The sequence below is a fragment of the Numida meleagris genome, chromosome 4, assembly GCF_002078875.1.
Source record: "Numida meleagris isolate 19003 breed g44 Domestic line chromosome 4, NumMel1.0, whole genome shotgun sequence".
Classification (NCBI taxonomy): Eukaryota; Metazoa; Chordata; class Aves; order Galliformes; family Numididae; genus Numida; species Numida meleagris.
In genome coordinates this window covers 44,602,732-44,713,256 of record NC_034412.1, presented here as the reverse complement: position 1 = coordinate 44,713,256, position 110,525 = coordinate 44,602,732, and the positions used below count along the sequence as shown (strand labels likewise).

The 110,525-nt window shown below is 41.5% G+C and overlaps 4 protein-coding genes across 19 annotated transcripts; 1 reads left to right on the top strand and 3 right to left on the bottom strand.

The window, feature by feature from the left end:
* CASP3 (caspase 3) lies at nucleotides 6,408–22,912 on the bottom strand. 4 transcript variants are annotated; one of them, XM_021393366.1, is made up of 8 exons: nucleotides 21,825–22,912; nucleotides 15,446–15,585; nucleotides 14,416–14,508; nucleotides 12,854–12,978; nucleotides 11,827–11,955; nucleotides 9,781–9,956; nucleotides 9,218–9,335; nucleotides 6,408–8,410 (listed from the first exon to the last, which is right to left on the bottom strand). In XM_021393366.1, exons 3-8 carry the CDS (start codon nucleotides 14,487–14,489, stop codon nucleotides 8,184–8,186), a joined length of 849 nt encoding a protein of 282 aa, XP_021249041.1. In that variant the 5' UTR covers nucleotides 14,490–14,508; nucleotides 15,446–15,585; nucleotides 21,825–22,912; the 3' UTR covers nucleotides 6,408–8,183. The 4 variants fall into 4 exon arrangements, with proteins under 4 accessions (XP_021249041.1, XP_021249040.1, XP_021249039.1 ...); XM_021393365.1 differs by lacking the exon at nucleotides 21,825–22,912 and adding an exon at nucleotides 18,334–18,459; XM_021393364.1 differs by lacking the exon at nucleotides 21,825–22,912 and adding an exon at nucleotides 18,299–18,436.
* PRIMPOL (primase and DNA directed polymerase) lies at nucleotides 18,406–34,120 on the top strand. Of its 9 annotated transcripts, none has more exons than XM_021393354.1 (14): nucleotides 18,406–18,540; nucleotides 18,856–19,067; nucleotides 22,934–23,118; nucleotides 24,122–24,213; nucleotides 25,139–25,280; nucleotides 26,499–26,646; nucleotides 28,626–28,916; nucleotides 30,550–30,712; nucleotides 31,767–31,864; nucleotides 32,406–32,492; nucleotides 32,566–32,674; nucleotides 32,983–33,065; nucleotides 33,149–33,195; nucleotides 33,446–34,118. In XM_021393354.1, the coding sequence occupies exons 3-14, from the start codon at nucleotides 22,939–22,941 to the stop codon at nucleotides 33,731–33,733; spliced, it is 1,728 nt and encodes a 575-aa protein (XP_021249029.1). In that variant the 5' UTR covers nucleotides 18,406–18,540; nucleotides 18,856–19,067; nucleotides 22,934–22,938; the 3' UTR covers nucleotides 33,734–34,118. The 9 variants fall into 9 exon arrangements, with proteins under 9 accessions (XP_021249029.1, XP_021249028.1, XP_021249030.1 ...); XM_021393355.1 differs by lacking the exon at nucleotides 18,856–19,067 and adding an exon at nucleotides 21,618–21,685 and having other exon boundaries at nucleotides 18,418–18,540; XM_021393353.1 differs by lacking the exon at nucleotides 18,856–19,067 and having other exon boundaries at nucleotides 18,410–18,540.
* On the bottom strand, nucleotides 34,401–44,577 carry CENPU (centromere protein U). 2 transcript variants are annotated; one of them, XM_021393361.1, is made up of 11 exons: nucleotides 44,353–44,577; nucleotides 43,322–43,439; nucleotides 42,365–42,470; nucleotides 41,468–41,555; nucleotides 40,299–40,371; nucleotides 39,136–39,259; nucleotides 38,651–38,729; nucleotides 37,667–37,714; nucleotides 36,348–36,409; nucleotides 35,245–35,401; nucleotides 34,401–34,538 (listed from the first exon to the last, which is right to left on the bottom strand). In XM_021393361.1, the coding sequence occupies exons 1-11, from the start codon at nucleotides 44,401–44,403 to the stop codon at nucleotides 34,401–34,403; spliced, it is 1,044 nt and encodes a 347-aa protein (XP_021249036.1). In that variant the 5' UTR covers nucleotides 44,404–44,577. The 2 variants fall into 2 exon arrangements, with proteins under 2 accessions (XP_021249036.1, XP_021249037.1); XM_021393362.1 differs by having other exon boundaries at nucleotides 39,136–39,253; nucleotides 44,353–44,576.
* On the bottom strand, nucleotides 45,724–82,502 carry ACSL1 (acyl-CoA synthetase long-chain family member 1). Of its 4 annotated transcripts, XM_021393349.1 has the most exons (23): nucleotides 82,331–82,502; nucleotides 81,346–81,493; nucleotides 75,050–75,110; nucleotides 73,276–73,503; nucleotides 68,268–68,382; nucleotides 67,817–67,881; nucleotides 66,441–66,542; nucleotides 62,553–62,652; nucleotides 62,222–62,400; nucleotides 60,038–60,070; nucleotides 59,813–59,864; nucleotides 58,999–59,072; nucleotides 57,637–57,714; nucleotides 55,511–55,645; nucleotides 53,827–53,961; nucleotides 52,891–52,986; nucleotides 51,746–51,818; nucleotides 51,004–51,092; nucleotides 49,180–49,296; nucleotides 48,477–48,620; nucleotides 47,669–47,770; nucleotides 47,522–47,593; nucleotides 45,724–47,340 (listed from the first exon to the last, which is right to left on the bottom strand). In XM_021393349.1, the coding sequence occupies exons 4-23, from the start codon at nucleotides 73,471–73,473 to the stop codon at nucleotides 47,200–47,202; spliced, it is 2,100 nt and encodes a 699-aa protein (XP_021249024.1). In that variant the 5' UTR covers nucleotides 73,474–73,503; nucleotides 75,050–75,110; nucleotides 81,346–81,493; nucleotides 82,331–82,502; the 3' UTR covers nucleotides 45,724–47,199. The 4 variants fall into 4 exon arrangements, with proteins under 4 accessions (XP_021249024.1, XP_021249023.1, XP_021249025.1 ...); XM_021393348.1 differs by lacking the exon at nucleotides 75,050–75,110; XM_021393350.1 differs by lacking the exon at nucleotides 81,346–81,493.

The following is a 110,525-nucleotide window of genomic DNA, read 5'->3' as shown; positions in this document are numbered from 1 at the left end:
TCTCGCTGCACTTCTCCCCCAGCGAGTCATTTCTGTCACTCTGACCGTTGCCCCACTCTCAGGTTTGCTCAGCCGACACAGCCCAGGAGCGGCTCTCGAGGCGGGATGCCAGGGCCAGGCACATAACCAGTGGCAGCAGCACCGCCTTGCAGTCCTCTGCTCCCAGAATTGGCCACTCGTTGGGGTATCGCTGGGGTGGGCTCATGGGGAAGTGTCGCAGCAAGCAGCTGGAGGGGTGTTGAATCCCCGTGTGTCAGCCCCCAGCAGGGTTGCTCTGTCAGTGTAAAAGAAAAGAGGTCAAGGGAGGGGAGGGAGGGAGGAGGAAAACTATCGGCTATTAATAGCAAATACGAGTAGCAGCTTTATTTTGAATGCCTTATTTAATTAGTGACGTGCAGAAGTAAGGCTCACAATGGACCTTACCTGCTGACTTGCTATGTACAGATCAGAGAGAGGCCGGCAGATTAAACAAACTTTGCAGTGCAGGGGAGTTTTAAGTCGGCAGAGCTAAAACACCCAAACTCAAAAATAACCTGGGGATCCATTGGCCCTATCAGCGCCAGCCCGGGCGCAGGGAATTCAGCCCCCTCCCCAGCCCCAACTGCCAGCATTGGGTTTCCTCACTGCTCTTGTTTCACTCAGACTTTGTCTTTGTGTCTGTGTGGATGGTAAGTCCCCTGAGACAGCAACTGTCACGTTCAGCATCACGGTGCCCGGTACGAATGTGTCCTGCTGTTGGAGGGACCCCCGCTCTAGCGCAGCGCTGTGAGCGGTAATCCCGCTCTATGCAGCGGTTCTCTGGCAGCACATGATGTTTGCCTTTGTGTTTTCAGTACTTCCAAGAAGTAAACAGCAACAACCAGAAGGTCATCCAGAGCTAGGAGGCAGCAGGGCAGGCTTGCTTCCTTGGCTCTGTAAGGCATAGCTGGGCTCATGACTCCAGCTAGACACCACTAGTGCATTAATTCAGGGGGAGGACTCTGGAATAAATAAAAAAATAAAGGAAGCTTAGATGCTCGTTGTTATTATTTGCATATTTTCACCTTGCTTTCAAGCATTCCATGCAGGGTGGCAAATCCTCCTTTTAATGAAAGGAGCACTCCGCAGGTATGCATGCTATTGCACTGCTAAGCAGCAGCAGCCGCCCCAAGGGAAGGTTCAGCAGACAGATAGCTGCAGCAAGGGCAGGCAGCTGCCAGGTGGAGGCAGAGCTCCTCCTTTCCCATGGAGGCAGTTTTATGGGAATGCTGAGTCACCTGCTCCCTGTATAAAGGAGCTGGAGAAACGGTAATCACCTATAATTTCTTTGCGTTTCTTTTGCTCCCGCACCATCATTTTGCTTTTGGAGTGAATTTGGCTGCCGAGTCAGGAGTTTTCTTTCTTGGAAAGCTTTATAGTCTCCTACCTTGGGCTAATATGTAACAGCCTGATAAGGTGGTAATGGTAATAGTTCTCAATCAGCTTCAAAGTAGGGGTAATCCATCATTCCTTGGCAGGCAAACGTTTAGTGCACATAAAATAACTGTAAATACTTTGTGGAATTCTGGCAAATAACGTTTACACAAAGCTATCAGCTCTGTGGGTGAGGTTCCTGCAGGCTTCCCCTCTCTCCAGTCAGGTATTTGAGGTGTTTGTGACGCTCTGCCTGACCTCTCCCTGCCCGCAGTGCTCTGTGGGTGCAGACCGGTGTCCCAGCAGCTCTGCCAGCACCCATCACCCTCAGGAACCCAGGATTGCCCAAAGCCACGCCATGTGTAGCTCCATCCCTCTCAGCATCACGTCACCACCTCTCCAAGCTGCTCCAAAAGCATGTCCTTAATGCCCCCAAAGTGGCCTGGAAATGAGCGGCTCCTGCAGCTGTGTTGGCATGGGCCTGCAGTCAGTGCTTTGCAAAGCGGCCAGATAAATGGTGCTCCATCTTAGAAAGGAGGGAAATGGTGAGCACCACCACAGCCACGTTCTTTCTCCAGTGACAGTGATGAAGATGCCGTCCAAGTCCAGAGGAAAGCCAAGGAGGGAACTAAATGTGTGGCTCTCCACACTTTGTACACATAACCTCAGTGCTGGATACCCAAAGCGGACGGCTCACTGGGACAATTACCAGCCCGCGTTCCTAAAGCAAGGAGGCACAGGGAATGCCCCATCTCTGCCCTCAGCAGCTCTGTGCCCATCTCCAGCCCTGTGGGCAGGAGCGTGCAAAGCCCCCGGCAGGCTGCGCTCAGGGCTCACCCCTCACCGTGCGTGGCACGAAAGGAACATAAACAGGAAGCACGAAGCCACAGGAAGTTCGACTACAGAAGTTTCGCTGTTCATAGAAGCATTATTTTTGATATTTCTATCACTGTGCCTTGTGTCAGGAAAGAGCGTTTGATTTCTGCCTCTGCTCAGAGCTCAAGGAGGTAAAATATTCCCTCCAGGTTACAGATTATTCCCCAGCCTGATTCTCGCCATGTTACAGCATGGTGGCACCAAGCTGTGACTGCTCACACCCTTAAACCGGAGGTGCTGGGATTAGACAATCAGTTTCCCCCAAATTCTCCAGCTATCTGCTTTCTAATTTCTCCTCCTGTCTTGGCACACCTCACCTCCAGGATTTCCTCATCTGCAGACACAAACTCAGCTCCATCCCTTGCCCCGCTGACAGATGGACCACTGCCTGCTCCAGACACAGCTCTCCCATCACACTAAAACCCAGGCCGTCTCCCCAGTGATTCCCCTTATCAGCAAAATCTTCATGTTGATAAAATATTATTTCTCATTTTTCCCCTCCCCAGAGCCTGCTGCCCAGCACTATCCCCTCAAGGTGTGAGGCCCTGGGGCAGCCCAGGAGGCTTTGGCTTTCCTCTGCTCACCAGGGAAGCCATGCCTAGACCTCCATTACCCACCTCCTGCACTTCCTTCCCTGCTTCTTTTCCCTCCCTTTCTCCCCAGCTCCATCACACACCACCAGCTGAACACACATCATCACCGGTGGTTTACATGGAGGTTTTTAACACTGTTATCTAGGGCACTCCCCTGGTTTTAGGGTTTTGCTCCCTGAATACTTGCAGTGACCGTCCGCCCTCCTCATTAATTTTCTGTTCCCTGACCCCTTCCCCCATGTCCCACTCCCCCTCTTTTGTAAGCCACACTACTTCCTCCTTCCCCCTCCCTGGGAACAATTTCTGAGCATTTTTCAGCCACTTCCCTTTTTCAGGCTCAACATGCAGCCATAGACAAATGAGCACACAGCATCCTGGGCACACACGGGAGTAACCCCTGCCTCCAACTGCCTGCCTGCCGCAGCACATTTTAATCTCATCAACAACTGCACCAACTATTTATAATCAGCTCTCTGATTACGATCCTAAGGTCAACGTCCAGCTTGAAAGACTTGCAGTGGCTCAAGCACTGCTGCAGGGTCTCTCCTCCCTGGGGGCTTGCAGAGCATGCTCATCCCTACATGCCACTTCCTTCCTGGTGGCCCACGTCCCTCCTGGTGGCCCACTTGCTGCTGCCCCAGCTCACACCAACGTGGCCCCAAGAGGTACCGTCAGAGACGATTCAAACCCCTGTGCTGGTATGTCTACCAGATGAAACCCACGTTGTGGTCCGCGCACCGTTAACCCCAGCAGGACCCCAGGTCAACTGCTGACAAAGCAAGGTGGTATCTCCCTTTAGCCAGCCTTGTTGCACGGTGCCATGCAGAAGAGGCGCAGACTGCAGGAAGCTGCTTTCAGCTGAATGGGATAAAAGGGAAGGCAAAACATTCTCACTTTAATGCCAGAAACTGAAAGGGAGAGAAAGAGGAAGCTCTTGTATCTGTTACAAGGGATCCTACAGAAAGAAATTTCTCTGTAAGGTAGCTGTCAATGTTTAGTTTTAATTATGTTCTTGTACAGAAGAGTATAAACTACATGGTGCTGGTTGTTTCCCCTGTTCTCCTTAAAGGTGTTATGGTTAAATAAGTAGAACCTGTACATTCTTAAAGACTGTGAAGTGCTACGGTAGTACCCTTCGTACACAGGTCCACCACTGCATCAGATACTCTCAGACCACTCAGCTAACATCACCATTTTATGCACATGAGACAAAACTAGCAACTTCATCCTCCTTTAGAGGGAAGGAGACAACTCAGAATGGGATGGCCCATTTCCATATACAATTTGAGTCAAAGAGGACCGATTATATCATCTAGGTTGGTCTTTTCACAACCCATGCTACTGAACTTCACTAGCTGAGTCCATATGAAGCTCACAGTGTTCAGCAGACTGCAATGTCATGGCCTCACAGCAAACAGAGCGCTGTCACTGGTCCCAGTGAGTCCTCCCAGCTGTGGGGCAGCAGTGGTGACCTACTGAGCTCGATTCCAAGCCTTGCCTGCAAATGTTAAACAAAACACTTTGGAAAATCAATGCTATGCATCTTTCTTTCTTTTGAGGCACTTTAATCATGTGACCAACTTCATGACAGAATGTAGTGGTCTCTAGCAAGAAAGCAAACATGATTTGATCGGAAAAGTTAGGCCTCACTACAGAATTAGATTTTTAAGACTCACGGCTTACAAAGACACTGAGAGCTGTGAAAGAACTGCTTCATTCAGGAGTGTTTCAGTTTTGTTTTTGAACTGTTTGTTAATGGGAGTTTGGGAGATTATTGTGCTATCTACGGTGACACCCCGTGGTGATGAAGAGTAGTTGATTCCTGAACCCTTTATCTCACAAAAACAGAAGCTCCTGCTGCTTACCCTCACTAACAGAAGATATACCACTGAAAGGTAGTTTCCATCATAACAAGCACAGTTCCTTTCAGGATATAAGGAGAAAAGTTTTCTGCTGCTATGTAGTTTATCCCTTACTACCTGTTAATATTTCTAAAAGTGATTTCATAAGCACGCTGCCTGCCCTTAGCAGAAAACTAACAAATGAACACTGCATTTAAAAATATAAATTATGTATAAAAATATATCTGTAATAGAAGAGATTACAGTGTACACATCCAGATGAAGTCAACCAAAGTATTTGGGGCTTTGAATGATTTATTTGTGGCTTTATCAAGACCACTTATTTTAAAGTAGTCAAAAAGTAATTGAGGAAAATACAAAGAAGGCTCACAGAAGGGGGGCTTGGCTGCATCCTTTAGCTACTGGAAGGGCAGTAAAAAAGCATCCAACTCTTTTACACCAGTGCCACAACAAGGCCACAGGCTGCAGCTTGGGAGAGTCAGGATGGATGCTGGGAATGCTCTGCGGACTGTTTTGGATTTGTTCTTGGGTGGGTAGAACCGCACAGTACAGAACAGGCTGCTCAGGAATGTCATTGTGTTTTCATTCTTGGAGGCTTTCAGGGAAGGAAACTGCCACTGAGCTGATATGGTGCTGGTGATGGGGCTGCTTTGAGCGGGAAGCTGGAGATGCCCTCTAGAGGCTCCCTCCAACCACCACTTCTACAAATGAGCCAGCAGCTACTGAGGAGACTCAGCCTTATCAGAGCTAAGACTCCTGGGACTGTTCCAGAACCACTGGTGCCAGACACCTACAAGACAGAGACATGTATGCAGCCAGAGCTGAAACTGACGTTTTGAATATCAAGGGTGTGTGTTCTGTTCCCCAGATAGCTCAAGGGCAGACTCTTTACATGGACTTACTGGCATCAGTCTTTGACTCAGCTATCTTTTTTTTTTTCTTTTAACAAAGGTAGATTTGAAAATATGCAAGCCCAAACGTGCTTGTGGAAGAGGCCAAACTAACTGTATTGAATATAAAGGATTCACTTAGCCAGAATGGAGTTCTTAACCTACTGTAGTAAACCAAGCAGCACAAATTGCCTACCCAGTTTCAATCTGGATCTTGATCCTCTTTGTTCTTCCATTGCATAGCATCAAATGTGTTTAAAAAAAAAAAAACAAAACACATTGAACATTTCAGTTTTGCTGGTTGTCTTTTTTTTTTTTTTCTCTCCCAGTTTTCCTAGAGTAAGCAAACACCACTCCATCTCTCCTGTGTCATCTTTGTTAATTTCATCACGGATTTATGGCAGGTTTATGGTTCTGGTTGGCTTTTCAGATCAGCTAAAGACTAAAGGTCAGGCTTCCAAAAAGCCTTTTCAGATATTATTTATACCAATGATCTAGGTAGCAGTGAGAATATCTGTATGTTTAGTTGAAAACACAAGCACTTGTTTTCCCAAGTTTAGCTTAAGAACTGCAACATTTGGTATGAATGCCTGCCCCAGAAGAGGGAAGAACTTCTTGAAGAAACAGAAACCACAACAAGACAATTGCCTCCATCATATTTCATAAGTTTGTTGGACAGTATGTCTTCCAAATTACTTTTTCCCTAAGCCCTACCTCTGTATCTTCCTCAATAGCCTACACTTGTAGCTGAGCTTCAACTTTGTTTTTCTCCATTTTAGCAAATACCAGAAAAGTTGTAGAATCATTTTTTATTTAAAGAACCAAAAACCAAAATGAGATTACTGTCCGTAACGACTACTTCATTAAGTCACGCTAAGTCTTGTAAGACAGGACTAAATAATAGTTCTGATATGCAACAGAACCCAAATTAACACAGTGTTTCTGTTTGTCATGAAGGATTCTGAAGAACTTGCTGGTGAGTCTCGGTGCTGGAAAAGACCGGGTAGAGATTTACCCAGGATTTTACTACACTGTACCGGAGCCAAGTCCAGAGTCTGTATATTCCAGCTTCAGCTTGCAAAAGTTGAGTACAATTCTGTAATACTCTCAGGACCTGGAGATACAGGAACTCCTGAAGTCAAAACAGCTATTTTGGAAGAGTGGTATTTGTGTGGCTGAAATACCCCTGCAGGAAAACTCTGCCCAGATGTAAACAGAATGTCTGACAGATCAAAACCATTTGCCAAGACTGTGCTTTCTTTAGTGCTCTTTCACCTGTGTTCAAAACAATACAGCAAACCAGTTTACAATGTAGGTCACAATATTTAATTTAAAAAAAAATCCAAATGCCTCTGGAAGAAGACGTCAATTCACTAATATCTCTTATGCTACACAATATAAAGAATTTTAAGTCTTGTTTTGCAAGCACCTTATGGTCATTCACCATTGTCTTCCTCTGTTCATCAGAAGACTGTCACAAACTGAAACATCACCAAAAGCATATATGCTTTACAATTTTCTAAAAGCCTATTCCACAAAATTCAGGGTCAAAACTAAGAGACTTATATTTACTATTCATTAACATACTAAATTATTTTAAAAGACATGTGTAATTAACCCAATTGATAGCAGACAAAGGAAATTTCTCTGGTGCCACCATATTTAGGTTTCCACAAAGATCAAATGTGGTATGTACACAACAGAAAGCAGAACCACTCTGATTTGATGGCCAGAAAGAGGAAAGCTGGCTTTTCAGAATGCAGACTTCCTTTTGCATTGAATCCTGTGGCCTCACACATGCCCAAAAAGTATTAAAGCTCTCCCTAAGAGCTGCAAAAAAAAAAAAAAAAAAAGTGTTTGGGAAGACTGGTCCCTTAGTGACTCAGCTTCAAGGCCAAAAATACAAAGTTTACTTAGAAACAGATACTGTGTTGATAAAATTACCTCGCTTAATGCTCCATATAAAAAGTTATAAAATAATCAAGACAAAATGAACTTAATTCTAAAGATGCCTCCTAAGTGTATGTAAAAAATGAAATGGCCATATTTCACAGTTTATGTCCTACGTAATACAAGAAGTTTAGGCTAGCTTATAACCTAAACTTGCAAAACTCAATTTTTTTTTTTAAGACGTGTGTAATGACACTACCATCATATAACCATAATTAGCAAACAGATCACATTCTGAATCTTCTTCCTATTGGTAAAGATACAAAACCAAACCATTTACAAGACCTGTTTCTTTTCTCTGCTCCTTCTGCAAAGTGAAATGTAGCACCAAGTAGGTCTCGTAAGTGACGTGACTTCTCTTCAGTCCCCTTCTCGTGATTTTTCCAAATTCTTACTACTTTCAAATTTCCCTGTGCTTCTGCAACTCAGGTTTGCATTTCTAACTTAGCCATACCATGGGTTACTTTCTAATAACGGACATACCCAACTTTCAGATAGTTCATTATGCCATATATGGCAGTGAACAGTAATTCAGATTTAAAAGTGATATTCCACACAAACAGTGTATAAATTACAGATAAAAACCTGAAGTGAAAAATTGCAAAGTGCAATTTTTTTTTTTAGCAAGGAAAGTAAAATTCTTTGGTGAGCATAGACACAATGCATGGAATCTGTTTCTTTGCATTAAAATCCTGTCGAGTGGAGCAGGATTCATATTCTGCCACTCTGCGATTTACACGAGTTAAAATCTGCATGAGTTCAAGTTTCCTTGCATGTTCCTTCAGCATTCGACACAGAGACTGAATAAACCAGGAGCCTTCAGCTGAGTTCCTCCAGGAGTAATAGCCTGTGGAAGTCAAAGAGATTAAGCTGATCAGATGTAGCAGCCTCTGACACAGAGCAGGATAGAAGTTACAGAATGACAACATATCCAGCAGCAGTGAAGGTTTTAAAGGAAAGAAATAAAACCACTAATCAGCAAAGTTTAGACTTGATAGCCTCTTCAAACTTCAACCCTCTATTTTTTTCTAATGTGAAAAAATTTTAAGCAGGTGGAAAAATCAAAAGAAAGAAGAATTATCTTCAGCACTTATACGTTAATTATGTATTACCTCATTGCAGAATACACATATGCAGGAGCACTGACAGCACAGAGAGCCAAGATGCAAAACAGATTTCAGTGTCACTATCTTCAGGTCTACAAGCATGAACTGAAGAGCAGACCTTACTTCTGATAAATGATAATGTAATGGGCATCCTAAGGGCCCTGTCACTACTAATTCACTTAGGATGCAATGAAATAGAGCTAATAGTCAAATAATATACTGGTGTTTATCACAATTTCTGTGTGTATACATACATACACACAAATATATATAGATGTCCAATTGCTCTGTTCTTTCAGAATTTATAATACTTTTCCTGCTGTAAATTATTTGCACTACTCAGATTAAATCAATCTTCAGCAGATTAACATTTGAGAAAGACCTATAATCAGCTTTTTTGTAGGCACTGAGAGTAGCAAGTACTTCAAAGAAAATCAGAAACTTCAAAGTAAGCAGCCACCAAATGGAGAAAACTGCTGCCAGTATCAATACAAGCAGGTATACAGATACAATTTCAGAAATAAAGATTTTCTTCACAAGTTTCTCACCTGGAGCAGTAGAATATGCATACAGGAAGTCTGCTTCTACCGGTATTTTTTGACACATTGTTTCATCTGATCCACTGTCTGCTTCAATACCAGAATCTAATTCTGTCCCTCTACAGGCCTATTTGTTGGAAAGAAGAATGGACAATAGAAGACAAAAAAGGCAATGATCGTAATGATAAGAGTATTATTAATATTTTCAGCTTTGAAGATGATTAGACTAGTAAGATGCATAAGAAAAGTAACTAGCATTTATTTATATTAACTACACAGTTTGTTAGATCGGATATTCACATAAAAGTACGTTCAGAAGCTCACTGAAATATTGGCTAGCATTCAGAAAGATTCTGCATCACCTTAACTCATTCAAATTAAGGTAATTTCAGCTATTATAAATACTGTCTATGAGGGCAGAATACTCGAGTACAAGACCTGAAGGGAAACTTATTCTGGAAGTACAATCCTTTAAAGCAATCTGAGGAATAACTATCTTGTACTCATAACTAGTAGGAAACTATTTCTTGAAGTATTCTTATGATTTGATGATCATTTCAGTTGTACCTCACCTGAATGAAAAACAGTTTGGGTTTCCCTGCCAAACTTCTGCACTTGTCGCCTCTGAAAAGGCTTGTTAGTACTTTCAGTTCAAGAGGGCCATCGGTACCGTAGAAGAGTCCTTCTTCACCATGACTCAGCAACACACAAACAAAACTGCTTCGTTTGCTGTGATCTTCTTCAGAAACTTGGAAGAAAAGAGAATTAACTTATTGTGCTCCCCATGAAGCTTTGGACATTTGGTATTTCCTATGTGACAGAACTCATTAAGAACAATTGTTCCCACATCTAGAAACCTCAAACATTTTTCTAATAGAGGGAGCCAGTGTATTTTACCTCATAAGGTCAGAAATAGAAAACTCTAAACTGAAGGCCAACCCCACCCATTGTAGAACGTGGCCGTGTGGAAAAATGGCTATGAACGCTTTGAAGAGACACAGTGAGTTGGGTGTAATGATTCAGCACAATATCTCAGATTCCAAATGATACACCTTACTCACATGGTAATGGTCAATGGGATCAGGCTGATGGCAAGTTCTGAGTTTTGGGAAAGAATGGGGAAGTCTTGCTTCTCCTTCCATTTCAACTGCCTGGATTACATGGGAACTGAACGTAGCATGAAAGCTGTTGATGCTAGATGGACCAGGGTACTAATTATACCTTTCCCTTTGCCCTTGCCTTCTAGAAGCAAGGGCTAGCAAGATTTTTCAGGCCTCTGAGTTTTGTACTTAAAAACCTTTAAGCATGACATAAAGCATTTCATCTTCTGGTATGTAAAGACAATGAAAATATATTCTATTATGTTTTTTGTTGCCTGAAATTGTGGGGATTGTTCTTGATGACCAAGATGATTCTTTTAAGTATGTGAAAAGATACAAACAAGGTTTAAAAGAAGAGATCCAAAAGGAATTTTGAGTGGGAATCTCAAGAAAATGCGAGAGTTAATAGATAGAAAACATCAGAGTACCAAAAGCTGAAATCTACAGTTCTAGAGCTTGCTGAAATACTGAATTTCTATTCTGGAAAAACTGAACTATTTTTATTTTTCTCAAGCAATGCATGCTCAAGCATTTCTACAATCTATGGACAAGCACTACATCCATAAGAGTTAGAAAGGTTGGTTTTGGGGAATCTCTAGTTAGGCCATAGTTTACACCGTCCATTTGGAGGCCTTACATATACCACAGGTAGGAGAGATTCCTGGAATGAGAGAATGTGACCTTCCACTTGCAGCTACTATCAACAGATAAGCTGTAAGTTAACTGTGCCTAAGAGTCTTCTCTGGCATAAACATTAACTTGCGCTAAAGAGCCAAATCTATGTTAGCAAACATAAATTTAAAAAAAAAAACAGGATTGCTACAGACTAGTTTACTGTTGGGAATACTCTCTGGAACATTTTTGCCGCTGAACTGTGACCAGACACAGTCTGGGAGAGTGCCACAGTTGTGCCAGAGAACCTTCCAACAGTTTACTAGAGTGGACTACTTCAGGGCAAGAGAACACTTCCAGGCACCATTTAATTTACTAGTCTAGATGTAGTCAAGTCCAAACAAAACAAGATTAATGCAAACAACAGTATAAAGGTCTCAGTTGAAAAAGAGCTGTTTTGCACCGCAAGTCAAACAAAACATGAGTTACTTCTCTAAAAGAGTAATTCAGTCCACATACTTGTAGCTCTTGTCCCTTGATAAGAACACCTCTTGGACCACACTGCCCAGAACCCTTCTACCCAATTAAGCAGGTTTCTTTCCAGCTCACAGTTTCGGTGATCCAAAGGTCAGAAAATAAATCATTCTGCATTTAAATTTCAGCCTGTTTTTCCAGCCCTCTTTAGAAGATGAGAAAGGATTCTGAGACAACAGTCATGGCACAAAAGACGGAGAGACAGCAAAGATGAATTAACATAGGAACTATGATGTGTATGTTTTCTTTAGCAATAAACCATGGGAGGTGTGAAATACTCTGTAAAAGAACCACAGAAGAAGAGATTTAAGTGCTAGAAGTGATTTTGGAAACAGTGGATTTAACACCCATTCTGATCATATTGTAACTTACCATTTTTCAATAGCTTAAAAATGTCTCTGCTTGACAGATCATTGTTAAGCTTGACTTTATATCCCAGCTTCATAAAAACTTCTCTGACATTTGCAGCATCTGCATCCGTGCCTGAACGAAATGATAGTCCTACACATAAAAGACAGGTATTATTTTTATAACTGGGCTTGTTTAGTTTGGAGAAGAGAAGGCTCCAGGGAGACCTCATTGTGGCCTTCCAATACTTGAAGGGAGCGTATAAACAGGAGGGGGATCGATTGTTTGTGAGGGTGGATAGCGATAGGACAAGGGGGAATGGTTTTAAGCTGAGACAGGGGAGATTTAGGTTAGATATTAGAAGGAAGTTTTTCACACAGAGGGTGGTGACGCACTGGAACAGGTTGCCCAGGGAGATTGTGGATGCCCCGTCCCTGGAGGCATTCAAGGCCAGACTGGACGTGGCTCTGGGCAGCCTGGTCTAGTGGTTGGCGACCCTGCACTTGGCAGGAGGGTTGAGACTCGATGATCTTTGAGGTCCTTTTCAACCCAAGCCATTCTATGATTCTATGATTCTATGATTTTGATACAAATGGCATGGTCTGATTGAGCCAAATTATTTTCTTTCTTATACCTGCATCAGTCTAGAATATTATTCCATTATTCCAGATCCACTCTAAGAAAAAAACATTGCACTATTATACATGCACTCTCCATCCCCCCCATACCTATTTCATATATTTATCTATTACTTATATCTTCCTACCTATCTTAAGATTGAGAAAATTATTTAATTTACGTAGCAGAAGTCACGACTAAAAGGCATGGCAGACTTGCACACTGACAATCAGTTTTTCCTCCCCACCACTGCTAAACCCTGGTATACTCCCTCCGTGCATATTTAGAAGAATATGCTGAAATGAATCCTATCCATTCAAACCACTTAATTTTAGAATGCAATCAAAACTGGACTGCATATTTAATTATGAAGAATAATACAGGTCTGAAATTTATCTGAAACAGAGAAAATAGTAACAATTCAAAGTAGTACCAGTATCTCGATGGAAGTTCTTGTTGTTTATTATAACACATACTCCCATCTCTGGATAATCCATTCTGTAACTGTCATCTGGCAGAATTCCAGAGTCCACAGACTTGCTAGCAGGTAGGTTCATTCTGTATACAAATCAGACAAACTTCAAGTATTAATTTCTGTTCTTTCTTCTCTGATTTCTTAAATATCTAAATAAGTAAGTGGCTATTTAAGCAAAACCAGTGAAACTGTAAGATTTGCTATTTGATCCACAGAAGTGATGCCTATAAAATCAGCGGATAGATCTGATGCGAGACTTATGAAAAACACACTTGCCCAGAGGTTGAGTAACCAGTGAACATGCTTCGTATGGTTATGCTTCCAAATAAAAAGTTTGTTTCAAGTTTTCTTACATCTGTTACACATATAGCAATAATCAAATAAATAAAAGTAATTTGTATTTGTAGCAATCTTCTGTACAGTTTGTAGCAAGCTTAAAATTCAAAGAATTAAGGACAAATTCTCTAAAGTGATAATGTCTTTGCACAGAATAACTTTACACTTAAAACATTAACTTAAAGAAACCTATGATCATACCAATAACAAATCAGTTGTGGATATTTTTGGTTTTGTTTGTTTACTGTTGTCTTTTGATAGCTATGTACCTGGAGGCAAGATCAGCTCTAAGACTGTAAACCAAACCTGGATCTGAATTCCATCCCAAAGCCATATTACCACTACATTTTCACAGGTAAATATTCAAAAGCTAGAAAATGACAGAGACTCTACATAGCTGTAATTCTGCCTCAATGTGCACACCAACTACACCACCCCTTATGACGCTGAAGCTGCTTCCCATGTTACACAGTCAACACATGCTCAGGTCTGTCTGCCTTTCCTCATTTAAGCACTTGGGCAAGTGGTTACAAGACTGAGACCTGCTATCACATTGTGTTTTACAAATAAAAAGTTCGTAATGCTCTTAAATTGACTCTTCCTTGAAGCACTAGAATGAATGACTTCAGAAGGAAATTATCTTCCCAGAGAGGGGGAATCTGATCACAGCGCTACACCAATGTAACAACCACTGTCACCAGGAAAAAACAAGACAGCTCATCTTCCTTTCCACTGCTGTAAAGTCCCCTTGCACTAGTCCTTCTGCATACGTAGGTATAACAGAAGGTCAGTTTAAGAGACTGAACTGGCTGCTGCAGGTTCCAGCAAGCTCTAGAAGCAGATCAAGGAAAGGCATGAACATTTAGCCCAGGGTAAGACAGAGAAATTTCTTTTCAAGAATAGCTAAGGACTTGGTAATACTGCTAACCCATACCTAACTGCACCTTAAGTACTCTGGCTTTTAGCTCCTTGCTCATATCTATGGCCTGTTTTGTCAGAGATTGTATACTTTCAAAGCCAGCATAACAACTTTAATATGGTATTTTTTTTAATGATCATTATAATTTACCATATTTGAAAGCTTAATTTTTAATAGTGTCTCTTCTACAGCTCTCATCTTCAGTTACAGCACAAGGTTCCTCAAAACTTACATTGAGAACTTAAGCCAAAAGCATCTCACTTACCCTGTGGAACCAGGGAAAGATCTTGCATCTGATAGATCTTCCCCTGAGTGTGGTCCATCTTTTATGTCTGTCATTATGGCTCTTGATTACCAGCTTGAAAACACAAGCAAACAGAAATACATGACAATTTTCATGCAATGTAATACCTTCAAGATTGCTTATATTTTCCACAGAATCATCAAGTTTGGAAAAGACCACTAAGATCATCTAGTCCAGCCATCAACTCATCATTTTGTTAGGTTTCCTTAAAGCTCTGCACAATCAGAAAACAGGGGTTTTTTTTGGTTGGTTGGTTTTTTTTTTTGTTTTTTTTTTTTTGGTTTTGTTTTGTTTTTTTTTTTAATTATGGAGAAAACAAGAAAGTTCAAAGGGAATATTCACACTAATGACTTTAGCCTAGGGATATTAGTAATAGTAGGCAACAATAAGCATCTGTGAGTAATCTCTACATATCTTGTACTGTAAAGAAGAACAGTAAATATTCTTCTTAGTTACTACATTCTAAAACAACTTCGGAAGAAAAAGTCTGTAGATGTCATGAAAAGTAGGATAGAGACAAAGAAATTTAAAGTAATCTTCAAAATACTAAAAACACCCTTAAATGCTTTAGTGTCATTTTAGCACTATGAATATGGTGTCATATTTGGATCACTCTATCTCACAAAGATGGAGAAATTCAAATTCAAAACCAAGCTATACAAGTTACCTGATATGTACAAAGATACAGACAGCATAACATTTTAGGTCACAGTATTTTGAGAAAAAGTATTTCTCTGCATTCTGCTTGCACATAAAATATAACTGCATTCAGTTCTCATCAGTGTAAGTGAAGCCAATTGCAATTTAAATAATGTAAAAATCCAACAATACAACTTAAAGCAATTGATGGAATGAGTTCTGCGCTGTGGACTGCTACTTACTTCTGATCAGTGCACAGGGCAAAAAATGATCAATGATACCAAGGCAGAAATCAATTCAAAAACAGTAATCCTTTCTCCCAGTTGGTGGTTTGATTTGGACATTTACTTACATTTTTAGTAGGTCCAAAAGATCTTCAAGGTTATCCTGAATACTATTTCTCTGTATCTTGAAGCATTGACGTAATTAAGAAATACGGTTCACAAGATGATTCCAAACTTGAGAACTATATCATAATACACAGGAGATCTCCTGAAAACCAAATTACAGAAACAACAAAAAAGCTCTTATTTTAGAAATAAAGTTTATAAAGTACATTATCAGTTTATATTTCAGAAATGTACTTCAAATACAATATCATGAGGTAGGAACTTGGCTGATTATGCTGAACTTACCTGCCTAGCACCATGATCTGGATTCATTCTGCCTAACTATGAAGTTTAATTCCTTAGAACTTCCATATGTGAAAAAAGACACGTGCTTCCAAAGGGTAACTCAAGTACCCAGGACCCATGGCACTACAGTGATCCACCTCTACGCCTTTTCATTGTCAGAAAATTAGTCCTGAGCAACACTTGTCTTGCTACAGTTTGCTGTAACTGAAAAGCAATTTGTGACCACTGGGAAATGGCAAGAACAGCTGTCACTGAGAAGAACGCCCAATGTCCCCCTGCTCCAGCCCAGGTATTTCTGCAAGTTCTCCAGCACTGTGAAGCTCTGCAGTACCAGCGTTTAAGGACTGGGCCCACGTAGTGTAAACTAGCAAATATACAACCACCTGAGATGTGGTCACACCTTGTCTACCACATGAGCCAACCTGGGCTACCAAGGACTACTTTGAGAAAGACTCAGTCAACGTACAGGGACAGCTAACGACTCTCCGGCCTACAGAGCGACTTTGGGATAGTTACGGAGGGTAAGCAGATTACCAGGCTGCTCCAGGCTCACTTCAGACTGCTTCAAACAAACCGCTGCATCCCATTAGGGACTGGTTTGAGTAAGACAGCAGGAATAACCCTGGCGAACAACTGCAAACTTCAACAAGCAACTCTAAGACTTAGCACAGTCTGCAACAACTGAATGCTTCACTACCACAGACAGCAACACTTGCCACAAACGGTAAGAATAAAAAAGGATCTTCAACAATTAAGTGACCTTAAATGAAGGCACCTCCTTGACTCTTTTGTAGCCTTGATTAAGAATTGCTGTCACCGATCCAATGCCAAAGGAACAGTGAAATCTGCAGAAGTGGTTAGCAGAAACGACAATTATAGTGAATTACAGTAATTTGTTCTCAAAACACATTTTGCAGTACCATACCACAAAAGTATGTCTTACTATAGCACTTGCAAGCTTAACTTTTAACTGACAGTTTCAATTGTTTAATCAAGCACTAAAGTCTACCACATTCTGTTGCAGCTTGAGTGGAGCTCGTCAAAACATCTTTAAAGAACCTGGAGACAATGTAGAAAAGCTGGGTATTCTACACTAGCCATTTAAAATACATACACTTCATCTTCAGAATCTGTAACTCACCTTTAACGTTTGTGAATTTCTGAACGCCTTAACGCAGCAAGTAACTTGCACTTCTTTAAAAAGCAAGAGACATCCACAAAGAGAGACTGAGACTGTTTCTTTGCTAGGCACACAAATGCATGCTTTCTGCTCTAAAACACCAGTCAGGGTGACAGCAATGCTCTGTGCAGGACGATGCTGATTCGAAAGGACTAAGAATTGCCTCATCCTAGTTGAGATAATGCAATGATGTCATATTCTGTCAAGCAGAATTCATATTTCCCTGTGGAGAATGACCTCATGCTAAAAGGGACAGGGAAAGAAATCAGGATGATGCTTCAAAAAATTAATCAAGAGCTTATTCTGCTCCCTGATACTCTTTTTTTCAGCAAGCTTAGGCAAGAAGAGCTTTCAATTGCAAGGAAATATAAAAAATCAAGTAGCAAAAACAAGCAATGGCCTTTTTTAAAATCTAGCAGAGTATGTTCTGCAGATTTCAGGAAGCCTATTTTTATGACCTGTTTTACAACATTTTTGTTTAAAGCCATACAAACTAAGCAAACAAAAACCATGAGATGGAGATAAAGGGGCATAAAGATAATCCTACAATGACTTTTAGCAGTACTATGTGCTAAAAACACAGTGCTTGGAAAAGGCACAATGCTCAGCAAGCCATGAGAAACAACCAACGTCTCCTGGGCAGCAATGAAACTAGAAGTATATTTTGCTTTATCTAAATGCAGTTGTTTCGATGCTTTTATTTTGACAGGGAGATGATAAAATGCATGTATTTAGTTCATTCCAGCCTGCATTTACTTATAGTCAGGTCTTCATAAATATCACTGCCGCCATATAAGAACCACAGAGAGGTGGTGGATGCTCGGTCCCTGGAGACAGCCAAGGTCAGGCTGGGGGCTCTGAGCCCCTGATGGAGCTGTAGGTTGTCCCTGTGCACTGCAGGGAGTTGGACCACACGGCCTCTAGGGGTCCCTCAAACGATTCTATGATTCTCTTCAAGGCACTATTTGCTTGAATTTTGAAACTACAGCAATGAAGATGATAGCCAAGCTTCCGAGAGAGGAAGGGAAGCGACTAGTTGATCCGCCTCCGGTCGCAGCTGTCCCCAAAGCCCAAGGGACAGCACACGCTCCCCGCACGCCAGCTGCCACAAAGCAGCCCCCGTCACAGCCACGAAGCGCGGGTCCGAAACAGAAACCGCAATCATACAACGCGTCCTACCGGAGACAAAGGGGCACAGTCCTCCACCGCGCCTGACTGCAAACGCACAGTATGGTATCCGATGTCCGCATACACACGCAGCAATGCTAAGGCAGCCGCACTCCGCGGGGCCGCTATGGCGGAGCTCTCAGGGAACAAAGCGCAGCACGCCCCGCCCTGCCCCGCCGCGCCCCTCCCCGCCCGGCCGCCGCGCAGCGCTGCTCGCCCTCACCCGCCGGCTAGCTCTATTCCGCCGCAGCTCCCCACCTCCTCCAGCGACGCCCGCTCCGCCGTGCCGCCGCCAACGGGGCCGAAGGGCAGAGGGCCGGCAGCAGGCAGCACCGCCCCGCGGCTCCGGCCCCGCCTCCCAACGGCCGCCGTCCGATCTCTTGGCGGCGGCGGCGCGCGGGCCGCAGAGAGCCGGTCTTAGCGGCACGGCCCCGGCAGCCAGGCCGCGTCTTGCGCTTCGGAACGGTAATGCTGCGGTAATGCTCGGTGCGAGCGAGTAGCAGGCAGCCGTGCGGCGTGCCCCGCCGACGCCTGAAGGGGTGGGGGAGGGGGGAGGGCGAGCGGCTAGCTCGGGCGCGCTGCCTGCGGGCGAAGTTTGGGCTCTGCGCTGCAAGTACGTGCCGGCTGCGTCCGAGCCTGCGCCACGCGGCGTCGCGCTCCGCTCCACTTCTGTCTGCTGGAAGGGATTGCATTTCTGACAGACAGAATGGTCGCTCATAAGATTAGAGCCTTAAGACGTTTGCGAGGAGCATTACCAAAGCGAGGCTGTCCTGGTTTCAGGGCGCTAAATACAGAAGTACTGAGATGTGTCAGAGCAGGACTGTCGCTCATCATGGATTCATCTTCCTCTGCTACGTGATGAAAACTGGGAAACTGAACAGCTGATCCCCAGGTGGAGGCTGAGCTCATCCCTAGGAGCATCTCAGTGCCCTGCCTTCCGCAACAGCACTTGGGATCTGTGCACTAGTTCCAGCTCCATCATTACCTTCCAGGTTGCCTTCTTAGTTTCTTATTCATACCTTGACCTTCAGTGCCCAGAGTCAGCGTAAGGTTAGGGTTAGAAATGAAGTTTCCAGCTTTTCAAAATAGGTCCCTATCCTACTTCCTGAGGTTCTGTCGCCAGGTCTAATATCCTGCCTTTTGTGCAAAACTCCCAGAATCTTATCAGTGGAAGCAACTCCTCGTATTAGGAATGTGATATAGCTGAGCAGTGCAGTTGATATGGCAGAAGGAAGGGATGCCATCCTACAGGACCTTGACAAACTTGAAAGGTGGGCCCATATAAACCTAATGAGGTTAAACAAAGCAAAGCGCAAGGCTTTGCACTTGGGTTGAGATAATCCCAGCTATGTATACAGAGAAGAGCTGGAAGAACTTCTTGAGAGCAGGCCTGCTCAGAAGGACTTAGGGGTCCTGATAGATGAAAAACATAACTTGAGCTGGTAGTGTGCATTTGCAGCCCAGAAGAGCAACAGCATCCTGGGTTCCATCAGAAGAGGAGTGACCAGCAGGGAGAGGGAGGGGATTGTCCCCCTCTATTCTGCCCTCCTGAGGTCCCCGCTAGAGTCCTGGGTCCCGGTCCAGCACCCTCAACAAAGGAAAGATATGGAACATTTGGAGAGGGCCCAGAGGACCATGAGGGTGCTCAGAGGGATGAAGCACCTCTCCTGTGGAGAGGGGCTGAAGGAACTGGGCTTGTGCAGTCTGGAGAAGAGAAGGCTGTGGGGAGACCTTGTTACAGCCTTCCAGTATTTGAAGAGACATTATAAACAGGAGGGAAATCAACTTTTTACAAGGGTACATAGCGATAGGACAAGGGGAAATGGGACAAGGGTTTTAAACTAAAGGAGGGAAGATTTAGATTAGATGTCAGGGGGAAGTTTTTCCTACAGAGAGGGTGGTGAGGCTTTGGCACAGGCTGCCGAAACCCTGTCCCTGGAGTTGTTCAAGGCCAGGCTGGATAGGGCCCTGGGCAGCCTGATCTAGTGCTCGGTCTAGAGGCTGGCAACCCTGCCTGTGGCACAGGGGTTGGAACTAGATGGTCCTTGAGGTCCCTTTCTACTCAAGCTATTCTGTGTGATGTTCCTTGTTACCGCTGAGGGAAGATGAGCAGCATTCATTAGTGTGCCACAGGCCAGTTCAGCATCAGGACAATCAACCTGTTCTTCACTCGCATTAAGAGATTTAGGACTAAGGAGAAAGCTATCTAATATATTGCTCTAAGGCTGGATGAACTTCTTGGTGGTGAGCAATATAAGCTCCGCCACAGAGCTACATGGCTTGAGTCATGCAGGCCAGGAAGCCAATGTAAACAAAATGTGTTATTTTAAACAGTTGCTGATTTGCATGTCTGAGCTTCATTTCTCAGCAGGTGTGGAGTGTGTTCTGTCCATAGGTATTATAGATTTTGAGTACGAGTTTTATTTATTTTACAAGAAGAGTGGCCACATGTGACAAAATTACACATTTTTGTCTTTCCTCTTTAGCAAGAGGGAAAAAATTGCTATGTCTGAAGTGGCGAGTTCACTTTTAAGACCACCACCACAAGGCTAAAATATAAAATATTTAACAACTCCAGTGTTCTCATCACTAAAAGTAGCCTTTCAAAGGGGGAAAGTGGAACACCACATTCATTAAGTCATCTCCCATCAGATATATTTTCTCAGCACCTTCTTGCTATCACTCTGCAGATAAGTCCCCTGCTTCTGGGACAGAAGTGACCAAAAGAAAGCAGGAATTTTTTGATAAACCCACAAGTCTGGCTTGTCTGTAGATGCACATGCTGTAGATAGATGTGTTGCATTAGGTATAGTGGACACAGGAACTGTACTTGCCTAGGAAAAGCCTGACATGCTGGACTGCTGAGAAACCAGGAATTGTTTGGACTGAAGTTACAGTGATAGATCTCAGAGCCAACCTCCACCCAGGTTCAGATATCACCCCAGCAGCTGTTTCTGCCAGGGAGTGTACTGATCTAAACAGGAAGCTGAAAAGGAGTGCAAAATTAGAGGGGTTCTCCTTTCCCTCCTCACCTCATGGGAAGGTTCTGATCTGGGGGGGAATATCTGTTGTTCTTCTAACACTTCATTTACAGCAGGGCTATCAGCAGCAAAATGAAACCAAAGATTTTGCTAGTACTTCTCAGAAATGCTGACTGCTGAGAGAATTTCTCTTTTCATTTCCAAAGAAGAAATGAATAACCTTAAAAGGAAAGGAGTAGGGGAAACTAGTATGTCAGTAGACTGATAATGCCTATAGACATGTTTGACCCCTATAAAAAGAAATAGAAAGTATTCTGTTATTTAGACTGGACGTAAGCACTAAACTATCAAGTCACAGGCATAAGCATACCACAAACAGAAATGCAAGTGCCTGGGAAACTTTACTACGGAAAATTTGGGAGGAGGATTCAGAAGACCTAGTATTTGGGCTTTGAGGCCCACAAGGATATTTAATTGTGTAAACTCACCTTGTGGATCTATCTTGTTAAAGGTTTGAATGCTTGTGAGTATAGCTAATTTCACTTTTATCTTTCATTACAGCTGGCATATAGTTATGAGAGCTAAGAGCTGGATAGCAGTTGAACCAGGAAGAACAACAACAAAAAAATGTACTTCCAGTTTTTCTTGCAGGTTTTTTTATTTTATTTCTTCCTCTTCCTGCTTGTAAGGACAGGCAGCAGCAGATAGAGTTGCTTTAAACCCAAAAGGTAGCAGTTACAATCCAGTAATAAAGAAGGAAGCGCTTACCCATTTCCAAGGATCAGGGCTCACCAAACACTCCAAAGGAGAGGATCTCCAAGTAGAGGTGCTTCCCTTGTGGCTGCCAGCCCTTAAATGAGGTTGGGGAGGGGTAGAGCCAGGGTCTGCCCCCTGCCAGTCACACAGGTGGATTGCTTCCACCTGTGCTCCCAGGGCTGGCTACACCCCTTCACCAGCTGCTCAATCACTGGTTCAGGCAGTGACCTAACAGTTCCCATACGGTGCTGTTTTGCATTTTCTTGGTAATGCTCTTACCCGCTTGCAGGAGTGCTGAGGGGCATTGAATTTTCCAGAAAAAAAGCTAATAAAATTAGTTATATATGCATTATGTTAATATATGTTTGTGCTTTACTACCTTACTTAGTACATTTGGATTACTTTATATGACTATGAGTTTAAAGGTTGCATGATAGCAAGCATTACTGCATCACGTGCTATTTCTTGACAACAGATAGGACTGCTATTTTAAAATTGCAAGAAAGGATATAGAACGTGAGATTGTAAAGCAGATGAAAGCACTAATCGATAGTAAGGGTTGGCAGCAGGAAATTGAGCGCTTATTTTAGATTTCATATTTTTTTGTTCTGAGAGTAAAGAAGCTCAGAGCTGGAGTCACTGAACTTTCTTTATTGGGAACCCCAGTGATGTGTTTCCCGTAAATACGTATTTCCAATACATCAATTTTTTCATTTATTTCTCCAAGTGTAAAGCGGAAGTAATAGTTGTTTTGCACTCCTCACTAGTGTTGTTTCTGGCTGCTGTACACAGCTCTGTATACTTTTTGAGAAGGAATGTATTAACACCCTTCTGTAAGCAAAAGTGAAACTTCTTAGCCTTTCTCTTACTACATCCGTTGTGTTGATCTGTGATGATATTAATAGGAAAATAAATCATCTTCCAAAACTGTGTGGAAGTATTTAACGTTGAAAGGAGAATCATAGGCAAGGTTAGGTGTTGATTTAGAGTATTGTCTATTCCTAGTTATTAAATAAAGTATGCTCAACAAGAGAAGGAATCAAAAGCAATGTTGAGTATCAAATATGTTAGAAGTTAATCACGAATAAAAATTGATAGTGATCTATTTGTAATTGCTTTAGGACAAATGAAGAGAAAATGGGAAGAAAGAGTGAAGAAAGTTGAAGAACTAGCGTCTCACTATGAAAGAAACCCTCTTCCTACAGTTTATAGACCAAGACTGTCCAAACCCTTTCAGCCATCCCGTGTTTGGAAAATATTTTGTCGGCAGGCTGAAGCTTTCAGATTTGTGAAAACCTGCAAGGAGGTAAATTGCTAGGTGAATGTCTCTGCTCTCAAGTGCTTTCTAAGGTTGAACTTGACTTAAAAGCTGGTTGAACAACAAAATCTTTATCACATTGCAAGCTCCCCTTTTTTGCGGTCCTGATACATCATTACTTGTATTTTTCTGGAGGTAGCTCTAAGAAATACTACTTGGAACATAAGAATTGATATCTGGAGTTAACCTCTAACAGGAAAAGTAGTTTTTGGTACCTTGTAGTGATCATTTCTTCTTTCTGAAGAGAAGGAAGCTGTCAGGTTTGGCAGGAGAACAGGAAGGAAGGGAGAGTTGCATAGGAAGAGAAGCAAAAATGAGGAAGAAAAAAGGAATGACAATTGTCAGAGACAAAAAGACAAACAACTCTAGTGCCATCAGGGTAACAAGTTCAGATGCTGTGAAGTAACGATCCAAATAAATATATTATGCAAAATGTATTTTTTCCAGTTCTCTGCATTTAATACTTTGAAAATTGCTGTTTCTAAAGAAACATAATGCAATGTATCATTTTCCTCTGCTACATTAGATGTTCAAGTAATCCTGATGGTCTGTTATCCTGAACATGCTTTCACTGTATTGGCAGTGGTGGTTTTTTGGTTCTGTTTTTGGTTTCAGATTTCCATTTTTTGATCTAAATGACATAGAGTCTAAAGACCATTTACCCTAAAGCCATATGCTGCCGTCATGTCAGTGATGTCCTTTCAGGACATTGGTCTTCCTCCAATTAGATGCACTTGCTACTGATCAGGAAAAAAGGACTTAAAGAATTTATATTAATGCACAGCAAAGAAAAGCTTCTTGTGTTTACTCATGTAAATAAAATTAGGGTGATGTTCTTAAAAACAAATGTTACTTCTGTTGAAAAAGGATAAGTGATCCACTACTTAGAATTTCCTTGTATTTACTAACTTTTGACAAAAAAAGAATGTCAAATAGGAACTTCTGAAGACTTCTGAATTTAAAAAAAAAATCACCGTTTATATTTTAAAAGGATGTTCATGTATTTGCCTTGGAAAAGAACACACAAAATGGACAGAGGTTTTACCTTGTGACTACATATAAAGAGCTTTGGCATTATTACACGTAAGTATTTGAAAAAAATACCCTATACTTTCTTTGCTAGTGAAGCATCACAGAACTGTAACAGGATGACTAAGGTTTGATCTTGGTCATAGGGATAATCTTAATAATGACAAATTAATCTATTCTACAGTGCATTTCAATTTTGCTTTGAGTTGAAGTCTGCCATTATTTCCTGTGAATTAAGGATCCCACTCACTGAACTTAAATCTTAAAACAGTAAATTTGTTTTGACTGTCAGCTTTCTTCAGGGATCACGTCAACAAATGACACAAACATATCTCAACGATTAGTCATATATCAACTTAAATTGGTATTAGTATTAGTATAAATGTCCAATTACCAATTGTCTTGCTTTTGCATGAGGTAGTTTCAGATATTGACAATTGGATCATATGCTGAACATTTTTTTCCAATATTTGTTTTACATTAAGATATCTGGTTTTAAAGCAAAAGACATCTAACAGTCAATGTTTGTATGAACTGCAGACTTTAGGGTTTTTTTTCTCAATTTGAAAACAAGATTTGATTTTTCTCAAAATTTAATTTAGTTGAAAGAAAAGGTCAACGTAACCTCCCTTTTTTGTGCTTCAAACCTATGAATGGTAACTTTTTTTTTCTGTAGTTTCCATCATTCCTTAAATTCTCAACACCATTTCTGCTGATAGCACATAATTGTAAGACTTGGGGGGATGTGTGTGGGAAATACTTTCCAAACTGAAACTCATTCTATACCAGGCAAATATCAATAAAATTTCTGAAGTTAGTTACAATTTTTTGAAAGTGTTATAGAGCTGTTACTGGTTTGAATATGGGTGGTTGGCTGAAAAATAAAAATGTTCAGGAGTTGTGGGTTTCATGTTTGCAACTGGTAAGTATCTATAATGTTTATCATGAGAGGTTGTGATTCGTTTTTGTTTTTCCTTAGCAAAGGTTATAAAACAAGTCTTATGCATTGCTATGAAGTAATTCCTGAAAAAGATGCTTGCAAACTGTATTTTGATTTGGAGTTCTACAAAGCAGCAAATCCTGGTGCTGATGGCAAGGATATGGTTGCAAAGCTAATTGAGGTAAACTGGAACAAGTCATGTTGTAGACTAATATGAGTTTGGTTTTGGTTTAATATAAAACTGAAGTATTTAGCACTTCATCTTGATTGTTCTGTAGTAAAAGGAAGAAGAATTAGAGAGTTAGTGGGTACTTTTAATGAAGTGAAAAGTACATTTTAATTACAGCTTAGGTTGCCTGCTTCATGCTGGAGCATGATGGTTGTCAGAACGCTTGTATTCACTATAGGTTTACTGTTATGAATTTGCTTGCAGATTGTTTTATGTGTTCTGCCACTTCAAAGCTGTAAAACTGAATGAGTGCTTTAGTTATTCTTCAGAACAGTGTCAAAAAAAGTTCCATTTGAATATTCTTCAGATCATTCCCTATGCTAACGGGTGCAGTCATATCAGAGCTTAAATGAAATCCTCCTAATGTTAGGCACCTTTGTTGTAGTTGATTTAGATAATGATATAGAGAACATCAGGTGACTGCACTCATCAATTTTGGTACCTAAATACGTTTGCTAATTGTCAATTCTGTTAAATAGTGCAAATTTCTACCCTACTGCAAATTTGATTGGAAAATGAGACCCACTGCTACTGCAAGATGGGAAATAAAGCAGGCTCTTAGAAGAATGTCTTATGCTCCAATCAAATCTTTGTTGGTGGCTATTTAGTTGTGAGACTTGCAATGCTTACATGTCTCTAGCTAGAATGGAAAGAAAGAATATGATTGAGGCCATTCCTTTGTAAATAACACTTAAGATGATATGGAATCTGGAGGGCTCTGCTCTGTTGTAGATAAGTTCTGAAATCTAGAGATTTCTAGGGTTAGGAAGAGATCTTTGTATTTGCTGTGTGGAGGACATGAGATGCTGTAAAGTTAAGCTTCCAGACCCTTCAATGCTGAATCCCAGTCCTAAAAATGTTTAGGTTGTAGTGGGTGTGTATAGCTGGGGGGTGAACTGTTCTGGGGGTGGGAGGGGGGGTAGTGAGGATAGAGGCACTACATTAGACTTCGACCTTGCTGCTACTAGTCAGTGATTTGCTCGATTAAAAAGGTACCTATATGCCAAATATAGTTCTATTTTTGTATATTCTGAGTTAATTAACTGTATGCACTAAATGAGAGAAAAAGACATGCAAAAAATGCAGAATCTGCATTTGCATTAGATTTGACAAACACCACTTTAAAAATACTAGAGAAAATAGCCAAAATGATGTTTATATAACTTTCAGCTTGTCAGCCAGAAGTTAAAAGAACTGTATGACGTTAACTGCTCAGCCAGAGATGTCTTGAATTTAGATTCCAGTACTGATGAAAAATTTAGTCGGCACTTAATATTCCTACCCTGCAAGACTGTATTTAAGGATAATATTCACGTTGGTAAGTGTGTTCTTTTCTCTTACATGCTAGAAATAAAAGGTAAGCTGTTGACTCTTTACAGTGACATCTCACATTCGAATATTTATTTTAATTGATTTGTATGTGGAAACAAATATATCTTCCCAGCAAAAATGACTATTGCTATTTAAGCGTCATTTTTCCTCAACTCATCTTTTACTTTCTTTTTCTATAATTATCATTTGTTGCTGTAAAAACATCACTTTCTGTGTTTCTGTTTCGCTTATAAAACTACTGGCAAGACTGTCATTTGGCTTGAAAATTATTTTACAGTAATCAGTTAATTTTCAGATTAGCGTAAGTCTTAACAATTAAAGCTAAGACTATTGGCTCTAAATACAACTGATTTGGGCTCTGCACAGCATCAGAGAGCCAAGAGGCAGATGGCCTCGAGCTGCTGGTGCATATAAACATGGTTCAGAGAAAGCTGAAAGCAGTTTTAATTGATGGAAGTTGGGATTTCTTGCGATAGAGCAACTCCTGCACAAAAAATGGCCAGGTCAGGATTGTCTCAGAACCATTTTTCATTCTTAGGAGCAGTGGAATCTGTGTCACTAAAACTTTGAGGAGTAGCTCACTTGGCAAGGTAAACAGACTGCTGAATTTACAAGCAACTTGCTTAGGATATTGGCTACCATTCCCAAATGTGACACAGAACAGTTACTTCTTCTGTGATGCCATAGCAACAGCAACAAACACAAAGGAGCTGAATACGATCACTGCTCTGTTTATTTCAAAAGTATGGTCTTTAACTCCTGTGCCACTAGAAAATTCTTATGTAATACACAGATGATAAATAATTTGGTATGACAGAAATTTTAGCCTGTGATCCTGATAACTAAATTACGTTAGTCAGTTCTTTCAGTAAAAGCTTAAACTATTTATTCTGGTCCATTGCCTAACAGTTTTGTGTCTCCACTGTTAAGTGAATTTGACGTTTACTCTCAGACTTCAATATATAATAATGTATGTTCTTGTTGAAAAGGCAAAGGCCTTTTTAACAAATGTTGAAGTCACAGTATGAATGCATTTTATAATTGCAATCTGTCAGTTAAACATACTCATGTTACCAGTAGTATTACAATCCAGACTTTTCATTAATGCATTTTAGTAACCTACTTGATAAACCTATCTTAAAACATAGCTTTGTACTTGGTGCAAAATGTTCTGTGGTAGGAAATACCTAGAAATGCAGACAGTTTCATAAAATAACTTCACAGAATCTACATGAAAAACATACGTATTCTTCAACATGGCAGGAAGAGTTTTGTCTAATATTTAACTCAAAAGAACTAATATATTTGTAAGACATGTTCAAATGTGTAAGACATGTTCAAATGTTTTTAAGTTTATCATAGTTTGTCATTCTGGAAAATGAACGATCACATCTTCCATAATACCATTTTACAGCGCTTTGTCAGGAGTCATGCACAGAATGATGCCTTAAAACTGAGACCTTAACTGCCAGTCTGTAATAACTGCAACAGTACAGGTGTTGTGATGGGTAGGAGAAAACATTTGAAAGTTACAAAAGACGTTTGTTTCATTTTTGCTCTTCTTTTATCTCAGACTGAATTTGGTTCAGAATCTTGGCTTGGGAAACTGCAGTGACAGCCTATGCATTTCTGTTTCATTATTTATCTTTATTTCTAATTAGGTGGTTGCCAAACCAATTCATTTCTCTCTTTCCCAGCAGTAGAATTGCAAAGGGAAAGATAGTGGCCATGTGGTACATTTAATGCACACACAATTGTTTATTTTCTTATGTTAAAAAAAAACAGTATGAATTTTTGCCAAGCATTGGTTTCTTATTCACTAGCCACAACTGTTAACAAAATCCAGGAGTCAAAAAAACCACCAAACAGCTGCAACCACTTCCTTCTTGGCTGTTTTGAAAACGTTTGCACAAGAGCTTTAAAGATTTTCTTGACTCATACAGTTTATTTTGTTTTGTTTATAAGGTAACTTTGTGAGAACCATTTTGCAGCCTGCCATAAGGTTAATGGAGAGTAACGTTGCTACTCCAATTGCAGAAGGAGGAGCAGGATATACTTTCCAGTGTTGTGCACCAACAGTTGAGTTAGATGGTTCTCTTACAAACCTCACAGCAGTCAAAGATGCTTCCAAAGGCTGGCCAGCCGTTGCTGACCAAACAAAGGAAATAGAAACATCACACCATGGAGAAAACGCTGAATTTTCTTTCCTAATAGTAAATAATAAAGAAGGAGACAAGCAACTTTTTGTGGATCTAGGTAAGTATAAGAAGTGCTTTTAAACCTGCTTAGGATCCCGCAACAGTTAAGAAATCAGACCGTTAATCTTTGATAACAGATTGTATGTTCTTGTTTTTTCCTATGTTCAGAATTTAAACCAAATACAATCCATGCTGAAACAATGATCATAAATGCTGTGCTTCAAAGGAATCACAGATTCTTGGCCCTTGGAACTTCTGTTACTTACTACATTTAATTACTTTCTTCAGAAGTTTGAAGAAATTCTTGCTACGCTGCTCTAATGGACTTTATTGCTAAGGACTTACTGCTCCTATTTGATTGAAAGGGGACATGATGTTATCGTTTCCGTTGAATTAGAAACTGCTCAATTATAGAGCAAGTCTTACAGGTGTGGTCTTTTGTATTGTTATACACGTATGAATTGAGATGTCTTCCCCTGTTTGGAATGGCAGCTGTTAGGTTTTGATGACAGAATAATAGAAATTAGGGTTGGGCACTTCATGCCCCACCTGTTCTTTGCCTATTCATGGCATTAGAATGTTAATAATCTCCAGGAGCACAACACCCATGGTCAAACTGAAGTTTCAAATTGCCACCCTCCTCCATCCTTACAATCTGGAATCTCTGCCCTTTGCCCTGAGTGAAATTAAAATAGCTTTGCACACTTTTGTACAGCAGTGATTTATGTATCTGAAGAATTATTATCATGGTTTTTGTCAGACTTCACTGAAGAACCCCTCTGACTTCAAATTCTAATGGAATTCACAGGATCATTTCTATTGCTAGCCTTAGGGCTCTCGTGAGTATGTCTGATCTGTTGAAACATAATCCCAAAGTTGGTATTTTGTTGGGCTTCTCCATTACTGATTCAGGATTACTTTATACAGCTACTAACTAAAATTCCTTTGAGCATATTAGAGAATGGAAATTAAAGGAAAACAAACTGTTCACTGTGTCGAGCCACCTTTTATGGGTTTGATTTTAGTCCCTCCAAATTAACCATCTTTAGTATTTATGCTACCACCTTACCACAAAACTGGAAGTCTAAAGCAAACTAGGTGGAATACTGAGTTACAGCACGAGGCTGCAGTGACAGAAAGGCATGTGATGTTGTTGTAGTTTTTAGTTCCTTTCTCTTCATGCAAATTAAATGCAATCCACAACTAAAGCACCCACCTCTCTGATGAATCTTGAGACAATTAGGTGACGTTTACTTTTTAATTTCGTTTCTTTTTGAGATCGGAATTACATTTTCCTGATACACACTTGAGACAAGTCGTGTCTAGTATGCAGAACACAGGAAGTTTGATAAGCGTGATGTCATTTCTGATTAAAACAACTGTAGCTTTTTATTCTCAGTTGTGTTTCACAAAGTTATTGTGAAATCATGTTTAATGCTGAAACCTTCGGCAATGATAATGTCAGAGTGATGCTCATGTGAAAGTGCTGAATGTCTTTATGATACAAGAATTTACACATTTGCATAGTCTTAGTTGGCCACATTTCTTCTGTGAGAGGTGAGCTGAAATCAGTCCTAGTTTTCATCTGTTCCTTAAACCCTTAGTTGGGTCTCAGAAAATTGTTTAATTTACAAATATTTAGTAAATCCTAGCAAGCACTGTAATGTTATGAAATATTTGTTTTCCTGTAGGAGTTTACACAAGGAACAGAAATTTCCGGATGTATAAGTCATCAAAAGCAGGAAAAAACGTGATTCTGAAAATAGCAGAGGATAATAAGTTTGTCCCTAACTGTGAAGAGAACATTTCTTTGGAGGAAGCATATTTTCTTTCCTCTTTGGTCTGCAACGTTAGGTAATGGCTTAATTCCAGTGGAATTTTAAATATTAAATACACATTTTGGTGATTTTTCTCCTATGGCACTTATGAGCAAGGGCTATGAACAAGCAGGTAATCCATGAACATTGTTACACTGCTGTTTTTCCTGGAATTCCCTGGTTTTGAAGAAAAAAAATCTTGGGACTCAGTTTCCATTGTCAACCTTCTTTCAGATGTCCAAAGTATGTTAAAAATTAGAAGATTTTTGTACATGTTGACTTGCACACCAGATTTCCCCTTTGGCACAGTGTAACCAAGCTAAAGAGTTATACCTCATATAATAATCTGTTTCTAACCTCACATATATTTTGCTCTGTACTGACTTGTAGCTTAAGATGATCCCAGTAAAAATACCATTGCAGAAAGAGGGTTAAAATGGTATCTGTGTATAATTTTATGAAAACAAGTTTTTTGTGGCTTCCGTTTTCATAAATATTCATCTTCCTGAAGTGATGCCAGTAGCCTGATAGCACAAACCAATTGCATTTATATCACCTGTATCAGCTGAGTATGTCATAAATTTGGATGAGAAGTTCTGCTGCATTGAATTTAGCTTTCTGTAATCAGCTGGCTTGCAGTTAACAATATGGAAATGCAGTTCAGTGCAGACAGAAGGGGAATAAAAAGCTGAAGCTTTTCAAAGGGGTATAATACTCAAATATTACATCTAGAGCAAATACTTCTGTGAGAGTGTGAACCGGTAGTCTCTAAAAGGTTGGCTGCTGGGATTTCTGCCATGAAAATTTTGCTTTTTTGAAGGAGTAAACCCTGCCCTCTGCTGAGCAGTCAGAGGCAGTGTCCAAAAGTGCTGCAGGGATGGTGACAGGCATCGCAGGGGGGTGACAGAATGGATGACTGTAGAAGGGGTCTCTAGAGGCCTTCTGGGCCAACCTCTCTGCTCAAGCAGGGCACCCAGAGCTGGTTGCCCTGGGCTGTTCTGTTATGCCATGCTGTGTTATATTGTGTTACACCATAGCGTGCTATGCTGCATGAATCATACATTTTCCTTTGCATTCTCTCTTTTGTTCAGATGCAAAGATGGCACAAAAATTCTGTCATCTAGCTTTCTGGAAGAGGAGAGAAAGATGTCTGGTTTTTTAAAAAGTAAAGCCACCAGAAGCACTAGAGGTACTGCAAGCCTTTTCTGCTCTACAGGGGAGGGGCACAAAAACAAACATACGCTCAAGTAAGATGTGCTGTGACTTACACACCTGATAGCTTGTTTGAGAGCTTTTCCTCAGCTGGATTTCTGCAGAAGGCAGAGTAGGAATGTTTTGATCTGTACCAGTTCAAGCACTTTGCAGCGCCTGAACGTCACTTACCTTCCCTCCTGGTCCCCAAGCAGTCACGCTCTGTCCCAGTTCTCCACCCCTTGCTGGTGGTGGCCAGGGAGAGGTCTCTCTTTGCCATTCCGTGTCAAGCACCAGTTTGCTGCCACAGAAGGTGTGGTTGCAGGTGCCAGATACTCAGGAAAGCAGAGTGAGAGCACAAGAGAGGGATCTTTTCTCTCATCCTTTTACCCTCTACAGGAAATTAATACTGGATTTACCCCTGCTTTTATGTAAGGTGGGGTGGGATTTGTGCCTATGGTCTATGTAACATATAACAGTATGTTAGAACTACGTATACATAATGTTTTTGTAGTTATGTTTTTTTTTTTTTTAAACAGAGTCCCAGGAAGGCCGTCAGGATTCACCATATCCAGAAATTGATTGTTTTGTTCGTTCTCTGATTAATAAAGACGGGGTGCAAGGAGGTAAAGACTGTGCCATTATTTACAGATGAGTATTCAGCAGCAGTATTTTTAAATAAGTGATTTTCTTTTCCAGGGATAAGGCAATGGAATTATTTCTCAGGGGAAGAAATACTTGTTTATGATATTTGTGGTTACCGTTGGTGTGAAAATATTGGAAGAGCCCACAGAAGTAACAACATCATGTATGCTCTACAACTATTCAACTCTCACTTCAAATCAGCTTTCGTACATATTTTCCTGCTCAGCTGTAATTCTATAAAAATACTCCAATTCTTATCACCTGTTAAAATTTCTGCTCTCTTACTCTGTGGGGGTACAATTCTTCACCTAAATTTATTTTGTGATATAAGAGCCACATGTCGGTGTGAAAGCAATATCCATAGTTTGAGGACAAACAAAACCTGTTCCTTTAGCGTCAGAGTTTCACACTGTATATATTTACCTCCTTTATGTACTGTTAGTAAAAAAAAAAATATTATTTCATTCTTAGGATTCTGGTAGATCTAAAGAAGGAAGTCTGGTATCAGAAGTGCCACGATCCAGTCTGCAGGGAAAAAAACTTCAAATCACAAAGTACGTATTTTGTTTGCCAAGCAATTGTATTTAACACTCTTTGGAATCTTAATTTTAGTTAAACACCTTATCCTTGATTTTAGGTTTTCCATTGCCACCTGGGATACGTCTGTCTTCTCTTTTCATAGAGGTATGTGTTTTGTCTTGACATGCTAAAAGCAAAGCCTTCTCTAGAAAAAAACTTTATACAATACACAATTTTAGTTTGCTGAAAACTAACAAATTCCTATTACTATTAAAACAGGCTTCCACAGGGTAATGTGACTATAAATTAACTCACTGGAAACTCTTGTTGGCCAGCTTTCTATAGCATTCATTATATGACAGTTGCAAGAGTTCAGTTAGAAATATGGAATAAAGAATATTTTTGTTTCTAAAAGGAGGAAGATTATACAGTAACGAATGAACATGAGAACACAGAAGAGAAAGTAACATCACATTCCAACCCTGCAGATCTAGAGAGCTCAGCCTCTCTAGAAGAAAGCACATCTCAAGACGCTCAGTGGGACGATGCAAGTGATGATGCCTATTTAGTAGAAACTACTGAAGATGTGGAGCTAGCAGAAGCTGCAAACGATAGCCTGGGTTATGACACAGAAGAAATTCCTGATGAAGTTCTTTTGGAAATTTCATGGAAACAAGACACTTGCAACAAAGATGACAGCTAACCATGGACTTGGCTAGCAGACTAGTAGCAACAAAGCTTGCTTTAATACAGCGTGGCTATCACATGCTTTCTGTGAAAGATACTGTGATGTAGTTCAAAAGCACTCTTCCAGAGCTGCTAGACAATAAAGTGAGTAACTGCTAAAAACAAGCAACCTTGAGGACAGATTAAACGGGTATAAAGAGATCACAGGGGCTGAAGAGGACTGGAAACTCCTCATGAAGGCTGCTTCAAGACGTTTAGCACTTTGAAGACTTATTGCTGTTAGCTGTTCGTTCAGCTTTTACCAATAAGCCAAATATGATATTTCTTCACTTCCAGACATGGAAGAAAATTATTTATTTCTGATACAAACTTAATAAAAAGATTTGTTTATCTCTGGTTCATCCAAAGTCAATGCGTTCCCTCTCTAAAGTATATATTGTTTTCAAGATCACATTACTTAAATAATTGAAGATTAAAAAACAAGTGTTGTTGACAGAATACATGCAGTTTTACTACATTAACTGGAATTGTTATTTCATTCTGAACTAAGTTCTTGGGCAAACTGTTTTACAGTAGAAGTCACTGACTTCTTTTAAACACTGAAGACCAACAACAATTAACAAAGCAAAGCACAGTCCATTACAATAATGATCAGTTACTGTTAAAAAGCGTATTAGAAGAGCTTAATGTTCCTTCAGTAACTTCTCTCTTTGTACCTCCAGGGCATATTCCAGTTTCCTATTAACATTTTGAAAGTGTCCTTCTGCTCCTAGAATTCTCCGTGATTCCACCAGAAGAGCAGGTAGGCTGGAAGTTCCATACTGTTGTAAATGAAAAAGTTACAGGTTGTTTTTCAACCCCCCTCAAGAATTAGAAATCACATACCTATTTGTATTTATTTTTCCTCTATCTGAAATAGCGCAATGTAACTTCTAAAAGCAAAAAATAGCTAAGTTTAGAGAGCCTTCTAAAAGAGCAGGTTTTCCCTTATATTTGGCAGGCACCTAGCATTGTCCACAAATTAGCACACCAGGTCACGAGGACAGCCACAGTAAGGGGGGGACAGAGTTCCAAGACTAATGAGAAGTTAATCTGGTCATGAAATACAAGCGCTGCTTTCACCAACCACTAACCACATTATAGAACATGTATGTCAGTACGAGAGCCTTCCTTAACTTTGAACAAGCAAAAATTTGATTACCTGTTCCTCACTGTTAATATTTCTAGTTTCTATTAAAAAATGCTAGACCTGAGGATAACAGTTAGATTTATGTGCTCTTTGATTCTTGGACATAGACAGAGGGATCAGAATTTTCTCTCAAATATGTCAAGAGTTCTAACACTAGAGAAGAAAAGAGTGAGACGCTGTTAGAGCAGTGACTCTCAGGTTGGTTCCACAGAAGCGGTTAATGGAATGCTATTTCATGTAAGCCAAACATAAGTAGAAATGCATGTCTGTCCAGAAGAAAAAAGCAGGAGGGAGGCCAATCCAGAACAGTTCAAAAACATGCAGATATATGTACTCACTACCACTTTCTTTCTTGGGTTTTCTTCTCTGTAATCCAAGTAGTCATGCTGTAGATCCTTTAAATCAGTAAGGAATTGGACTACTTGCCTCAAGGAAGATTTCCTCTCCTCCACCTCAGCATATTCTTTTTGTAGTTTCAACTGTTGTGGTTCAGTTCTGAAAAAGATCGGTGCTTTGATGATTATATCTGAATATTTATGTCACGAGAATTCTGAATGCATTTCCTCTGAAGAAGACTTAAGGGAAAAGTTGATCAGAAATATGAAGCATAGGTTAGAATAACATGCTGTTTAAAGAGAAAAAAAATCAGCATATTACTTAAATTGGAGTACAGGCCCAAATCCACAAAAAAGCCTACAACAAAAGCCCTCACCTTGTAACTTCTCACAGTGTTTTTCCACACCTTATCATCAAGTCTGACAATGCAGCAAATCTCTTAAGCACTTACTCTGTGCCGGTCAAGCTGCTTAAATGCACTACCTGCTTCTGCAGGCACCAGCTTGCAGGCTGAGGTGTTCTCTGCCTATGCTGAAGCATACTCAGGCTCTACAAACTAGATACTCCTCTGCCTAAGAAAGCTGAAAGGCTCAATCTATTAAATGGTTTTTGAAGCATGATCAGCGCTCCAGAAACAGAACACCCAACAGCCATTTTCATTTCAGTGTTGCCCCAGAAAAGCTTTCTTAAAATGATCAAATGATTAAAACACAACAAATAAGAAATGTGAAGACAGCTTTCAATCTATGAGAGGGGTTAGAGACATCAAATTCTCATACCCTCAAAAACTGTACCGTCTTCTTAAGTTTTGATTCATTACTTTTACTATTCCAATTATAACAGTGTTTTTCTTAGAAACGTACCATATAAAGTACAACCCCTGCAACTATTGTTACCTAAGAGAAAACTGCAAGAATTACTCTATCTAGCAAACTGAAACACAGAAGGGTTACCCTGAGCTTTTGTAAAAACACAAAACAATACAGAACAGAATTAGAGTTTCACCAAGACGTAAGAGAAAAAGTTGCTTTTGCTTCTGAGTTAAAAAAAAATACTAGCCTCCTCCAGCTTTTCAAGCTATTATTGTGCATTATTAGAAACATACCTACTTAGCTTTTCTCTGACTTGCATCAGTCGCTGCCTTTTCTTGCTGATGTCTGCCACTACCTGTAACACATGAGGAAAGTCTTTGAACTTGTTTCTGTGACTTCACAGGCAAACAACTGGAATGTTGAAGGTTGTTTTTTTCTTTGAGGTTTTATGCTTATGATTCAGTATGACTGTTGGAACTATGGAATTAAGTATAACAAAGCTTCCTTTAATAGATGCTTTTAAAAAAAAAACTCTCTAAAAATTTAAATTTTACAACAATAAACTTCAGTTTAAACAAATGTATAAAGCTCAATATATGAAAACGAAGTGACTGTGAATGCTGGATGCATACTAAAATTTTCATTTTAGAGTAGCTTTACTGTATGAGCTCAAATTACTTTTCATCCTTAGCACATTAATTGCTACCTGTCAGAACACACTTCCTGTTTGTTAAAAGCTATTTAGTCGTCATAAAGTTTCCTGAAGAGGTTAATCTGTGCACACTGCTTGTGGTTGCTACGTAGGTTAAGTTGTTTAATAATTAAACAGAAAGATATTCAGGAAAAAGAGAACAAATTTCAGTCTTCTGTGTTTGGTCCAACTGCTCTTTCACACTTAGAATTACAACAAGGTCCGAAGGCAGAAAGTTCTACAGACACTTCTCACATGAGAGATCAACTGTACCTAAAATATGCTACTGGAAGAGGGGTCCTAACTTGCTCTTGAATCTCTCTGCTGTAGGGCATTCACCTCTCTCCTGATGAAACCACTGCAAAGTTTTCTGCTCCTACACTAGTTTCTCCAACTGTCCGTATCTCCTGTTCTGCATTTCAAGTCTGAGTGAGCAGAGAAGCTGCCTTCTCTGAACAAAAATTTTGCATATATTTAGAGAACGCATCTCCCTTAGACTTCTCTCCTTTAAACAATCCAGTGCTATCCTCCTAGGTCTTTGCTTTCTTCTGAATTTTACATTCGTCTGTTTCTGGAAGGTGAGCTTCCAGTATTTAATTAGTTCTCCAGAGGCCTCACCAGTGCTTGCTAAAAATAAACGAGCATGTAAGAAATAGAGTAGTTCACATGCATAAAAACCCTGCCCATCCTAATGTTTGTCTGTAATACAACAGTACGCTTATGCAGTTAGTACTCCACCATGTTACTTCAGACCCTTTCCCCAAGTATTCTAGGCATTCTTTATCCTGCATTTGTGCTGTTGATTCTGTAGTACAGTGTACTTTTTTGTCAGTTATTTCTTCCACTCTGTCTGAATTTTCAACACCCACCTCTGCATGCTGTAGATTCCAGTGATAGCATATCTTTCAGGCATGTAATTACCTTAGCATTTTTCTTCTTCATATTCTTTAATTCCTGGACTTCTGTTATCTATGGAAGAAGAGAAGACTGAGGATGAATCTGGATTTCATCTCTATCCTCCTAAAAACATGGTTGCAAGAATTACTTTACAATCACATTAAGAAGCTGTTTAATAAAACACTGTTTCAAAGGAATATTACTGGTGTCTCAGTTGTCTATCAGTTCTTCCCTCACGCCAAAGGAAGACTGTTACAGAGCATTAATCACCTTGCACCAATTAGCATTACATCCACCGTGTAACACTACCTATGTTATTTTTTCTGTTACTTTACAGGAAATGTATTAATCTAGTCATTTTAAAACTTGCTCATTCCAGGGAATCACATAGAACTATAATTTTAGTACTTATCCATTTTACTTATCACAACAAAGTTTGACTTTATTTTACTAGCTGTAATTAGCAAGATGAATTCTTAGTCTTCCAAGCTAATAGTTGGGTTTTTTTTTATGGATACTTTCAGACTTTACTAAAAAGAGATGATTTTCATTAGAGTGTTAAGAGGCTTAAGTCAGGCTACTACACACAGGAGTAACTAAGACAGTTTGTGAGCTTTTAAAGCATTTTCTGTAACTGCTTCCTCACTCAAATTGTACAGCTCTCCAGTTTTACTGCACAGTGCTTTAATTATGACAATAACTTCAAGATTATTAGATGCTTCCCTATTCTCAAAAGCTGATGATTTTGCAATGTGTTTCCATGATAGCAGTATTGTCTAAATGCAATTCTTACAAAAGTCAGCACAGAGGCAAGACGTCATAACATACAAGTAACTGCGCTTTCATTTAATTCAACCTCCCAAGAGATAGAAAATTTAAAGCATCATAAAGTAAGTGTTTAAAGGACAATGTAAAGCCACAGGCATTTTCACTCCAGTGAAAATACATATTGCAGTGTAATACATAGCTCTATAATCATTACCACTCTTTTCTTTACTGTGTACTTACAAGATCAGTGACTTGGTCCTTGAAAGCAGAACAGAAGGCATCAATAGCTTTTCTGCAAGTCTTTGATTCTATGCTTTGTCTAGAGAAGGCAGAGGGATAACACAACTCATTTGTTTCAGTGAAGGAGAAATCTCATCCAAAAAATATTCTTCTGAATACAGGTACAACCCAATGTTAAATAGCTAGTAGCACAAGCAGCTGCAAATCATTCACGTGCTAGCAATATCCTAATTTCTACACTGGAAAACATCAACTGAGATGTGTTGTTCTTATATTTGGAAAAATACCAAATTCCCAGGGACCACCTCCTTAGGGTCACATGTAAAAAATGTGTGTCAGAGAAACCTAACAGTCATTAAAATAATACATAATTTTAAAAAATGTAAGTAACACTGCCTGGCTTAAGGGTCAGTCCACTAGCAAAAAAGCATGCTATTTATTTATAAATCTTTGACGATTCAGCCAAACTAAATCAGAATGTTTACCTGTAGTTTGCTGCTATCTTTTCAAATTCAGCCAGAACAACATCCAGTTCTGTGATATCTCTGGGTGATCTTTTCAGCTCGTTGGGACACCAAAGTTGTACAGAAGATGGGCTGTTAACTGAAACTGCTAAATTTATTGTGCTAATAAAGACAAGCATTATACAGTTCAGGGACATGCTCCAAAATAACGCAGAACTTATTGTACCCATCATTAAAATAACTAAGAATTATGAATAGTTTAATATGAAACTTTTTTAAAGGAATATATTAAATTATTCCATGTTTTAGGCTGAGCAATTATAATAATTTCAGGGAACTATAAAATTGTCGGGGAACGCAAAGATTTGAACGATCAATCAAGTAATCTTATTCTTCATCATTTCAAGGAAGTCCAGTAGCACATCATTACACCAACTGATAAACTACACAGTGACACAAAGATTACCAGCTGTAAGAACTATCAGCCTGAGTTCGGGGAGCCTGCATTATTCAAAGAATCATGAATTGTTATATTGTATTTGTATAAATTTTCTATTGATACCTTTATGTTTCAAAAACAGCTATACACCATTATCTTTCTTTAAACTTTGAAATAATAATATTAATGAATTCTACAAAAATTTTCATTTTCATCACACACACCTAAATGTAAATCTAGCTTCCTTGGAATTGTAACCCATTACATTCAAGTACAAGATGCCTCCGGAAACAGATTCTCACTACCAAAAAATACCACACTCTCAAAACTCCCCGTCTCAAAGGTCTTTACGCTGTGTCCGTGCTGTAAATCAGGGTAACCCTGGGTGCTCTGGGCACCCAGACCAAGGGATCTACTGGGGCACGGAACAGCTCCAAACCCGTGGACCCAAGCTTCCCTCCAAAGGAAACCAAGTGCATGCAAAGAGTAACACCTACCACCTGTGCTCTATCCCTCCACCAAGGGATAGGCAAGTCCTGGGATGCAAACCACAGGAATCAGAACTGTGTGGCATACCAGCTCCTGAATCTATCCATTGCTAATGAGTGTATAGACCCGAACTGAAACCAGAACGTCCCAAAAGAGAATGCTGCTACATATCAGAAATCAAAATCACCGAGTTATGGAAAAGTATTGATCTTGAATGAGGAAAAGCTATACAAGAGTTTTGAAAGATCTGCTTTACCAGAAGGATCTGGTGTGCTCTTCTTTGAAGGCCCCTTCTTTTTCACCTCAAACTGAGTAGTATTCGGAGCATTCTGTGATATAAAAAAGATGATTAACTTTTAAAAAGAACCTAGGTGCGCTCACTTAAAATCCTGAAAGATAGCAATTTGGTAGAATGCAGGGAAGTATTTCAGTATTTCATGACAGAAATGTCAGTAACTTTTACTTAGGCCTGTTTCACCAGAATCACAGCAGTGATTATGCTGCAAAGGGACAGCAGCTGCCTGGCCGCACAGAGCAGGTACACAACAGGTACTGGTCATGCAGCAGGAGGAACACTGTAAGGAGCTTAAGGCCCCTCGGTTCAGTATAGGCACCAACAGTTAACAGTTCTCTGACCAGCAGCTCCTTCTCACCTTTTCACCTACATCTGTCCCAATTATTTTTTGGCTTTGAATGCTTTCTGTAACATCACAGCGACCCTACAACGGTTCTTCATGTGTGCAGCTTACTGATACAAGTCTAACACCATATCCTGAATTTTACAACACGTATCTCAGTAATTCCTGTGAATTTCCATATGTGAAAGTCTTTTACACTAACTACCACACAGCTTCTATCACAGGCCTCAAGTCTGTGGGTAGTTAGCACTCCTTCCAAAGCCCCAGAGGCTCAGCTGGCCAAAGGCATTTTGAACTTCATTGAGGTCTGAGCATGGAAAAACACTCATTCAAAATCAATTGGCTTTAGTCTAATTCCAATATATTTTCAAAATTCATTTTGTCTGCAAAAAGTTCAATTCTCCCACAAGCGCGCTCTTCAGTACCAAACGAGAACAAGCGATTTGTATATCATGTAGCATGGCATCCTTTGAAAACATATATTCTAGATGTAATCATGCTCATTTGAAAAATTAAAAACGAAAAAGTCACATATTCCCAAACAAGCAATACGATGGACTACAGGACTCTACTTATTATATTCCCCACTGGTGTGACCACTGCAAGTTTAAGAAGTTCACCTAACGCTTGGCCATCTCATGAGAATATTATTAGGTTTACTTATTTGGGACATAATTAAGTATTAAAAAGCAAAGAAAAGGTCTTCCTTCCCCGAGATTACCCAATGCAGGCATGGCATAAAGCTAAAATCAAATTGACCAATACACTCATGCAACTGTCTCTGTACCAGATTCTCCATAAGGGGCTCATCTGCAGGACCACTTAGGCTGAACTGGTGAACACTGCCTTCAGATGTTTTCAAGTGCATCTTTTTACTAGAAAGAGAGAAATACCCACATGTAAACCAACTACACGCTGAGGGAAAAACATTATTTTCCACATACAATCAACAAAATCTTTGGGGAACGTTTGGTACTGTGCCATTCAGTTTGTCTCCCACAAATAAACTACGCTAAAAGGTTCCAGTGGCGTATGAAGGAGGCAGAATCTTGATCCCTCAACAGCAAAGCTCACAACAGTTTAGAAATCATTTTTAACCAACCACTGGGATAGCCATGTTATTTTGAGGAGAAACTTTGAAAAAGAAACAAAATTATTGTTTGATATATTTTAGGAGGAATGAAGAAGTCCTTTGGGGGTTGAAGGGCTGAGGGGGAAATAAAGAAATGCATACCCTCGCACAAGCACTATTATTGTCTGGTTAATTCCTTCAAATAAGACTTCCATTGAACTAAGACTGCCACCAAACCAGAATTAACAGATAAGAAAAGTCCTAAAACTTGTATTAAAAGGTGCTTTAAATTAATGTTCTTGTTGTGTATTGTTTAACCAGCTTTTACCTGTCTTTCCATTTTGCCACTTTTTAAACTTCAATGACATCTTACAAAGGCATTTTCTCTTTAAAAAAATAATCCAGTAACTATTTAAAGTCAATGTACTGCGTGTAGAAGGCAGACTAATTTATTTATTTTACATTCCCTGCTTTTCCTTACTCTGTCATTTTTTTCCATCTGAGAGATTTTAAGCATCTGTCTAAGAAGCAATTACAGAAACCAGACGAATAGAACATTTTCCCCATTTAATCTGAAAAATTAAATGCTGGCAGTAGTTTTTTCCACCAGACCTTCTTTCTGCATTTGTCCTTTGTGGAGATGGAGCATGACTAGCTGATTCACTTTCTGAGTGTTCCTCTCCATAAGCATCCACAGCAGTACTGTGCAAAGGCTGATCTACAAAGAACAGAAAATAAGCTGTATAAAATTGTTCCCACCTGTTGAGGCAAATATGGGTAAATTAGCACTGCCTGCCATCCACCATGTAGAATTTCTGTGGTTTGCTTACTTTGTTATACTTGCTAGAAGTAACATTTGAAGGTTGGGAAAAAACATCTGTAGTCAAAAGTTTCAGTTTCTATACTCACATTTACTGTCAGTAGGGACTGGAAAGCAAGGCCTGTAAGGACTGGCTGAAGGAACCGGGGCTGCTTAGTCTGGATGAGAGGAGGCTGAGGGGAGACCTCATCCTTCTGCAGGTGGTGTCAGTACCTTTTTCTCAGGAGACAAGTCACTGGACACGAGGCAATGGCCTCAAGTTGCACCAGGGAGGTTTAGATTGGATGTCAGGAACAGTTTCTTCATGGAAGGGGTGCTCGGGCACTGGAAGGGGCTGCCCAGGGAGCCGGTGGAGTCGCTATCCCCAGAGGGATTTATGAGACAAAGAAATGTGGCACCTAGGGACATGGCTTAGTGGTGGACTGGGAGCATTAGGTGGTATTAGGACTTGATGATCTTAAAGGTCTTTTCCAACCTAAATGCTTCTACAACTCAATTTCTTTACAAACTGAAAGCGAAGGGGCCTGAAAACTCAGCACATACTTGTGTACATGTGGCATACAGCAAGCAAAAGGTTTAGAATTTTATTTAAAGTCCTTTTTTGCTATAGCTTGTATCAGTCTTTCATATATTTATTCAACTACTCTCACTGAACTTTTTTTCCCCCTCAGACCAAAAAACCCACCTTTTCTTAGGTAAGCACTGAAATATTTAGCTGATGAAAATCAGACATCCAAGTTCATACTAACCAAATGAATCATAAAGCTCCTCGAGTTGGTTTACACCTGCTACCTTCAATATCCTTGAGACATCAGGTTCCTCAGGTGGAAGAAATTTCCGGCGAGGACAGGAGCTGCCTTTGTGTTCCTGGAAGGGTACGAAATTAACAGCTCAGTCATCTCACTGACTGAGTGTATGACTAAATATGAGAATGAATTTCAAGATTTTTTTGACTAGAAATTAACATGGACTGCGTTGACTACTACCCTATGAAATAAAGCATTTGAAGCACACATTTTTCCCCCTCATGCTGTTTTTTCCCTAAAGGAAGCAATGGTATAAAACCAGCATGTACTGCTGGGTTAGGTTACATGTTAGGCAGAAGTTCTTTACTCAGAGGGCAGTGAGGCACTGGCACTGCTGCCCAGAGCTGTGGGTGCCCAAGGCCAGGTTGGATGGGCCCTGGGCAGCCTGAGCTGGTGGGGGGCACCCCACCCATGGCAGGGGTTGGGGGAGGCTTTAAGGTCCCCTCCAAACTCAGCCATTCTATGGTATGTTTCTATGATTTATACTATGTGTAGCATAAACTTTATCTTATTTTGTAAAGCCAAGCACATACGCCTAGAAATCTTAGAGCAGTCTGACACCCGCTTTCTATGACCTGTAGCCTTTTCTTTTTCAGGCATTAAAGCACTCTCCTTTAACCCCTATATTTACACAACATTCCTAGTTTGTCCAATTTAACGATTTTCAATTTGAAAATGAAAAGCTCTAGCACAGCTTCTTACAGAGGTTAGAATTAGTCTGTAAACTAAGTATACCACAGAATAACTAAAACAGAAAGGTAGGGGGCAAGGGTACCAGTTCATTAAGTGTTTACAACCGTTCCATTCACCCGGCAAACATGGGGTGAAGTCTTCTCGCTGATGTTTGTGTATAAGGAGAAGGAACTGACAGGACGCACTGCCAAGAGGCACGGCCCAGCAACCGCCGGAACCAACGACACAAACGCGTGGCAAAGCAACACAGTATTAATGAAGCTCAGAGCGGGGAATTTTACCTTCAGTTGACCTCCAGCACGATTTCTCTTCGTTCTCTTCTTAGAGGACATCTTACTAAGCCGCTAAACTTACAGTTGAATATTAAGCTGCCGAAAAACAGCCCTATGTGCTTTCCTTGTCTTAAAACGCGCAGCAACAGGCCTCGCTACACCGCGCGCCGCCCCGCCGCGATTCAAAGCGGCCGCGGGCCACCACCGGAAGCGGAAGCGCCGTCCCGCCCCGCCCCGCACGCCGGCGGGAAGGAGCGGCTGAGGGGAGCGGGGCGCTGTGCCCGCCCTCAGTGCCGCCCCCAGAGCGGGAAGATGTCCTTTCAACACGTCATTAAAAGTGGCAGACAGCTGGAGCGGCAGAGCTTGTTCGGTGCTGGCTGGAAGTTGATCATTACCACGGTCACTGCCCTCCAGCAGTGTTATGTCTCGTCCTACTGTAGCTGTTAATGTTAACTCCTTTTTATTACCCTCCCAACCACCCCCCAGCTACTGGCTGGCTTCAGCTGAAGTTCATTGCACAAGTCACCTCCCTGCACTGGCATACAGCATTGCTGCTGCCCTCCCACATCCATACACCTTAGGCAACAAGCAATAGTTCAGATAATAGTGCTGCTTGGCTCTCACAGAAGGCTGACAGGATGTGTTAAAAACAAACCATACACTCAGCTCTTAAGCATCTCGCTGTTTTCATTATGAGACATGGTAAGACAACTGGACTGTCTGTCCAAGCAACATACACATATTTGAACACAGTATAGAATTGGTTGCAAAAAGGCACTTTAGAGTTCCTTCAGTGGGGAAAGAATGCATGAAGAACATACAGAAGTACTCAAGTCTACAATGGTTAAGGACAGTAGCACAGGAACAGCTATAAACATAATCTTGATGGTGACACTTAATCTACCATGGTTTGAAGAGTCTGCCCATTAACTCTTTCCTACCATTCCCCAGATTTAAGCTAGATACATAGTATAAGTACAGTGGAGGTGGGGACAAACACAGGGGAACAATAACACCAGCCACCCAAAAACAGTGCAAGACCGGTAAAGCTACAGATTTCACTTAAATTACAGTGGTAAGAGCACCACTTGCCAAAGACCATATTGATGACAAAAAATTATGTAAGGAATACTGATGGGGCACATTACATAAAAATATCCCTTTCTTACAGATGTTGGTCAAGAACTTGCACATAAATATCAGATCAAAAGCAGATTTACCTTCCAAACAAGCTATCTACAGCCAGCATTTATCTTGTAGTATACAGTATGTTAAGAAGTATGGATGTAGTAACGGAGATTTACAGCTCATCAGAATTACAGAGTTGCACCTCAGCTTGTTAGTCAGCAGCATCTTCACTTGAATAAACAAACACTTCACTGAATTGAAATGCAGAAATATTTATTTTGGTTTCCTTCATTGGTTTTGAAAATTGTTTTGGTTTTATAAAACATAGAAATAGCCAACACTAAGCAAACATTTGAATTCCAATGTAACAAACTACTGCTCCAACAGTTGACTTGGATTTGTGTACCTTAATTGCACACATGTATGAAATTATGCTACAGAGTAGTGCATTACAATCACAAATCTTAGTGCAAACCTCGTTGTGCTTGTATCTTACATATATCCATGTTTTCAAAAAACAGTAATGAATGCTAACGCAAAACCAACTCTGTTAAGGATAGCAAAAGACTTAAGCTGTCATAAGGCTTATTTCTGCTGATTTCTGAAACAAAAGGTAAATAGTTCTGTAGTTTATCTGGGAATTTGTTTCTTATCCCTGAACAAATACCCATCCAGTGCCAACACTGTTCTGTTGGCACATCTGAATACTTGCAATTACTGCAAAAACATTCTACCTGACCTATTTTGCTATTCCATGAAGAATACTCAGTGGCTCATACACAAAGCACAGAAAATGGAGGTTATGTAAGAAGCTGTTCTGCTTAGAGGACCTGGCACTTTTTAAAAAAATGCATTTTAAATCCACATTCATCATGGGGAAACAAGTGGCTAGTACAGGTGCAATACTTAATCTGACTGTCAGCATAGCCCAGCCTCTTAGATCATTTTTTGTTTCTAGATCTCTAGTGTTCTTGCCAGAGTTAGAATCTGTCCACTAACTGGACAGGCAGTACTCTGCAATTCTGTTAATGCAGAAAAGGCTACACTTGCTGAATAACTGTACCTACACTTCTAGTGCAGAGTCACCAAATGCAAGCTTAGCCTGAACCTGTATTAATCAGTCTCTTTGTATGGAATTCTGACTCCTAACTTACAAAAGCAAGCCTCAGAACTGGCTGCAGATATAGAAGGGAAGAAACCCTTGACTTACCCCAGTTAATATAAGGACCAATGCAAGATGTGATATCAGCTATACAACTGTAAGGGTTTGTGTTGATGGGTTTTCTCTCCCCTCCCCCCCCCAGACTAAGTACCCCTCCTGAGGCAGCAAGATACTCAGAGGCATTTTCAAACCTGCCAAATCCTTTTTTGAACTGACATCTGCAAGATACACTGCAGACAGCAAACATCCTGGCAATAAGAAAATCTTAGCTCCTTGGTTAAGGAGAGTCCCATTTTTGGCCAATGAAGTTTTAAATAACTTACATATAGTTACCATTTATAGTTAAGGCTCTTTTTGGAAATTGTAGGTCACCATAAAAACAGTATGCAACAACTTGACACTAAGGCAGTGTTCCATTTCTTCAATGTTCCTATGGCAAGTACCCATCCCATTTTTGTACAAGTTTATGATTGCACAGTTTCCTTCCCTATATTTGCTGTAGTCGAATTACAGATATGAAGACCAACAGTAGACATCAGATGTGTGCCACTTGACTCAATCCACTGTTACATTTTGGTATTAGCATAGAGTTCATCTATCTGTGACTGGAAATATTTCCGTAGTTCTGGTCTCTTTGCCTTCAATGTTGGTGTCAGCAGGCCATTTTCAATAGAAAACATTTCTGTGTGTATGACAATGTCTTTAACCTGGAAAAGAAACAGTTAGTAACCAAGCTACATTCCTTAGAATGCACAAGGCTTTCAATAGTCACCACAACAAAACTTATTACTTCAAAATATTTCCAAATGCAAGTTAAAACCAGTTCTTAGTCTGATTATATTGTTAGAGATTAAAGAATTAGATGCTCAAGTCTAATCAGCATCTTACCTGTTCAAATGACTTCAAACCAGCTTCTTTACCAACTCTCAACATGTCTTCTAGGATGTGCTTTTTGACATCCTGTGGATACAAGAATACATTGTACAGCTCAAAAAAGCTGACGCAAAATAGCTGTTTACTTAGCTATTTACTCACCTTGTTTTTGCATAGCTTTTCATATGAGCCTTCAAATCCCTTTTTCTTGGCCCATTTGCACAAAGTCTCAGGATCAGGTACCACAACAGCTATTAAGAAGGCCTAAAAAGAAATTTAAGTGCTTTTTTGTTTTGTTCATTTCAAACTTAAAGCAATGCTGATTCCTAAATGCTTCTTACTGGTTTTCTGCCTGGTTTTGGGTGGCAGTTCTAATTCTGCCGTAAAAATCAACAGCTTTCTGCACTACTGTCTTGTTTACAAGTAGCAGAAGCTTGCCGTTATGAGAATTACTCTTGAAATATCCTTCAGTTCACACTTAAAACCAAATCATCAAGATGTCCCTTTTTTCCTTAAAGTTTCCATGTACATTGTTAGTTTATATATAGTGCTTAGTAACCAATTAAATGAATCCCGTTCTACTACCTGATCTGAAACCAGATCCAGAAGCATATTATATAACTGGTGGAATCTTAAGTGGATTGAGAACTGAACCATGCAACATTAAACAGAGAAACTAGGACAGGTTGCCCAGAGAAACTGTGGATGCCCGGCCACTGGAAGCGTTCAAAGTGAGGTTGGATGAGGCTCTGGGCAACCTGATCTAGTGAAAGATACTCCTGACCACAGCAAGGGGCAGGGTGGACATATATCATCTTGAAAGGTTCCTTCCAACTCAAACCATTCTGTGATCCTACTGGAAGTGTAAAGACTTTAATAAGTTAGGGGTAGGGAGGAAAGAGAAAAGGAAGACCATTTTCTACCATCTCTCCCTCGTATTTATTTTTTAAATTACCAGAAGAATGCCTACCTGCAAGCTCTCTCCGTGGACAAACACTTGAGCAAGTGCTTCACTTCTCAGATACACGTTTTCTATCTTCTCTGGTGCTATGTACTCTCCCTGGGCTAGTTTAAATATGTGTTTTTTCCGGTCAATGATCTTCAATGTACCATTCTGTTGACAGAAATAATTTCCCCACTCAGAAAAGGCACTTCAAGTGATAACCAGTCTGCACAGTCTACACAATGCATCACAGCAGACCACATAATGCACCAGAAATACATAGAGGCAAATTCTTGTTCATACACTTTATTTCTACTTCAGAAATAAGTGCTCTTTATTAAGCTTTCAAGAACAGACTAGAAGAGATACTGCTTAGGTTCTGGCTTAACACGAACTTAGATGCTGTGCACGATTCAAGATAGTTTATTGAGAAAAGCTGTATCAGACAATGCAGGAAAATAATGCTAGACAGAGTATTGACAAACTAATGTTAAAACAGGCTCTGTACCCACCTAACCTGAACTAGAGACAGCCTCAGGTTCACACTATTTTTTAAATTATTTTTAGTCCCAGATATATAGATTTGTTTTGTACATAACAATTCTCCTCACAGCATTACCTATTTGTCTTTTAATTCATTGTATTTTTTTAATATATTGATTTTTAAAATTTTTGTTAAGTTACTGCTAATAGCCACAGAAATACCTTTCAGCTATATATTTTAACTTACTGGTAGCCATTTCCCAATGTCTCCTGTATGAAGCCAGCCATCTTTGTCCAGAGCTTCTGCTGTTTTTTCAGGATCTTTCAAATAGCCAAGAAATACATTTGGCCCTTTCACACACACCTGAAAGACAGCCATTTGTTGATGTATGCTACTATGAAGGAAAGTTAATCATCACTTTTTGTAAGGAATGCTCTCTTCAACAGTTCTCAACCACCACCACTACTGTAACAGCGTAATATTAATTGGAATTTTTTTATTGCTGGGGCTTTTTTTGGTGCATGTGCAGGGACAGGTTGAGACATTTTCCACTGGTACAAAATATAATAAAAAGCTGTTGCAAGCAGGAGGCTTTAAGAGCAATCTTTGGGTATAACTGGGTATAGGGGATTATTATGATAAAAGTATGCCTATAAAGTTATGAAGAAGGCCAACATTATTGTATTACATTATTATTTTGAATAGTTATCAAGACTCTAGAATAACCCTGGAAGAGTTAGATAGAAAACCCAGTTCTAAATCAAGGCCAAACTGGTAATAAATATTAATAGCAACTGATAAATACTAGGTCAACTATTACTCTAGGGAATTAGTACAATCGTAAAATAGACAAGGAACTGTTTAATGCCCATTAATTCTCAGACTGGAGGATGTTGCTAATATAGTTCAGAAACCCATTATTGAAAAAACTCATCCTAAACATTTTTAGTGCTTACCCTGGCATAGAAATAAGTAATAAATACTGTTCACTGTACAAGTGAACAGAAGATGCATCAATTTGAGGAAGGTCAGAGCATTAGTGAGGGTCTGGAGAACCTTGCAGGGACAGTACCAAATTCATGACCAAACCAAGGTCATATTTTAAGACCAAAGTTAGTCTCTGTTTTATAGCAGGAATATCTGGAAAGATATGTAGAGTTCTCCTCTACACGTCCTAGAGAATTCAAAAGCTGCTCTATTAAACTTCATATGACTCTTACAATTATTGGTTGGCAGTAGGCGATAGATTCTCCCAGTAGGGACAGCAAATCATTTATCTATATCCTTCTAACTGGCACTAAGACCTCATCTGCATATAAACATATGCAATTCTACTTAGAAGTTTCTTTCTTGAATGTGGATAACTGACTAAAGCGAAGAGAAAGGCTGACAGGGCTGAGAATATTGAAAGCTTATTCTCAGAAAGAAGGACTGGAAGTGTTGAATCCAGCTGAAGATAGAAGCTGAAAAGCAAACAGTGAGGAAGCAAATCTATTTTAAGCAAAGCAAATTTACAGCTATTGGTTTCAGAGCTGTGTGTACAACAAATTATACCACTTCTGTTAAATCCAAAGAAGTTTGCACTGAGGAAATTCGAATCGAAAGAATAAGATTATACTTAATTTTAAGAGACTACCATATTTGAGTCCAAACTCACTCCTAATTCAATGAAATTTAATAGTGAGTACAAGAAAAGCATTAAAAATATTTCTTTCAACTTCTTAAGTTTCTTATTACGACAATACATAGTTTCACTAACAACCATACTTTTGAAAGCATATTTAAGATGCAAAAAAAATCACTGCAGAGAACTAGCGATTAGGTCATACGTGCAACTGCGAAGAATCTTATTGCTGTTCTCTACTTGCCAACAGACAGCCTTCTACCAACAAGCCTAAGATAACCCTTCAGCATTTCTGGGAATTAAAATCTAACGATTCATCTCTACTCAAGCAAATAACCAAAACAAAAGGATTACACATGATTTGTGACTGCAAATCGGTTATTTGCTCAGGCAGTTTTTCCTTCTCTTTTCCAAGAAAGAAATCTTGACATTTTGAAATTACTCACCTCACCCTCTCCTTTAGCAGCCAAGTAATTCATTTCTTGTACATCAACAAGCTTTATGATATTGCATGCCATTGGTGCTCCAACATGACCTATTTAACAGAAATTCTTTAATAGCTTGAATAGATTTTTAGTCAGGTTCTTGAAGTAATAAAAAAAGATGGAACAACAATTTCTGGTAACATACCACACCAATACTAGTATAGTAATAGTTTTAATTTGTTGGGTCTATAACATTAAATTCTCAGATATCCCTGAAACATTGTAAACTGAACCATGTAGCCAGGCTCACTATCTTTTTAGTATAACCAGAATCTTCACACTATGGACATTTCAAATTAGCAAAGCTATTACAGTAAATTTCAAGTATCGGGACTATAACAATTTGGGAGCTAAAATTAAAACAGATAACAAATGGAGACTGTTCCAACACTAGAATGCATCGTTTGAACTTCCAGTGTTTATGAACAGATTTCTACTCTACAAGACTAGAAGTTAATACTATAACCTCTTCTCTCCTACATCTACTTCAATTCACAAGGGCAAAGTCTTTTAAAAGTTAAAAAGAATTACTGAACATTGCTAGCTATTTAAGGGTAATTACTCCATAAGAGTTTTTCAAAACTTTCTTACATGACTTGAAAGCTATAGTCTTATTCTTCACAACAGGTATATAAAAGATGAAAATCATGAAGTTGGGGCTTCTATAGCAATCTGAACTTTAACGGGCAAGCAAACACTATACCTGCTGTCCAGTCACCAGGCATTGACAGTGAGCATCCAGCTGTGCATTCAGTCTGTCCATATCCTTCATAAAACTAGGAAGTGAAACCAACACTTATTCAGAATTCTTACTTTTCAGTACAGTTTCTTCATTAACATATTTTGCTTTTTTTCTAATCCAGATTAAATTTGAGTTTAGCATAATCCTCAGTCTCTTCTAAAAATACTGGCATATTAAGAAGTTTTATTGCAATACACACTTTCAAGTAATATTCCACCCTCAGTTCCAATACTTACTCAGTATTTCACAGTATTTCACATGCCATGTGTGACACCTGCATAGATCAGAACTGAAAGTGACAGAGTGCAACAGGAAGAGACTAAGAACAAAGGCACTAGAAATGACTTATTTAAGGACAGGTTTGTCGAAGAAAGCCAGAAACAGAATCCCTATATCTCATCACAGCTCTGTTACTGTATACAAGACAGAATTCTTTTTCTGTGCACAGCATTGCTATACTAGCACACTACTGCAGAAATTCAAGTCACAGAAGCCTCAGTTTTCAGTATTTCAGTGTTTTCTACCCCTGAAACCTATTTCACCATATTTATTCCATCCTGTGCTATTGTTAGATTTAACCTCTTCAGATTTAACCTCAAAAAAGCACGTACTTGGAAGAGGCTTTGCTCAGTTGCATTTCTCTTCAATCTGATTCTACCTAGTCTCATCTTTAAAGCAACAATACTACATGATGTTGAAAAGATCCTCTACAATAGAATCATACAATGACTTCAGTTGGAACAGACTGTAAAGATCATCTAGTTCCAACCTCACTGCTGTGGACAGGGATAGTCCTGTCGTGAATACTTCCGTAAGCACAGCAAGACCCAGAAACTTAATCCAAGAACATAAATTACTGCTTACAGCATTCCATGATTTTCCCCCTTTAGTTTAGATGTTTATATTTCAGTTACTATGAAGCCTTTGAGATGAATACAGAAGTCTCAGAGGTATGAGAATCTCTAGAAGACAGTATGCACTTGTATAGCCTCCAAGAATGCTAGAAAGATACCCATATAATCAGATCACTAGAAATGCTCTTATATTAAGGCTTAAATCAGGTACTTAAAAGCATTATGATTTTAGATTAAGGCTGGGAAACTCACCTGACAGCCAAGAGCTGTTCTCAGGAAGGTCAGTACACTTGCAGATACAGGTGCTGCTCCTGTGATCATTAGCCTTACTCTTCCTCCCAGACTTGCCTACAACAGACACAAGATACTGCAGACACCAAAAGCATTTTAGAGAGATTTCCAGAGGCTTTTTACTTTCTACCTTCAGCTACTATCCACCTACAAGTGCCACCCACCAGTGTTAGACACTAAAGTTTAGAAGTGTTTCTTTAATGGCATCTCTAATACATAGCATCTACAAAGGTTGTGCTGAGGTGTCACTGCAATGCAGACTCAGCCAGAAGCTAAAATAAGTTACAGCCCTGCAGTGTGGGTTTTTACTTAAAACCTGCCTTCTATTGGCTTCTCATACATTCTAAATGCTATAAAAGCAGCCACAGGAGGGTGTTGTACAACCGGAGTTCAGGCTATTGCAAGAGAGTACCAGATACAATACCAGGCACACTTACTAGTGACCAGCAGTGAGGAGACAGTAGGGGATACACATAGTACTAAGTAACTAACATTCAACATTCCTCCTTCAAAGGAGGGGGTTCGCTTTTAAAGAAGGAAGCACCAGACTTTTAGAGTAACTCCCCTAATGCCATTATCTGATACAATAAGAACAGGAGTAATGGAACAAGAGTTTAATTTTACTCTGAGTAGCCACATAGTCTTTAATGAGCAATGAAAGCCATACAACACTGTAACGATCATATCAAATTCAGCAATTGCAAAGTGATACCTATAAACTACAAAGTAGATGGGATATATGATGCTTCAGACTCCAGAATTAAGAGCACATCATACTCCTGTTCTTTATGAAAGTAAGCACATTCGGAGTTCTTTTCAAGATAAAAATGAAGACAAATGAAACAGTAAAAAGAGATTCAATATCCATACCACAAAGACCTAGACTACCAAGTATACCTGTATTTTTCGGAAGATAACTTTATCCCAGAAACTGTTGTTTCTAATTATACCACTTCTAAGTTCTGCTTCTTTCCTCTTGGAAGCAAAATCCAGCATCCACTTCTTCAATGATGTATCCGCCTGTCCAAAAATCTATTTAAAAGATTATATAATTAGAGTCTCAGACTATTGCACTCTTTTCCTTACAGTAGTATGCATAAAGACTCAAGAGTGAAAAACAAGCAGTTAGACAACTATTAGTAAGCATGATAATTCTGATATTTGTGATCTGGCCTCTTTACCTTTTGTGTTCATTTAAATTGGCACTGAATTCTCTTCCCAGCCAACTGGGCACAACATTTCCATGAGTGAGTTAATATATTGAAAAAATACATTGATATAAAAGCAAGCGAACACATTAGTTTTTATTCAAGCTTGGTTGAAATGCAAGTTTATAACAACAAGGATTATGCGCAAGTACATACACACCTCAAAACCTTTTCTAGGAGGCAGATCTTATCAGAAATGCCTAATAGCAATTTGTCTTGCATATATAAGCTTGCTTTTTAGATTGTTTTTAAAGGCTCCTTCTGGTTGTTCTCAGAAAGCTACAGAGCAGAATTAACACCAGACCAATACTAGCATATTCACGGAGAGACAGACCCAGCAGCTCTTCACCATTATGGTGTTTCCCACCTTAGTTTTCCACTTGCTAACTTTACATGCCAGGCCACTACAGGGCTGTGAGAGGCTGGAACTGTGCCTGAGAAGCATGAAACCTATCATAGCATCATGGACAACAAGAGAACACAATGAAAGAAGAAAGGAGACCCAAGCCTTATCCCTGTTTCTAGAATTCCAATACAGAACACTGGAGCAGAACAAGAGGCAAAGTTCTAAGCACTACAGGCAAGTGGTCTTGGGATTTCCTCCCCTTCCCAAGGCATCAGAGTTGTGCTATTGTTCTTGGGGCAAAACAGAAGTGTTGCATTACTTGCTGTTCTTCTAGTCTCATGAAAGAGACAGCACAGACAGGTTTGCATTTGTTCAGCAACCACAGACTACTTGTATCCTTCAGCTCCTCTGCCTGTACCCTGAGAGGTCAACCATCTGTATACAGAAAGGATCATTTAAAATCCTCCATTAAAAGGGCCAAGAAAGACTCTACTTCTGAATTCCCATTGCAGAAGACACTGAGAAGGCAAGCAGCAAGCATAGAAGAGAATGGGTCTATTGACACACTGTCTCTCCAACACTTCAGACTGGCTGGTTTGTAGTTCTCCCTTCTAGAAATCGCTGGCTGCTATGTAGGAAACTTGTACGTGTCCATGCAAACATAGCAGACACCTGACCTTGATTTGCAAATCCCCTTCCATGAGTCAGCTACTAGAAATGCAGCATGCAGATGCTAAGCCTCAAGCTCATGGTGTAGACTGGACTTCAGCTTGCTCAAAGCAAAACACTAAGTCCTTAACAAAGTTGGAGGGAATCAAGTCTCCTAGTCAGACTTTTCTACGCCAGTACTGGCTGCCTGAAAATGCTTTAATACATTCAGTACTACTCCCTGTACTTTCTGCTCTTTTAGAAAGACACAGTAGTTCATTAGCATCCCAGAACACAACAATTACTTCTGCCACGTCAGCACAGACTTCAGGAAGTCCCTCAAAACCCTGAACAGCTCTAGACTCAGATTTAGACTTACCTTGTCAAACATTCTGTTCAACAGTCGTGGTACTACTGGAAATACAGTTGGCTGTAGTGTTTTTAGGTCATCCATAAGTAGTCTGATATCTCCTTGAAAGAACCCTATCCGAGCTCCATGGCATAAAACTACACACTGACAGAGAAAAGTGAAATCTCTTAAAACATGTATAATGTATGATGCATTTAAACTATATGCATATTACTTTTTTATTTTTTATTTTTTTTTAAAATGTGGAGTGGACTGTGTGGGATCCACTGATGTGGACAAGTTCTGCAGCATTCTCTGACTATTAGATGAAACTGAAAAGATCAAATGGCAAGACATCTGTTGTACATGGGCCAAAGATTTGGATAGAAATAAATACTGCACAAAAGCCCCTGACCAGAAAAAGCAGTTAGCCAAGTAAGGTAGTGCCAGAAACTCAGAGGTAGCAAAAGATTCTAAGTTTTATCTAACAAGCTTACTCAAAACAATACCAGAACTTTCTTTGTTTGTACTAGAAAATTATCCATTAAAGTCAGATTCCTGCAGTGTGCTACATGCGTAGTATTCTCCTGCACTCTAGTTTTCCTTCCTGTTTCAGAACAAGCATGCAAACAGAATTTCCTGTTAGGTGATTGAGATGCTTGTTGGAAAGTGTAAGCAGAGCCACTGCTTATTTCTGCATCATTTTAGACTTGCATCAATGGAAGCCGACTTAATCCTGCAGCATTCTATGTTCTGTTATTCTAGAAGCTCCACCCACCACACCTATACAACCTTTCTATTTTGTTTGAGTTTTACTTATTCCTTTTTAATAGCATCCCTACTCATTTGTGTTTCCCTGTACCTACTAGCTTTTTATTTCTTCTCCCTCCTCCTCAACACTTCTTCCTTCATTCTCTGCCATATGTTCTTACTGTTTCTGCATGAGATGTGCTAAGTTGTCTCTTTTCTTCACCTGTGTTTTGACACTATCTGCTAAGCAGCAGCAAATCTGTGAGGGCAGCAACCATCTCTGCTAGGCAAGAACATGTTTGTCATGTCAAGTTCACTGACCACCTAGCTAGCTTCCTTAGGAAGCCTGGATCAGCTAATGGCAGCTTTGCAAGAGCAACACTCAGGGCAGTTTCTCACAGACCCTGTATTCATACCTACTTAAGAGTAACAACCTATTTTTCTAAATGCTTTCTTGCTTATCTCCTTAAGTAGACACGTGTAAACTTAGTATAGCTCTCCAAAAGAAGAATATAGAAGAAAGTGCTTGGATCTCTCATTTTATCTTTTAAAACATCTTTTTCTATTGTATGGTTAAGAGCTGTTGTCTACAGAGCTTGTACCTTCTGGTAAAGACAGACAACAGTAAAACAGACACTGAAGTATAACTGTTACCAAGGTTACCAAGAGAATGAAGTGCTGAAATCTCAAGGACACCTATACACTTCGCTTAGGCTAGATCTACTCAGTCTAGATAATATACACACAAAAATGTATTATGTACATATATAGATCTAAGCCTTTCAGTAGAAAGCTCAGGACTCCTACGATAATTGTGGAAAAATTTCTCTCCCTACACATGTTTTCACGCTTGCATAGAGGTCATTTATTCCCTTATATGAACTGGGACACAATCGGCTTCAACGTTCATGTTTGGTATTCCACTTAAGGGAGCTAGGTTAATTGAACTTTAAGTAGAACTATTAATGTTTATGATTCAACATCTGTGCCTCTATTACACATAACACATTTGAGGAAATTTATCCCAATTGCATATTGCTTAGTAAAGATCTTTCAACCCATGACTAAAATTGCCAGCATTAAGACAGCCCTGAACCCCCTCATCCCCAGAAGTGAGGCTCCAGGTTTTGCCTTACAGGCAAGAAAGACTATTCAAGAAAACTTTGTCACTAAATGGCACTGAACGCCAAACTGTTTTCTTCCAGGAAATGAAAATTTAACTGAAACAAAATCCCTCTCTTGTTATTAAAGTTTCTTGGAAGCAATAGTAAGCAAAACTAATTTTAAGTTTGTTAAGAGAGTAGAACACCACCTTATACAATTAATGTTTATATAACTTTGCAGATTAAAGAATAGCATGAAATTCTAGTGTTGCATTGATAGCTCTGTGAAATAAACATGCCTACCTCAACGATTCTCTCAAACATATGAGCCAAGGGCAGGAATGATATCAGAACATCTTCAGGGGTAGGTATAAATGTTTTCTGAAAGTGAAGGTGTTAAGCAAAACAGAAATATTTTTGTTAAGCTAAATAATGAAACCAGGCACCTGAACTCTAGAGCACAGCCCTCACATCAGTTTTGTTTGATATGGAGCTGTGCCATCTCTCATTCATTAAAGAGTCTATATGTACTCAAAGTCATTGCTGTAATCCTGTTACATCTAGGTACAATAAGTGCTCTGATTATAACATATGTATATGATTATGAATAGAAACAAGTTCTGAGAGAAGCTACATAAAGTTCCAGCATACACATTGCAGAGGATAGTGCGGAGATTGAAGTAATTTGTCATGGGGGGGTAAAAAATACATTCACTGTAGGTCACAAAAGTTCATTTACCCAATTTACCGTAAGACTAATATTAAACATACATCACATGATCTAATCATGAGACCAGTTGCTTAATTTAGAATTAATTCCATATGCAGTGTACGCAAAGTAGATATGCCAGAACTTCTGCATGAGAAGCCTGCTTTTCTCCACATGCTCCTGGCCTACAATACCCTAAGTACAGAAGGATTTTGCCACCGGGGGGGGGGGGGTTGAAATACAGTCCTCTGCCCATAGTCTCCCCATTAAGACAACAGCATGTAACAACATGCCAGCAGCCACAGCTGAAGACACCAGCCCACTTCTAACTAAGCAAAATGGGCTTTGGCAGCAGTGCAATTATGCTATTCTAAACTTCCATACTGATGAACATCCAAGAGGAACAGTCCAAGTGTTACCCCATGGCCCAACTTCTGCCACATCCACACAACTAGAAGTAGAGCTGCAAGTTCCCAAGCTGTGTTGGACCAATGGTTATAATGCAGTAGTATCAGCTTGGTGGGGTGGGGAGGGGGATGAACATCCCCCAGAAGAGCTAGCAGATCTGCATTAATTCAAGAGCAATACTCAGTTGCTATTCCTGGTCCACAACAAGTTACATAGATAAAAGAACTGAGGAGGAGCTGACTGAAGAAAAAACTGGAATCCATGCAACTAAATCTATTCAAGTCTTAGAACTTCATTCAGTCCTGCATGGGGAAATAAAATCTGTCAGGTTTAACATAAGTTACATTATGCAGCTTCTCTCACTCCCTACAAAGGGAAAGAAAGGGGCCTTCAGTAAAGACTGACTTCTGAACAAACATGGATTGGGTGCTGTCAAGTTACATTTTCAATTCAATCTTACTACTTCAATATTGTGACTAAAGTTAGTGAAATTTTAGCGTTGCTCCCCTTCATGCAAGTAAAGCCAGAATGTTAACTTTGCAGTTTACCTCCGTAGTTTTCAGAAAAGCTGAAGAATTGCTGACTATATTTTTATGAGTGATCATAGCTCCCTTGGGGTTTCCTAAAGAAAAAGCACATCAGTACGCAACAGTGAATTTTTCTTAGATTCTTTTAATTACCAAGCACAAATAAAATCAAACTAATAGCATTTCAATCAGTCCCATCTTGGGCATTAAAGAAAAGAACTAGATAACATGTTTTTAAGAAAACTATTCCCAACTAAAGTACTAAGTTTGTGTATAAGTACCCAAATTTAATAAAGAGAACAAATCTAGAAACAGACATGTTTTAGATAAGCTTCTCGAATTCAAAATTCAACACTTCTGTGAAGATGCGGCTATTAGGCTCAGACAACTCTGCTCTTAAGTGTGCTTTAGAAGTGTAACCAATGTCACTGTATTCTTCCTTTTTACTCCCTATTAGTGTTGGATAGTCATATGCTTCACATTCGTGAGTTATCTACAAACCTGGCTTTGTTTTGGTTCTTCAGCAAGGAAGCACAGTGCTTATGAGCTAAAGAATAACTTCTGCTACTAGAAAAAACATGAAGTTAGAGCCAGAGCCTGACAGTAATACAGTTTAAGTACCAAAAGTGTAAGACCCCTACCTGACAATACTGCAACTCTGTATTAATCAACAGGAAAAACTGAAGTAAGCCTTATCAGAACTTTCCTGGCTGCTACTTGCCAAAAAAAAAGTTGCAGCAGCAGGGGAGAGTCTTGGAAAAGAAAGTAGGAGGGCTTCCTGAGTTAGTTTTGCACATACAGGATAATAAATCATGCAGAATGTACTTAGGCATACCTGTTGTTCCACTGGTGAAACAGATGACTGCTAGATCTTCTGGCTTTGGAGGCTACGAGAATTTAGAAAGCATTAGCATGGTTAAGATTGCTAGAAGAGATTAACTTGCATAAGACTTTGAAATACTAGTGTTACTTTTGAGCTATAGGAGACATCATTATACAGACCAAGCTAGCAAATCTCCCTAACTTCAGATTAAATTGCTTGAATTAACTGCATACTTACCATAGGTTTTTGTCTGTGTGCTTTTCCCAGTTCCTACAGTAAGAAGAGGGAGACACATGAGTCATGAGCACATTACTTTTGCAAGACCATAACATTCCATCATTAGACTGCCAGTTAAGGCTTTTTTTTTTCAGAAACTTACAGAAGCAGAACAAAGGCCGTAAGGGACATTTTAAAGAATACAGGAGAGTTAGTGTGTTCTACAAATACAACAATAACTAGAATTCATAGAATTCACCCTACCCCCTTCTACCTAGTAAGCCAGCAGCCTTTCATGAGAGAAGCTCAAGGTTAAGCAGTGTAATGACAAATCACAGCACACAGTCAATCCAACACCTCACTCAGAAGATGCGTGCCACTGAACAAGCAAAGCAGCATTCATCTCAGTAAGCACCTTGCAGGTACATCAACACTACTTACGACAAGTGAGACTGAAGTTTCCCCAGGAAGGGTCACTGGTGATTTACAGCCTTTTATACTGATGTTTAAGGGCTTCAGTAAGCTTAAAACTGACCTTTTGTTAAATACAGTTTTGCCCTCTGAGCACAAATGCATCAACTTGGTCATTGCCTTTACATTCCAAGTCCACAGGAGTATTATCATGCATTCCTTTATTAGCCCTAGCTTTCCTCATGCATGGGTAATTTTTAGATCTCTGGATTACCCATATACATCAAAGTTTACAGAAAAAAGGAACATCTGGAAACAGTTAAACTGTAAGCTTGCCTTTTTGAAACAGTGCCATTACATAAAAAAGTTGCCACTATGACAACATGCTGTCTACCCAAAACAACAGCATCTGCATTTCAAGTGCCACTGGCAGCTCAATACCTCTCTACAGTCTGTTTTGAGTGAGACCCAGTATTTATTTTTGATACACAGCTGAGATCTCTACACACTTTTATACTTATTACTACATTAACCCCAACCATCAAGTGTTCTTATAACAGCATTGTAAAGATCTTAACATGTTACTGAAAGTAGTTACATAAGCATTTAGGCTAAGTATTTTCCCCCTAGGTTTTGCTTTTCTGTAGCAAGATGATTCAGCGGGAAGTATCCTCCCATACTAAAACTAGAGTTCAACTCAAGGAAAGAAGCTGATTTTAGTGTACCAATCTATTAATGCAGGTTTTTCCCCACCCCATGCAATACAACCCATTTCCCACTGAGTCTCAGCATTTTAGAAGTCACTTACTCTGAATCACATCTTTCAACCTGGCAGCCTCGCTGAGGTTAGTTAGCTAAGACACAGTTCCCCATATAGTGTAAGATGACATGCTGGCAGTTATGCATTATTATCAGAAGGTGGCTCTGTTAACCTAGCAGTTAAGATTGCCATGAGAACAAGTTCAGTCAAATTGTGGGTTCCCCTCCCTTTAAAACAAAAAAGCAACAAAAACCCCACCAATTACTGACACTCCTACAGCAGAAGTCAAGCACAATTATTTGGAGATACTTGGGTCCCAGTAAGCCAAGCCTTCGCTAGCACTCCACTTGTAATCAGGCTAAACCCTGTTTCACAGTAAATATGAATTTCACACAATCTGCAGCTGAGATATTTTCCTAAATAATGATGTTACAGAACAAAATTGCACAAGAGATCCATGCAGACAAAATAACTACAAGCAAGAAAAATAAAAACTAAGACTGGAACATTAAGAGGCTAAGGAAGACAGTTTTCACTCCTAAAATCTGAATGTCACAACAATACTATAAGCTTACCCCAGAACATAATACTACCATTCTCCTGCTTGAGGAAACATCTACTGTCATTTTACAGGAGAAGATGCTATTTTTTACTACATTACAAAAGCCTACACAAACTCTTTGAAATTAGTACTTCTGGAATATTACTCATAGCGTACAGCACAGAATCACACATTTGCAGGGGTTGGAAGGGACCTCTAGAGATCAAGTTCTGCCACTCATGCCAGCCAGGTTTTATGTTCAGATCTGATGTTACATGTGGACCATGCTTTTCCATCACTTTGCGTATATGCTTTGACGCTCAGTATTGTGAAATAACACTAGCAAGTTATTTCCCTTTTTCCTGTCTCTTGCATTTAAGTTTAAGCATTTTGAAATGAATCCAGTGATTAACAGTGAACTCTGTTCAGTAGACACTGTCTCATTCTTCCATAAGAAAGTGAGAGATTAAAGCAGTAGATTGAGCATGCTTACCTCTATTTCCCTCATGCTGAAGATTTCTACCCCACACTTCTTGCCACGTTCCGCAAGATCTGTGCCAAAAGGCTCCATGATCACAATGGTGCTGAGGATTGGAGTTTCCCCCTTTTCTACAGCAGTTAGCAGAAGTTTAGCCTTGTCAGGTGTGTCACAGAAAACCAGTGATAAGTCAGCTGATGAAGGAGAACAGTGTTATTAGTGACAAGTTCAGACTAGATCCGTACTACAGAAGTCAATAATGGAAGACCTCTGAAGGCAACTAGTTTTGTCCTTAGTCAGGTCCACCATCATACATTCAGATGCTGAACTAATAGAAATGTCCTACCTTTGTTCACAATGTAAGTAATCGCTTCAGTTCCCAGTGTATCGTAGAGTGGCACCACCACCATGGAGTATGTATAGCAACTCTGTTCAATGATAACCCACTGCACAAAATAGAAGAGATGCAAGTCACTGTTTTTACTTAAACTTCCAAGAAAGAATCACTGGCATTATAATAATTATGCTATTAGGACAAAGTTCATTTGGACAAACTCTAACAAAACTAAAATTGCTCTTAAGAGCAGTTCAAGTAGTCTTAAAAGAACAATTAACACACATTATCTAACTCCTTAATTTACTTCTAAGAGTAGGAAACTGAGTAGGAATACAATACTGTTTCCTGTCTTTAGGTTATCAAGGAAGCCACTGAAGCCTTCAATATTTCATATTATCATTTATGTATCAATAAAGGACTTGTTCTAAGATCCTACACACATAGTATATTTTCACCTGTACATTATGTGCATGCATCTCATTTGAGGGCCAGACATGCAATATATGCAGATAACGCAGAATTCAGAGTTCCCTGGAAAATCATCCCCAGAAAGTTTTTCTCAAGACTAACCATTCCCCTTTAAAGGGGTCCAATTTTGTACCACATTTTCCAAGAAGTGGACATCCCTGCAAGCTGCAATTAGAATGATGCATGTGCTAACAAACATAATAAAACTGTTGCAGTCTTATTCTGAGGCAATAATTCACAGTAAGCCAGGCTTCATCACAAGTACTGTCAAGGCTAGACTTGTGTGGCTCTTTCTTTGGAGTAGCTATTGGGTACAGCTCGTAAACAACTGGCTACATCAAAAAATAGTGTTATACATGACTCCTGGAGTGGGAGCCTCCAGATGCATAAAGAAGCCAGGGGAACTGGAACACTTCAATTTCTCCCCCAGCAGTGACAAAACTACTCAGACAGTACCTTTAGCTAGTTCCAGTTAGCTGAACAAAACATGCATCTTTAGAAGTTACTAGAACTTACAATTCAGCAAGGATTGCATTAACAGAAAAGTGTTTGTTTCCCTTCCCATTTTCTCCAAAACTGTGTCACACTTTTCCCAGTGCTTTCACAGGATGCTCGCTAGTTACCTCACTCTAAATAATGACAAGCATCATTCAGCTGATTATTCCATACAGGATCCAATATAGAAGTTATGTTAATAAGGATGCCAACTCTCAGCATTATGAGCTGTTTATTTTGGCAAGTTTCCTAAATTAAGTTCTACAGTGATTCAGACAGTCTTAAACACAGTGAATTTTTTGGAGGGCATTTATGTAATATGTACGTTGTATACCTTCTCTCCCAAAATAAATCTGATAAAATTAGTACAATTCCAGCTAACTTACTGGTATGTCTTATATCTGCGTTAAAGATACAGTAGGCACATCTACATGATGAGGTCTACAAGACTTTTCCCCTAGACAGCATCTACCTGCCCACCCCTGGAGGTGTTCAGGGCCTCCAGCCTTGATTCGATGGGGGGGACAACCCTGTCATCCACAGCAGAGGGAAAGGGGGAGGTGGAACTAGATATTTAAGGTTCCTTCCAACCTAAGCCACTGTATGATTCTATGATAGACATAGATTCTATAATAGACATAACCAAAGGGGGCAGCTGTACAGCAGTTTCAATTTTAGTTCTTTTGATGTAGGTACGTCTACTACAGTAACAAACTTCGGAAGCTGCGCACAGTTAAAGCTTCCCATTATAGCCTCCAACCATTCATGCATACTATGACTGTCAAGACAAGCACCAATATCCTATTTTCTGGACCACCATTACATTTTTCTTCCTTCTTAGCTTTTGAAGTTAAAACCATATTTAAATAGAACTATTAAACCTCAACACTTCAGCTCTCTCAAAACCCAAGCAGATAGTACTGAATAGAGACAGCAGGCTAGGAGTTTCAATTTCTTTCCGGATAGGGATGTGATCTTCTCCTAAGAGAAACTGCATATTTCATTGTGCTGTTTTCTCAATCGAAAAGACTATTTCTTTGCATGCAGAAGAGATTCTGCTTTCCAGTTACACAAAATAAAAGTAGATTTTATTAATCCAGATTTATTTTTCTAGTGAAAATTTAAGGTAACATGCTAGGATTTCAACTCCCCAACTCCAAGGGATTTTCCCAGCAGTCGTTCCTGGAACTGAAAAGTATGAATCATTGACAAAAGTCTTTACATAATCTGGATTAATAATTCTATTTTGAATGTCACAACACTTGTTCAGTAGTTTTCAGTAGGGAAAGTCCCAGATTTAAAACCATTGGTTTAAATAATTCTTTCCAGCTCATTTCTGATCCAACTCAAAGTCTGCCGAAGCAATGCAACTCAAGTACATTTTGATTTTGTGGCATATAAGCAGACTACACCATCATGCCCCCTCCAGAAAATCCACTGACCAAACAACCAGAGAACTTATCTTTCGTGTCAAAATAAGTAGTCTTGAAAAAGAGAAAGTTTCTCTTTGCACCCAAATGTCTAGTGACTAACATCTGGCTCTCTCCCGCTCTTTTTTTCCTGAAAGGAAAATCTCCACTTAATGCTGTAAGCTATAAGATTCCTAGTTGGAGACATCCCAGTTGTTTTTTTTAATTATTACTGAGGAAAAACCATAGCTGTTAGAACCAGTATTCCAGCAGGAAAATCCAGGCAAATTACAAGATTCAACAGTCTGGAAAAGCATGTTTTTTGTTAGTACAGGGCTACAGGTTTTTTTTTTTGTAGTGCGAGTTAGGAGAAGAAGTTGAGGGGAGGGTCCAAGGTCACTTGTTATATTGGTTTTTGGCTTTTGTTTGTTCCGAGGGGGTTTGTTTGTTTTTAACTGCCAGAAGGGATGGGTTAGTGACAAACTGAAAAAAATCAGAAGAGATCTAAAGCGTTGTATAACTATTTCAATGGCACTGGACAACTTTTAGCCATGTCAACATTATAGGCAGCTCTAAGTAACAGAAACCAGTTGCTAGTGTTTAATGAAAAGGGACAACATATTTTAGACAAAATTTATCAGCCATCCTCCTGTCCTGATACAGGTTTGGTTTAAAGTAGCCTACTACAGCAAGTGCCAACTCACATTATTAAGCACAAACAGGTTACAGAAATACAGTCCTATTAAATAAGTTTAATGAACAAGTTTTGAAAATAAACATGTACCACTTCATACAATTTTTAGTAACAGCAGTCTAGAATCACTGCTGGATTACTATGGACAGATAGTAGCTAATCAATCTAAATATCCCCTTAGTTGTCTCAGGCTTGTGAGATTATCTGGCTTTACTAGATGATCTTTAGTTGTGCTACTTTTAGTCTGTCTCAAAGTTTCAAGAATTTTCTGCTTTTGCCTTTATCAGTTTTCTGATCTAAAAATCTTTATGTCCAGGGCCTCTTCCTGAGAGAAGATGGCTAAAGATAATAGAACTTTGTCCAAACATTTCATCATTAAAGGTCTAAACACCTTGTGACTTCCAACCTCTTTCAGTTACTCAGTACTCCAATGTCACCTTAAGAGAAAGCAAACTGTGATAAACATTAAGTCAAATAAGTACTGTACTAACTTCCTATTAAACATGTCTCCTCTATCAACTGAGGAGAGAAGAAGAAAGTTCAGTTCATTTGGATTCCTTAATGATTTCTGTCCTCTAATCTTCTGCATGCAGTTCCAAGACCATAAAAGAATATAAGACACTAGCAATTTTATCAGTTATTTATTTCAACTCTTAGTTAAAGCTGCTACATCTATGGCTCATGGGCCTACAATAATGCCTCATACTTTAGCCCTAACTGCAAAGGTGCTCTTAGTAGGGAAGCTTAGTACACTGCCAATAATTAATAGACTTAAAAGAGTGGGCCACTTCAAGCAATAGCTAGATCAGTAATAGAAACACTGTCAATTACCTCAGGTCTGTTTTGGGCAAAGATGCCTATGTACTGGCTGTGAGACGGCTTGAAGCCTCGGTGAAGTAATGCAGAGCCCACATACTCTGCTCTGTCTGAAACCTGGAGGGAAAAATAAAGAGAAGCCAAATGAAAAATTGAGACAAGCTCAACAGTACCCATACTTCAAACTTTTTTCCCCCTTAAGTCTTACAAGAAGGATGATTACTGATGTGAAGCAGACAGTGGCTTTCTAGAGTATTTTGGATGTTCTCTACTTTTGATGAAACTAAAGACTGAAGTAACACTACACTAAACTGAACATAGACACTACACTTACATCCAATATGCAGCAGAAGAGATGCTTAATCCAGTTGGACTTTCATTTGTTAAGTAAAAAATTTAGATTTGACACTCACATATGCAGGAAAGGCTAGAAATACAATGATTCAGCTTTATATTGCTGCTCTGCGACAACACTAAACATGCCACCTTTCTGCTTCGTTCTTCAGAAAAGCACTGAGCTCCAATGCCTACAAGAATACCATTTCACCCTTCAATAAGTGAGAGTAAAGAGGCAAAATCCAGTTAATTCTACAAACAAAGCTTTTGGGAAGGCAATTTTCTAATTCCTCTTTCCACACATATTACCTGAATCCACATTAGTCATTTGCCTCAACTAGAAATGCTTTGCTAATGAGGTTGTACCAAACAGATGCCCAGCAAAATCACCTTGGAAAGTCACCTTTGCTACCTACAAGAGGTCTTTAGTGACCCTAGCAAAACGCACTAGATAAAGCTTATGTAAATTTTAAAGACATCAGCTCACTCAGGCTGTCCCTGATTTAAAGTGCAGCGCTGTTTAAGTTTAGCATGAAGATATATTTTAAGAGACATATTTTTAGTGATGACAAAGCAGCAGTGTGCTACTAGGTAGAATGACACTTATTAGCAGTCTAAAGTGTGTCTTCCAGCATTACAGAGACAGGCAGCCAAGCAGCACAGGTAACATTTGTAGGCAAGACTCTTTCTACTGTAAAACTAGTAACAGTCTGAGTCCCTGAATACTACTTTAAAGCCACTGCCCTTCAGAGGCAGCATCCAAGTTCTAAGCAGTTCAGCAACGAGACACTAAGCTGCAAAGACAAGCCAAAAACATTCAGGAATAAAACACTGAATAAACTAAGTTCAGGAGGTGGCATTCTTCCCCCGTATATATTTTGAGGCTATTCTTTTAAGATACTCTATTGGGAACTAAAACATCTTTCTACAATGTTTTGATAGCAATTTAAGAACACCCATAAATAATTAAGACTTTTCATATTGCAATTGGATGTTGCACCAATACTCTCAGCAAGCAAAAGCAGATCTAGAACTAAGTTAGAAAGACTACTTACCTCTTTATAGGAGATCCACTCATATGGCTGGTTTGGTTTCCTAACACCGAGACACGGACCATTATCTAAAACAAATAAAGTTACACAAAATGCAACCCCTGCCTCCTGTCTTGACACTAAACTACACATTCACCAGCATTAAGCTGACAGCTTGTGAATTCTTTGCAGATACATTCTGAAGACAGGTGTTTTTTTTTTTTTTGGAAGTTGAGAGCAAGCAAGGAAGGAAGCAAGGAAAGGAGACATGGATAAAAAGGCACTGACTTTATTCACGCAACCCTGTTTCAGAAGAGGTCATAATTGGATTGGCCTTCGAGATGCTCACATTCAATATATTTATCTTATTGCTACGTAGACTCCCCACCCCCCCAGTCTCCAAATGCATTTCAGGAGTTCAGACCTTTAGCTCTTAACATCATTGATAAAATGCATCTTAAAAAATTCAACTTACTGGATACATGCAGCCCCCTTTGGAAGATATCATAAGCTGTTCTCACATCATCATAGTAGCAAGTTATCAATTCATCACTGCTAAGGAGAGAGCACCTTCGAGCATTCTTTTCACCCTAAGAAAACCAGTGAGTAAGGTTAGACACTTATGGATGAACAGGAAATTCTGAAAGAAATAGAAACTTCTCATCCATTTTAAAGATTTTGTTATGAGCCTTGGTAAATTCCCTTTGAGAGAACTTCACCACCAGGGAGAAATCTACAAGTTTCCCTGGACATCATCATTGGATGATGTAGGAAGAAATCTGACACACTACTACAAATGTGTCAGGAAAAAAAAATTACCATCAGCTACATATGATAGCACAGAACAAGTACCACAAAATGCCTTTTGGCACTGCTTACTCTTGACAGGATTTTTCTTCAGGGAAATTTTGCTTCAATTGAAGTTGGAGGGATTGGAGTATTCTAGATACGTCAACACTGGGACCCTAATCTACTTTTCCAATTTGTATTAGAAACCAACCATGCTCCAACTGAGCTTTCAAAACCTAAGTGATTTTAGGCATGATCAGTATGACTTCAAAACAAGTGGTCTCTTAAGTAAAATACTTTGTACCGGATAAAAACTGAGTCCAGAAAAAGTTGTTTCCTGACCTAGCTACAGGTGTTTAAGACAACACCAGCATTTTTCAGCAGATAAGCACTTACATATACTGTAAATGGTAGCCTAAAAGAACTGAATAATTTTAACATAGTCCATTTTATGGTGGCAGATTAAATAACCTCATTTTACACCAATTGAAGTTGCACAAAATGCAGTTATGCAAGTACTATTAGACCCACTCAGATGACAGACACAAGCAGATTCTTAACAGGGAGTACAGCTGGTTAAACAGTTTCAAGCAAACATTACTAAAAATCCTCTTTATTAGTGGTTGTTGTGAAAGAGCCAGGAGTTGACTAAGCGGTCTTGGACTACCTAAATCTATGCTTCTGTTGTGATATCATGGATGATGTCAAAAGCCTAGTTATGTGCAGTCATTGACACTTCTAGGCTAGAGATTTATTTTGTTTTCAAAGTACCCTCCAAGACCACAGAGCATCTATTTATATAAAAACTAGAAAGACATAGGTTCATCTGCAGGGACATAAGTATGTGTCATATCACACACACGCCTGGAAAGGAGCTAGCATAGTAGCAGCACACCAGAGACAGAAAAACATTTTAAACACAAAAACAAGTCTAACTTGTTTTAGAAAAGCTATGTGTAATGCAGTTCTTGCCACTCCTTTGACTGTAAGCAGAAACATACACTGAACATGGCCCAGAACAAATTAATGACTGGCTTACCTCTAAACACTCATACACTAGAAATTCAAGAGCACACTTGCCCTCACACCAGTGTCTACTCTATAGGAAATTAACTGATCACTTAGACAACACACAGAAAGAAGAAGCAGGACTGCTTGTTTTATTTCACTTGTTTAACAGACTGTGGATAACCAAGGTCAGCTTCTATGTTTCCCACTTTTACCAATTCTGGGGTTAGCCAGCGGAAGATCGCGCCACAAAGTTCATAATCACAGTCTCACTGTAGATATCACTGCATCTGTAGTGTATGCTATTAACATCACATTTGAGGCACTACGATTTACACATCAGGTGAAATACCACACCCTAAGCCATTCCTCGCAACAGACAAGAAATTTGTTTTCTTCTGATGAGAGCTAGTACTGTTTTGCTCACACATCCTATTACTTAGAACTACAAAAGCAGTTTTCAAAGGGCCTGAAGCACTAACTGTATCTGAAGATGAGGCTTATCAGACAGCACACTGCTTAGATTCAGGACTGGTGGCACTGTTCCTTTTTTTAAAAAGGAACATTAGAGAAACTACGACAGACTACTATTGAAACAACCCATCAGTTCCAAGTTTTATCAATAAAGGGAAGCATAACCAACATACACTACTGCCTACTTGATCCCTCTTCCTCAAGAGAAGCAAAACTAATTTCAAGGCTGCTGGAAATTCAGTTTCCTCTGAAGAACACTGTTTCTTGTGAGACAACCATCAGGAGTCTAATGATATTCTTCAGCGATAAAGGTGTACCTCACTGCATTTCTGAAGATCATTTAGAATACACCATGCTGCCAGCTTGAAGTCATTTATTAAGCAGTATTACAGCATTGGTCTAGTTTTGGTTTAGAGTTCTTACCCAGAACATTTGTGCAACCATTAGGCAAGGGTTTGTTTGCAGCAAGCTTGTTTTAAGAAGCACCTCTGCTTGAGCACAGGTCCTTAAAATGAGCAGATATCCAGGCCTCGGGACTGGAATGTTTGCCTGATCTCATAAACGCTATTTGAATGAGACCTAATAGACGCACCCAGCACAGAGGTAATTGCTGAGAAAGGTTCTCCATTTTTAAAGTGTTCTTAAGGAGGACTGTTCTCAAAGGATTCAAGTGGATCCTGAGAAACTTTCACTTATATCTCTGAAAAGATTCTCCTGGAAAAAGATCGAGTTGGGAGCTTTGAAAGCAGGTTTTATGTCAATGAAGTGGAATTACAGCAAGTATACTTCAAGGTCTGCACCCCATGTATTTTAATTGACATTTGTCTAGAAGAAACCAGATACTTTCAGTAACTCTGTACCCATATTCAACTCAGCATACAACCCCTATGCTGGCTCAGTGTCAATTAAAATAGGTTACTGGATGCTGATCTACTAAATCAGAGCTTTTCACAGACTGGAAGTGACCTGGAACAGCAATAAATGTGTTTTCCTTCCCTTAAGAAGTTACAAAGTTTTATCATCAGAACATGTAGAAACACTATACCAGTCACTGACTTCACTTAACCTCATTAGAGACCAAGAAAATAATGTACACAAAAATTAAACAGACCTATATTTGTAATTTCAAAGTTTTAACCAGTAATGAACAGGTAGATTTGGTACTAAAAAAATACAGAGAAGAGGAATAGTATTCTGCCCCATTTTTTTTTTTTTGAAGCACATAGCTGACCCTGCAGACCTTTCAGTACATTTTCTGATTAAGCAACACAATATTAAGGCATACTTTGAAAACAGTGTTTCGCATTTTTTTTTCCTGTGGAAGTGACAATACATCTTCATGTACTCTATTCTCTTATAGATGTATTAAGTGAAACTCTAAGGAAACAGTGAGAAAGTGAATCCTAAGCACTGTATTACATTCAGAATTTCTAACAGCTACATAAACCCACATCAAAATACATTCTCATTTGATAAGTTTGGTACAGTTTACAACATTATATTGTAAGGGTTTTAAGTGAGCTGTCAAACTAACAAGACAGATTTTGGTTATGTCAACGTATTATCAAAGTTTGAGCATGTTTTGGGGATAAAGAGCTAACACCTTCAGCTGTTCCCCATTTAATGCTCCTGAGTCTTTATTGATACATTTCCTGAAGGGGCAGTAGGAAGTAATGCTGCTCCACCTACCTTGCTCTGATCAGAGAGCAGATGTTAACTAGCACAACATGGATTAATTGTCAATTATTTTAGTGAGATCACATAGTAAAGAGCAACAATTTTTATCACAGAATTTAGCAATGATGAGCAATTTAGCTTGAAGAGGTAAAGGTAGTGAGCTGCACCTGCTGTCCAGTGTTAAGCATAAACATTTGTCACTGGTTTTACGGCCAGTTTAGAGCCACTGTTCCACTATCTTCCAATGCTAAGCTCCCAGTCTGCTACTGATATAATCTCCACTGAGTAGCAAGGCATTTCACAGCTGGAGAGCTTTCACTGCTAGTTTACTGCAGCCACTGAAATAAGCTGTTCCATAAGACTATTCCCCACAATATCTAAATGGCTGCTATCCAGATTAGGAAGAGTCACCAGGAGTGAGTTCTAGCCTCTGGATCCTTTTATACACACGCTCCTAAAAGAGATTTTTATAGCTGTCTTGGCAGATCATGTTTTTGTCTCCCCTTCATGCAATTTTAACAGCAGACCATTACTTACTGTGTTTTCACTGTATTAACATGAGCTGTGCATTATCTTACCAGTATACCACATGGGAAAAAATTAAGAACTAAACAGCTACTAAATAAGCTTCTGAATGGAGGGGCCAGCTAATGATTCATTCTTAAATTCCAGTATCAAACACTACAGAGAAAGAAATGCCCGATTTGAAGCCGTGACAGGAGTCTGTTTTGCTAAAGCTCATGAAAGCTTACATAGTGTAAAATTGAAACTGCTGCCACATTTGTTTACATCGGTTTATAGTCACAGCTACTCTTAAGCTCAAAAAGAAGTCATGTAGTGTCATGCCTTTGACACAGAATCTGCTGTAATGGGACACCTTGGTTGCAAGCATACATAAGAAAATCCACAGCTGGTGTTTCTGAAGAATACAAGAAATGCAAAAAAAACCTGTCATCCTTATATTCCTACATAAAGTAAGTATCTCACTTGAAGATCTCAACCATCCAGCGCTATCTCCTTCCTTCAAAAAAGGAAAAACCACACAGGGAAATTGATACAACAGCTACTCACAAAACTAACCACGTAATCAATTGTCTATATTTGTTTCTGAGCAACAGTCAAGCTGTTTCGATATCTGATTTCAACATTAAATACCACCTAACTGCAACACTGTGCCTCTGAAATCAGAAGACAAACTAAGCTAACATATCTAGAGATTATTACATGATTCTTTAATTCCAGCTTACTCTACGGCTGGGATGTCTTGGCAGGACTCCTATCATTCCACAGATCATTTCAGGACAGTTAGTACCCTCTTGATGCTTGTAACTTAATATAGAGTCTCATCTGTCAGCTATTATAAGCTAGATATTGTAACAGAAAAGTATTAGTCCAGTCAGTATACTCCAGCACACATACTCTGACCCCACCATCTAATTTAACAGGTCATCACCTAAACATACAGTTAAGTTAGAACAACACTGTGTCAGCTTAAATATTCACAAGTTTCATCTTCTACATCAGGTGACACTTACCTCTACTTCCACAGACTGCATCGCCAAGTCACACGGTGGCTTTAGCGCTTTTGGTCTTGTTGCGTACCAGTAGGTTGTGAGGGCTGCAAAAGCACCGAAACCCACCAGGGTATTTGTCGGAAGGGTGCGCACATACTGTCTGACATCCACAAGTTCAGGAATCCGTATATGCCTAAACAAGTCGTGCGCTTGCATCATAGCTCAGTGTAGTTGTCCCAGTGCTGGAAGCTGTCGACATGAGAAAAGTTGCACAGATTTGAAGTTATTCTGATATAGTGTTGTAGCAGAGCAACATACTCTTTGTCCTACAAGCTTCTCACTATCAAAATGATTTTATCTGCCACTATGCAGGCAATCTTTTAGATTTCTGTAATGGGATTACATAAACAAGCAATTTTTGGTTCAGAAAAGTCAGGTGAGACTGACAGGAGGCAATATGAGTTTTAAGAGCACTTAAAAGACACTGCATGTTAACAAACTATTTGCCTTTTTTTTGTTTTGAAGGACAGCATTTCACAAATGGTAAATATTTACTGGTAGAGTAGCTGTACTACAAGGCTGCTTTAAGAGTAAGTGTCAAACAGGACTCCAGGGAGGGAGGCAGGGCTGCTAGCTTTCCTGCACCAACCAACAGAGAGCACCCTAACCCCGCAGCAGCATCACAGCACAAGCAGAATCCTCCACCTCTGAAGTCCTGTCAAATAACCCCTCCTTTTCCAATCTCCCCTCAGTCACACACAAGAAGCTCTGCTGAAGAGTTCATAGAAGGCATCTCCCTACAGCCATGCTGTGCTGGCCAGCTTCCCATTTCTCTCGGCATCACACCAGCAGTTTATCATTGGCCACAAGGCAGAACAAAGCAGCATGGAAGGAGCAGCAGCATCAACAAGCACAGGAAGCACGTTTTGCTCGTCACGTCCATACAGAGAGCTGAGGAGAGGCAACTCCCAGCCCGTGCCTGACATGGATATTCCGCAGCAAGAACAAGCCACGGAAAAAAGCACTGCTGCCAGCTCAGCTGGTGCCCTCCTCCACAGCCAAGGTCCCCGGGGACGTCTGTCACATGCCACAGCCACCAGCTCCTGCCCACTAGGTTAGAGGTGAGCAACAGACAGACAACAACCTGCACCAATGGCAGCCATCACCTGCCACACCAGGACAGAGTGGGCAGAGCTGCCTTATCCTGTATCCAACCTGCTTCTTCAAGAAGAGAGATGCTTTTGTTTGGTTCATTTTGGCTGAGCCACATCAGGCAGCAAAGCAAAAAGCCCGAAGAACGTCAGATGTGTTTGAATAGCTCGGGAGTGCTGTGAAACAATACACAGCTGGAGGGCGAGAGTGCAGGAGACCAGAATTAAATGCATATTCCTTTTTCTAACCAACTATACCAGGTTGAGATTTCCCATTTCTGTAGAAAAAGCCTCAAGTTTATAATCTATTGTTTAAATCTTCATTGCTGCCATCAGTTATTCAACTAGGCAGCATAGGAGTCATCTAGTCCATAAAGGCTAACCAGTATTTGGACACAGATTTGCTACGGACAGCAAAAAAGCCATAAGACAGTTCAAAGGACCCACGGTTTTGCAACGTTAGCAGGACAGTCTGAAATCAGGTCATGGATAGGAGCAGAGTTAGGATGGGATCGATGCCATCTCCGGGCAGGTCCCAGACCCCAAACCTCCCAGGCCACAGGCACTGCCCTCCTCTCCTCCTCACTTTTGTGTCTCTGACTGCATCACCGAAGCACGCTGCACAGGGCCACTACAGAAGTTACCTTTCCGTTATCTGCACCGTGACACACAGCCTTTGGGTACGGCCCACTGCAACACAGCAAGCTGTAGTAATGGAAGGTAGAGAAGAACTTGACTTAAAAACAGATATTTGCTTCCCCCATGTGTTAGTCATAATGTGTCCTGCATACATATTGTATAATTCAGGAATGCAGCACAGTTTGAGAATTATTCTTTCTAAAGGCTGCTGCGCCGTTATAGCTACCAAGAATAGAAGTGAACATGTTCATTTCATTCACACAGAAGTCCCACTGCAGCCAAGAAGCAGCCATGATTTAGGACCAGGTAAATCGAAAGTGGTGATGCTTTTTCTTTGTGACCAGTTGTTTGTAGAGCAGTTTACAACATAAAACATTCTTGAGCAGCTATATCAGAATTCCAGTTACATAATGCATTTTACTGCTTATATTTATCTCAAAGGAAACTTTATTACACCTCCTGCCTTATCAGCAGGAAAAGACAAGACTAAGAACTTCTCAGCCAGACTAAGCAATTCCTAGCTTTAACACTACCTGCTAGGTCATAGCAACTCTTGTTTTCTGTATTTAAGGCAAAGTCAGATGCAAGAGAGAGAACACATTCTAAACATACGCAACTGAATATGGACCTCAAGAAAGGCATGAGGTTTCAATGCCCTTCTTTGATTTATCTCAGTAATTATTAGGCTCATGTCCCAATTGCATCAGACATCCAACGTCTTCCCCATGACCAGAGGAAGCAGTTTAAAGCTATTCTATCTAGATACAAATGCATTTTCAGAGGAGCTATGATCTGGCCTTCAATCCTTCCTCGAAAAGAAAGGACCCAGCTTTGTTTGATTATTCAAGACAAGCAAAAGAGGCTAGCAACACTTTAAACAATCCACTCTGTTACTTCCACCCTCCAGCACTAATTTATAAGACACTCTTAAAATTGCACAGTTCACCCACGTCAGGGCACTCCTAATTGCTACCGATGCATTTCCACATTTCTGGACTTCAAGCCTTCCCTCCACGTTTCACCTCAACCATTAGAAGAATGACAGGACGAACAGTAAGCTATTAACTTCAGCTGCATAATCAGCATGGATCATCCACTTGGAGAAAAGCACTTTGAACTTCTTGGCAATGGGATACCTGACACGGAGGCAGAGTTGTATGTACAAGGCCAACAAGATATATCGACAAGCAGCAGTAAGGCTGCATTCTTTCCTACAAACTCGAGTATTGCGTTTGCTTCTTGTCCAGGTAGGGTCTGGACTACAGATAGTGGACAGAGAAACCAGGTCCTAACTGAAGACAGCCCATAGTGACAGACAGCATGTCATGGTTGGAAGCGCAAGAGGAAGTAAAGCCAGGATGAGAAGCACCAGCCTGTGATCCTCAAGTTCCTACATGCAGCAGAAAACTCAGAATAGAAGGGATAACACCTGCAGCTCATAAACACATCTTCCTCAAAGAAACCAGTAGAGCTTGGCTAGTTTGGTTTTAGTTAGGAGACAATACCAGATATGTGAAAGTCATTTTAATAACAGGGCAGATTAACTACATCAGAGGTAATTACCTGTCCTCTATAGCAATAGCAGTTCCCCAAACACAGCCCTGAAAGCATCCCTCCAAACTGATCCTACGATTCAGCTGGAGTTCTGCACAGCTCAGACAAAGCGTGCTCTCTGTGCACATGCACAGCCCACAGCACCCAAGGCCCATTCTTTACAGTGGAGCCAGTATCTCAAGGCAACAACCCAAGTTGGCAGCTCTCGGCCGTTCTTTGCTGCTCCTACTCGCGGCACACAATGGGCTATTTACAGAGGGCAGCAGCCTGCCTATTGTCCATCCATAGCCAGACATCGTTCGAGTGCAACGGAAGAACAGGAGAGCAGTCGTCAGCTTCTTTGGTGACAAGAAAACAACCCCAAGAGCCAATGGCCTCCTCCCCTCTACCCTAACCCTGAAAGCACACCAGCACTGGGGTGGCCTGTGACAAAGGCAAGCTTGCTATACAGTAGAGAAGGAGTAGCCACACTTTTCTGAGCCTCTTACAGAGGAAAAGGCAGCTTAATCATAGAACAGGCTGGGTTGAAAAGGACCTTGAAGATCACTTAATTTCAACTCCCCTGCTGTGGGCAGGGTCACTAACCACTAGACCAGACTGCCCAGAGCCACATCCAGCCTGGCCGTGAACGCCACCAGGGATGGGGCATCCACAACCTCTCTGGAGAACCTGCTCCAATGCATCACCACCCTCTGAGTGAAAAACTTCCTCCTAGTATCTAACAGAAACCTCTCCTGTCTTAGTTTAAAACCATTCCCCCTTGTCCTATCACTATCCACCCATGTAAACAGTCACACCCCCTCCTGTTTATACGCTCCCTTCAAGTACTGGAAGGCCACAATGAGGTCTCCTTGGAGCCTTCTCTAAGAGAAACAAGCCCAGTTCCTTTAACCTTTCTTCATAGGAGAGGTGCTCCAGTAATTCATAGTTTCTTACTGTGATCAGTATGGTCCTAAGATATTTTAACTCATCCTTCAGAAGATCAAGTGTATAATCATGTTCTAGCTTCTTTACAGAGTGCAAGAAGGCGCAACAAAAAGCTTTGGCTACTGACAAAAGAAATCCGCTTGTCTGAATAGATGCATAATCCTAATCTTATGGTGCAATTTGTAATATCTTAAATTTGATTTGGTTCAGCTGGCCCCAGATGCACGTTCCTACAACCTTCTTTGTTGGCCAGGGACTCATCTGGCAGTGCAGTCGCACCCGGAGATGGTCTAGCAAGAAGGCTAGGTTAGTACTGATGACAGCTCTCAGCTAGATCAGCTTTTTCTTGAAGACCAGATAACCATTAATTCCTACTAGAAAGCAGCACAGGTGGGGAAAACAAGGATAGTTGTAATATTACACCTTAAGCATGCAACTCTAAATACTGCCTGCAAGCACTCCCAGGATTCTCTCTCCACTCTGCAGTCAAGGCAGTACCTTGGCTGAGGTCTTACACATATCCCTGTCAGAGTCCAGCTGTAGCCAGTAGGGAAACCACAAGCACCCTCAAGACACAGCAAAGGAGCACAGGTAATTAAGACCTGAAGGGAATTTCTCAGTTTAAGTCTCCTTTAACATAAATACTACAGTAAGAGGTCTCCTGTGGTGCTGCATCTCATCGTGTTACTTAACAAGTAACTTTGTCCTTCGCCACAAAGGACTTTTCCAAACAAAAATATTATTGAACTGCAGCAAGGTCCCATCAACTCTTCTACCTCCCTTCTCACTCCCTACTTTCCCATTTAAAAATACCTAGATCTCATCTTACCTAGAATCACCTCAATCGCCCAACCAGCCGACAGAGCTATAAACCCCAATTTAAAGCAGTCAACCATCAGATTCGCTTTCCTGCAACAGTGAGGAGGAAAGAACCAAGAAGTTAGTGAGGAACCCATCCCTTGCACAAAGAGGAAGCAGAAGGTCCCTACTATTCACCCCACACTCACAACCTCTTACCTGCCCACATCCCCTGGTCTGGCTCTGAGCAAACACCAGGCATCACACTGTGCTTCAGGTTGGCTGAGCAAACACCAGGCATCACACTGTGCTTCAGGTTGGCTCTGCTGGCTCAGCCTGAGACACGGCAGATGACTGCAGGGAAGCAGCCTGCAAGCTGGATTCAGCCCTGTCAGGCAGGACCTGCTGACATACTTAATAAGCTGTAACTGAAGCAATGAAGACTCTTGCTGCAACCTTGAAGCTTTACACGTGACACTGATATGTGAAGGCTCTGTCCTCCACCAAGTAAAGCTGCAACCCTGTCCTCAGGCATTTGGCTACAATTCTCTCCATGTCAAATGGAACAACACCTGGATTTCCACCCTTTAGCGCTGTCCAACAAGAAACCCGAGCACACAGCAGTGAGGTCACTAAAGTTCAAGCACAGAAGCCAAGTGGATTCCCATCACATGGTTCAGTGTCTTTTGTGCAGTTGGCATCCTTCAGCAGCACTCGTAACACTAAGTATCAAGGAAATCAGTACTTCACTAAAACTTGAGATAGTGATCAACTTAAGTGTCTCCTTGGATCTGCACCTATACCCTCAGAACAGGTCACTGGGCAATCTTACCCTTTTCCCACCTTCAGTGACCACAAAAGATGCTTACAAATACGTTTTTAAGCCTAAACTACTCTCCTCATTAGATGAGCATCCCTACAGCTCAAGCTGGCAAGTGTACCACAGCCCTCTGTTCACTTATCTCAATCTAAACAGTTCAGATGACAATCACTCCCCAGAGGCAATTGCTCCAAACTGGCAGCTTTCTGGGGGACATTAACAGCTCAAATGCACCAACTTATTCCTGCTGCTCAACCCAGGAGAGTGACCATTCAGAAAGCCTTACATATGTGCACATCAAGCACTCAAACAGGACTGTGCAGGAAAGGTTTTTATTGACACTTCCGTCACCTGACATCCATAGCAAAGGGCAACCTGGATCAGGCACACTTAAGCCATTGTGTATCACACTAGATAATATTTACATTCAAAGAAAGTTTATTTTTAAACAGAACTGGTAACACTGAGGCCAGGCAGATCAGTACTTACTAGAAGCAGTTGGTTCAGAGCAACGTCCCACTACTAGCACCACAAGAAAGTGGTGACAAGCCAAGTAGCCCCTTGATACGAAGCAACAAGGTGCTCCTTTCTCCAAGTCAGTCCTGCTTCTGCAGAAAATTAATCCCTCCTCACTCATCTATTAATGCAGACCAAGTGCAGAGGACAAACCATCAAAACAAGGCACATGTAGTATCAAAATAAAAAGCTTAAGAGTTCTGTTAAGAACTGTAATTCATATAAAACGCCAGAAGTCCTTTTCTGCAGCTTCTTACCACAGGGCTTCCTGCATTTTTGCAGGAAGCTTTAAATAAGAAAGTCTAACAAAAAAAGCTTTTTTTCCCCTCCGGATTTTTACAAAACGATATGAATTGTTTTCAGTCACCGTTGGCGAGAGTATCAGTACTACCAAGAATCAAATCTAACAGAAATTAATATTTTGACATCATATTTTCAACTCCATAGATGAGTAACTCCTAACTTGAAAGGCACCGAGGGAGAGCAGCAGCCTTTGTGTTCTCATGTATCCTTGTTTCAGGAGTCAGGCTGGATCTGCAGAAACACAAACCCCCAGTCTGCAGGCAGAGTTCAGACTGCCACCTGCAAAGGTCAGTTCTATACAGCACTGCTTCCTTCAGTCACACAGCATAGTAAACTCCCACACAAAGCCATTTTCCAGTGGTCAAACCATTTCCCCTCCTATTTGAGGATTTCTGAGGCATAACCACTGTTTATACTCTAACAAAATGTAAGAAATTGTGCATTTTCATTCGTAGTTTAGCACAGGGGGGGAAATAGAACAGAGCTCCCAGCTTCACATCAGACTATCAGAACCACAACTTATCTCACTATGTACTACACCCTTCGGTCTGAAGCTATCCCTCTGTTGCATATTTGAAAGATTTAATGCCTTTAACCTTACTTGAGTCTACACATCCCCAGTCATCTCTATTACAAATATTTGTACAAAACGAACAAAAAACCCAAACCAAACACTATTGTGTTCCATTACTTGAATTAGTTAAAACATCTTCTTGGAGAGAAAACAGAGGATTTTATGTCTCCTCACTGGAGATTAATGCACCCAGGTCTGAAAATATACAACACACCTTCATCACTTCCAAAAATTCAATGCATAATTAATTTGCAGTAGAGTGATCAGGTAGGAGAGTCAGCTATAGAGACTTTACTCAAAGAAACAGGAGAGTTACTTACCCAGATAAGTATTTCTATAAGTTTTCTTCCCTTCCATTTCAACCATTGCTTTTGTTTGCCCCACTGATACCAACCTTGCACTTGACCTTGAAGCAAAAGGCTACTTGGGGGCTTGCTTCAAGAACTGATGACCTACTTCCAACCTCACGCTGGCCAATTTGTAGTTGTAAAACAGCCTTACCTAAGTTTAGAAGCTGCCTTTTGAATTCAATATAACCACTGGAGCCCTCAGAATAGGCTAAGGCCACATGCTTGAGACCTTGAATTGAGTACACAAGCTACTTGTAACTACAAGCTTTAGACCCTGCCCTCCCCAGTCAGCTAATATTTTGCTTTTTTTCCCCAAAACAAAAAAGCAAAAATTTTGCAGGGGGGGGTCCTCAAAGAATCAGTCAGCAACAGTATAATTCCATATTCAGATTTCTGCATTATTAGTACTAATATTGTCGAGAGAAAAGAAAATATACATCTTTCCTTTAAGCTTAATACCTTCTTGCACTTGAAGCTTCTTGATCCAAGAAATCTGACCTGAATCTCTTGATCTGAGAAACTTCAGGTCTCAAGTCCAAGGGCACGTTCCAAAGTGTGGAGGTGAACACAAATGCTCCCAGGCCGCCTGAGGAGACAGCCCCGTTCCCTGTAAAGCAATGTGGTAAAAATAATCTGCTACCACCGCATGGTTTAACTCTTGCCTGGGCACAAGCACAGCACCATGGGGTTTCAGTAGCAGTTATGTTCAGCGTCACTGTTTTCTCTCACAGCCCCGACCACCTTATCTCTGACACCAGCCCAGTGGAGGCCAGCACTCAGATGGGCCACTGGGTCCACAAGTGCTTCGCTAACACCCCAGTCAGCTCACACACGTGCCCTTTCGAAATTCAGAAGGCTTCAAGTGTCGCCAGTCCTGTTCAACAGGAACAAGAAATGTATGCACCTCGGAACAAAAGCATCGTTGAACTCGGTTAAATCCCTGTAGCGCGGTATTCCTACCTCACAGGGAAAGGAGGCCTGCAAAACCAAAGCCACTCAGCCTTCCATTTTAGGCCAGTTTGCCTCACGCCACATTACCACACGCACCCAAGTGATTAGAAAGAAAGAAAAAAAAAAAACGCTATTTCAAGAGCGCGCCTGCAAGCACGGCCTCCTCGAGACGGGCAAGACTAGGGCCGGCGGCTGAGCACAGGGCACCGCGCTCCCGGCCCGGGCTGGAAGCCGCGTCTCGCCGGCCCGCGCCGCGGCGGCTCCCAGGCTGCCTCCGCAAAAACACCGACCGCGCCACCGCGGGCCGGGCGGCACGCAGCCCTGCCGGCACCCCCCAGCTGGGTGACAGCCCGCCGACCCAGCTTCGAGGCGGAGGGCAGCCCCGCGCTGCGGCCCCAACAGGCCCCGCCGCGGCCACCCGCCCGGGCAGCCCTCAGCCGGGCCCGCGGCCTCCTCGTCCCCAACGCCGGTGGCACCGGCGAACCCCGCTCACCTCTCAGCAGCCACAGCAACGACGCGCAAAACTGTGCACGGCTCTCCCGGCGCCGCCCTATTTAAGCGGAGCACGGCGGGAGCGGCGTGTGAGTGTGGCGGGCCCGCCCCTCCGCCCTCACCGCCCCCCGGCGGGCGCTAGGGGCAGGTCCGCCTCCCTCCCGTCCGGGGCCAACGGCCTGCCCGGGCCCGCGCCTGCGGTTCTGCCTAGGGCTTGAAGCGGCGCTGCACTGCCCTAAGCCGTGCAGAAGCTTGCGGAGGCTGGTGGCGCTGCTGTTGTGCTCGTGGGCACGCGCTGCAGAGGACGTATAAGCAAAGATGGAAAGTGTACGCGCTACAGGGTGCACCCCTTGATACCTGACTAATCCCTCAGACCTTACAAAAGGTGACAGCTTGCAAGGGAAATGTTTCCTTACACCTCTGCAAATGACACTTTATCCAGTACAATTCTGCTAAAAAAAAGATGTGTATTTTGTGAAGAAAGCATTCAAAGGGGACAATGAGCTCGTGGCGGACGTGTTACTGTCATTATCCAACCCTAAATACTGCTTGTGAGGGGACCGTGGGTCTGAAGCACATTGACCAGAACATGGGGTCGTTTCAGCAACCTCTGAGAGCCGTCCTGTTGTGGCCACGTGCCTCATGAGCCCACTTGATTGGTAAATCATCAACCCAAATCTCAAAGGTCTGCCGTTCTGTACATGCTCTATTGCCATGGCTTTTACCCTCTGGTATTTAATGGGTTACCTGGGTTATTTTAGGGGGAGGGAGGTTAAGACTACACATATTCTTTTATATACATAATGTTTGGTAAAGCATTGGAGGTTCTTTTATTTCATGTAAAGACAACCCCTGTTTCCTGGTGCTCCAGCTTTTACTGGAGTACAGCAGGAAGGGGACTTCCTGGGAGATGGAAGTGTTAACAGAAGGACCAGGCCTCTGTTCACTTCTTAGTACAAAGGAGCAGCATACTGTGAATCGGCCCATAGTCCCACTTAAGTGCACTTGGATCACTTTGTGGAGAGTCTCACAAATGCAAAACAGATTCCTTTCTCCTGAAAGGAAATGGAAACGTGTCATCCAGAAGTGCATCCAGCTACCAATGGGCATGAAGGCCATAGCACAAAGGATGGCAATTAAGCCCCAAGGCACAGACAGCATGGCCATCAGCTCTCTGCAGCAGTTGCACTCTGCTGGCTTGTTCTATTGCTCCACACTTTGTGCTCCTATAGACAGAGCCAGCCTCTGCCAAATAATTTTTGCATGATGTCCATAGTTTTGGATGAAGGCATCAATTAGGTGATGTGGAAACAAACCAACTCAGGCACTGGTGAATTCTTTTTTTTTTCATGAATCCTTCTATCTGCCAACCACCAAAAACTCACATTGATTTAATCTACAGTGCAAATTAATCCTTCCTTATCATATCCTCCCCACATCTGGGTTTCTGAAGGACAGAAACCACATTTTTCAGCCCTCTCAGAGAAACTTATGTGAACTTTGCCTTGCCTCCCATTGGAAAGAGGGTTCCTAGGAGGTGTGTCTGTGTGTCCACATTTCTCAATCATGTGTATGTCCCCTTTTGTGAATCCTGTCATCAACATGAAAGTGTAAAACCATCAGCTAAGTGGTATTTGAATATGTATTTCACTAATACCATGTATTACCTCTCTACTCCTACTTGAGACTCAGTTGACTATACATCCAGGGACCGCAGTTCTCTTTGAAATTGGCTTTTTCCTGCTGATCAGAAAAGAAAGGGACCTAGTCTCAAACAGATTACTTAGATAAACATATAAAGAAAGCATGGAAGTAGCAGCTGTATGCAAAATAAAATCCATAATGACAATATTGGACTGTCTTATGCAGGGGAGCTCAGGAAACATCTCCTGTGGATCGATGTATTCCTCTTGGTGCCACTGTCCCTTGTCCTTTCACTGGGCAGCACTGAGAAGAGTCTGCCTCCATCTTCTTTCCACCCCCACAATAGATGTTTATGCATACCAACAAGATGTGCCCACATTGCAATCTTTCCCTTCTTGAGGCTAAGCCCTTCCAGCTTGCTCAGCCTCTCCCAGTGTGATAAAATCTCCAGTCCCTTTGCCATACCCATGGCCCTTCGCTGGGCTCTCTCCAGGATGCCCGTGTCCCTCTTGCACTGGAGAGTGCAGGCTGGACCCAACATGCTGGCCATAGCCTCCCCAGTGCTGATACAATGACACTGATGTTGAAGTACCACTCTTATATACATCCATTAGCTATCATGGATGAAGTAAATTAAGCATCTGACAAAAACATCACTTGGCTGCGTTATTTTCACTTGATTTACTGGGCATGCATATTGCTGTGCTGAATCTGGTCTCTTCTCTTTGAGAACCATCCCAAGTGCATAATTTATATAATAAATAGACTGTCTAGCCTCTACCATGTTGTATCTACATCTGCTCGCGCTTTCTTAAAATATCGAGGGAAGAAAACCAAAGAAATGCCATGTAAATAAGCACTTCAAGATGTCTAGCATATACTGCTGTTAAAAAACATGAGCTACTGGGTCCACAGAACAGGCATAATCCCTTATGTCTCTTCAACTCTCTCCATAGTGGGAAATGGAATAACTTTCATTTTACATTTGTAACTGTTTAATACATTTGGGAAATGGATTATAAATTCTGATGGCAATTGCCAGGGAGCAGGAAGAAGGTCCCTCGGTGACAGAGGATGAGCCAGGAGCCCAGGGGGACTGCAGCAGCAGCAATGTCTCCAGTGCAGTCACAGAGTATAAAAGCAGAGAAAGAAAAAAAACTGTAAAACTTCTGTGGCATAGAGGAAAAGAGATGTGATACATATATACATATGTGCACACTTTAATTTACATAGAGAGGATATTTTGAGGAAAAAGGAGAAACAAAACTAGAAAACCAACTTAAAATTGCAAATGTGTTTTTTTTTAAATGTAATTGCTTTGTTGACTTTCAAGGTTTTTAAGTTTTTATTTTCAAACATATAAAGGATTTTCCAGCTCTTCCTACTATTCTTTCTACTTTCTGTTTTTGTCTTTGTTTGTCAGAGTCCTTGCCTGGCTCCCACTCAGAACACAGGACCCCTCCAGAGCACAACATGAACCCCCAGAATGGGAAGGAGATAGTGGGCTCTTGGGGAATGGCACCCTGCCAAGTAAAAAATCAGACACCATGGCCACAGCTCTTTCAGCTTGCTTACGTCAGGCTAACGACAATGCTATTTCTTCACGTGACAAGGTAGCGAGGTAAAAACATAGATCTGGAATAACCGAACATAAACCAGCAGCAGATTCAACTGTGCTAAAGCTGGTTCATTTGCTTCACACGCTGTACCTAATCCCACGTTTACGGCTTCCCTCATATGAACAATCAACATAAAGCTTTTCAGATTTGAGCCATTTAAATAAAACCACAAGCATAAGGATGTTCTGCTGCTCGTTTATGGCAGCGTAGTACAAACAAGCCAGACGTGCCCTTTTGTTAACTTTTCCTCCCATAAAATATTTTCCCAATGGCCGTTCCCCTGTATATGGCTTTGAGGGTTGTAGGCACCACACAAAGGAGAGAAAAGGTTGCATTCTTTACTTCTAAAATCTACTTGAGCAGAGAAGCTACAACATGTAAAGCCACAATACAGAAATGCATAAACTGATCATAACACAGACCGAATATTAAGTGAAATATTACACAGAGATAAACAAGAGCAAGAAAGCTCAGAAGTTAAGTATTTATTTATGCTTGAACTCCAGCTGAGAAGTGAAATCTCCGTCTCAAAAAATAAAAGCCTGTCTCAGGAATATATCCCAAGCACAATCCTTTCTGGCTGACAAAAAGAGTGTGTTGTTTTATTTGGTACATCATGCAGCTCACAGGAATACGTTTAACACAAAAAAGAGCAGCCACACCCAAAACAGGCAAGACTACGGTATATTGAAAGTCCCCGCTAGAAATGTGCTCCAAGCACACTGCATGTTTTCACATTCTTCACATACTCACATCTCTCCTAACTGCTGCAAGGAGCACTGGTGCACAAGTGCAAGTTCAGCCCCAGGAGTGAGCAAGGAACATCTGCTTCTAGAGGATGTCTGAGGGAGGTGTGCTCCCTACCCAGACCTGCCAGTGCAGCACTGCACTGCATGGGCTCATGCAGACCCCTCTGGCTCCACGCTAGCACCTACAGGGGCCAAAAGGGGACTATGAGAAGAATTATCAGGGAGCAAGAGCTTGAATATAGTGATTGCGGCGTAGTGTCCTTCACACTTTGCTGCAAGTTTGTGCTGAAAAAGGGTGAGAGAGAGAGCCAGCGTGCAGGTTAATGTGGTAGGGAAGGTGAGCCTTGGGAATATTTTTAATAAAGGTCTTGTAGACATGGATAAGATCAACATGGCCAGCGTTCACACCATGAAAGTATTCCACAACAAGGTGCGTAAGTAAACTACATCTTCACGTGGGATAAAAGCCAATCCAGGGATTAAAACAGCATCTTGTCAAGGCTCTTCATAATAAATTACCTGTATTGATTCTTGTGATGGGTGGAAACAATTCCACCCTCTCTCTGCAATGGAGTGATACACCTAGGTATGCTGTGTGGTAAGACAAATAGGTCTGGCTTTTGAACAACAAAGTTTCCCATCCAAGATCCCTTCTATAGAAAATGGACATGAAAAACAGGTTAAATATACCCCTCCCCAGTAAAATATTGTTAATAAGTAGAAAATGAGCATTGTTTGACCATGTCTGTCTTACCAGGAACCACCATTAATCAGACCACAAGTTGAGCATATAGCCGGCTGTCCACAGAAACCAGCTATTGGGTACTGTACCGGCACAGTTTCCCTGCCAATGAGCACTGGACAGCATGCAGCCTGGCATCGAGCACAAACCCAAGTTTCAGAGATGAGAAGCCATGTCATTCTTAGAAGTGGAGTTTCCCTATCCTGCCCCTGAACAGCACAGGAAGGTCAAGCTGTCACTTCTGACGTGGTGCCTCCCCAGCCCATCCCAATGACCTGCTTACAACATTCACAGCCCCAGCTACTCACCTCAGAGACCTCAGAGATTCGGATAGTGGAAACGTGCAGCACTCAGGTGATTGTTTGGATTGGAGGGTCCTAAACCTAAGTGTGCCTGTGGGAATACTTTAGAAACGTTTCAAGTAACAAACTGCTTAGTGTTATGAAGCATTATTATTTGAAGTGCTTAACTTTGTTTTTATTTAACAGTGAACACCTACACATTGGTACTTAAGAGACCTGATTTGCCAAAATCTCTGTCTAGAAATATCTAGTAGCAACAAACTCTGCTAGAGACAAAGAAACTGAAATTGGCCTGTGTCTAAAATAAGTTCTTCCCTTATATTTTCCACTAAGCAACAGTGGCAGATCCTATTTCAAGGTTATTTAACCTATCTGTGAAAACACACACTTTATAGGACTAAATAGAAAACTCCATGTTCTCCCTTAACATTAAACATACCTGATCGTGTATCTCTCAGTGAGGCTGAAGAGCCTTTTCTGCAGGAAAAAGGAAGGAACCTGCTCTGCCACTTGTTCAAGAGTGAGACTTACAGTTCATCATCCATTTGGGTATCTCTTCCTCATCCAGTTTCTTTTACTACAGAATTAATGTTCACTGCAAGACCCAGGGGCCAATTTGTCACGCATCTGGCCCAGCAGGATTACCAGGCACAGAATATTCAGTATTTGCAAAAAGTACCAGTCCTCTTTTAAAAAAAGGAAAAACAGAAGGTACAGTTCTGCAACACACACATGTTCTGCATCCCTCGCAAAGGCCCAAGCTTCACCCTGAGCACAGCATTCTGTTGGAGCAAGCTAGGATCTCAGCACTGCAGTATTTCATGCTGGGTGAAATCCCATTCTTGCTCCAATTGATAGTGAAATTTCCAGTGCTTTCAACAAGTCTGCTCAGCCTAAGGCAATCTAATGGGTATGGGAGTTTGTGATTATACAGATCCATATTTTATTTGAAAAACAGAGCTATAAGTTATTGCCATATATAAGTCACAGCAGCTACAGGGCACTTGAGTGCATGACCTATAGCAAAATCCATTTTCAGTGAGTCACTAGCAAAACAGGGACAGGTGTCCAAAGATGTGCCATTTGAAAAGCTTAAATTCAAGTTGCTGCTTCTGGTTCAGGCTCAAAGAAGGGTTCGTGTCCAGCTTTCCATTTTTCCAGCTATTGCCTTTTTCTAAGAAAGAAGTTAGTCTCATCCTTCAGGGGGACTAGGGCATATCTAGCTCCACTTTGAGAAAGTTTAAAAGAAAATCAAAAGCAGTTTTGATTTAACATGAATTCACTTGTCTTCAAGCAATACTACAGTACTGCAGTGCTTCCATATCAAAGGCTTCTTGTAAACTGCTCAGCTAGTCATCATTCTGACTCATGCAGCATTCATTCACACTAACTTTTCACAGTGCCCACCATGTCTTCCTATTTCCTTTTCTCACATTCCTGAACTTAATTCCCCACCTCTCCTGACCAACTTAACCCTCTTGGTCACCTGATGACAAAGTGACCTGAAGAGAAGAGTCCAGCTCTGCCAGTCCTTCCCACTAGTTTTGTAATTCATTTGGCACATATTAAACTACAAGAAGACACATTCACTTGTTTATTATACTTATTCTTTTACATTCCAGCATCCTTTTGTTTCATCTCAGCTTCTCTACATTTTCTGTAGAGTGATCTTTTATTCCCTTGAATTAGTTTTGCATGGCAGCATCTCAAAATCCCACCCAGGCTTCCTCAGCACTGTTTTTTTCATGGTTTTTATGATGCTTGAGTCCTGCTTTTTGTTGAAAGAATCAACAAGGACAACAGTCCTCACCTTTTTCAAGCTCCTAGGCATCCATTAAGGAAACAGAACCAGAGTTATTAGAGCTGGCTAGCAAGTCCCAGATGTTCACAATAAAAATGTATTGAAAACACATGACCAGCCTGAATTTTGCTATATAATAAAAGCACTCCAGAAGCTGAGTCACTATTTAGATAACTTTTTTTTTTTCCCCAAAAACAGGCAAAGGAAGCATGGCAGCATATGTATGTTCTCCCTGGCTGAAGAAAGAAACAGACTTAGGAGCTAAGAAATCAATAGATCAGTAGGGTGGGTGAAAGGAGCATGCACTTTCTCAGATTAACACTTAAAGAGAGCCATCAGCATTGCCTGTGGTTTGTGCTCAGGGTAACTACTTCTGGATGCAGACACCCTGAGGTGGCACTGGCAACACCAGCAGACAAGGGCTGGTAGGGACGAAGACAGCATGTGACAAACAGGGCTCTTGTGCTAGTCACAGGCATTTCTCACTCTCCAAAGGGGACTGCTCTGCCACTGGGCTCTGTCTGCTGCTCTACAGAGAGGCCGGAGCTGGCTCTCCCTCACTGGCACACGCTGCTTTTGTGTATAAAGGGCAAGAGGCGGCAATGCTCGCCCCAAGGTCATGGAGGAGTACACCTGCTGGTCACATAGGTGGCCAGTGAGCATAATGCCCCATTCGCTTTCCCATCTCACCTAGGTGGCAGCCAGCCAGCGCAGCACTACTTGGACTCAGTTCCCGCTGGGTGAGGATTTGCTGACAGAACTTCAAAAAGCACACATTTGGGGCAGATTTTGTTTAGCTTTTATTTGCCTGAAGCAACCATGGAATGTAAGCACCCAGGGGCATTAATGTGCAGTGCTGAGTACATTAGGAAAAAAAAAAAGCAAGCAAGATTAAAATAGACTTGCAGTTGGAATTGCTAAGGGTTGAAATATATGATTTGGCACAAATCGTTGAGGAATGCAGCAGAAATCAGCTTGCCTCGACTAAGTTGCGATGACCTGAAAGTTATCTAGTAAGCACAGGCAGGGAAGTTTTTGATTGAGCGTTTTTGTGCTTACGCTACACACTGCACACCTACAAGGTTAAGTACGTGCACTGCTCTTTTTACAAAAACCACAGCTTGCATTGGTCAGATGCCAGCATGCCTTCCAGCCAACCCCAAACTTCCCAACCGTTCATTCAGCACATCTCTGATGCGGAGATCGGCTCTGCATCCTACTGCTTCTCTTCCAGCACATGACATCAAAAAAGCTCTGGCTCTCACAGGGATGAAAGGGCCTTTATCACATTCCCAGAAAGCAGTGTTGGGCATGGGGTTTGCCCCATGCTGAAAGAGTTTTTCCTCCCACTCTGCTCTTGTGGAGAATGCCACAGAAATCTGTCAGTGCCCGACAGCCTATTGAGAATGTGAAGGAAGGACTATACCTTCCTAACCTGCAGGAAATTCCACCCAGCCAAAACATGGCAACAGATGCTTCCTGCAATTTGTCATCACCTACTGCAGCAAAGGGCTGCTACCACAAGGGCATTTCTGACAGGTTAATTTGATAAGAATTGTGAAATGGAAACACAAAGATGGAATAAAAATGGAGAGACCATCTTCAACATTTTTCAGTAAGTCCAACCCAGGCCACACACAGTAATAGTCCCCTCATTATCACTGTACATACAAGAAAGAACTCAATTTTAAGTATCATAAGACACATAAATACTGGTGCTAGTTAATAGCCTCATTCAACTTCACCTGGAGATGATGAAAATCTCTCCCCTGGCTTCAACAGAGTCTAGATTAGGATATAAATCATTCAGAGTGGGTGCAGTGTATTGCCTCTATTGCTGTTTGCTGGTCTTTTGGGATTTTTAACTGCGGTAAGGTGGCACACATTTTCCATGATTGTAGTTGTATGCGCCCTTTGTACAATCAGATTTTAAACAAGCATAGAACTTAAGAACATATATGTCTTAAAACACAAGTTCTCCAGGAAGTGAAAAATTCCCTTCCGCACCCATGAAAGATTCCCACAGAATTTTAGAGTATCTATGCAAATGGGTATGACCAAAGTTTCCCTGACACTTTAAAGACTTCAAGTATCCGTACTCTTCATGACAAAAACAATTTTTCAAGAAAGAATTATTACTGAGTTTCACCAGGAATAGAGCACGTATAACATGGTGTTCCTCCCATATTAAACCAATATGATGTAAAACCAGGATTTCAGCCATAGTATTTGGAAGCCATGGCCAATCAGCTATCAGGAATACCCGCCTTTCTTTCTATCTGGTGTCTGAGACACACACCCACCATTTCTTTAATGGGCCTTTTCCAGTCAGACCTCTCCGGACTATCACCAGCCAAAGCCAAAGAACGGATTTCCAGTGACTGCAACAAGTGCCACAATGGACTCCAGCATAAACGGTGCATAATAAGGAAACTTGTAGTACGAACTACATTTTGTTGCCTAGCACCTCAGTTATCCTGACATTCCCAGCCCTACTTCCACTGAAACCCAAGACAAGATTTCCATGGCTTTCAACACAGCAAGGTCTGGCAAACAAAAGGACTGTCTCCAATTTGTTTAACACTTCCTCTTTGAAACAGCAACACCAAAGCCAAACTTAAATCCCTAATAAAAAAAGAGTTCATTCTTCTTTCTTTTAGACACCCTCACTAGCTCTACGTATGTTTGCTCATTCATCCAGTAACCACAAAATGTTCTAGCCTTCAAGTCAGGGTAAGTGCTTTTTTTTTTTTTTTAAATAAAACCTCATATTAGGATCTAGGGGTTTTTTTGGGAAGTGGAAAAAGGGCCAAAAGTGAGAAGATGTGGTCAGTGGGGAGAACTAGGGGATTTGCAGCTCTGTTAAATTCCCCTTTCTTCCCCCGCAGTTAAATTTCTGTCCAGCTTCCTTCCACACGGAAACATTGATTCTTTTCCAAAGCAAGCAAACAAATGGGATTTTATTTCGGACTTGCCGGTCATAGAAAAGCATTTGCTTGGGTAGATTAGTCAGGATTTGCAATTCTGTTGCAAGTGTTAGAAATATGTTTATCACTCAAATGCTCTGTCCCAGGACTGTTATGAAGCTTTCATTTTCAGCATGACTCCAGCTTGCAGACTGTCATGTTCCTTTATCTGTTTTGCTCGTTCATTTGTGTGTATGCATTTGAAGGAGACTTATTTAGAAAACCATGTCTATTTAGTAACATTAGAGTTGGTAATAATTTCACAAGTGACAAGAATACTTGGGTTGAGTGGAAAGAAAAAAACGTTAAATCAATATCCACGTTTGTAAAATGATAAAAAAAGAGGAGAATATTCTCATTTATATGGACATCACCTGAAAGTACATAGTGTAAATGAAATTCAGAAAGATTAAGGAGTAATGTTTAATCAAAAGGTCTCTGCATGACATAGAAGTGTGCAGTTGGCAAAATCTTGCCCTGTCTGAGCAGGCCCACAAATAAGCACAGTACATAGTGACTACCCACCTTATCAGTGCTCTAACATCATAACTGAAGCACTAGGCACCTATGGGTATATCTATACTAAACTTCTTTGGGCTATTTGTCACCATAATAACAAGGTGCTTTCCCAGCAACATCAAAGGCAGCGGCAAAACTCTGGATTGTGGATAGGAAGATCTTGGAAGGGCAAATATATTACTTGATAAAAATTTGTTGTAATGCCTTAATTATTACTTACTATCCTGTTTTTGTAGGGCTGTGTGTGCTAGCACCCTGCACACTGATGTCACACCACGGCCACATGTCACACAGCTGCCCCAAGATGGTCATTGCACGTCTCCCACAGCAGGACAATGGGCCAGTCCGGAAACTAATGTTCACTTTGTAGCATTAGAAATGATCAGGGATATACATTTTCTATAGTACATTGGTAAATTGTTGGCCGAGCTGAAAGACGCAGTGTTTAAAACAACTTTCAATGGAGGCTTCTGTAGGGAGTAACCAATAACAGGGCAGAGCTGACACCAGCACTGCTGAATAACCTCACGGCTGCCAGCCAGGGAAGGTGAATCAGAGACAACAGCTCTCAAGTGCAGCTCCACATTAAGCAAGGTTAGAAGGAGAGAAAACCAGTGGCCTCCTGCAGGCTAAGAAATCCATCATCCTCATGACAAAGCCTCCATCCTGAGCCTTAGGTACAAAATCCTTACCCAAGGGAGCTGCCCAGAAACTTTCTATCAGTCTGTCCAGGCCCTACAGGGAGCTCGTATGTGTCCTCACATAGTGTATTAAAACACAAGGCCCACAGTTGTAAGGGGAGTGAAAACTCCCATGTGAGTAAGCGCTGCAGAGCCATCTCTGAGCTGGTGCTATCAGTGGCACAAGATGATTAGGCAATTGATGAGCTTAGTCCAGAGCCGACACTCCACTTAAATAGGCAGTCCATTCCAGATGGCCCTAAATAGCTGATTATCTGGCCTCACTGCACAGAACAAGCACAACCTGAGGAGAGCAGCAGCTGCAGCTTGCTCCCAGCGGTCACTAGGAGCTGGAGAGGCTGTATGGCTCAGCCTCCAGTGCCCATGCGTCACCATGCCACAGCAGGATGCAGCTCTTCAGACACCTCTGCTGAGTGATGCTGTGGCCAACATAGCAGATCCAAACCTGAGTTACCTGCAAGTGAAGTACAGCTGAAAGCGTCCCTTCGCTTCACATTCCAAGCCAGCAGCACTGCATTCACCTGCTCACTACCATTTGTTGCTATTCAAAGACAGGAAGGTGATTACTGTTGTCCCTACTGTTCTGCATGAAGGAAAAAGCAGAGGTGCCTCCAGCTCCAGGGTACTCTTCTCACATTGTCCAGCCCTGCAGCGTCCCATGCCTTGCAGAGCTTCCAGGCCCAGTCAAATGCCCAGTGGTGCACACCAGTGCATTTACTCCTCCCCGGTTCCATCAAGAAAGCACGCAGTTTTCTCCTTAGAAGGTTTGCAAGCATTTTTATGAGAAGACAGGCTAAACTTCTGCTTTAACCTTTAAGTTCTGAAAGAGATTACAACCAACAGTGGTTATTTCCAGCAGTCCCCTCTTCTACCTAATGAGTTGAGCCCAAAGCAAAGGTCAGTCGCCCCCAAGTCCCCAAAGATGTGGAATCACAGCGTCTCTTTGCACTAACAGGCTGCTCTTCCCTACTGTTCCCAGCCTCACTTGCACATTGACCTTATTTCTGAAACCTCTTACATGCACAGGCACGCCAATGCTGCTCACACACATCCCCTGCTGCTAGTCCAAGCGACTGTGTGTTATTTTGCTGAAATGCTCTAGCACTGGCTCACGTGGAAAATTATATTTTGCTGTCCTCTGTTCCTCACATCTTTTTGTGAAGGGCTAGGCACAATCTGCACATCCAAAACAGGCATCAACTTACATTAAACAACACGAGGCTGAACAATCCCTGGATGCATGAGGTTTGCTCGTAAGCTTCCTTATTTTTCTCTCCTTTAACCAGTTATGCTGCCATTTTGCAGGAAATGCATTTCCATGTTCATTAGGAAATACCCAGTGCTAAGCATCTAGGTGACTGATGAATGCTATTGCTGATAGCCATAACTCACATGCCTGGAATCTTTTACCATCCAAGTGTTTTACAGCTATCAGTAATAAACCCCTGGTGAGACAGCATTGAGTAATGCCCCCTTATGACTCATAGCTAGGGATGTTCTGACAGTGTTACACATCATGTGTATTGTTATCCACTTACATTCACACACATGAGTGTGGGGCCTATGGACAGCTGACCTGGGAACGTGCTTCAGAGAGCCTGGGGGTAAGACAAGGCTGTGAGACGTGGCTGGAGCACCCTGTGCCCCGGTAGTCCTGAGGCCAAACCAGCCTTGAAGGCCTCAGTAAGCTCAGCTAACACAAGGGAAGAAGCTTTCACTCCCATCAGAGAAACACAGAGACAGCAAGAAGCAAAGGCCCCTTGTGCACAGCAGTGAGGTCAGAAAAGTGGGGACACACCTCAAAAACAAAGGGATGGGCTCAGTGCTCCTGCAGACAGACCCACAGTGGCTGCCCAGACAAGATGGGACTGGCACCACATGATGCAAGGGATCACCAGCCTGTCATGCATGGGATGGATGTAGTAACAGTGAAGAGGAAGCCGTCATCAACTCTGGGTCTGCACACGCTTCTGACGTGTTAGGAAACTTCCTTGCAAGTGTAGTGACTGGTTGCTTAAATCTGAAAGGAGACAGTTTTCAATGACGATTTTACTCCTTGCTGTATGCATCAGTTCTCACTGAGCCCCATTTCCCCTGAGAGAGCAACTAGGAGCACACCAGCCCCATCGGCGTGTGGCTATCAGGCAGAAGCCCTGGTGCAGATTCCTTGTGGCCTTCCTACAGCCAGTGTCTGCCCAAGGAGGTAGTGGGTGAGCAAGGTGACCTTACTGCTGCTCCCTTTGAAGTTAAATATATTCTATTTCAGGTCTCTGGAGAAGACAGTCACTTCTTGTTTTCCTGTAGACAAGGGGGTAATCAGTTCCTAGCACTCTTCTCAACGTTTTTATTCTTTCACAACCACATTTCCTAATTTCCTTTCAGCCCTACAGCTGCTGGAGGAACAGCCCAGAGGCACGTACATCTTTGATTACATCAAGAGTACTGCTCCATGACAGCACAGATCTTTGCTGCTATTTCACTGCGTTATTGTCACTAGTAGAAAAGTCACCATTTCAGACGTACCCTCCTGAGGTCATCTTTTTGCTGACACACACAGACCCAGCCGGAACTGCTCCCAACTAAGTCACAGTGATGCTGACTCCCCCGGGTTCCTGAAACTGATGTGGGACTGAGCCCATCAGCATTGCCCAAATCTCAAATCCCAGAGCTGCGTTATGTGAATTTTGCAGACTGAGAAAGAAGGGCAAAGAGAAGTGCATGGATCTGCCCGCACAGTAGGTGAATGGTGAAGATATGAACAAAATCCAGACACGGTTACACCTCTGTGTCTGCTGCTAAGTCTCGCTGCTTCAATGAGAAGTGGCAGGATAAACGTACGTACCTGTTTTCTATTACTCTGGCAGTAGAGAATAAGCCTGAAAAAACAGAGACCTTTTACTTCTATTTCACATTCAATAGTTTATTGTAAAATTTCCATCATGCAATTCAAGGAAACGTGGCCAACGACACAATCCCATACCAATTATGGGATTTACCACGGGTCCCGGGGTCAATACCATGACACTCAAAAGACCTGGTGTAACTTAATTCACTCCCAAAAAGAAGGAGCCATGCCACGCCTAGACTGGTAAGTGTGTGCCTGGAAAACATTATTACCCCATTACTACATTAAAGAACACAAAAAATGATATAAAAGCGATTCAAAGCAGAATAGTGTCAGTACTTCAGTTTACTTTGCAATTGTCAGCTTTGACCTTTATCACTGTATAAAACGTGCGTGATATCTGAGATTATTAATGCAACAGCAGTCTGAACGAAACCTAGTTTTCCTGCTGCAAATGGAGTAATGACTTCTTTTACTCTGTTGCTGCTCTCAGTTGGACAAACCCAGTATTTCTCTTCTTGTACACATCCTTGAAGTTGATGTGGTGACACCACGGCCCTGCCAGCACTGCAGACACACCAAGGCCAGCAGGTCTCACATTTGAGCACACAACAAAATCATTAGCTTGACCTCCGGGCTTTCCCTATGTACTAACACTTCAGCATTAAGGCCTCTTATTTCCAAAATCATATGCAGACCTCTATGCCCCCATAAGCTTGCAGGATTGCCACAGTCATTGGAACCAGAGCACAGAGTATGCTCATTCATCTTTGTGTGATGATTATAACAAGAAGCAAAAAAAAAGGAAAGATACTCTTCTAATTCTCAAAGAATAAGGTCTGCAATACCCACGTTCAGGCAAAAACAAATGGGAGGACTGGAGATTGTGCACCAAGGATCTTTGGTTTCTTTCCACTGAATGACGTGATGAAGCTGATGCTTTACTGAATGTTTCTCCAGCAGCAAATAAATTCATAACCAGGCGTGTGAAGGAGTGAGGCTGAGGCTGCGTGTCCAGTGGCTCAACTCATCAGCACTGAGCTGATGCATGACCGTGCTCTGCCTTGTGTTAAACCCTAACACAAAGCTCTTCTGTGTCTTCTTCCTCTTGAGGCTCCCTAGGAGCTTTCAGCAGCACTCACCCTTCCCAGGATTAGCCCGAATTAGGTCAGAGTTTATCTGGGAGGAACTGCCTGTTCTGCTCTCTGTTTGCATGCTGTCAAGGAGGAGAAGATCCCTATCTGCAGTCAGGGGCTCCTCACCACTGTGAAAACACAAGCTGTCTGTCATTAGAAGTGTCAGATACACTGCATAAACAGTGAAAACCTCCCATACAAATGTTGGAATTTGGGATAACAAGAACATACTGGGACTGCCCCTTGCACTTACAACCCCCCAGGTAACAGCACGGAGCTCTGGGGATGGCTCAGCCTTTGCACTGACAAGCACAACCCTGGGCATGGCCTGCAGGTCCAGCGGTGACATTCAGGTTTTGTCCTCCACAAATTTCTGCGCTTACTTTCAACCTGTGCTCTCACTTTGCAGATTTTTGTGACCACCGCTGAGTGCAAGGAACTGGCCATGCTTGCCTTATTAGTAAGATGGAGGAAAGTTTACTGTCTTCTGAAGAACACAGACTTTCAGTTCACCGTGTTCCTTGTTTGTGTGTTGTTTTTTTTTTTTTTTTTTTAATAAAGTAATATTTCAGTTCAAAATGAACATGACTCCTATTCTGCTTGTGAGCAAATCAGGTCAGGAAGCAACACTGTATGCACGAACCAAGTCTACATTTACTTACATTTGCTTTACATCCTGTGGGGCAGCATTTGACTTCCTTTTCCTCTTCCCTGCCTGCCCTCCCCCAGCATTTTTCAGGTATGTCTCAAATCTAAGAGCAGACTCTTCCATGTTTTGCCCAGAATCTTATTATTCCTGCAGTGATGCCTACTGCTGCAGGCACCTACCTGTCATCAGAAAGCCAGAAACCCATTTTTGAATGTGGACAAGTTATGGCCAGATGGGAAAAAAAAGAAAGAGAGAGGGAAAGTAGAAAGCTGTATCATCTGAAGGTCACCAGTAAATTTCATGTCATCAGGAGGCACGGGTGCAAGTGTGCAATAATTCTAGGATTCTAACACAGGTAGTGATTTAGCCTAAGGGAATTCTGGACACAGATAAAGGTGCATTAAGAAGCCCAAACAAATTCAAAGTGTACTGGCTAATACGTTAATACATTACCATCCAACCAATCAGCTGTGATAGACTCCAACTTCTGGTTCCGTTTCTCTATAATTTCAGAGTACATGAACCTTGCTTATGCAGACAATATCCCTTACAAGAAGTAAACCTGTTCCCTGCAGTCAGATTATTTTTATGAATAATGGTTTCTGGATCATGCCCTTACTCAGCAAGATACATACAGACTAGACCAAAAAGTGAAGTGGCTACAGTTCAGTTTGCAACACTCCTATTAAGCCATATATATAAGTATACATAAGTATATATATAAATATAGATGGTCATATATGATATCCATAACACATATTGTCACATATATGTACATATAGAATCATAGAATCATAGAATTGCTCAAGTTGGAAAGGACCTTCAAGATCATCAAGTCCAACCACAACCTAACCATAATGCTCTAACAACCCACCGCCAAATCATGTCCCCAAGTACATATATATCATAATATATATGATTGAAGTACTAAGGCCTGAACAGTAGGCTTTGAACCAAAGTTGACCTCCAGATGAATCTCACAACAAAGCATTATATATCATCAGAATCCAATCATTAGCAAAATATGTGTGATCATTAGCGAAATATGTATCTTGGACAAAACATCTAATTAGCAAGAGACGTGGCTTAGATAAAGTGTTATGAGAATGTATTAACCTTTCCTTGTTTGGAAGCATAGTGTCAAGGTCTACTAGTACACAAACTTTCTTGGTTCCTCCTTGAGCCCTGGCCAAGTTTGAGGTGGATTCCAAAAAGGGAGAATTAAACCAGATGCTTCCACCTGTTACGTAAACTTATTTATTCAACAATATAAAATCTGCACCCTCTTGTAGTGAAGTTGGAGACATCACCTACAAGTGGACACACTGCGTAGGACCTCCCCATTGCTGGGAAAGGGTCTCCAAATCCTCGCTGCAATCAGGGCTCCCCAACAATTGCAGATTTGGATGATGGTAAAGTATTCGGGCAATAGGTGATGCATCTTTCTTAATCACTGCAGTTGATCTTACATAGTAATGGTTAGGTGCATTGCCTTGTTCTATTTTAGTCTTGCTATATCATTTCACTTATTATCTCATTGCTTTAAATGTAAGTAAAGGTGAACACGCTTCTTTAACTTGGTGTCTGTGACCTTTGTGCTGACTCTGTCCACTGGCAAAACAATGATGTATATTACAATCAGAGTGATGTTTCTGTAATCTCCATTGGCACTCTACAGAAGGCCCAGACTCACGAAGGCCAAGCGCTCTTTTTCTTGCAGCGCTGCTCCTAAGGAAAAGTCATCTCAGATGGTAAAGCCAGACTGGGGATTATCTTTATGCAGCCAGATCTTGGCTGCGTGACAGAAAAATTAAAGGAGCCTGCTGATCAGCTGGAATACTACAGCTCCAAGTACGTTTGGATGACAGCCAAAGTCTTGGAATTGTTTTGCCATGAAATCTGCTTTTAGATAGGAAGAACGGGAAGGTTTTCAGACGGGACAAGGTTTCGTGATGAAAAGCTTGGAAATCAAGCCCATTATTCACATCCAATCAAGCAGCCCCTCCTGCCCCTCACTCCCGCTCCGTCCCAGCCAGGCGTGCCCATGCATACAAGTGCGCCACGCATGCGCTGTGCCTCCTGCATGCTTGTGGAATTGATTCCAACCAGCCGTGCAACCTTTCATTCAACATTACGTTGCTGGTTTGCCGTTTGAGTGAGCTATGCTTCATCCACGCACTGCAGACCATAGAGACACCTGTCCTCTGCAGTCAGTTCTCTGCCAACATGATGCGCACCTTCCAGCACAAATGTCCTGGTTCCCAAAGGTGCTCTGGAGAGGCTCTGCTCACTTTTTCCTCCCTCTTCCCACACTGCAGACTTGGTGTACAGTTACATCTCAGACACTACAGCCTCTCACCTCACCCCATGCTTTCTACATGGCCGTTACAGCACAGATAGGTATTTAAAATGCAGCTGTGACATAGAGCTGTCCTGTCCTGCAGCCACCAAGCACTACTGCAGGGCACTTTCCACAGCTGCTGCTGGCAGTGAAGTACTGCAGTCACACCTGGGGAGCACCGCCTGGGACAGAGCATCAGGCCAGCTGCCCTCACCTGAGACACCGAGGGGTGCCCCCCATCCCCACCCGGGGTGGATGCGGTGCAGAGGAGGCCCAGCACCTACCAGAGCACCTGCTGCTCCCATCTTTGCACCCATACAAACTGCTCAAGAGGTTTTCACAAGAGCAGCCTGTCACCACCCTGGATATGAGACTGGTTTCGCAATGCAATAAATCCAGTTTCACAGCTCTTGCTATTGAGTTAAAACTACCTTGCATCAGAGAGCAGCCATACGGGCTTTGCCACGTCACGTTGCTTTCAGGGGTTACAACAAGTTACTGCTGCGGTGGCTCCTTGCCCTGCTGCCCAGGCCTCATCTTGTGGAGAATATCATACAAGCTTTGAAGAGACTCTTAGGAAAGTCTTTCAGCATACTTTGCATTTGGCTACATGTTTTTCATCCAAAAGCTCTCTCTCATTACAGATTAATCAGAATCCATAGATTCTATGAACATACGTCCCATAATATACTTCATCATCCTATAGGTTATATGCACAAACCCGAACAGCCACCAACTCATAGAGCTCAGCCAAAATGCACAGAAATACCCCATCAAAACAATACAGAAATACATAATCACTGGCAAAAAGAAGATTTTGCAGGATAACTCACCCACATCCTAATCAATCCTGACCTTCTAAAAAGTCCTACAGAAGACCTTCAAAAATGAATGCTTGAACTAAACTTAAGAACTCTAATAGCTACTAGAAACGCCAGATTCAGAGAGGCAGTGCTTTCACAGCCCATCATTTTGCCATCTGCTGTCACAGGTGATGTCCATCTGATCCCTTCTACTCAAGATGAACTCATCACATTATCATTTTCTCCCTTTGTTAACAGCCTTCTGTGTTCTACAGTCCGTTTTAAATAAAAAGTTAATTTATGACCTCAGTTAAGTTAGATCAGAGCAATAGTTTCTGGGCTGTAATTAGCCTGAGGTTTGCTGCTTGTGTTTCACTTGTAAAGGGCATACGTGTCAGAAAGCTTACCTTCTTTTTCCAATAGTATCAGCTGGCTCAAGAGAAGACACCTAGCTCTTATAACAGTTCTTGCTTCTTTCCTGTATTTATCAAGCTCAGCATCACTTTTTCAGATGGGTTTTGGACCATAAGCAGTATTTTCATATGCATACAATGGTTACAACAACATGGAGGTCCTGACATATTGATGGACTACACTGTCAGCTTTAAAGACTGATTTGAATAAATATTTCTTGTATAATTGAGGATTAATGACCTCAATTGTTCTCCCTTAGTCTTCTTTATCTTCTAGTTCTTGGAAACGCAACAAATTGCTCTTGTACATAGACAACATTCAGCATGCAGTGGGAGGGCTGAGAAAGGCAGGTGTCTGAGCATCTTTGCAGTTGGTCCTTACAAGTCTCTAAATGAATTCATATGACAAATAATGTCAGACCACTGATGAGTTGGGTGCTAATTTGCAATCATGGGGCTGCAAATATTTTTCAGATTCTTTTGCCATTCATCCCCAGAACAGTGAGTGGAAAGGGTAAGGAGACCCTGCAGTCCACTCTGAATTAGGACAGCACAGATTTTTCAATGGATGGAATGGCCAGCGGTAGACCACTTCCCAAAACATGAACTTCAGTGCGTTCTTTTAACATTCTCAGAAGCAGTAAGAGGAAATCACCTCTTCTCCTCACCTCCTGATCTCAGGAACCCTGCTCACATTTTCCTGAAACCTGTTTGCTGCAAGGGATTCTTCTGTTGCAAGAACAAAACTAAACTTCAGGAGATGACCAGCTGTTGACAACTTTTCTGTTACGTGGGGTGACATGCTTTTATTATGTTGCATACCTGCTGGGACTGTTTTGTTTAGGAAATTAGGTCACTGCTTTGTGACTTCTTTTTGATACTGAATATTCTCTGAAAAGAAATATTCCATGTGAATGCCTTGCCTGCCTTTAGAAACGTGTGGAATCGCTCACTACAAATGGTCCCAAAGGTAATGTCCCTAAGCGTTGTTTATTTCCTCTGAGTTCCACTAAGACTGTCTGAGTCTGCATTTTAACTACTACCCCTAAGCAAAGTGCTGAAGTCCAGCATTGCAAGTCCAACAGCTTTTGTTACCTTCTTACCTACAGCCAGGGATTTGACTTTGCTCCAGCAGCCTTGTTTGCCAGTTGAACGTAGCCGGTCCTGAGTGTTCAGCACTTCTCAGCAGTCTAGACAATGTTGAATTTTGCTTGCTTTGAGGATGAAGAAGAGCAGTATACTTTGCTCTCCTCATTGGAGAGGTCAAAATTCAATTTTACGGCAGTGGCAGAAGGGCTCGGACACTACTCCCTTGAAGAGGCTCACGGTACTGAACCGAAGCAAGCTCCCTGACCCCAGTAACATCAGACCAGGGCTTAGTTCAGCTCTTTGTATGCTTGCTGCTCATGTAACCTGTGTACCTGTGAGCTGGAGGGTCCCCCTGCCTTCCAATCTCTGCCATCTGGCTTTCTGACCTCTTCTCCAGGACGTCATTTTCTACCCACATCTGTCCACCATTGGGCAACTGACTGTGATAAACTGGTTACAGACACAGAAACAACATCTATTTACTTCATTCTTTAAGAGGATCGTTTCCCTTGATATACTGCTTGGCTTTGTAGGGTGTGGCACTATTTTTATGCTTACATGTGTTTGCACTTATCACTATCAAGGCATTTTGACATAGTGTGGTGCAAACAGATACACTGCTGCATGAAAATCAAAAGTTTGTCTGCACAAAGAAATCGAGCTCATCAGACTAAGCAGCTTTCAGGTCAGTTCCATTTGGTGGATCTGTTCAACTCTCCTGTGTGGACATTAAAAAACCACTTAAGAATACGTAGGCTGGCATCACATCATGCACTGGTAACAAAGCACTCACACTAAGAAGCTCATCTGAGCTACTGCATATCAGCTGACATTATTTTATTAAGTCAGATTTGATCTCAAGAGAGGTTGAGAAAGAGGAGGGAAAGGGAGTGCTAGGTCATTATCATTCTCTGCATCATTTCTGTATTGTCGGGTAGGTTTGTGGAACAGTTCATGTGGGTATTCTTGCAAAACCAATTCTAATTCACTTCTTAATCTGATTTGTTTACTTTGGTTCCAAAACTGAGTGCAACATTTCAGTGTATGTGTTTTCAAAAGTAAGGCCATCCCACATGTCACCGCAAGTATGTTTTATCTTAAAGTTGGCATCTACACAGGTGCCAACACTAACGACACCAAGCTGTGTGGTTCACTGACACACCAGATGGACAAGACGCCACCCAGAGACAGGCTGAGTGGTGGGCTCAGGAGAACCGCATGAGGTTCAACAAAGCCAAGTGTGAGGTCTCCACTTGGGTCATGGCAATCCCTGCTATCAGTACAAGCTGGAGGGTAAGGATGGCATCTTGACGTGAGCCAGCAGCGTTCCCTCACAGCCCAGAATGCCAACTGCAAGTGAACAGGAAAATCTTTGGAGTACATAAAAGTATATGGGACATGAGGTCAAAATTGAATCCAGACGTTGTTTGTGGTTGAAGTCCAAAATGATCCCAAATGATGCCAAAAACCAACTCGCTTTGGCTCAAAGAATATGACTGTAGTTCAAAAATGAGACAAGAAAGAGATACTTAATCGCACTTTGGGTTTCTGCCTTCAAGCACTGCAGCTAGACTTACAAACACAAATACACTCTGACCTGAAAATCCTGTATAGTATCTAGTTTTTCTCACACTTCTCCTCTTGGATCAAACCCAAGAAAGGGAGGAGAACACACTTATGGAGGTGGGTAGTCTCTGCTGTATTGCTGCTGCTTGCAATCCCCACTATCTCCATCCTCTCAACATAGCCTGATGTAATCTCTTCTCTGTTGTGTTGTTATCTGAACTTCACCTAGCTCTTTCACATCAGCCTTCTGATCTAAGAATTTTCTTTCTCTATCTTCTCAGTTTGTCACAATCATCCACAGCAGTGTCACTGTATGCTTCAGGAACCACCCATCCCTCAACTGTATGTGTTATCATCACAACTTCATCCCATTCACAGCCTTTTTTTCAACCCTTCTGTTTAAAAGAAGGGAGTTAGTTTAAGACATCCTTTGCAAACCGTATCCTCTTGTAGCTAATGATTTGCTGCTTTTTGTCTGCCAGCTGCTGGTGACAATCCCTAATATTTTTCATGGAGCACATCCTTACCCTGCAAGATCTGGTCTGCAAGCAGTGATTACACTTCAGCCATTTCGTCATGGCTTCACTTTCTCTTTTCCATTAGCATGGGACTAGTTCTCACTGCTCTGAAGCCTCTTCTCCAGGTAACCCAGCCCTACTAGTTCCCTGCCACCCACCACCTGATGCTGTGATCATCTCTGGGAGAAATCTTGTAGTGAGGATTCATCCTGCCACATCACCAGATAGGAAATTTCTCATCTTCACAGGGGCTGGCCTAGGTTCCAGCCTGGGACTAGCACCTGGTCTCAGAGTGACCTTCAAGGTGCTACAATGACTAATAACAACGATACAGTATACAACAATAGCAAACAACACCTGTATACAACAATAGCAAACAACACCTGTGGCAAAACGTTTCATAGTTCAATTGCTTTATGTAAGGAGAGATTTCCTTCCTATTTTGTCTTTAAGTATCTGTTTTATTCAACTGTCTTGCTGGCCCTGAGGTGAAATGGCAGGAAAGGAGAGGACTGCTCAGGTAACTTAGGATGGGTAAGCAAAATGGCATTTTTCCCTGCAGGCAGCAGGCTTCATTCTGTAAATAATTTTGTCTCAACAACTACTGCTTTAATTCCAAACTGGATGTGGAGATTTCAGACCCCTGATCACTGTGGTTCCTCCTGCAGCTCAGTAAAAGTACTCAGGAACTTGCATCAACGTCAGCAGCTCTGGGCCTCCACCTCACCACTCACTCATGACAGCGTTTTCTTTTTCCTTCTGACACAAGATTTCACCCTCTCGTTTCACGCTATGCTCTCGAACCAAACTCAACTGTAAATAGACTGAAAGCAAAAAGGCCTGTTTTGTTCAAGCCAGTGTAGATTTGTAGGATCACTCTTTCAGCAAAAAATCCAAAGCCCAAACTGTTCCCATATCTCCATCTTTTTCCCATCCTCATCAAACTAAAAGAATATATACTATTAGCACAGCTACCTCAGCCTGAACAGTACATCGCCTTCTGTTGGTTTTAGGGTACTATGGGCATATTTTAATGTTGTTTTTCCACCATCATCAGTGGTGCCATTGCCATAGTTCTCCCGCTGCCAGCAGTCTATGTTACTGAAAGCGGCTGGAGGAGAAACACGGGATGATCTCCCCAAGGAGGAACAGTCCTCCCAGAGAAGAGCTGTGCCCACAGCTAGGAGCATATCTGCTGGTGAGGGGTGACGCAGGAGCCAGCTGGGCAGCACTGGCTTCCAGGGACAACACGGGCTCTGGGAGTCCCCAGCGTGGGGCAGGGCTGGCCATGGAGGGAAGACACCTGCTCTGCCAGGAACCTTCTGCAGATTCCTGAGTGCCATCTGGTGGCCCTTCACCTTCCCAGTCCATACATCTGTGTGAGTACACCTTGGTGGCACGGTGCTCCAGCAGAACACAGATGCGGACTATGAGCAAAAGGGCTGTCCCAGAGTTGCTGGGGCAGAGCTGGGAGATGTTCCTGCAAACATCCAGAACCACATACCCACATGGGCACTGGGTGAGACAACCACTGCATTCAAAGCAATGACATTGCTTTGAATTGGTTTGTAGAGTGGAACAGTGCAGTGCCTCTCTTGCATCAACCTGTTCTGCAGTAATAACATGTTACTGTTGCCTGTTGCCCACAGACTAGTGTGTTAACTAAAGAAAGCTCCCAGCTCAGTTGATTTCTGCACTGTGATACCCTCCATGTACTTAGCCACATCCCCCTGGCATGTGCTTGCAGCAGCCAAGATATTTCAGGTGCCCTTCCTACAGCTGCTCATCAGTCCCTGCTCAGTTTCTGTGAGCTGACAAGGTCATGTCCATGAAACTTGGCATGGACATAAGCCATATTTTAAACATAGCATTCAGCAGAAGGCATCTGATGTGTGTCCTGACCTCATAAATCACACTGTATGGGCACAAGTAGACCAAGGTGGGCTCCCTTCTCTGGGTCTTTAGGAATATGGGCAAGAGGGCACGGTGCAGTCCTGTATTTCAGGCAGACTTTGTGACCTTTCCACTCACTGGGGCTTCAGCAGCCAATGTTGCACTGGGCCTGGCCTTGTCCTCTCCACGCTCCCAGCACAACATCGAAGTCTCACCTCTGTCTGACTTGCAACATCGCTTTTTCCACAGCATTTCAACAGATTGCTGTAGCAACTCGGGCCTATTCTGTCTCTCCATCATTCTTCGCCAATCCCGTTGTGACATCGCCTCTTGGAGCAATCTGTGCCAGTCCGCGAGCTACAGAGCTGTCTGAAGCTGTGCCATCCACAGCCTCACAAGCAGTGTGGGGGAAGGACAGCTTTTTGCTTGGATTGCATACGGTGGAGGGAACTGTAGTTGTTGTGGGAAAAGCTAAGTAGGTAAAAGGTTAAAATAATGTCATTGGCTTGAGCTTCCCACAAGAATGCAGCGAGTTATCTGAGATCTGAGTTAACCATTCACAAATGCTGAGGTGCCCTGAGGGGACAGAATAGGATTGCGCTGCACTCATTGGCACAGGTAATTAGAGGTTATTTGGGAGAGGATAACTGAGGCAAGAGATAACCAGGTAGAGGAGGGAGGAGGTTACGAAAGCTGACTCCCATTTTCACGGTGATGGCATAATGCACACAGGGTGCCCATGTGGGGATTCTACTCCAGCGCACAAAAAAATACACAACAATTTCAGGTCTCTCAGGAATACGACAAGTGCAGTGTTTACTGAGAAGGACATGGGGACATGCATCTTCTTGCACACTGCTATTCACGTCTGCACGTTTCAACACGCTTGCTTAGCTGTGCCTGCCTCTCACTGTTGGCCCAGGGCCCGCACAGCCATAATGATACACATTGTGTCTTATAGGTGGGCCCATAGGGATCTAAAGGGCAACCAGCTCAGGCAGGGCTTACTCAACCCAGCCAGAGCCTTTGGGAGCCCCTGGCAGCTCGAGCTGCTGGTCAGTGCCACCAGCACTCTCCTGACAGCCCGCATCCCAAACCACAGGCTGCTCTAAGTGTCCAGCTGGGGAAACTCGCACACCTCATGCCAGTTTATGCAAGTTTAACTCTGTTATCCTTGCAAAATACATCACCTGTGTCTAAGGAGCAGCAGAAGGCCAAGTACAGAGTTTATACTAAAACTTCTCCAAATGGTTTGCCAGTTCCACACATTACCAACCAAAAGACATCAGCCTAGCCACGCTTCTTCCAAACCCAGCCTCTCTAGTGACACTACACCTCTGCCTTTCTCCTAGGGCTGCCCACCCAATCTAAGCAGAGAGAGCAACAGCAAGGCACTCCTGCAGGGAAACAGAGCTCTGGTGGCTGCTGCAAAACTGGTCCTAGCGCTGTACACCACAATGCAGAGCTGCATCATAGCCCTGGCTGCCAGCAGGACAAAAAACCAAGAGAGTCATCTTGGAGGAGATGTCACCTACACTTCACCATTTGGAGCCCCTGAAAAGAGGAAGGCCGTCAGAAAGCAGACTAATGTCTGGTAACAGGCAGCCAAAAGCACTTTGGAGGTGCTTCCAGTTAACTGAGGCAGATGAAACCTCAGACTGTGAAATGTTATACAAATGAATGAAGAGTAACGTGCCCTATGAAATTGAGACCTGTAAGCAGCATGTTATTGAGTACAAAAAGAAAGCAGAAGCTGTAAGAGGAGCTGTGACCAGTGGGAGACAAAGACCTGGGTCTGAGGAGCTCAGTGAACATCTAACAAGAGAGGTAGCTGAGATGTGAGACAAAAAGACAAGATGCCATGGGGACATGCAGAACTAACATGTGAGAAAGGAGTGAAAATGCGCTGGCCCAGAGCAGGCACTCCCCACAGTGACACAGGGTAACTCGGCCACTGCCAGCACACAGAGGAGATAACATGGTAGAAGACAGCAAATGATCATCAGGAAGGCACAAAGGTGAGCACTGCCAAAGTGCACAGAAAGCAGAGAATGTCCTGGAAAGATGACCACTGCCAGGTTTTTCCATACCACGTGTCAGCATTATTGTGCTCTCAGCATGCCAAGCCACTACCAGAAGGGCCTCCCTCTCCCTCTGCTCCCTGGAAAAAGGTTGACTTTTTAGATTTGTGATTTAGGCTACCAACTTATACAACGTGCAGAATGAAGAGCAAAGTCCAGAGCCGTGTTTACATGTCAGCCCAAGTCAAACACCTCCTGTTTGGCCGCTCACAAACCCAGTACTGCTGGCAGTCACAGAGCCCTGGAGGTGCTCCCACCTCCCTGCGGAGCATGCTCAGCTATAGACCTACAGAAGGATGAGCAGAATTAAAAGAGATTCCAGCTGCAGGCATCGGGATGCTGGTTCCTTGCAAAACACACTAAAACTGATGAATGGCAGCTGTGTGGAACTTGAAAAAAGACGCTAAGAATGAGGTCAAATAGTGGAAAAATTTGAATTCGCTGTTTGTTCTAGGCTTAGTGTTGCTGCAATGAGTCTGCATGTGTTAGAAGAGCTTTCCTCGTTCTGTGGGAGGTACTCTCGGCTGTTTACTACCCTCCAGCGCATGTTCGGAAATCAGGTTGTCTCACCTTGCATGTGCACGTGCTTTTCCCAGAACCACATCAAAACAAAAACCCGTCGGCAGCAGATCTACGGCTGCTCAGCTCTCTGCCCTTCGAGCTGAGCACGGAACAAAGACATTTCAAACAGTTGGAAAAGCATCAGTTCCATAAAAAAGGACACAGTCTTAAATGCAGAAATATATATAGCAGACTCCCAACCAACCCCTGCTCTGCACCCCCCTGAGCAGAGCGGCACGGTGCTGGAAGATCCCCGGCGTGCCCTGCATGTGCCACATCACGCAGTACCATGATGCCCAGCCTGGCTCGAGGCTCTGCTGCTTCAGAGGGAGATTGCAGAAAACCTGCCATCCCCAGTACCAACCTATTTTTAGGATCATTCGAGAACATTTTGGGGTACGTGATGCTCAGTTGGAAACAATGCTCTCCAAAACATGCTCTCCCCTACCTCACCCTTTTTTCCACCCCTATGTTTTCTCTCTTCCCCTTCCCTCGGCTGAACGGTGAATCACCATCGTCTGACAGTCTCATGTTCTCAAAAAGGCATTTGCTGTCTGTCTGTTCCCTTGTCAGTCATCTAAACCTATAAATTTGCAAGCCATCCTTACACCTTTGCAAGGTTTGATCCCATAAAGGTCTCTCCAAGACACTCTTTTACAAGGGGCATTTTTTACTGCATAGGAAGCAATCCGATCAGCAGATAAAGCAAAAGTTTTATTGCCCAGATGTACCTCCAAAAATATCTGTAGGTTGCACAATACAGACTCTTCGCTGCTGCTGATTTCCTCCTACGCCCCATGGCAAATGCCAAGAACTTTTGTAACCTCTGCCCCACTGAATTCTGAAGGCAAAGTGATGAGACATGACCCAAAGATGATTCTGTATAAGCAATAAATTAATCAATAAGCTTATTCTCTTGCAAATAACTGGGAGAGAATTATCCTAGGTGGTGATATGAATGCCTAACATGGCATGCTTATGTTGTATCAGCTGTACTTTTAGATACATACCAGATGCTGCCTGCAACAAGGACATATCACCTGGTGTAATCCTGAGACCTCTTGAATTCTGGTTCGACATTAATTTGTAATATCATAGAATTGGAAGGGACCCTTAAAGGCCATCTGGTCTGACTCCCTGCAATGAACAGGGACACCTACAGCTCCATCAGGTGCTCAGAGCCCCTCCAGCCTGACCTTGGCTGTCTCCAGGGATGGAGCACCCACCATCTCTCTGGATGGAATTTCATGACTTTGAT

Coding starts and splice junctions, on each gene's coding strand:
- CASP3 (XM_021393366.1), bottom strand. CDS start 14,489: ATGACAGACATAAAAGATGGACCACACTCAGGGGAAGATCTATCAGAT. Junction 12,979..14,415: donor TCTTTCCCTGGTTCCACAGG/GTAAGTGAGATG, acceptor ATTTGTATACAG/AATGAACCTACCTGCTAGCA. Junction 11,956..12,853: donor GAACTTCCATCGAGATACTG/GTACTACTTTGA, acceptor TTTTATGTGTAG/GACTATCATTTCGTTCAGGC.
- PRIMPOL (XM_021393352.1), top strand. Junction 33,066..33,148: donor AAAAAACTTCAAATCACAAA/GTACGTATTTTG, acceptor CCTTGATTTTAG/GTTTTCCATTGCCACCTGGG. Junction 33,196..33,445: donor TGTCTTCTCTTTTCATAGAG/GTATGTGTTTTG, acceptor TGTTTCTAAAAG/GAGGAAGATTATACAGTAAC.
- CENPU (XM_021393361.1), bottom strand. CDS start 44,403: ATGTCCTCTAAGAAGAGAACGAAGAGAAATCGTGCTGGAGGTCAACTG. Junction 37,715..38,650: donor AGGACCAAGTCACTGATCTT/GTAAGTACACAG, acceptor CTTCTTCCATAG/ATAACAGAAGTCCAGGAATT. Junction 35,402..36,347: donor GTCAGAGAAAAGCTAAGTAG/GTATGTTTCTAA, acceptor GATCTTTTTCAG/AACTGAACCACAACAGTTGA.
- ACSL1 (XM_021393349.1), bottom strand. CDS start 73,473: ATGATGCAAGCGCACGACTTGTTTAGGCATATACGGATTCCTGAACTT. Junction 66,543..67,816: donor AGTGGATCTCCTATAAAGAG/GTAAGTAGTCTT, acceptor TTTTCCCTCCAG/GTTTCAGACAGAGCAGAGTA. Junction 59,073..59,812: donor TTTCACCAGTGGAACAACAG/GTATGCCTAAGT, acceptor CTTTTTCTTTAG/GAAACCCCAAGGGAGCTATG.